At 36.8% G+C, this 112,205-nt stretch overlaps 10 protein-coding genes and 2 non-coding genes across 13 annotated transcripts; 7 read left to right on the top strand and 5 right to left on the bottom strand.

Annotated features, from left to right (window-relative positions):
- Positions 791 to 5,338, top strand: LOC18788970 (serine/threonine-protein kinase PBS1). Of its 2 annotated transcripts, XM_007225670.2 has the most exons (5): positions 791 to 1,462; positions 2,086 to 2,303; positions 3,419 to 3,608; positions 4,015 to 4,406; positions 4,530 to 5,338. In XM_007225670.2, the coding sequence occupies exons 1-5, from the start codon at positions 1,339 to 1,341 to the stop codon at positions 5,013 to 5,015; spliced, it is 1,410 nt and encodes a 469-aa protein (XP_007225732.1). In that variant the 5' UTR covers positions 791 to 1,338; the 3' UTR covers positions 5,016 to 5,338. The 2 variants fall into 2 exon arrangements, with proteins under 2 accessions (XP_007225732.1, XP_020409247.1); XM_020553658.1 differs by lacking the exon at positions 2,086 to 2,303 and having other exon boundaries at positions 1,375 to 1,462.
- On the bottom strand, positions 5,970 to 8,379 carry LOC18793807 (bidirectional sugar transporter N3). Its single transcript, XM_007222417.2, has 6 exons — positions 8,052 to 8,379; positions 7,427 to 7,463; positions 7,119 to 7,329; positions 6,855 to 7,016; positions 6,642 to 6,761; positions 5,970 to 6,543 (listed from the first exon to the last, which is right to left on the bottom strand). Exons 1-6 carry the CDS (start codon positions 8,104 to 8,106, stop codon positions 6,295 to 6,297), a joined length of 834 nt encoding a protein of 277 aa, XP_007222479.1. The 5' UTR covers positions 8,107 to 8,379; the 3' UTR covers positions 5,970 to 6,294.
- Positions 12,364 to 12,435, top strand: TRNAQ-UUG. Its single transcript has one exon. It is a non-coding gene; the product is annotated as a tRNA-Gln (tRNA).
- Positions 12,424 to 13,679, top strand: LOC18790909 (delta(3,5)-Delta(2,4)-dienoyl-CoA isomerase, peroxisomal). Its single transcript, XM_007227404.2, has 2 exons — positions 12,424 to 13,258; positions 13,340 to 13,679. The coding sequence occupies exons 1-2, from the start codon at positions 12,622 to 12,624 to the stop codon at positions 13,528 to 13,530; spliced, it is 828 nt and encodes a 275-aa protein (XP_007227466.1). The 5' UTR covers positions 12,424 to 12,621; the 3' UTR covers positions 13,531 to 13,679.
- Positions 29,371 to 31,137, top strand: LOC18790072 (glycerophosphodiester phosphodiesterase GDPD2). Its single transcript, XM_020554974.1, has 7 exons — positions 29,371 to 29,474; positions 29,570 to 29,763; positions 30,050 to 30,109; positions 30,227 to 30,307; positions 30,425 to 30,625; positions 30,717 to 30,812; positions 30,937 to 31,137. The coding sequence occupies exons 1-7, from the start codon at positions 29,378 to 29,380 to the stop codon at positions 31,135 to 31,137; spliced, it is 930 nt and encodes a 309-aa protein (XP_020410563.1). The 5' UTR covers positions 29,371 to 29,377.
- LOC18790302 (NAC domain-containing protein 83) lies at positions 42,564 to 44,498 on the top strand. Its single transcript, XM_007223583.2, has 3 exons — positions 42,564 to 43,196; positions 43,424 to 43,710; positions 43,902 to 44,498. Exons 1-3 carry the CDS (start codon positions 43,016 to 43,018, stop codon positions 44,208 to 44,210), a joined length of 777 nt encoding a protein of 258 aa, XP_007223645.1. The 5' UTR covers positions 42,564 to 43,015; the 3' UTR covers positions 44,211 to 44,498.
- Positions 47,999 to 49,780, bottom strand: LOC18791042. The gene is made up of 2 exons (XM_007223827.2): positions 49,355 to 49,780; positions 47,999 to 48,351 (listed from the first exon to the last, which is right to left on the bottom strand). The coding sequence occupies exons 1-2, from the start codon at positions 49,490 to 49,492 to the stop codon at positions 48,250 to 48,252; spliced, it is 240 nt and encodes a 79-aa protein (XP_007223889.1). The 5' UTR covers positions 49,493 to 49,780; the 3' UTR covers positions 47,999 to 48,249.
- On the bottom strand, positions 50,843 to 50,922 carry TRNAL-UAG. The gene has a single exon. It is a non-coding gene; the product is annotated as a tRNA-Leu (tRNA).
- Positions 77,032 to 78,027, bottom strand: LOC109946836 (zinc finger BED domain-containing protein RICESLEEPER 2-like). Its single transcript, XM_020555806.1, has one exon. The coding sequence runs from the start codon at positions 78,025 to 78,027 to the stop codon at positions 77,032 to 77,034; it is 996 nt and encodes a 331-aa protein (XP_020411395.1).
- LOC18788495 (pyruvate dehydrogenase E1 component subunit beta-1, mitochondrial) lies at positions 86,657 to 91,782 on the top strand. Its single transcript, XM_007223214.2, has 16 exons — positions 86,657 to 86,850; positions 87,040 to 87,116; positions 87,225 to 87,299; positions 87,504 to 87,584; positions 87,678 to 87,704; positions 87,825 to 87,887; positions 88,065 to 88,151; positions 88,871 to 88,996; positions 89,129 to 89,262; positions 89,356 to 89,428; positions 89,550 to 89,615; positions 90,538 to 90,576; positions 90,656 to 90,780; positions 90,865 to 90,979; positions 91,181 to 91,286; positions 91,429 to 91,782. The coding sequence occupies exons 2-15, from the start codon at positions 87,066 to 87,068 to the stop codon at positions 91,247 to 91,249; spliced, it is 1,131 nt and encodes a 376-aa protein (XP_007223276.1). The 5' UTR covers positions 86,657 to 86,850; positions 87,040 to 87,065; the 3' UTR covers positions 91,250 to 91,286; positions 91,429 to 91,782.
- Positions 102,192 to 108,001, top strand: LOC18792154 (uncharacterized protein At2g33490). The gene is made up of 11 exons (XM_007221909.2): positions 102,192 to 102,524; positions 102,932 to 103,004; positions 103,350 to 103,424; positions 104,037 to 104,098; positions 104,188 to 104,256; positions 104,623 to 104,651; positions 104,740 to 104,947; positions 105,050 to 105,292; positions 105,826 to 105,879; positions 106,395 to 107,429; positions 107,711 to 108,001. The coding sequence occupies exons 1-10, from the start codon at positions 102,411 to 102,413 to the stop codon at positions 107,382 to 107,384; spliced, it is 1,917 nt and encodes a 638-aa protein (XP_007221971.1). The 5' UTR covers positions 102,192 to 102,410; the 3' UTR covers positions 107,385 to 107,429; positions 107,711 to 108,001.
- On the bottom strand, positions 108,260 to 110,630 carry LOC18788266 (LRR receptor kinase BAK1). Its single transcript, XM_007225722.2, has 7 exons — positions 110,305 to 110,630; positions 110,061 to 110,193; positions 109,480 to 109,551; positions 109,014 to 109,157; positions 108,832 to 108,903; positions 108,646 to 108,717; positions 108,260 to 108,529 (listed from the first exon to the last, which is right to left on the bottom strand). Exons 1-7 carry the CDS (start codon positions 110,390 to 110,392, stop codon positions 108,451 to 108,453), a joined length of 660 nt encoding a protein of 219 aa, XP_007225784.1. The 5' UTR covers positions 110,393 to 110,630; the 3' UTR covers positions 108,260 to 108,450.

Raw genomic sequence — 112,205 nt, 5'->3', positions numbered from 1 at the left:
AAGGAATGGGGAGGTTGAGTTGGGTCTCCATCCGATGAGTTTTTTTGTTTAAAATAATTTTAGCTTTTAAAAAAATTCAGATTTTTTTATATAAAATTATTGTTTTAAATTTAAATATTACAATAAATATTTTTTAGTCCGACGACACAGCACCAAACATAGGTCTTCACTATTTTTACAATCCAGCTTCTTAGTAGGTCAGTACTTAATCCAGCTTAGGTCAATCCGAGCTAATCTGAAACAGTCCCATAATTTAATCCAGTCCATAACAGTCCACTAACGACCCCTAAAAAGACTAATTTGCCCCTTATTTTGATGGAAAAAAGTAACAGAAATTAGTCTAGAACTTTTGTTACAAATGAAAGTAGAGTTGAGAGACTTTGAAAGTCACTTAAAAAGTTGAGGGACTAAAGCTCAAGTGGCTCCTAAAAAGCCTTTATTATATTAAGTAGTTGATAAGTAAAAAAATTGATTATCTTCTTCAACATGCTTGCTTCCATTGCTTAATGGACGAAACCTCAAGTTGGTACTAGGTGCGAAAGTGTGTATACGGAGGCACACACGCATGTCATATTCCCGCGTGGGTGTGGGCCAACCCATGAACCGGACCCGTTTGGCACAAAAGCCTACACTGGTACAGTCTTTGTGTAGTCCGCCAATCCCGCCAGTTGACACGTTTTTGCGCTTAAACCGGCTCCCATCCCATCCACGCCACTTGTTCTTGAGCATTTTATTTTTCTAACTTTTACAACGTTGCTGGCTTCTCCATCTGTCTGAAAAACCAAACACCCTAAGATTTACCTTGCTCGGTTAAAATTTAACTTTTTGCGAAAATCTAGAGAGAAGAAAGATACAGAGTTGCCATTTGTATTTTTTGGTCAAAGTCTCCTCAGAGAGAAAGAGGGAGGGAAGTGTTGTTGTTGTGCGTGTACAGTAGGAGGAGAAGACAAAGCCGGCTCTTTTTGTTTTAGTTCTGTTTCACTACCCCATTATCAGATTCTTTTACGCACCAAAAGGATTGGGATTTTTTTTTCTTCTTGCTCATTCTCTTCCTCTTTGTTATCGTTTTTGGTGTTTGTGGACTTGGATTCGTTTGCTTTTGTCCTTTAGATAGCGTCTGCATCTGCCTGATCGCTTCAACAAAGAGGAAAAGAAAGACAGAGAGTTGCCCAGATATTTGAATGGGCCTCGGATTGGGTGGTTGTAAAACTGGGATTGGAAAACCAAACTCTGATTGAGCTTTGGATACATCTGGGATAAATTTTCTTTCTTTTTTTTATCCTTCAATTTTTGGATTGGAAACGAGTTAAAAATAAGTGTGCTTTTTGATTTGGGGAAATGGGTTGTTTCCCTTGTTTCGATTCGAAGGAGGAAGAGAAGCTGAATAATCCAGTGAATGAAATTGATGACCGGAAGCAGGGTCAACCAACGGTCTCTTCTAACATTTCCAGATTGCCTTCTGGTTAGTTGTAGGCAGTTTTCATTCTTTCATTAAATCCTTATTATTTGGTAATTTCAATGTCTTGTTGCTTGATCTGATCTGGGTATTTCTTATTCATTCGTTTTTATGAAGAACATGCTGAGGATGCCTTCTTCTTTTAGTTATTTGGTTTTGTTGTATATTACTTTGCTGCATGATTGATTGTTTGATTAAGTTTGTGAGTTCTAAATTTGATATGTTTTAGGTAGACCCCACCAGATTTTGACATAGTTCATAAAGACTCTTCCTATCTTTTGTAAAATTAGATCTCATGATGACTTTGATTGTTCAGGTCAATCTGATTGGTAGCCAGTGGTGGTGTCCCAAGTTGTAGCTTATTTGCATAATTGAAGAACTAACATAGATATTCATAATTTCATCCAATTGAATACAGTACAACTGAATTTTATAACATGTCCTTTATATGTTTTAGAACATGCCAAATTTCGATCATTTCCTATTGGGATTGTGGTTTCATTGAGTTTCCTTTGTTGCAAATCCAATGGATCTTTGGCTTTGAGTGTTTTGTTGAACTCAGGGAGGTCAAGGGGAGACTGATATGATACTTAGGGATCTACACTAATTTGTTACAATTGGATTTGCAGGAGCAGACAGAATGAGATCAAGAAGCAATGGAGGCTCCAGAAGGGACCTGGGGTCTAAATTGCCTGATCTCAAGGATGTACCTGGGGTACAAATTGCTGCTCAGATTTTCACTTTTCGTGAACTTGTGACTGCAACAAAAAATTTTAGGCCAGAGTCTTTCATAGGGGAAGGAGGATTTGGGCGTGTATACAAGGGGCGACTTGAGAGTAGTGGCCAGGTAAATTCTTTTGCTGTTGCATGATCTGTTATTTATACGGAGATCAGGTATTACAGGATTGAGTTTTTGAAATGAAGCAAATGAGGCAATCCGTACAGGAAACATGAGTGAGATATTGAACATTCGTAAGCTGGTGGAATCAGTATATCAAAATAATAATAAAAATTTAGCAATTATATTCTTTAGCTGTATGAAGTACTAACAAAGACTGCTAGGTTTTGCTTTATTATTTCAACAACAAAAAGAGAACTAAATTACCAATGACGAGGCTATGTGAGCTAGATTCTAGAGTTTTCAGTGTCATAAGGATGGTTATTAGACACTGTTAGAAAACAAAAAAGAAAAGCACGGTTGTTAAACTTCTCATTCAGAATCTAGAATGCTATAATTCTCGGTCCCATATCATACTTTCCAATCCATCTCAAAACGCCAAGGTTACACAATGCTTATGATATCCATCATGAATTATTAAATATTTGCGAAAATTGCAAAAATTCCACCTCGACTTTGAGGGCTATGTGCCGGCAGGCCACCTCTCCTCAGCCAGCCTGATTTCTCCTTCTCCTGGCCAGCATGACCCTTGCAACCCACATTCTCTCATCCCATCCAACCCATTCCCCCTGCCCTCAGCGTTCTTTCCCTTCAATCTCCCATGGGGCTGCACTTTTATCTTTTCAGTTGTTTATTTATTTATATTATCTCAAGTTTTTATTTATAGATTCTAATAGATTTAGAATTTATTTTATTTTATAATTATATTTTTTCATGGGTGAGGTATTGACGAGAATGCCCCTGAAAATGCGTCCACGTGCAAGTCACGTGATGAATTTTGACGTAAATTCTCACATAAGGTGACAGAGGTGCCACATTAGCGCATAAAGTAAAGTTTGGATGACAAATTGTTGAATTTTTTTTTTTTCATTGGGTGGCTATTGCACACCCCCCTCCAGGTAGCATTTGTGCTATTTTGCAATTTTGTCTATATATTTAGACTGCAGATTCACTCTGACATTTCTAATAGGTCATGTATGTGCAGCATGATTTCACAGTATTTACCACATGTGACATGTTTGAGATGATTTTGGATTCTTAACTTTGTTTTATGGCTTTAACAGGTGGTTGCTGTTAAGCAGTTGGATAGGAATGGACTTCAGGGTAACAGAGAATTTCTGGTTGAGGTTCTCATGCTCAGTCTTCTGCATCACCCCAACCTAGTGAATCTGATTGGGTACTGTGCTGATGGAGATCAGCGGCTTCTTGTTTATGAATTTATGCCCTTAGGATCATTGGAAGATCACCTTCATGGTATCTTTTCCTTTTTGTTTCCCCCTCTTCTTTTGGCTTATTGTCTGTTTCTCGCATTATGAGCTTTTTACTTTCTAATTTCTGTTTCATTAATGGCAAATACATGTGATGCATGCTATGTGGAAGTGCTTTTTCAACGGTTTCTTTTTCTAAAAAGGAAAAAATGTGGGAATATTTACAACTTTGGAATGAGTGGTGAATTTTGAAGTATTACATACAGAAATATAAGTATTTTCTTTTATCAAATGTCGTCTCAGTGAAAAAATACAAGGAAAAAGAAAAACATTTGTTTATATTGCTTATGGTGATTTACTTATGTTGATTTAAAAGATGCAAATAATCTAACAGAATTGTATCCAAACGATTTGAATGAATCACCTTTAATAGTATGTTGATTCCTGTGCAGATCTTCCACTTGATAGGGAACCATTGGACTGGAACACAAGAATGAAAATAGCTTCTGGTGCAGCCAAAGGATTGGAATACCTGCATGACAAGGCAAACCCTCCAGTTATTTACAGGGACTTCAAATCATCCAACATATTGCTGGAAGAAGGATTTCACCCAAAGCTTTCAGATTTTGGGCTTGCAAAGCTTGGTCCCACCGAAGACAAGTCACATGTGTCGACCAGGGTGATGGGCACTTATGGTTATTGTGCTCCCGAGTATGCAATGACTGGACAATTGACAGTAAAGTCTGACGTCTACAGTTTTGGGGTAGTCTTTCTGGAGCTGATTACTGGACGTAAGTCCATTGATAGCAACCGGCCCCATGGAGAACAGAACCTTATCACATGGGTAATTTTTACTTAGCATAATTGCCTGAAACTTATCTTCTTGTTGTGCAGGCTGTGGGGCTGCCAAGCATGGTTTCTGTGTTGGGGAAAATAACTGAACGGCAGTGGTTTTATGTCTATGCAGGCACGTCCGTTGTTCAATGATCGAAGGAAGTTTTCAAAATTGGCAGATCCAAGACTGCAGGGTCGGTATCCAATGCGGGGTCTCTACCAAGCTCTAGCTGTGGCATCCATGTGCATCCAGGAACAGGCTGCCACACGACCTCTCATTGGGGATGTGGTCACTGCTCTGTCTTACCTAGCCAACCAGTCATATGACCCTAACATGGCTTCAGGGCATGGCCACAGAGGATCTGGAGAAAAGGATGAGAGAAGACACAGAGATGAGAGAGGTGGAAGGATATTGAAGAATGAGGAAGGGGGAGGATCTGGACGCAGATGGGATTTAGATGGTTCTGAGAAGGATGATTCCCCGAAGGAAACCGCGAGGATGCTAAACCGGGATTTGGATAGAGAACGAGCTGTTGCTGAGGCCAAGATGTGGGGAGAGAATTGGCGAGAGAAAAGACGACAGAGTGCACAAGGCAGTTTTGATGGCACTAATTTGTAGTGCCATATTGTACAAGGCACCGTCTTTGCCATTAGTTCCTTGCCTCCTTTCTCAGCAGACCAACATGTTTTCTAGTTTAACCATTTTTATTTTCCTTTCCTCTTATCCAAACATGAAGAAGAAGAAGAAGGAACCCATAAATGGAAATTGTACATTATCTCCTAGGAGAATGAGAACAGAAGGAACAGGACGTATTTAAAAATTTTGAGAGTAAACACGTCTGGGTAATGCTATATGATTCTTCTGTCTCTTGTGCTCGTAGTGTTTTTTAAACAAAAAAAATGAATATCTGTGGTCTGTCTCTGCACTCCAGTCTTTTTCAACCAGAGTTTTATCGAGTATTTTACATGTTTCTTTGGTGGTGCGTTCATGCATGTGTTCAATTACTTTATGTCCCAAAGAAACCGGATTAATTTGCACTTTATTCTTCTTTCCGCCTTTCTTATCCTTATTAAAGTATTGCTCTTCGCCACGGTTAAAACTTATCTTTGTATGTTCCTTTTTAATTGAACTTCCAAAAAAATTAAAGTATAGAAAATAATATACAATTTATCTTTTTTTGATATTGAAAAAACTCTCAAGTTCGAATTTTAACAATCCTTAATATTAAGCCGTGGTTAATGTCCGTGGCAGTATGCCATAGCCGTATAGTCAGGGCATGGGCCATGAATGAGAGAGAAGGGGATGCACCTTTAATTTTTTAATTTTTTTTTTATGAAATAAAAGTTTAAGAGGATGGGAGGCTATCCCATCCGAGGGCTAGAGTAATGCACCATTAATTGAAGTACTCTCACATGTTATATTAATTAGAGTAATTCTAGAAGGATGACATTTTTAGACGGACCACATTAGCGAATGCATCACATCACATTATACGGCATGTGGTAATTAATTCACTTATCAAGTCAAATTTCTGGTTAATAACTTGATCATAGATTCATAGGCATACTCTCATATCACAATTAAGTATTATTATTATTATTATTATTAATATAATTATGATAATAATAATGAGTAGAATTGAAGCCAAGCCAAGCGTACGGTATAGCTGTAGCTTTCTTCCCACCCTCGTCGGTTACTTCTTAATACATCGATAGCACTGCCCACAGTTCCACGCATGGACACAGCGAATTAATTAGCATTTAGCAGAGACAAACATTAACAAAAGGGACCAAAGCACATGTGAAACGACATGCAGTATTGGCCTGGAGCGGGCGCTACCTACACTACACACACACATGAAACGACGCCGGATTCATCATGACTTGTGTATATATAATTATGCACATGATGCTGCAGCAGTGTGAGAGCCTGCATCCACCTCCACGCTTTTGTCGTGGTCACGCGGAGGAGGATCCACCGGATGAACCTCGGAAGTTGCTAATGTGGTTAAACCGACAACGTTTTTCACGTGCTGATCAGCAGCTGGTATCTTTTTCTCATCATCTTCTATGGGTTTGCGGTTTCTGTAGATTGCATAGAGCAGCATCTGAAGTAACCCCAGAATAAAACCCAACACGTTTGGAATCTACGAACAAAAAAATCAGAGAGGAAAATGATCGATCATTAAAATGATATACTAATTAAGTGAATAATATAAATGGAAAATAAAATATGTTTACTCACTGCAATACAAATGTCCTTGAGGAAAAGACCATAGGAAAACCACATTACGGCACTCAATGTAAGGAAAAATGATAAGCTAAATGGCATGAATTCCACACTCCTTGTTCGGATGACCTGTGCCTGCAATTTATATATATATATAATTAAATTAATAAATTAAAAGAGAGTAATTATAATTTATATGGGATTGATATTTAAGTTAAGTAAAATTACCACAATACTTAAGGGGGCAGCAAAAACAATGACAGAAATGGCGACATTGATCCAGCCAAGAACTGGGACCCGGTATTCACTTCTCACAGCAAAGTGTGAAAGGACAAGGATCGAGCAGAAGAGCCCCACGTTCATAAAACCAAATAGTTTCAGGGTGAATTTCTGCCAAAAACAAAATAATATTTGTTTAATTAAGACATTAATTACGTTACGTTACGTTAAGTTATACGTTACGAAAATGAAATAAATGATTAAGTGTCGTACCCTAGCATCCTTTGGTGCATAAAAAATGAACATGACGATGTAGATAGTTTCTATTACAGTTCCGAAGGAGTTAATGGTGATGAGAAGCATAGCATTCTTTTTCAGCAACGCATAGTAGAACCAAAGCATCCCACTGAACAATGCTACCAGATATGGCACCGATTGGAAACCTTGAGTTGATTTTTTCTTGTAAATTCCATAAAATGTGGGCCTACAACAACCACCAAAAAAGTACAAAGATATTTAAATAAATATAACTCTGTGTGTATCCCTTTCTAAATAAATATATATGTGTATGTGTCACTTACACTGGGGCTAGGTAAACCAAGAACGAGATTACATTTCCTGTCATCAAAAGAAATTATATTAATTATCAACCAGTCACACTTTCTTTGTAAATTGTTAGATATTTATGTGAGTGTGGTCATTCAAATGGAATTTCTAAACTAACCAAGATTACAATAGAAGAAAGGGAAAAAAACAGTTTAATTATCTAAGTGATGAGGAAAGGTTGATCATCCAAGATAACACTGCTTTACAATGTTACTTAAATATAAAAACTTACCCGTAAATGAACTAGAAGAAAAAATTGGACAACTAATTGTCAAATTTATAAAATTTATGGTTGTGTGGATTTAAATTCCTCCTCTGGATTTTGCCAAAGATGAACGAATGCCAATTAAGAAATAAAGATGACTCATAACCGAGAAGAATATGACAATAACAAACAAGTGTATGTGACACTCAACAAATATATATATATATATATATATGACGCCTGCATCATATTTTTGTCTTGCTCTATATCTCAAAGAATGAAGATGTGAATTATGCCAATTGGCTAGACAGTTTGAATTCCCCTTTTCTTGCATTAGAGATATGACTTTTGCCAAAATAAATATATATCTCAAAGTATAATGCATGTTTGTTTACCTAGGATACCAAATGTGAATGCCCAAGGATGGTGGCTGTCTGCTAGTGCACCCATGACAGCAAACTCAAAGTGAAACTCTCTCTCTCACAAAATGAAAACTAAAAGGATAGAAGAAGAAGCTTAGACTCAGTTGGTGATGATATGAGTAACCCTAGAACTCTCTTCCTCTCTCTCCCTCTCTCAATTCTCAATTCTCAATTCTCAATTCTCATGCAGAGAGAGAAAATGAATGGAGAAGTAGTGAGTGGTAAGGAGGATGGTTGATGGGTTTGCGCAGCTTTGTTTATATACACACATAAAGTGGGAAAGAAGAAAATAAAAAAGATAAAAGGAGAAAGGAGAAATAAGTAAGGGGTGTGCGTATTGAACTCATTCTGGTTGCATGACAGATGGAGGATTAGTAGGTGGTGTACCATAAACTCATTCACTGAACCACAAATACAAGGCCCACGTGCCCCACCCCATCGCGTGGCAATAGAGCTAGCACTCACTACACTAGCTATGCACTTTTGATAGGAATTAGGATCACCCCCCATTGTTAATTGTTGATTAATATCACCTTAAAATGAATTAGGAAGAGATGATTCTTTTTTAATATAAGCGATAATTTAAATTATTCTAAATTTATATAATTTAGGGAGAGGAGTACCCGAATTAAAGTGCAAAGTAAAGAACTCACTACTCTAGTCAACTGGCCTAATCCATATTTATAAAAAGAGATTATTTTTAAGTTCAAGTGTTTGGTTGTTTATTAATTAAGTTTAGAGGGGCTATTAATTTTACCATAACATGAATCCCACGCTCGTTGAGAAAGAGTAGTTAAACTTAATTAGTGGCTTTGCTCTAACTAAAAGAGGAAAATGATTTTTCACGTTACTTTCCTCCTCATAGCGCAAAAGCTAAAGCTATACCATTCACGTGACCTATCTCATCTCTCCATTTCCAAACAGAGTGTGCCTTCCTCTGCCTTTGAGAGCCGTTTCTCCATTTATTCTGAGGCATTAACGAAACACGCCTTGCCGCGTCAGCCCTAGTTGTCATTTGTATATTTCTCACAAGTCACACACAAATGACAATGTTGTTTTGCAAAGCTTTTGATCCAGGCCGTTGATGTTTGTTTGGTAGCGGGGGTAGCTTCTTCACTGTTCATGCAATTAACCAGGTTTCGTGTGCATCGGGGATCTCAGTGTCAGTGTGCATGACTTTTTTCCTCTTCAAGTAATCAATTTTCCAAGGGCTGCCCAGCTTTTTCATATTGTTTGCGGTTATGAGAGGGAGGGAGAGTTTAAGTTAAGACAAAAATATTAAATTATGATGTTGTTGTTTCATTCTTGCCTCTATTATTTGCTTGGTGGATGGGAGCCTCTGGACACACAGATATGTACCAGCTGGTTTATTATAGGACGTGAATATATGCGATTTGATTGCCATGTTTTCTTCTCCAAGAATAAATATATAAATCGTGTATATGCTTTATCCTTTTTAGTAATATTATCGTCGCTAAACTTGTTTATCAAATTACGTGTCAGTACATATATCCGTATCTCAAAAGACTTAGTACGTAATTAGAATAATAAGCAAGTTAATTACGTGAATATTTTAATTTTGAACTACATTTTCAAATAGAAATCGAATTAATTGAGGTCTACGAAAATCGGAGTCGTTGGACAATATAGCGTACTAAAGGATATGAAAAGGAGAAGTTTCTTTCTATCTCCTAAAAGCCAAATGTTAAGGTGAGTGTGGTGGCTTTATGACGTAAGAGTCCTTGCCTCCTGATATGATTTGGCCTTTTTATCTCATGATCATGATCATGAGACACCAATAATGCAGTGATATAGACACATTCATTCATGCGTTGCCACCAATATTGTTAAGCAATCAAATATGACAACGTTTTTATATACTAGCAGCTGGCTCGCTCTCTCCCGCTAGCTCCTTACCTTACAGAATAGATCGACGATTAAAGATCAAAAGGGATGTCAATTTAATCTTGAATTTGCTTTTTTTTTTTTTTTTTGGTGGCATTTATCACCCACCATATTGAAATTTTGCCTTATCATTTCATGAATCTTCAGAAAGGAAAAGAAAAAAAAAAAAAAAGGCTTGGATGTCGAACACGGGTGTATGAATGATTGCAATTTGTTATCGATCTCATCAATGAATTTAAAGCTGCCATTAGTATGAAAAAGAGAATGCTCACATGTACATATTGACAAACATGAAGAATATTCCCATGATTTTTCTTCTTCATGCATTGTCGACCTTGAAATGAAGTCAACCTTTTCTCTGAACGAAAAAAAAGGGGATTAAAAATATAATTATAACGCCACCTACACCCTACTTGAAATTAAGTAGTTGTAGGGTGGTAAATTTTTCAATGATAGGAGGTGAAATAGGAGAGCTACCACCTAAGCTTTTGGGGTTGAATTTTTATGAAGGAATTAAAAAGCTTCATCATGATAGGTGATTAGGATAGAACTCTTGGATGATCGTGATTCGTCACGATTACTCATGACTAATTAATCAATTAATTTGTTATTAATTTGTGGTTGGTCGATGAGAAGCCTCATGATTGGACCAAATGTCTTCATTTCTTCATTCAAATTTAGAGTATTATTCATTCCAATCCGATCCTAGCAACTAAACGAAGCCTTAGTCTCTTGTCGATGCATTTACGACATTTCATTTCTGATTTTCAGTCAAATATATCTTAGATAGTGGCGATGGTGTTGCCTTCATTTCGTGCTATTGGTGGGAGTCAGTTCGGCAGGTCATAGCAAACCAAAGAGATAAGGCAAAGGTACACCATGACGAATGAGATAATCTTGAGAAATAGGGATGGGAAGGAAGAGGGTTGAGCGCTTTTGATCATGTTGGGGTCAAATTGATTTTTTTTTTTTTTTAAAAAATTCCTTTTTGTAGCTGTGTGTGCCCAACAACATTGGATTCAAATCACAAAAGCCTGTCTTCTAAAGATGTTGAAATTATTTGATTACGTGAAGTGCAAGGAGGAGGTCTTCGTTGCGCCCTAATCTGTTTAATGTAAAAGATTTGAGTCCTCAATACTGGAATTACGTGCATGGCACATAATATACTCTCTTTTAGTAGCTCTCCCTTTTCAATTCATGACTGGGTCCAACGCAAGATGAGGTCCGACTCCAAATTTTCAAACGAGGCTACCTAACTAATTTAAATTATTTTTGTTGACTTTGAGTTTAGAAGTGCAAAACTTTTGCCTAAATATTATATTCTTATTTTCCTTCAATTTTGTTGGCCTAATTGTTCATCCCATAAGAGAGGGGAATATTGTGAGTTGGTAGCAAAATAATAAAAAGAAAGATAGCGAGATTCGAAAGGAGTACCAATATTTTCAATCACATTTTAATACCATATGATGTAGCAATAATTAACCTTTTAGGATATAAAATTATTAATTGACATGATATATACAAATCACTTGTGGTATTAAAATGTGATTAAAAAAATATAGCTTGCTTAATAGTTTGATTTTGATCAGTTTTACTATCAAAATAAAGAGGAAAAACAAACCGAACCAACCCACTATTGAGCGAATTGGCGGGTTAGACCTAAGTCCAAAACTTTTTTTATCCTTTGTTATGTTTTCCTTAGTTATTTATCCCGATTACCAAATACCAAGATGTAACAGTACAATTTGGTTCAGTTCAATTAAAGCGCTTCGATATATACTAAACTGAACAAAACTAATTTTGATTTGGTTCATTCATTCCAAAATTACACTTGTTTAGGGTATTATGTTGGGGAGTGTTTCTAAAGGGCTAAAGCGGTTCCTAACAACCAAATGCTCTTCTAATAGCGTTTAGCATAAAAACTTATAAGTGCTTTTGGTCATAAAAGCATAGCACTCATAAACCACTTGCAAGTGCTTCCTTAGATTTTATATAAATAAATTTACATATTCTAATAGGAAAAATGCTAAGCTTACCACATTTTTCATACCACATTGTGTACCACCTCTCTAATAGAGGTGGGCTCCATTGTATTGGTGGGTTCCACCTCTATTAGAAAGGTGATACACAATGTGGTAAGCCTAGCATTACCCTTTTAATAGAAGTGCAAAAGCATTCCCAAACAAACTCTTAGTATTATTAAAATTGAATTAGACTACTCGAATTAGTTTAAATTTGCCGGTTTGAACCGTTGGAGCGGTTTTTTTTCTCACTCCCTAATTTAACATGAAGTAATTCAATAAATATTACTACTTTTGGAATTGGCAATGTGAAATGTACATTGTTATAAAAACAAATAAAGCACGTTCTCTAACAAGATGGTTCTATGGTGTAGTGGTTAGCACTCTGGACTTTGAATCCAGCGACCTGGGTTCGACTCCCGGTAGGACCTCTTTTTTGTCAAATTTTCATTTTCATCCTTTTCTCTTAAAATTATCCTTTCCCATCGGGAATCGGGATCACTTAATTCTGTTGACCTTTATCTTCATTTCCTTCCCTCTCTCTCATCTCTCTCTCTCTCTCTCTCTCTCTCTCTCTCTCAATTCTCAATCTTTATCTAGTGTATTGACAAACAGAAATGGCGAACTACACAACCCTAGAAATTGTTCAAGAAAACCCAAACTCAGCCGTCTTCTACCTTTACCTGAATCGCCCAAGCCATCGAAACGCTCTATCGCGCGACTTCTTCACCGAATTCCCCAGAGCCCTCTCGTCCCTCGACCAAAACTCAGACGTCAACGTCATCGTTCTCAGCGGCGCCGGCAACCACTTCTGCGCCGGAATCGACCTCAAAACCCTAACATCGATCTCCGACCAGTTTGTCTCCGGAGACCGAGGCCGTGCCGGAGAGAAGTTCCGTAGAGAAATCAAGGAACTGCAGGAGGCGATCACTGCGATCGAGCGGTGCCGGAAGCCCGTGGTCGCATCAATCCACGGGGCGTGCATCGGTGGCGGTGTTGATATCGTGACCGCCTGTGACATAAGGTATTGCAGCAAGGACGCGTTCTTTTCGGTGAAAGAGGTGGACTTGGCGATCACGGCGGACCTCGGGACGCTTCAGAGGCTACCCAGCATCGTCGGGTATGGTAACGCGCTTGAATTAGCGCTTACGGGTCGGACCTTTTCGAGTTCGGAGGCTAAGGAGCTGGGCCTGGTCTCTAGAGTGTTCGGCTCCAGGGAGGAGTTGGATAACGGCGTACGTGTTGTCGCTGAGGGTAAGTTTGTCATTCCTGAAACAATGAAATTGTGATTAGTAATTATTACTTTTAAATTTTAATTAAGTAAATTGTATGCAGGAATTGGGTTGAAATCTCCACTTGCGGTTAGAGGGACGAAAGCAGTGCTGCAGAGAAGTAGGGAGCTGAATGTGGAGCAAGGCTTGGATTATGTTGCCACGTGGAATTCGGCGATGTTGTTATCTGATGATTTAAGTGAGGCGGTCTCTGCCTACGCCCAAAAAAGAAAGCCTATTTTTGCCAAACTCTGAATCTGTAGCTCACTTCAATTTTGTTGTTTAATAAATGGAAAATACTTCCTCGCTCCTACATAATATATTTGTTTTTAAAAAAATTTACAAAGTAAAAAGTGTGACATGCATACCAAAGTCAACTTGTCACTGATATGACTGATTATGTTTTTAAAGTAACTAAGCACTCCCACGAAATTATTTAGATAATAAAAAACTCCAATATCATTCTCGCATAAGATGTGTACCCGATGCAATTTCCTTAATTAATTACATCATTCAATAATTTTAGAACATCTACAATCATTTTCTTTATTTTTTAAGTTAAAAATTAACTAAAAATAGATAAAAGTTATTTTAAAAGCTCTCTATAAAATTTGAATTCCAATTATACTTCCTAGTTTAGAGAGTTATAAATACTATAAATATTTTTTAATTCAATATAATTGGTCCATCTCTATACAAAATAATTAAAAGTTTAAAATATGTATAAAACAAAGCAACATTAAATTATAGGGAACTATTAGGAGTCTTTTCTCTCTCATCAGATTTAGGAGCTTCTAGAGGTCTTTCTATTTTAAGAGGTGGATATGGAGCACGGTTGGAGTTGTATTTTTCCAATTCCTCTTTAAAATTTGTCTAAAAAGGTGATTTAGAGAGCTCATTATAAATATTCTTAGTATAAATTTACATATTTTATTGCTATAATAATTATTTGGTTGGCTATGGGCCATGGCTTGGGCACCCATCAAAACTACGGACCCAACAAGTCCACATCACACAACAATCGCCAAGAGATAAATTGATAGATGCCATGCCAGCAATGATTTATTTTCTTGGTCCATTTTACTGCCGTTTATACTATTTTCGTTTCTCCCCAGAAATTAGTCTGCAAAATAAATATTAAAATCATTACTTTCTTTACAATTTAAAATATGATTGTACTTTATCCCAAAAGAGGAAAACAAACAAAGTCCTTATAAAAAAAAGTCGTTCTTTGTTTGCAAGTGGAATTTTTTGTTAGTCCACTTCATTCTGACTAGGAATTGGAGAAACCCAAATTACTTCTCTTCCACTGTGGACAGCTTGTGGAGGTCTGAGACGACCCCGTGGCAAGAAGCTTGGCGACCCCAAATGCACACAAAGTGCTCAACGAAAGGCCAAAAAGGCCTGCACACAAAGTGCTTAGAAAAAAAATACTAACTTGGTGTATAATAGGGTGTATGTTAAATATATATTCGTTGTGATCGGAATCACTTGCAATGGGGGGTGTAAATGAATGTATAATTACATCACCACCATGATATGTAAAATTAGATGCAATTGTACATCTTTTTTTACATCTCTTGCAGAGTGTAAATAAATTTTTTGCTATAATGGGAAACGATGTAAATCTAAAGATGTAAATACTTTTCTCCATTTTTCCTCTCCTTTAGTGGTGTATAAGATAATATACTACGATAGTTTTGCAAAACCGTCATCTTTTAAAACACAACGACGTTTTTAAACTTCACCATCGTCTATTTAGCGTCGTGATTTTACAATTTTGTAATACTTTAAAAGATGGGCATGTAGTTGTAGCAACAAAAAACTAAATATAAAATATATATAATAATAAAAAGTAGGCCAATGCACACGGGCTGGTCCAATCTTCTTCTTTTTTGGGTCAAACGGGCTGGTCTAAGGTGGCATTTGGGGTTGCTGCGATTAATAAAAATTTTGTGTTCCAACCTGTTTGGTAAATCCAAGAAAGGCTGACTTATTTTAAAAGGAATTTTAGTAGAAATGTCGCCTGAATTTATACATCAGTTTTAATTTGTCACCTTAAAGAAAAATTTAAAAGAAACGTCACGTTAACTTTTCAAAATCCATGATTTGTCATCTGACTTTAATATCATCTAATTTTCTATACATTTTAAAGGATATTTTAGTCTTTTTATTTTAAAAGAAAAAAAGAGAAAAAATATTAATTAATTAATTTAAAAAAATAAAGTTTCTCTTTCCTTCATACACTTCCACACCTCATCCTGCTCTCTCTTCCTCTCTCCTCTCCATTTCTCTTGATTCATGCTGTGCACGTCCCCCCCTCTCTCTCTCTACCCCACACCATCTCTCTTCTACCAACAACACCTTACGACCAAATACCTCAAGCTGCACCAAGCCCCCACCTCGATATCCCCAATCCAAGTGGGTACATTTTGAAAATTTGGGTTGTTGATTTGTAAAAAAACATCATAGTTGTACTCGGTGGATTTGAAAATTTGTGGCGTGGAGTTTGGATCGAACCTAAACTGGATTGGATGGGGTTGGTGGCTGTCTTTGTGGGATTGAGGCCTACTTTGGGATTACTGTCATTTTTAAAAAAAGTTGCTTCTGCTGTGCTTTGAAAATAATTAGCTGTAAAGTAAAGCAGCTCCATATTTTGTAAACAATATTTTTAAAAGTGTTGTTAGTACAAAAAGAAGTGTAAAAACTATTTGGTAAATTTTAATATAAAATTATTGTAACTATGAATAATGACTAAAATAGGCATGATGTTGAAAATGTATGTATTAATCATGTGGTGGTAGTGGTGGTGATGGAATGGAGGTGGTGGTGGTGATGGAATGGAGGTGGTGGTGGTGGAGGTTTTGGAGGAGGTGGTGATGGTGGTGGTGGTGGCGATGGCAGTGGTTGTGGTTGTGGAGGTAGTGAATCTGGTGGTGCAAGTGGTAGAGTTGGATGTGAAAGTTGAGGTGGTGTCATTTTTTAAAATGAATGATGGTATTTTGAGATAGAGGTGGTTGTTGAAGAAAGAGAGGAGGAACGAGAGAAGAAGAGGGGGTGGGCGGTTGGTTGGGTGGAGGATAGAGTGGTGATGGTGGGTGTTGAAGATAGAGAAGGGAAGAGAGAAGTTTTTTTTTTTTTCCTAATTTTTCTTTTCATTTTTAATTATTTAAAAGATATATTTTTTTTATAATAAATTTTTCAAATTTTAACCCTCATAAATAGATGAAAAATTGGATGGTGTTAAAAGCAAATGACAAAACATGTATTTTAAAAAATTAAAGTTACATTTCTCCTCAATTATTATTTAAAAGTGATAAATTGAAACTAATGTATAACTTAAGGTGACATTTCTACAAAAATCCTTTTTAAAAACTCATGTCAGTGGCACCAGATTCTCAAAGCAGCCCAAGACCTGTTTCTTAAAGCTAATTTGAAAAAAAAAATTACCGGTCCTTTAATGAATATTTCATATTCCCCATAAGGCCCCAAATAACTTTCTAAAACGACAACACATATCCTTAGGAAGGAATAGAATCTCGTTCGCCACCGAGTCCAAATTCTCCAGTCCACCTTCTCTTCCTCTGAAGCTGATAGCCTCTTTGCCAAGAACGCCGCTCACACCATAGCCATAGTCACCAAGAAAGGTAGCAGGTTTATACGGTTGTTCTTATGGCTTTCTGGTTCTATATCTTTGATCAAAACGAAAGCGTGTGAGATTCTTGGGGCTTAGGGTTCCTAATTTTGGTCATTTGGTAATTTGCGTGCAAAGGTATATTTAAACCTCATAGTAGAATGTGGAGGAGTTCCACCCCTTGTAAAGCATCTGCAGGCACCGTCGCCGGTGAGAGAAGGGGATAACATTCCTTTTTACTTTATAATTTTGAGGCTGGGTTTAGTGTTGAGTGCTTGCGATGGAGAAAGAAAGAGAGGGGGAGAGAGAGAGGTTGGGATGGGGATTGCTAAAATATGAAAACTATGAGAGAATATTTGTTTATGGGAATTTTCTGTGTATTCTTCTCTTTGTAGAGGTCATATTTATAATACAACGAAACCTGAATGGGCGAGTAAATAATAAATTCCTAAATCTATTTGCAGTAGGAAATCAGGAATTAAAGTAAATCAATTACAATTATAATAGGAATTGTTGGTGTGTAAGGAAAGTAAGTCAATATCCACAAGTCACGCCAACACTCCCCCTCACGTTGGTGCATAGATGTCGCCAATACCCAACTGATCTAGTGAATTGTGGAATGCTTTACTGGAAATCGCCTTTGTCAAAATATCCGCCAATTGATCCTCGGATTTCACAAAAGAAAACTGAAACACTTTAGTCTCAAGCTTTTGTTTGATGAAGTGTCGATCCACCTCAACATGTTTAGTACGATCATGCTGAATCGGATTCTGTGCAATGGCTATAGCAGCCTTGTTGTCACAAAAGAGATTCATTGTGGATGTAGGTTTATACCCAAGTTCAGTAAGCAACTTTCTTAACCAAAGAAGTTCACAAATCCCTTTAGTCATGCCTCTGAACTCGGCTTCTGCACTGGATAAAGCTACTATATTCTGTTTCTTGCTTCTCCATGTCACCAAATTACCTCCCACGAATGTGAAGTAACCCGATGTGGATTTTCTATCTGTTACATTACCTGCCCAATCTGCATCTGAATAACCATCAATATTTAGATGACCATGCTTTGAGAACATAAGTCCTTTTTCAGGTGCAGACTTCAAATATCTAAGTATCCGAAGAACTGCATTCATATGGTCTTCACTTGGAGAGTGCATAAATTGACCGACAACGCTCACCGCATAAGCAATGTCTGGTCGAGTATGTGACAAATAGATCAATCTTCCCACTAACCTTTGGTATCTTTCTTTGTTAGTTAGAACTTGATCCTGATATTCTCCAAGATGATGATTCTGAACAATAGTAGTGTCCGCAGGTTTACAATCTAGCATTCCTGTGTCTGTCAACAAGTCTAAGACATATTTTCTTTGAGAGAGAAATATGCCTTGCTGCAATCGAGCCACCTCAATTCCCAAGAAATACTTGAGTCCACCTAAATCCTTCATCTCAAACTCCGTAGCCAGATAGTCTTGTAGCTGTGATATTTCATGTTTATCATTCCCAGTAATAATCATATCATCAACATAGATTATTAATGTTGTTACCTTCCCTTTTCAATGTTTCAAGAACAGAGTATGATCTGAGTTGCACTGTTTGAAACCGTTGTTCTTCATTGCCATGGTGAACCGTCCAAACCATGCACGTGGTGACTGTTTCAATCCATACAATGCTTTTTATAACCTGCACACTGTTCCAGTCTGAGTAGTATTATATCCAGGAGGAATGTCCATATACACCTCCTCCGTGAGTTCGCCATGTAGAAAGCATTCTTTACATCAAACTGGTGTTGTGGCCAATCCAAATTAGCTGCAAGGGACAATAAGACTCTGACGGTGTTTAACTTTGCAACTGGAGCAAAGGTTTCTTCATAGTCTATACCATAGGTCTGTGTGTACCCTTTTGCCACAAGTCTTGCCTTGTATCGCTCAATAGATCCATCTGCATTGTGTTTTATCGTAAACACCCATGTACATCCGATAGTCTTTTTTCCTCGAGGTATAGTCTCCAATGTCCAAGTCTGATTTTTCTCAAGGGCTTTCATCTCATCTTTTATAGCTTGGACCCACTTAGGATCTTTCAATGCTTCAGGGACCTTGGTTGGAATATGGATAGCAGACAACTGATGCACAAAAGCCTTGAGTGGTTCAGACAGCTTCTCAGTGGATACATGATTTGCAATTGGATACTTGGATGTCTTGCCAATATCATGTGAATAACGGTTTGGTGGCTTCCCACGATTTTGCCTGAAAGGTAATTGATATCCAATAGTTTTATCATCTAAATGCACAAGTCTAGTAGGAGTAGTTACCTCAAGGATATTCTCAGGAGATTAGTCTGTTCGTACTGTTGAGTTAGAGGGGGGGTCTTCATTTTGTTGTTCTGTATTGTCTGTAGGTGTGAGACTCGGATCAGAAATATCTTTGCATGGATCAGGTGGGTCAGGAAATTGATCACTATGAATGGGCGATTGGTCGCTTTTCAACAGAGAGTAATCTCGTGCTCCAGACTCGGAATGATCAATCATTTCTGTACAAAGGAGAATTTCTTTATTTTCCAAGTTACTCCAATTCTTCTCTTCACTTCGTATCTCCCCCTGAAGTGTAGAATTGGATGATGGGTCATGGAAGAACAGCTCAGATTTCAGAAAGGTCACATCCAAAGTGACATAGGTTCGTTGGGTAGGAGGGTGATAACAGCGGTAGCCTTTCTGATGAGTGGCATAACCCACAAAAACACAACGAAGTGCACATGGATCAAGTTTGCTACGTTGATTTTTGTGGAGATGAACGAAAGCCACACATCCAAAGATTCGGGGTGTGAGTACCAAAACAGAAGGCAGAGGTCTGTGTTGTGCAAGCACCTGTAAGGGAGTTTTAAAGGTCAGTACACCAGAAGACATGCGGTTGATCAGATGAACTGCGGTGACAATAGCATCATCCCAGTGATGGCGAGGAACATGAGCGCCAATCAGAAGTGCTCGGGCGGTTTCAAGAAGATGTCGATTCTTTCGTTCAGCAACACCATTTTGTCGTGGTGTCTGAGGACAAGTCGCCTCATGGATAATTCCATGTTGTTGGAAGTAGTCTGAAAGTCATGATTGACAAATTCTCCACCATTGTCTGAGCAAAGAATCTGGATTTGAGCATTAAACTGAGTTTTCATCTGTTTGTGGAAGGACTGAAAACGGGAAAACACGTCGTTTTTATTTTTCAGCAAATAAAGCCATGTCATCCGTATACAATCATCGATGAATGTGACAAACCATCGAACACCAGAAGGAGCAGTGATAGGAGAAGGTCCCCAGACATCAGAGTGAATTAAAGTAAATGGAGTAGTACACTTGTTCGTACTCAACGGGTAGGGCACACGGTGACTCTTGGCCAAAATACAAGTATCACATGTGAAGTCAGAGTCCTTGAAACCTGAGAATAAATCTCGTATAAGATGCTTCATATAACTAAAAGACGGATGTCCCAATCGACGGTGCCACAACCAGATTTGCTTTTGTTTGCTATCAAAGAGATGTGTCACGCTGTTAGCCATGCCGGGACTGAAGTCATCGACATAATATAGCCCCCCTCTCTTAGTACCACGACCAAGAATCTCCTTAGTGTGAATATCCTGAAGCAAACAAAAACTCGGGTAAATGAGTACGCAACAATTCAATTGTTCAGTAAGCTGACTAACTGACAACAATTTAGTGGATAAAGATGGAACAAGTAAAGTATTAGACAGTGTGAGAGAGGATGAGAGTGCAACAGTGTCAGCCCCTGTCACAGGATAAGTAACACCATTGGCATTTGCAATACAGGTTCGTCGAGGTTGTGTAGTATTCAGAAAATCATCAGGATCAAACGTCATATGATCAGTTGCACCGGAATTAATTATCCAGCTCCTGGAATCAATCTTACCGGAAGTATGGAATCCATAACCAGTACCATTACTGGTCATATTGCATTATCCTCGATCTATAAGAGTAGCCCACCAATTGGGGTAGCCATGCGATTTAAAACAAGTCTCACAAGTGTGTCTCGGATCACCACAATATGCGCAATCTAGTCCATGTGTCGGGGTCGTTAGTCTAGAAGTTATAATCTGTGCAACGGAAGATGCATAGGATACAGGTTGAGTAGGAATTGGGATCGGAATCTGAGCCTGAGTTGGGGCCGGAGTCGGAGTCGAAATCGGGATCAGGGTCTGAATCAGAGACAAATTCGGGGTTGGGGTCATCATCGGAGTGGGGGTCGGGGTCGTCTTCAGGGTCGGGGTCGTCGTCGTCATAGTCGGGGTCGGGGTCGGGGTCGGGGTCGTCAAAAGAGGATCCTGATTCTGGATCGGGTTCGGGGTCAAAGTCTGCATCTGTAGGAGCGGAGCCATCTGGGCACTCAACTCAACGATGGTTGGTGGAGAATGAGAGAAGGAGTCGGTGGTGCTACCTCCATGAGGGTTGAAAAAATCATCAACTCCCATAGCAGCGGTGGGGGTTTGAAACTAGAGTCAGCAATTCCAAGATCGCCGCTCCGATACCATGCTAAAATATGAAAACTATGAGAGAATATTTGTTTGTGAGAATTTTCTGTGTATTCTTCTCTTTGTAGGAGGTCATATTTATAATGCAACGAAACCTGAATGGGCAAGTAAATAATAAATTTCTAAATCTATTTGCAGTAGGAAATCAGGAATTAAAGTAAATCAATTACAATTATAATAGGAATTCTTGGTGTGTAAGGAAAGTAAGTCAATATCCACAAGTCACGCCAACAAGGATGGGGTAGGTGGCTGGTGATGAGAGCAGGGACTGGGAGACCTGAGATGGGGGTCGGGGTGGGGGTGTACGGTGGGAAGGGTTTGTTTCTTTTTTATGTTTAGGTTACTTTTTTAATTTTATTTTGTTTATATATTTGTTTACTTAACCCTTATTCTTAATTATTAAATTTTATTACAATAATAATTTAGAATTTGTGGTACAATATGTGTGCTAAGTGTTAAAAAAGAACAAAAAAATTTTTTATTTATTTAAACCCCGCACTTTTTTTTTCTTCACCCTATATTCTAAGTTCACCTCAACTTTTAATTCAAATTTTCACAATTTCTAAGAAAACTCTACTATCTTCCTAAATTACCCCTAAATACACACCCAACATAAAAATAAAATAAAAAACTCATCAACCTCACGCCCCGCTATCTTGCCCTTTACCACTCTAAGTTCACCTCAACCTCACATTACTTAAAAGAGATAAAAATACTTTTGTCAAATGTGTAGCATTATTATTTTATTATTTTATATTTTCTTGTTCAACAAAGCAAACCCATGTGGTAATTTCCAGATTATATATCAATCAAAGGCTTAGGCAGCCATTGTTTCTTTGCTTCGTAGTCAAGGTCTAAGTTTTTTTTCCCTCCAGTTTTGTTTCTTTGATTATGATGATTATTATTATTATTTCTGATTTGTTTGTTTGATGATGATTATTATTATTTCTTCTGAAGATGAGAGTGCAATAGATTTCTTGAATTGAAAAAGAAGAGTATTTGGCAATAGGGTGTAGAGGAGTTTGTGATTTTTTAAAACTTAATATGAAGAGCGGTAGGGTGTATGCGGTGTGTGTATAGATGTACTAGGGTTAAGTATTAAGTTGGATGGCCTTGTTTTTTCTTTTTCTTTTTACACAATAATAAAACTTAAGAGCTTAATGATTTAAGTATTGGAGTGAACAAAGAAACATGTGGGGTTTAAATAGAAAAACTCAAAACAAAAAAACAAAAAACAAAAAACAAAAAAAGATATGTAGTGAAGTTGGTTTCTTTTTGTTATTAAAAGAAAAAGGAAAAAGGAATAGTTTCATCATCATGTCCTCTTTGGTCATTATACACACTAAAAGCACTTTTGATAAAAATTTACCAAACACTTTGACTCTTCACAACACTTTTTCTAATACACTTTACCAAACGCCTAACTGCTTTTATTAACATATGTTTATTCTCACAACACAACAGAAGCAGTTTTTTTTTTTAAAGCACAACAATACCAAACTAGCCCTAAGTCTCTAACTCAAAAATATGGTCATTTCTTTTTTTGGTAATTAAAAATATGTTCATTTCATTAAGCAAGCAAGCACACAAATCCATGTTTTATTGTTCGTTGATCCTTTAATTAAATTATTGCTCTAATTTTTAGTTGATCTCTTAGACTATAGGGGTCCAAGAGATTTGTGGTCACTCACCGTTAGATGTAAATTCAACGGTTCACTGTATTGTTTATAACCTTATTATGTGTTGATGTGATTATTGAGATTTTTATCTGAAAATTGTAAAAGATAAAGAAAGAAAAGGAAGAAGAGAGAGCTCAAAATCTTAAATTTTAGTGATGAATTTATCTATGAAGGGGTTCTCCAAAAAAAAAAAAAAAAAGCAAACTTCTTCTTCCGCTTATTAGATAGAGGGTATCTAGGATAGGTTGGAGTTCATGGTAGAGTATTAGTGTGTAAAAAAATTATTTTTACATTTAAAAATAATAATTATATAGGAAATGACTCATTTGTCCTACAAAATGCCTTAATAGTTTAGCTTAAAAAGTTTCGACACTTTTATACTATGACCATATAACCCATGCCACTGCCTCCAAGAAAGACTTCTCTGTCGAAATCGATAACCCAACTTCGTCATCACATATCTCTCTTCCCTCTATAGTCGTTCATTACTGGTACAAGACCTGGTGGTTTCGATTTGAAATCCTGAAACAACGGCATTATATAAGCGATTGTAGAGAAAAGTCAAAGCACAAGGCAACGGTGGTTGTTTCAGACCTGGCGGTTGCCGCTGTAGTCTGAAGCATCAAGCTTTTCAATCTGTCGGTGCAATTCAAATGTCGTCGGCGTGGCAATGGTAGTGGCAATTGGAGACTGTCATCATCAGCGCCGTCACTGGGTTTGCCACCATCTCCGCGATGCATCCTCTGGACTTCCGTACGAGATTTCAATTCCACGATGGTCGAATCTCCAATCTTCCAACTTACAAGAACACGATTCATGCCACTTATGCAATTTCATTTTTTTTAAAATTATGATTTCACTTATGGGTCATAGATTTATGTTGATTTACGAATTTTTGAAGTGTTCGTTTATTTTCCTGTTAATGACTTAGGCTCCGTGCAGTAATGTTTTAAGGGGTTGTTTTTATTTTCAGAGAACAAAAATGAGGCAAAAACACGTTTGGTGGCCCAAAAACAGAAAACACTGAGAATATTTTCATAAAATGAAAACAAGTTCATGTGTACTTGTAGAAAATAGAAAAAAGTTGTTTTCATTCTCATGGGAAACGTTTTCATAAAAATAACTCACATATTATTATTTCAAATTATATTATCAGACACGTTTTCATTGTTTTTGTTTTCTGAAGATGTTTTCTAATTAATCGACTAGACGCATTTTCATTTCCTGAAAATGCAAATTTGTTTTCTTGTTTTCATTCTCTGAAAATATTCTAACAAAACATTCTCCGAAAACGTTAACAGACGGGCCCTTAGATTTTCTACGCCATAAAGTTTCACATTGGCTTGGATTTTTGTGAAGCGACTTGGGAACAGGTTGGTTGAAAATTAAATTCATTACTTCTATGTGTTTTTCTGTTTCTGTGGATTTTGGGGCTTCGGGGATTTTACTTTTGGGTTTTTATCTAATCAATGTTGTTTTGTTCCTTAGTTTTGAGAATATATACGCAAATTTTCTTTGGTTTGACATTTGCCATAAAGAGGTGCTTGGGAATCGACTATCGAGAGAGTAACTCTGAATTTGGGAAAGATAGTCAAAACAGATGAATAAGAACAAGACTGTAAATTTCGTCTTGTGTTATTCACAGTGCTTGCTTATGTAGCCCGTGTCTATGAGTGTAGGTATTTTGATTGTCATCGTAATACATTTCAGATTTAAGTATTTGTTTTCTTGAAACTTTGTTTCTAGTTGTGGATTCTGTTCTCTAGCCCATATGTGATCTATAATTTCCTGATACGCATGCCTGCTTAAGACAGATAAAAGAACGTAAGTATAGGTGGATGTGGGTAGTGGAGGATTTTGAAACTTTCAATTTTTAGATGACCCCTGAAGTAGAGTTCTCTTCCCCCTTCCTTAATGTAGTAGTTATAGTGTTTTATGACTGTGATGTTTGAAATATAAATGGACTTTGTTTTAAAATCTTTCATTGTTGCTTGTGCGTGGGGTTGGTTTGGAGATGAGATGCGCAGCAAAGAGCAATTTGTGTAATTGTGTTTGTGTATTTATCTGCATATGTATAACAACAATGACATGATGATGATGGCGATTTGTCTTTTAACTCTAGAAAACAAACACATGAACCTTGAAATTTTTTTATGTCTATGTCCCTGAATTTGGCTGACTTTCTTTTTCCCTTATTTGTTTTTTTATGTGCAGCTCTTTTGAACTATAAGTTGAGTCAGAGTATTTCTTTTACTTGATCAAATAAGTCTCTCCAGGAATTGCAACAAAAAAAAAGGTAATGGCTCTAAGCTTTAGGATTTTCTATTGAAAGCGTACAATATTTGTTGTATTATAAGTCTGGAATGTATTGAACTTGGTGTTCTAACATAAGTATGTCACTGAATCTCTGCTTTTCTGCAAAAAGTTCATTTCAGTAACTTTGAGTCCCAGAAAATTGAGTTCTCATAGAATTCAAATTTCTACATTACGTTCAGTAAAAACGGTGGTATCCACCACTGGGATTTTGTTCCTCCTGAATGGTTGTTTAATACCTTGGCTGCTGATGCCAAGGTCAGCGTTCGGTTATAATAATATTAGTTCTTTTCTTGGAAATTTTTTTTTTCATTTCTTGGTCTTTTGGGAAGAAGTAAGAGAGATTTGAATCCTGTTTGTTCATTACTCAAACAATTTCTAATTAGAAAGATGTGCTATGTATTGATCCTAATCTTGTTTTCCTGTAGGATCTTGAAAACAAATTAACAGGTTCTTTGATTAATTTTTTTCACAAGGTAATTTCATTTTATTCACTTAAGTAATTTTGTTATTGGGTGCTTCTTCTTTTTTTATGGAGCAGGGAAGGCATTGAAAGAGAGGGAAAAAGCTGCCGAAAAGACTGAGATTTTGGAAAAGATACAGGAGAAGGGGCATTGGACTATAACGATTAAAGGGAGGAAGAAAGGCTTTGCTATATGTTGAGTACAGAACAAGAAAGGAAAGAGAAAAGGTTGATATTAGGAACCGTGTAATTCAGGTATCATCTATGGATGTGGTAGAATTTGTGCGCAATCACATGTAGTTCCATTGTTTCTAATTCTATGTAATAAAATTGAATCTTCAAGTTTTATGAAAGAAATAATTTTTGAGTATATATATTCATTAATAAAGCGTTATAATTAGTTTTCTAGTTAAAATTGTTGTATAGAATTATAGGAAACAAAAAACTAAAATGTAATAGCTTGGGAACTTATTACATGACATATTTAAAGATAATAAAATGATGGTTTTATAGGAAAAACTGTCACATATAATCAATGACCATTTTTCACACAATATCGTTGTCTTTATATAAAATTAATGACGCTTTTTAACAAAATACCGACGACTTTACTCATAAATGACGATGGTTTTAACAAAATACCGTCGTCTTTATCCATAAATAACGACTTAACCCATAAACAACGATGGTTTTTAACAAAAGATTGTCATCTTTACATCCGAACAACGACGGTTTTACTAAAAACCGTCGTCTTTACAGATAAACAACGATGGTGAAAAGCTGTCGTAGTTTGATACTCCAAAAGATTACGGTCAATTTAACGACGGTTTTCAAAGCATCACAACAACGGTGGATCACCATCATCTATTTCATTTTCTGTAGTAGTGTATGTAAATGATCTGATAGCTATTAAAGGTTCTTTCATTATAACTCATCATTGTAATATTTCATTATAGTCTTTCTGCTAATCAGTCATTGACTTATGAACTTAACCAGTCCAATAATGTTCGGATAGGGTCATTTCGCTTTCAAACAGAAAGAGAAATCATACGTTTTCCTCACCACTATGCTTTGTGTGCAATACATATATAGGAACGATAGGAAAACAAAAAGGAGTGCTTATTAGAGAAATGCCTCATATTTTATGCAATCCTTCTACTTTAAGTCTTTTAGAATTCTAATTGACTAGTGTAGGAGTCTTATCAAATATTGAAAGAAGTCTTAAAGTGTCACAGATCGATATTCTGCAACAAAATTTTGTCATTTAAGTGTCAAACGCACATTTTTTTTAGATGGTAGGCGAGAGGATAGTGTGTTTTTCATGAACTTTCACCTAGACATATTTTGATTCTCTATATGTTTCACGTGAAATCAGTTGCACCAATAATCTTGAAAATAATTGGCGAATAAAGTGAACGAAAAGGAAAAAGAACGGATCATGTTCGCAAAAGTTGTTGGATTTTAAAAAAAACAAAAAAAACAAACAAATTTTTGAGGCAAGCATTAGTGCTCCACTCACACCAAGCCTTGGTTGCTTTGATGATGCATTGTCATTTGCCATATAGCAGTGAGCTACATCACTTTTGTTAGTGACCATTGATTTTTTAAATCCAGACAGTTCTACACTATCCTATTCCTATCAAGTCCGGGGTTCCCCAACATATGACAATAACAAATATTCTGGTCTGCATTTATGGAAGAAGTTTTTGTTAATCAAGGGAGAAGAGAAAGGGGAAGAGAAGAAAATATCGTTAGGCTAAAAGTTAGTTATTATTAAGCAAATCAACTTAGATATGAAAAAATTTGAATGATTCTCTTTCGAATAAGGGTGGAGCTAAGCTTAGGCTAGAGTGGGTTTCAGCCTAGGAGAATATTTATAAAATATTGAATATGGTCTTATTATTATAGGGTTATTCCTATTCAAATAAATATTAGTCCACACATGCATTGTTTTTTTATTTATTTTTAATAAACTAAAAATAGCACAATCAAAATAAAGTAAATAATAGCTCAGTCCTCTATTTAAAATAAGCCCAATCCTGAAGCATATATGAAATAATATAAACATCAATCCAAACCTATATAAATTTGATTAGAAGCAGAACTCATGCTAAGGCTCTACCAACTTGAGCTATTCTAATCGTACTGATATTGGGCTATACCCATAAAGAGCAAACATATAAAAAAAAAATTCTAGCCACCCAAAACGCCTTATTTGAACCTTGTGAGCCTAGAGGAAATAGCTCTCCTCCTCTGAAAAATTGTACCAACCCATCTTCAGTGGATTCTTCAATCTTGGTAAGTTTTTCTCTTTTTTTCTTTTTTATATTCAATTTCCAATTTTAATTGTTGTTGTTAAGTTTTTATGATTTAGGGTTTGAGTGAAAACTTTTGGAGATTGTTGATATATATTTTTGCAACTTGAATTATTAATTAGCATATATGATTTTTGGTGTCTAGTATTTCTTGTTAGGATATCATGTCACATGATGATAATAGACTGGTAAAGAGAGGAAAAACTATTTATTCATTCTTCAAAAAAAGTGGTGACGATAACAAAGATACACCTTTTGCATCTAATGTTGATACTCATTATGATTCTTGTTTGGATTTATTAAATATATTTAATGCATCTTGTACAATTGTTGAGAACTTGATTAAGGATGGAGCCACTAATTCTATACGTGAGGAAGCATCTTGTACGTTCAAAGCGATGACATCTTACGAGTTCATAATATATCTCCTCTATAAAATAAAATAAATTTAGCCTACCCTTATAGAAATTTCTGAGTTCGCCCTTGCTCTCCAACTAAGCAAAACATACCATATCTATGAAGAGTGTGTGTGTATGTGTATTTCTTCACATACAATTTGAACACTGTCTTATGCATTATGTGAAATGAAAATCTTCGGTTGAGATCTAGACGAGTCTCGAACAGTCAAACCTTAAACCCTGGCCAAGAATATGATAAACATCAGCATTCCCTTATCAACAATGAAATGCTAATTAAAGTTGCCGCGGTTTGCGCGTATCTTGGACATGCATGGTCAAAGTTGACTTGGAGCAAAAAAAAAACAATTCCTAAGTACGCAAAATTAGAAAAATACTAAATGAAGTTTAAGCATATTCCTTTAAACTCGAAAACACCAAGCCGCAAAAATTTAGCGAAATAAAACAAAAACCAAGATTCCGCGCGAATTCTTCGTTCTTTCAATGAACACAAAGAAAAAATTAAAATTAAGGCCCTTAGGAATGGAAGATTCTTTCTCTTTTTTTGTTTTTTTTCTTCTTTTTTTTAAAGACAAAAAATTAGTTGGCAATTGGGATGTGTGTTATTTTAGTATTGGTGAACCTTGTTAAATACGCCCTACCACTTTCCAAGCTTGTGTGTTCTGTGGACCAAGTGCCAATTTTCTAAGCGTCCTCATTTCTTGAATTCGAAAGCTTGCTTGCAATTTTGCAAGTTCGCAAATTTGCAAGAGCAAATGTCTCTCAGAGCCGTGCATGTCTTAAACGTTCCTAGTCTCCACCAAGTCACAGAAAATGCAGCATTGGCCCTCCATTCTTCACGCTTGGCTCAGGGTGATCACCATTCAATCAAATTGCTTTGAATTCAAACAAAATAAAAAATGAAAATAGAAAGTGGTTTTGATCTTGATCTTGGGTTTTGTGAATAGGTGTGAAAGATGAAGGTGAAGTAACCATATGTGGATACGAATGGCCCAAGTTCATGGTGATGGGACACAGAGGCAGCGGGATGAACATGCTACAATCTTATGATACAAGGCTCAAATGCATCAAAGAGAACTCTATTCTCTCTTTCAATTCTGCCTCTAAATTCCCTATCGATTTCGTCGAGTTTGACGTTCAGGTAAAAGCATAATCGTTGTGCTTAATGGGGGCACCCAAAAGAAAACAATCCATTAAAAGTAGCAATCTTGCTGCAGTTCTTTTCTTATTTTACTATAACACATGTTCCTTGGCTTGTCATGGAATTTGGGGCTACAAAATCAATGTTAAATTATTCATTCAAATTTAGGGTACTGATTGCTCTGCTTCTTTTTCTTTTCTGTTCTTTTGTTCCATTTTCTTACTTTTACATTTGGGTGAGTGAAAAACCCTTTAGAAGAAACTGTAAACAAAAGCTATTTTTGTAGGTGACCAAAGATGACTATCCAGTCATTTTTCATGACAACTTTATTGGCGCTGAGGACAAGGTTAGTTCTACTTCTCTATATATATCTCCCAATGCTCTAATCCCATCAATTCTTTATTTTTATTTCATTTTTTTAATACCATACTGAATATTCATCCTATTTGTAATTTGGTTTCAGGGTGTTTTCAAGGAGCAAAGGGTTACAGACATAACTCTGCTGGAATTTCTTTCCTATGGACCTCAGAAGGAGGCAGGAAAGGTAATCAAAATTGGAGATTGTCCTGTTTTCAGATTGATAAATAATATGCATGCATGATGCATGGAAGGTAGAATACTGTCTAGGATGAATATTCAGGTCATTCATTCCCATATCCAGGTTGAGAGGCCTATGCTTAGGAAAATAAAAGATGGAAGAATTTTTGAGTGGAAGGTAGAAAAGGATGACTCCCTATGCACATTGCAAGAGGTGTTCGAGAAAGTTGAACGTTCCAAGGGTTTCAATATAGAATTGAAGTTTGATGATCAGATAGTCTACAAAGAGGAAAAACTCGAGCATGTTCTTCGAGTGATCTTGCAGGTAAGAATGTTTCTTTAGCATGTTTTATAGCACACTGCAATTAATATTGTTGTTTTAAGCAGATAATATTTCCCGAACTTTCTTTGAACAGGTGGTAAATAAGTTCGCCAAAGACAGACCAATTCTGTTTTCAAGCTTTCAACCTGATGCTGCACTTTTGATGAGAAAATTGCAGAGCACATACCCTGTAAGATCACATTCCAAACTTCCCCATAGACTGCCTTAAATGGAAAGCCTTCCGTGAAAATGTTTCATAAGATTGAATGATTTTCAATGGCTTACTTTTTGAAGCTGTAATGTATGTGATCCAGGTATATTTCCTCACAAATGGAGGGTCTGAAATTTACGCGGATGTTCGAAGGAATTCGATGGAAGAGGCCATTAAGGTTTGCTTGCGGGGCGGTTTGCACGGAATTGTATCAGAAGTAAAAGCTATCTTCAGAAATCCAGGAGCAGTGACCAGGATCAAAGAGGCCAAACTTGGCATTATAACCTATGGACAATTAAAGTAAGCCGTTTTTCTGAGTTTTTCATTAGTTTTTTTAATTATATATATATATATAAATAAAAATATATATCAGAAACTTGTCCAATTAATAATGAAGATATGTTGGTGGTTCTTGCAGCAATGTGGCAGAGGCTGTGTACATGCAAATTCTAATGGGCGTGGAGGGAGTGATTGTTGACCTTGTTCCAGAGATCGCAGAGGCAGTTTTCGTGTAGAACTACCCAATATCATCCTAAAAAGGAAGGGTAGCTCATTTCTTCTCAGAGCAGGAACTTGAACTTGCTTTCCTAGTAGAGGTTATGCCAGAGTAGATACAACTTTTGAGGGCCATCATCATTAACATGGCCAGCCAGAACCAGATGAAAATCTTGTGTATAGAGTAACAGTTTTTTACTGACAAAACCCTAGTTTTTAGTTGTATCCAAATGGTTTCTCAAATGGAAGATGAGTTTGGAGTTCAAATCATCAACAAAATTTCATAAATAAATTTTTAATTTCCATCTCATTAGATACCATAATAGCAGACTTTACACTTTTGGAGCCCAACCCAGAATTAATTATATTAATTCAGCTAAAGTTTTACCATGTCTAGCCCAACCCATACTATTAGAATAATATATTGTAATTGATATGTTATTATTGTAATATGTTAATTATAACCATACATAGAGTAGTTACTTGATATAGGTAGACAGATCCAAATCAATCCCTAGGATTGGGGATCACGCTATGGAGATTCTGTAATATTGGTAGTATATATTTTGCTGTACTCTACTATTGACAATATACCAAAACCTTCCAACTAAACATTCTTTACATGGTATCAGAGCTGCGCCCTAGTGCCTGATTTCCTAACCTTTTCAAAACCCTCCAGCGAACCTGCAACCACCATGTCAGACAAAGAACAAACACCAGAAAACAAGAAATCCAATTCCAAAAATTCAAGCAATAGCAACAGCAATTCTAGTATGGATACATCAAATCCATACTATGTTCATTCTTCAGACCACCCTAGTCATATGCTCGTTCCAACAAAATTGAACGGCGCCAATTATCCATCTTGGAATAAATCCATGATTCATGCCCTCACAGCCAAGAACAAAATTGGCTTTGTCAATGGATCCATTAAGCCGCCATCAGAAACAGAAAACCCCACAGAATATGCTCTTTGGAATCAATGCAACAGTATGATTTTATCATGGCTTGCTCACTCCGTGGAACCCGATCTAGCCAAAGGGGTTGTCCACGCCAAGACCGCTCATCAAGTATGGGAAGATTTCAAAGACCAATTCTCACAAAAAAATGCGCCAACAATTTATCAGATTCAGAAGTCCATCGCCTCTCTCACACAGGGCACCATGACAGTCTCAGCCTATTTCACAAAACTCAAAGGCCTTTGGGACGAATTAGAAACATACAGAACTCCTCTCACTTGCAATGAGATGAAAGCACACAACGAAGAAAGAGAAGAAGATAAGATGATGCAATTTCTCATGGGCCTTAATGACACATTCAGTGGCGTTCGCAGCAACATCCTCATGATAACACCATTGCCCAAAGTCCGTCAAGCTTATTCACTTGTCATTCAAGATGAAACACAACGACAGATGACATCGGGAACAACCGAGAACTTTTCTATTGCTGCAGCTATCCAAAGCCGTCCAAACAATTCCAAAAATAAACATTGTGATCATTGTGATCGCAATGGTCATGTAATTGCAGATTGCAGGCAATTAAAATTCCATTGCAATTTTTGTAATCGAAACGGACATACGGAAGACACTTGCCGTTTCAAGGACGGAACCTACACATCAAGCGGACAAGGAAATCATGCCAGGAATGAAAACCAAGGGCCCAATCGAGGTACAAACTCACGCAGAAATTCTGGTTTCTCAGGTAGTAACACGCGCACCTTCACGCAGCGATCACATGGGTTTGTTCCACATGCGGGCTCATCCTTCCCATCCGCACACGCTGCACAGCAAGTTGGCTCTTCAAGTGTCACACAGCCTTCACAAAACCCAATTCAAGCTCCAGACTTTTCAGCTCAAACCTTCTTGAGTGGACTTACTTCTAACCAATATCAACAATTGGCCACAGCCATGTCACTAGTCAACACCAATGCATCATCCTCTGGTAATAACCATGCATTTGTGAATGCAGCAGGTCTGTCCACCTTTACTGTTCCTTCAATTAATTCTGTTTCTAGCAAACCTTGGATTTTGGATAGCGGGGCTACAGATCATATTACATCTGATTCTACACTTTTCACAAAAACGCAACCATCTCACACTCCCATTGTTAACTTACCCACCGGTTCTTCCGCACCAATTACTTCAGTTGGCACAATTCCTTTCAATAACACCATCACCTTAGATAATGTTTTGTGTGTTCCTTCCTTTCACTTGAATTTAATGTCAGCCAGTAAAATTACCGACTCACTCAATTGTTGTGTTATTTTGTTTCCCACATTTTGTGTCTTACAGGACTTGGCTACCGGGAAGATGATTGGTATGGGTAAACAACGTGGTGGTCTCTATTACATGTCGCCTTTGCCAAGGATACCTGTTTCCTGTCAAGTTTCACAAACCTCCAATTTATGGCACCTTCGTCTCGGACACCCTTCACCTGCTCGGTTTCAATTACTTTCTTCATTGCTTCCTTCAAAAATTGTTTCTGTTGACAATAATTGTGGCATTTGTCATATGGCTAAACAAACAAGAATTCCTTTTCCACTAAGTTCTATTTCATCGCGTTCAGCATTTGACTTATTACATTGTGACATTTGGGGTCCACATAAAATAGCCTCTCATTCGGGAGCTCGTTTTTTTCTTACAATTGTTGATGACTTTACTCGATGCACTTGGCTTTTCTTGATGGTTCACAAATCTGAAACACAAACTCTTCTAAAATATTTTTTTACTTTTGTCAAAACTCAATTCAATTTCAATGTTAAAGCCATTCGCACTGACAATGGTTCAGAATTTTTATCCATGAAAGAGTTTTTGCAAACCAATGGAATTGCACATCAACGATCCTGTGTTCACACTCCACAACAAAATGGAGTTGTTGAGCGCAAACATCGTCATATTCTCAATGTTGCCCGTGCTCTACGTTTCCAAGCCAATTTACCTCTCATTTTTTGGGGGGAGTGTGTTTTAACTGCTGTCTATCTCATCAATCGTTTGCCCACTCCATTATTGTCCAATAAATCTCCTTTTGAGTTGCTCTATCACCAGCCACCAACCCTTAACCATCTTAGAGTTTTTGGGTGCCTTTGTTATGCTACTGTGACTCATCCCCTACAAAAATTTGATGCTCGTGCCACACCTTGTATTTTTGTTGGCTATCCAATGGGACAAAAGGGCTACAAACTTTTTGATCTGCACACCTCCAAATTTTTAGTTAATAGAGATGTTCAGTTCCATGAACATATTTTTCCTTTCTCCACTATCCCACCTCAACCTGCTTCCTCCACTCCTATTATTCCTAACCCAATTTTTGACATTGAACCACCACTTTCTATAAATCCCATTTCATCACCCAATGACATCACGTGTCCACCTCCTGCCATCCCAATCCCAACTAGCATTAACACACCTACCCATGACACCACATGTCCACCTCTTGATGCCTCCCTTGTAGAACCTACCAGCATCACTCCTTCCTCTCCACAACCTCACCCCGCCACCACCAGTCAAGTGGTTCCCAACACTCCACCTATCTCCCATTCATCTGACCACACCTTGCCACTTCTTCATTTTCCATCTGAACCAACATTACTTGGTTCACCTCATTCATCTCCCATGGCTCCAACACGTCATTCCACTCGTCCAAGGCAGGCTCCCGCATGGCACCAACATTACCACATGTCCAACCATGCCTCTTCATCTGCCCGGTCGCCATCTGCTGTTACAGGTACAAAATACCCACTCTCTCATTTCTTGTCTTATTCTCGCATTTCATCCCCCCATTATTCCTTTTTAGTTAACATTTCAGGCACCACTGAACCCACCAGTTATGCTCAAGCCATCCTTGATCCCAATTGGCAGCAGGCCATGCAAACAGAATTAGATGCTTTGGCACAAAACAATACATGGACTCTTGTCCCGTTGCCACCTGGACACAAACCCATTGGTTGTAAATGGGTTTTCAAACTCAAATATAAATCTGATGGCACCATTGATCGTTACAAAGCCCGGCTTGTGGCCAAGGGCTACACACAAGTGGAAGGCATTGATTACCAGGAAACATTCTCTCCTACAGCCAAACTCACCACATTGCGTTGTCTTCTCACTGTTGCCGCTGCTCGTAATTGGTTCATCCATCAATTAGATGTTCAGAATGCCTTCCTCCATGGCGATTTGCACGAAGTCGTGTACATGGACCTTCCTCCCGGACTTCGCCGACAAGGGGGGAATACTGTATGTCGGCTCAATAAGTCCCTTTATGGACTTAAACAGGCTTCCAGGAACTGGTTTTCCAAATTTTCTGGTGCTATTCAACAGGCAGGCTTTCAGCAGTCAAAATCCGATTACTCCTTGTTCACCAAGGTTCGAAATAATTCTTTTACAGCTATTCTTATTTATGTGGATGACATACTTCTCATAGGGAATGATTTGCAAGAAATGGAGCATCTCAAATCTTTTCTCCTCAAGCATTTTCGCATCAAGGACCTTGGTGATTTAAAATACTTCTTGGGTATTGAGTTCTCTCGTTCCAAGAAAGGTATTTACATGTCTCAAAGGAAATATGCTTTGGACATATTACAAGATGCGGGTCTCTTAGGCGCTCGTCCAGATAAGTTTCCAATGGAGCAAAATCTCAGACTCACACCCACAGATGGAGCTTTACTCAATGATCCTATGAAATACCGACGGTTAGTGGGACGCTTGATCTACCTCACTGTAACAAGGCCCGACATAGTATATTCAGTTCGGACATTGAGTCAATTCATGCATGAGCCTAGAAAACCACATTGGGATGCAGCACTCCGTGTTCTCAGATTCATCAAAAATTCTCCAGGTCAAGGCTTATTATTTCCTGCATCAAACAATCTTGCTTTGAGAGCTTACTGTGATTCAGACCATGCCGGATGCCGTACCACAAGACAATCTGTCACAGGTTTTTGTATTTTTCTGGGAAATTCTCTCATCTCATGGAAATCCAAAAAGCAACAACATGTTTCTCGTTCATCCGCAGAAGCAGAGTACCGAGCCATGGCAAACGCTTGTTTGGAACTCACTTGGCTACGATACATACTACATGATCTGAAAGTCCCTCAGGTGAACCCGGCTCCATTATATTGTGACAATCAAGCTGCTTTATATATTGCTGCGAACCCTGTATTCCACGAGCGCACCAAACATATTGAGATTGATTGTCACATCGTTCGAGAAAAGCTGCTTGCCGGACTGATCACTCCTTCATATGTCCCTTCCCACGCTCAGTTAGCAGACATTTTTACGAAGCCTTTGGGAAAGAACGACTATACCAGATTAAGCAGCAAGTTGGGACTTCATGACATTCACTCTCCAACTTGAGGGGGAGTATTAGAATAATATATTGTAATTGATATGTTATTATTGTAATATGTTAATTATAACCATACATAGAGTAGTTACTTGATATAGGTAGACAGATCCAAATCAATCCCTAGGATTGGGGATCACGCTATGGAGATTCTGTAATATTGGTAGTATATATTTTGCTGTACTCTACTATTGACAATATACCAAAACCTTCCAACTAAACATTCTTTACACATACAATACGTTCACAATTCTGGCTGGGCTGGAGTGGCCCAGATTAACACAATAAATAATATTTCTTGAAGGGAAATATCAACAATCCGCTGTAGCACAAATTGAATTGGAATTTGATTAATCCGGGTTCGAATCCCGGCAGCGGAATAACTTTTTTTTTTATCTCTCTTTTTTAGTGTTTTAGAACCTCTTGAAAGAAAGAAAAAAATAAAGTTAAAAAGACAATGTAATATATACTCTTGTAAGTTTCGTAGAATAAGTAATGACATGGGGGTGATATCAAGTGGGCCAGTTGGCTCACATCACACATGCCCAAAGACACCGATCTTTTGCTAGCATTGCGTTTGATGGGCCTTTTGAGGAAGTTTCTTTCAAGTGTGCATGACAAATCTTGAAGATACGAAAGTTGGCAAGAAAAGTAAAAGCATAAAAGAAAGAAAGCGGACAAGCAAACTACACACTGAAATCATTTGCCAAGTCTAATTAGGAAAATTAATCACGACATTGAAATTACAGGGGTGATTATGTTGCTACATCATTGTCATCTTTGTTCATTCAACTCTTCCGTAATTACACATATCATACAAACCCTAGGGCTTGAGAGACGGCTAATTTGATGCTTACACTAATCTAATAGCTTGCTTGCTTCAGGGCTGGCTGGTTGAGAGACTTGAATAAGAAGAAAATGAGCTAAACCGATGAGTCTATGCGCAATGCATGTGTAAGAAGCAATGACCTCTGGAAGGCATCGGCATCATTAGACAAACATAGAGCTTGGTCAACTTTGAATTTGTTTAATCCTTCACACCTTGTTCTAGAAATTCGTCTCATTGGGTATTTGTTTACTTGTGGATCCATGCATCACATCTATTTTATAAATTTGTACTCAAACATGGCTAGAGTCTATGTCACAAGCGCCGGTTGCTTGCTTATATTTTTAATGGCATGATATGATATCACACTCATCCATTTTCTTCTGGGACAAAGGCATATATTAATTTTTCATGATCATTACGAAACCCCCGAGTATAATATAAAGTTTTGTTTCCATAATTAATTATAATTTTTTAAAAAATGAAGTCTGTCGTTGTAATGAGACAGCACTTAGAAAATGGGAAATGATGTGCAAACATTAAAGAAAAGGAAGCATACATAATTCTAAAATGATTGACATAAAGGAAGTGAGAGAGTGAGAGGGGAGAGCACTATTTCTTCTTCATCCACGTCGTCATCTGCCCTTTTTCTATTTGGTGCTCCACTTTCCAGCTAATAAATAATTAATCTGTTGCTAATACTGTTTCCATTTTCAATTATTCATTAATTAATTGCCTTTAAAGGCTGCTATTTTATTGCAAGAAAACCCTAAATTGTCACAAGGGTTTGGTTTTCCTTGTAAGTAACCCTATTGATTGGGTTGTTTTCTTTTTTTCTCCAAATCAAATTTGAAAAAACCATTAGGATGGTGTGTAAGAACCCTTAGGATGCTTCAAATGAGGGCAACCCTGAAAAAAGATGAATGAATTCCCAGAAAAGTAAAAAGAGTGAGGCAGTGGAAGAAAACCAAGCCACACCGCAAAATGAATACCAAAAATAAAAAGGGATTTAATAATAATAATAATAATAATTGCAGGAGGAAAGCAGAAAGGCATTTTCCCAGTGCAGAACATATTTTACTCAAAACACAATAATTGCAGGCTTTGACGTTTCTCTCTATACCCCCTTCAAACCCTCTTCAAAACCCACACGCAACCTCCTTTGACCTCTCTTATAATTCAAAAGGCAACCCCCCCAACAACAACAACAATTTAAACCACAGCCGCAATTTGCCTTACGAAACCCAAACTCATCCCCTTTCATTTCTTCTTCTTTTTTAAAAAAATATATAAAGAAAATAATTCAGTCCTTCAAAAATAATAATAATAATAATAATAATAATAATAATAATAATTTATGGGTGAAAGCGGTTGCCCTTCTCCATACGGAGTCGGGCTTTAATTCATTCGTCAATGTTTGAGGCTCCCGTTTAACTACAATCTCAACCGGCCCACGTTACCCCCACTTCCTTTTTTATTGTTCCATAACCAACCCTGGCAAATCAGAGATACTACCATTCTGCCATTGCCTTTAACATAATTCATTTTCAAATTCAATCAACCAATCGAGTAATTATAGGATACTACGGTAGTACGGTCACCTCGCTATACTACTGTAATATTCTATAATTTTTCCAATTCAATCACTTTAATTGTATGATTTTTCTGTTTTGAATCATTTGTACAATAGTTTTTCAATCAAATTTATACCATTTTAGTCAAGAATGGAGCCACTCTTAGATTTGAATGGGCTCTATCTAGCTCAGTACAATTTTTGGAAAATACGTCAATTTGATGTTATCTTTTTAGGAAATTCATCAATTAACCTACCCCATCTATGCAAGAATTAGTTTACTACTTTCAAACAACTCCTTATACAGAGTCACTTAGCCACCCACATATAATAGAGAAAAGAAATAAATTATAACCGAGTGAAAAATTCCAACCCTGTCTTTGCTTGTACTAATACCTACATTTGATATAATTTAGCTAGTGACTCAATTTTTTATTGAAAATTAGTGACTCCTTCTACTAATACCTAAACATGATTTGATATTTTTATTCAAAAAATAAAAAATTTACTAGTTATTTTTCATTAGCGGTATTTATTTTCTTTCTAATATTAGAAGATGTTGGAAATTGAATTTTCACTTCTCTAATATTAAAAATATTGCTAGGACAAACTCACTAGAGTAATTCGTCGTCGGTTTATGTAAGAATCAGTTAATACAAGGATAGGAGTGTCTTTTCAACAAAAGAGATTCTTTAGACGATTTCTCCTAAAATTTCCATCTGATCCAAAATAGTGAGACAAGAAGATTGAGGAAATCTTGAAATGGGGCATCGCTTGAAGGTGGCATTTTTGTCAGTTACCCTAAATCCGACGTGGGTGCCCGTCGTTTTGGAGGCAAGTAGGCCCCTGACCTTTATTCCCTCACCCACCCCCACGAGCCATAACATCACCCCGATTACCAAAATGCCCTTCCCCAATTCAACCAAAAATATTCTTTTTCAATTTTCAATCACCGATGGAACACCAAGATAAGGCACATGATATATTAGTTAATAGATTCCAAAGGGCAGTGGACCAATATGGGCCTATGGGTTAGGACCCATTTACCCATCCCCCGTCCAAGCAGCATCTTTTTTCCATCTTTTATACGAAATATATTAAGTTACCTTCACACGCATCCCTATGCGTGCACCCTACAATGCCATAAAACAAATATTGGTCCCCCTTTATGACTAAAATTTGTAAAAAGAATAAAGGAAATTCATTTTCAATTTTTTTTATTTTTCTGCAAAAATATTCCTTGTGCTGATTCTTTTTTTTTTTTTTTTGGTAATATATGACATTTGACTTCGATTAGTTTATAATTCATTTATTTATGGGTTTGATATAATTCATAAAATATTGAGAACTTTGTTTTAATCTTTCTATGAGTCTTGATATTTCAAACTATTAGGGTTCGTTTGAGAGTGATTATTGGCATACAATAATCATTTTTATAGAGACAGTTTCGATCTCTTGGACCACAGGAGTCCAAGAGATTGTGGTCACCCACCGTTGGATATTAATCCAATGGTTCAAAAAAGTTTCTTAAAATGAGTGCAAGAGTGAGTGAACCGTTGAATTTACATTCAACGGTGAGTGACCACAAATCTCTTGGACCCCTGTAGTCCAAGAGATCGGAACTGTTTATAGAGAATCCTTTATTCATATAATCACTTAAAAAGTGATTTTATGGAGAAACACATAAGAGGTACTTCTTCCCAAAATACTTCAAAATGACTACAAGTGATTATATGAGTTCGTTTGGGAGTGATTCTACATAACGTCAATAATCATTTCTCTATATAATCACATTAAGTGGTTTTAAGTGATTTTATGGAGAAGCACATAAGAGTTGCTTCTCCCCTAAATCACTTAAAATTACTTAAAGTGATTATATAGAGAAGCACGTGTCCTATCCAGAAGTGATTCTGATCTATTCATAATCACTCTCAAATGAGCACGTGAGATGTGCTTCTTTCTATAATTAATTATGGGTCAGAATCACTCCCAAAGGAGCTCTGTACTGTTCACACCAAAAAAAATTGTTAGCATAAAATATGAGGAATTCAAGTATTTCTTTGTTGAAATTGTATCACTTCCAATATTATTTATAATATATATATATATTATGATTAATCATTGAGACAACCTTAATTATTTCCATCAAGCTTTCATTTTCTCTTTGGATTGAGATGGTGAAAGCTAGTGGAGGAAATCAAAGATTGATTGAGATAGTTGAGGCCGATGTATGAAATCAAATGTAGATATAGATAATTAAGGTTAATGGAGAAAATCAAGGTTGATAAGGAAAATTAAGGGTGATGGAGATACTCAATGGTGGAGATGATTTAGCTGATGGAGAAAATCAAAGATTGATAGGGATAATTAAGGCTCGTTGATTTTGTAAAAAATGAAGCCAAAATCTTATTATAGGACACAAAGGTCTTTTAGCTATTTCAAAGACTTACACTTTCTAATTACACTTCTAATTACCATATTGTTATTATAAATTTATAGTTAACTAGAAAAAAAAAAAAAAAAAAGGTAGGTTTGACATCAATTTGCTATTATTTAATATTAAGCCAGAGATATTAATAAGGAATCTTGACTAGTGATGAGGTGTCAAATCGCCTAATTTAAGGTCTCCATTGCCATGATAATAACCATTTGAAATAGGCTAAAGGACTTTTGTGTCACACACAGACAAGTCGAATAAAATTGTAAAATTAACAAACTTTTATAAAATAGAAAAAGACATTTATAAAAATAAAAATAAAAGATTTATATTTTTCACAAAAGTCTCTTTATTTATTCTCAGCCTCAGGCTAGTTTTGGTTGGTTCTTCACTTATTCCAAAAGGAAACGCAGACATTAATAATATTCCGTAGTCCGTACTTTCCACTGGGCTGAGCTCTTTGAGCACCCAACAGTTTTGTTTCCCTCGCGATGGCACGGCACCATAACTATTCTGTTGACGAAGGCTACAACCGTAATTTCATACCCCAATGCCTTTAACTCTTTGGTTCAAGTACAGCTGTCAGCATGACATAACATGACTTCACTCCTTACGGGCCCGTAACCTTTGCTGCAACTAATACCTTCTGCCTTCCTGTACTTTGGGCTTTGCTCATCAAACTTTCAAAATGACCATAATACCCTTCTAGCCTTCCATACTCGATTTTCGCTCGAATGTGAGTTAGGTAAGTTGGTTAATACAGTGTGTTTACTCTCTTGCAACCGAGCTTGCTCGATCTCCCTCCCCTTATATCAGAGTAGTTTAGAATATATTTTACACAAATCTAATTCTTTCGTGAGATGACCAAAATGCACCTCCGCACCGTCCAAACATCTACTTGTCCAATTAACTTAGGTAAACGTTAAAAACATGACTGAAATTGAGTATGGGAAGCTTGGAAAAGATTGAAAAAGGGTGTTAACAAGTTCGGTTATTTCCACACACAAAGGTGAGGTCGAGTACAACAAGGCTTAAAAATGAGAAGCATTTGGGTTTCGTTCAAATGGAGAACTTTAACCTTTTCGTAGAGCCCTCAACGTTTGTTAAAATAGCGTCAAAGGAAAGGAGATGGAGTCTAGTTTACGCCAAATGGGTCGTCCTATTCTCTCTCTCTCTCTCTCTCCTTGTATCGTATGTCTCTAAGACCCATTACTATAAAAGAAGCCACACTTTCTCTCCTTGATACCCACCACCATTAATCTTCACACCCTCAACGCAACTTTTTCTCTTCTTTTTTTCCACCAGGACTCTTTTCCTTCTTGTTCTTGTTCTCTCTTGTTCTTGTCCAATATCTTCTTTGTTTATGTGCTCTAATGGACTATAAGAACTTGCCATGACTTTGCATCTAACTCAATCCGTTTGATTTTGAGTTCCAAGTTGAACTATAACTGTGCTTGGGATAAAACTAAAGGCTTGAGCTTTCAGTTAATTTCTTGTGGTGTCTCAGAATAAAGATGGAGAGGCTTAATTTTGTAAAGAATGGTGTGCTTAGATTGCCTCCTGGGTTTCGCTTCCACCCCACGGATGAAGAGCTGGTTCTTCAGTACTTGAAGCGCAAGGTGTTCTCTTGCCCTTTGCCTGCCTCTATCATCCCTGAGGTTGAAGTTTGCAAGGCTGACCCTTGGGATTTGCCAGGTTTGTTTCACATTTCTCAAACTTCAATTTTGTTGAATTGGTTTCTTCTTATTATTATTGTGTTGTACCAAACCACAATGTCATATGCCTATCAATCAAAAACCCAAATCGTATTAACATGGAAATGGTCTTGAAGGAAGAAAATTAGACAGAGAATTGAAAGACAGTGAAAACCCAAATCGTATTAAGTGTTGTTTCTGATGCATGTACGGCTTGTGTGGGTTTAGGTGATTGTGAGCAAGAGAGGTACTTCTTCAGCACTAGGGAAGCCAAGTACCCCAATGGGAGCAGATCAAACAGGGCAACCGGTTCTGGGTATTGGAAGGCAACTGGGTTAGACAAGCAAATTGTGACTTCTAGGGGCAACCAAGTTGTGGGTATGAAGAAAACTCTGGTTTTTTATAGAGGAAAGCCTCCCCATGGCACTAGGACTGATTGGATTATGCATGAATATCGCCTTGTTTTGGCTGAAAATACAGCCCCCAATGCCCCACGAGAAAAGAACTCAACCCAAGTGAGCTTTTTGTTCTATTTAGTGTTGTTTGCTCTGTACCAATTGTCTCTTGCATGAGTAGTTCAACTAAAAATTTCAAGAAATCCATTTCAAATAGTCTTCTATGATGCTTTACAAACCAAAAAGCACACATTTTCTTTTTCCAGTGTATTATGTTATCATTGTTAATAATGTTTTTTTTCTTCTTTTAGTTGCAGAGCCCTGTGGTGCCAATGGACAATTGGGTCCTCTGCCGCATATTCTTGAAGAAAAGAGGTGGTAAAAATGAGGAGGAGCAAGTTCAACAACCCTGCAATGACCGAGTGATTCGGAAACCCAAGACTGCCAGGCCTGTTTTCTACGATTTCATGACAAAAGACAGGGCGAATTTGAGCCTCGCACCTTGTTCCTCCTCCTCAGGTTCCAGCGGAGTCACAGAGGTCGTTTCTAGTGATCAAGTGGATGATCATGAAGAAAGCAGTAGTTGCAATAGTTTTCCTTACTTTAGAAGAAAACAGTAGCAATTTAGTCAAGAATCCCCTTAAATTAGTCGTCTCTGTACCGGTAATTAGGCTTCTGGTTGCTTTATCAGAATAACCATCTAGGAAATCCAAGTCTTGGGTCCTTTTAAGTTTATAATGCAGCAAAAGATGTCCACAGAAGAAAATCGGCAGTAACTTGTAGTCGGTAATATGAAGAGCAATGTGTGTGAACAGATGGTTTTATCGCTATGTAATCAAATCCCAAATTTTCTAATATCTGATGTTTCATTTTATTTCCAATATCTGAATTGAATTTTTTTTGGAGAAGCAAGCACACTCGTAATCTGAACATGTTGTGCAAATCATGCAGCATAATTTCTTTATAGAAAAGCCATGCTATTTTCAAGAGGAATAATAAGTGTTGAAAAGAGACACCCAAGAGTAAAAAGCAAGCGAAAGTGTACATCAATAACATGAAATTTCCAAAAGCCTTCCTTAGATTTTGGGAGGAGCAGAAGAATTAGAATATTTTTATCTTCGCAAAGATCAGCTTCGCACGAGGTTCCCTTTCTCCCTTTGGGGAAAGTAAAATCACCCAAAGGGAACCCAATTCCTAAGCATTGTTTTCAAATGGATCGAATCTCCAAGAACTCCAAGCCGTCACACAAATCTTCAAATGTACTCCAATCTGCATCACGGAATCTAATTCCAAGAAAACAGACATTCTGACATAGTATTCCACAAACATTTCTTACAATTGTGTACTATTTTAAGTGTCCTACAAGAAAAGAGGGCCTATGAGAGTAGGTTCGGCGGTGCAGGGGAACAGGGTTAACTAAGTTTTGAATCTTCAAGACCAGTTGGTGAGAGTGGAGAGACTAAAAAACCACACAGAGGATTATTGTTCACAAGGGACAGCTGCGTTTGAAAAGAAAATGTGGGAGATGGCCAGTTGGAGGGTCCCAAGTTAAGAAAACTGATCCATCGGCCATGACCTTAAATTTCCTAAAGCATATCATTTCTTGCACATTCCTGCTAGTTTACGTAAACGGTACCTCTTAATCCAACAGTTTAAACTATCAAACACACATTGTCAAACATGTTAATGATGGGAAGCATTTTATATACAAGTTTTCCTTACAACTTGCAACAAAGTAAACTCACTCTCAAGAAAAATATCAAATCACTCATCTCTAATTTTGCTGCTCTGCTATGGCTGTAAAAACACTGCGGTGAAAAACACCAAATCATTCATCTGTACACACACGTGTCATACATGCAAGAGCCACGAGCCTGATATAGTTGACTCCATCGTCAGTAATATTTTTATCAAAGACATAAACAAAGTACACACAACTCATCATAGTTATGATTTTTTTGCATAATACAATAATCATTAACGATGTTCTCAGTTGGAATACGCATATGAGGTCGTTGGCCAGAGTAGTGAGTTCGTCTCTCTTTATCCAAATTTTAGACGTCAATCAACATAACATATAGAGTATCTTCTCAAGTGTTGGATAAAAAAATGAGTGCTTGTAACATTGGTGTTGACAAGGGCAATTTGTGAATACGATTATGAGAAAAATAAGAGAGAGAAAAAAAAAGTGTAAAATATGATGGAACAAAACCTACAAGGTAGGTTGTTGTCCTATACAGACATGAGACATGGAGGATGAGATCATAGGGTAGATAGGATTGGAAACCCATGAGAGAGTGCCAAGTGGACATCAGGTGGACAAGGGACGGCATAATAGTAAGCCTTTGATTATCAGTCTGATTAATTTGGCATGCTATAAACAGATGGGAGAAACAAAAATAATATTAATAGATAAGGGAAAATAAAATATGCCGACCAGAGTTTCTTGTGACAGTGGTTTAGAATCTCCTAAGGCTTTTGGAGTTCTTCACGTCACTTTTTCTATATATTAATTTCATTTTCATGACAGAACCAAAAAAAAAAAAAAGATGAAGAAATTTGTGTGTATATAAGATAGAGGGAGAGAGGGATGGGATTGGATTGGATTGGATTGTGGATTGCTGACTTGGGTTCTCAAATTGTCAATCACGTGGGCAGGCCGTCATGGTAGACCACACACTACAGCTAAACTGATTAGGTCAATCACAAAAAGAAACACTAGAAGGGCTGAGAGGGCAATTTGAGTCTCTGTCAAGGAGGGGCATTTATGACATTTTGAAAGAATTACCAAGCAGACAGGGAATGTATTGTCAATTTGTGTATGTTGACCAGTTCCCAAAACCAACCACTTGTATATGTTTTTTTTTGGTTTTGGAGAAATTTTGAAAGGGTTGCTTGGTATCTATGCAACAGAGACATGTCCAATTTTAAAACCACTCTCAATGGCATGGTCAAATCAAAATATTAATCTCTCACATTTAAATTAAATTAATGTGGGTGGACCTCTTAATTTATTATAATGAGAATCTATAAATACCTTAATTAACTGGCATAATTTACGCCCAACTGTGATGAATATGATGAGGTGAATGGTAAAATAAAGCCATATTAAAAAGGAAAACCTAATTACATCTACACACACAACCAAATTTCAAAAGGTATCCAAAGCCTGAGAATCTCGTGATGGAGGGTCAAGATTTTTTATTTTTGTTTCTTTCTTTTAAATATTGATCGTTGATGCACTTAACAGGTGGGTAGGTGCCCTTTGGCAAAAGGAAATGCCTCCCAACACGGCAGCTATTTGCCACAGCTCACCATCAACCCATTTAAAAGCTAATACCAACTACTATTGCACAAGATGTGAACTGTGTGCCCAGTTGAATTAAATGGGTCCATGTTTTTTGTTTTTTATTTATTTTTTGTGTGGCTTTGGCAATCCAAGAGGTTGCCTCAGCATTGAAGGACTTTAGAGTGCTGAGCTCATTGACAGATAATAAGGGACGGCAACAACCCTCCTGCGTGATGAATTGAGTAGTTTCTTGCCTTTTCCCCGGTACTAGCAGGTACCTTTTTTTTCTTTTAGCTTCTGTAAAGTGCCAAAATATGGAGTAAGATTATGAATTTGCTTCCTTTTGGCAGCAGAAAAGTGAGACATTTCAACATCCCACAGATGCATTAACTTGTCAAAATCTCAAATTTCCTTGCAGCAACAAGTCTTGTAAAAAAGACAAGACAGTACACAGTACACATGAGCTGAACGCACATAAGATTTTTCCCAGAAGCCGCACATGTAATGGGCATCATGGTTGCGTGCAAAACTATAAATTCATCTCACTGATTGGCTTTGGAGTATCTCTGTTGATATTCTGTGAGTTAATAGCGACATATGCAGAAACGAAAATAGACTAATTTACCAACTTGTTTAATGTCAAAATCAGTCTTATAACAACATAACAAGGGGGCTGGAAAGGAAGTTTTCAACCATTATTTCCCCAGTTTTCGTGTCCACATTTCATCCCAACCCCGTTTTCTTATAAATAAAACATGGACCACGCATCATCCTGTGACAAATTCAGTATTATCATGTGTAAGAGAACTTGGAAGTGCAAAGATTCCCTCTAGAAGGGACTTTTCAAACACTACTTAGAAGTAAATATTACGACAGCGCTACAGATATTTCCGCTTTCCGCCGCAAGGAAAATAGAGATAAGATGCATAACTTAAGATGTGCTGAAACCCCAACAGCCAATCTCAGCTTAAGGCCTACTATCAAATATGCAATCCTATTCTGCTTTAGACTCAGTGTGGCTTGCATTGACTCTACTGAATGATGTGCTCAGAGACACAATCCTACGAAGCAACAACTGTACCATAAAACCAATAAGCTTCAGGTTTGAGATGCACATCGTCAGCAAGCAATTTCAGAACAGTCTTATTGACCATCAAAATTCATCATAGTTATCACGGTTACACATGATTATAATCGTATTTAGTCAATGACTTAAAAGCTTCCGTACATAATGCTCAACTCTAGAAATAGAAAGATCAAAAAGGAGGTTCAGGATAGTATTCATTTGAAGGTTATAACACATGGTTGATATTTAGAGGCCCAAGGATGACCAAACTAACACGTCCAAGTTTGCCTAGCATTCTACCTCATTATTGGCTATTTGTGCTATCTTTCTCAGAGACTCCACTGGCAGCAGCTCCTGATGATTGTGAAGTAGGTGTTTCTGCACATGCCCTCAGAACAGCCTCATTCTGCAAGAAAAGGGGCATTTCCAGAAGTTCAATATCAGTTAAATAGAGGATCTTCAAAGTGTGTAACACAACATATAAATCCCAACAAAGATTTCGGAGTGTACAAGTACAAATCAACAAAGTGGCTGTGATTTCATCCAGGCTTATATATAATTAGTAGCTCCTTATGCGACCCACCACCAGACATGTTTGTAAATGGAAGCAGATATTACATAAGCACATGGGTAAGATCATGCAAGTAGATTATCATTGGAATGGATGTACTGCTCATACGAGGTGAACTGACCAATTTAGAACAGAAACACATTATACAAGCAGCCAAAATAAGCACTCAGCGTATGCAATAGAATAGATAAACATAAAGAACCCGTAGAAATTACAATAGAATTAGACAGGCTCAATCATTGATGACTAGGGTCCAAAATATGCTTGAAACAAATAACCAAAATTCAAAGGAAAAACAATTAGCCTTGTACCTATCTTCCATCAAACTACGAAAAATTCAAACTTTTTTCGCAAACATCTCACATAGTTTCCTTCATAGGGCATTTCACCTAATAGGCCTTGTTAACTGACCATAAATTATGATCACATGAAAGAAGATGACAGGATAGCATTTCTCCCATCCAATACAATGCTGGATGGCCATCTATCAAGACCAAGCTTAATCATTTTTCCTGTAATTTCTCTCTCAAAAGTATGCTTGAGAAAACCCAACCGGGAATCTCATTTTTCAATTGCCAAAACTCAAGAGCCCTTCAGCATATGCTGGGGTTTATGCACATCGTAACTTTCAAGCACAAGACACATCCACAAAACAATGGCGGATTCTACTGCCTGGCCAGTGGCCTCTAATTACGTAACCCATAACTTTTAAAATCAAATATTCCGATTTCAAGCAAGTAAATAGCTCCGACATCGACGGTATTACTAAAACCTTAAACCCTAATCAGAGACTGAGAAATCAGAAATGGTATTATTAACTGAAGGGAGAGAAGAGAACCTGCCAAACACGGAGGAGGCGTTTCTTGGCGTTGGCTTTACGGGTGGTGGTCAGCTTTATTCTCTTCCACACTAGACCTCCAGAGTCGTGCTTCTTCACTATCTCCAGCACTCGCGTCCCCCAAAACGCACCCGCCATCTCTCTCTCTCTGTTTCTCTCACGCTCGCTCTCTTTTTTTGCCGTCTCTTTTGTCGCTATTGGATTGGTTGGGTTTGTACATAGTATGGGTTCATGGACCACAGCACTTGGAAAATAATATGGGCTGAGACCAAATCTCTAGACCAATCTAGCCCATTTTGCTCATTTGACAATCTCTCCTTTGTGTGTGTTTTTGGTTTTTTTTTTTCTTTCTTGCTTTGTTAATGGCATGCACGTTTGTGGAATGCGCGCATTATTTTTCACCAGCAGTTAGAAGAATGCATTTGTTTTTTGGTCAATAGAAGCACGCATGTTTGTGAATGCGCGCATTATTTTTCATTTTCAAACTTCTTTTCCACGGACCAGCATGCCCTTCTTTTATTATATTTACTTAAGTTTTCCACTTCTCTGCCTCCATTTATTTATTTATTTATTTTTTATATACAAGCGATATTGAGAGATGAGGATTTTCTCACACACGCAATCAATGTGTCATGAAGGTTCGAACTTGAGACTATTGGTCTACAAGCAATGACAGAGCCAGAATTTCACATGAGAGGAGGCCCTTATATAAAACTTGTCTTCTCTTTGTAATTGTCATGAATTTCATTTTTTAAATTGGTTATTTCATCATCTATACTATTAAAGACTTCAAATTTAATAATTTATATTCCAACAAAGAGAAGAAATAGAAAAAAAAAATCATAAATCAAAATACTAAGGTATCCAACTCATACATGAAAAATAAGAGAAAATTAAGAAATTTAAAAAGCTTTAAACAAAATAGGAAGAGAAAGAAATGGTAAAATTTTAGGAGTTTTTAGTGCAACTATATAAACTAACCTAGAAGAGTTAAGGGAAATTAGTAGAAGAGAGATCAATAAATTTGTAGACAAAAAACCTAATATTTTATTTTATTTTAGGGTAAATATCCCAAAACTAATATAAAATATATTATAATATTATATATCATCTATATATATAAAGCAAAAGGCAGAGAATGGTGAAACATTCAAAATATCAAAAAATGCCCTTGGTTAATACAAACATTAAGAATCGAAATTATTAATTAAATGAGGATAATATGGTAAATTCACAATTTTTCGTATTAAAAAAATAAAAATTAAAAGAAAATTCAAATAATGGATCTTATTTTTATAGAACACAAATATCCATTATCTTTTTTAATTCTAAAATAAATTTAAATTTTTTTTAAAAAACAACCTCTCGCATGCGCGGAAGCGCATGCAGAGAGGCTAGTATATAATATACAAATAAAAGAGGTAAATCAGTTCAATATTTTTTTTGGTCGTCTAATGAATAATAACCAGATAAAAACCAAAAAAGTTATGACGGCTGTGGGATTTGAACCCACGCCCTTTCGGACCAGAGCCTAAATCTGGCGCCTTAGACCACTCGGCCAAACCGTCTTATTGGTAACCGTTTGGCCTAACTTTATAAATATCAGTAATGTTGCCACGTTATAGGAACATTCGTTTGAAGATTGTTGTGGCTTGAGTTCGACTCACTGGTCTCTTGGGCTTCATTCAGATCCATGGACTTTATTGTCATTTTAAATGGACAAAACGTAACTTTTGGTCTTTATAGTTTATCATTTTTATCACGGTTCATGTGGTTTTAATTTAGTCATTTTTGTTCATGTGGTTTCAATTTGGCCATTTTTGTCTGCGTGGTTTCAATTTGGCCATTTTTGTCCACGTGGTTTCAATTTGAAGCAATTCAAGGACAATTCTCAATTTTTATCGAATTTTTAAGAAAAACCTACAAATTGCCCCATATGTTATACAAACCGTTAATAAATATGTTAAATGCTGATGTGGCAAATGTGACTACCGAATTCTATGAGGCCAAAATATATAATAAACAATTCTTTTATTTTTTAAATAATAAAAAATATACTTATATTAAATAAATTTAAATTTAATGATTCTTTTAAAAGATTAAAATAATTTAAAATACAACAACACTCCCAACCCCGCAGCCACCATCTTCCCCAATTAACCTGCACCAACCTCACCCACCCCCGACCTCTCTACCTTAGATCTCCACCACGGCCACCAAAGCAGCCCACAAATCACTCTCCAAAATACTTCTCAACCCACCCAAATTCAAAGAGAAACAAAAGGAAAATCAATTCCTATTGAACCCAACACATCCCCACCCTCAACCCCTACTATCCGACTCACTCCTCACCACTACAACTCTTCTCGTGTAATAAGAAAAAATTGATTATGGATTATTATTTGCTTTCTTTAGTATATCAATCAATTCTCATTCAACCCAGCAATATTCAAGACCCAAGTCCAAGTGCAAAAGAACCCCATTATCTCAGTTTTTAAGTTCACACTTTGCAACTTAATCTTCAAGATCAAGACCCAAATTCGAAAGGCACTGATTAATGTGAAAATGGAATTGGACCCTTTACTGAGAAAAAAATCCCTTGATTTTTGCCAGTATGAAACAACCCAGATCTGGTTGAGTGTTCTGAAAAAAAAAAAAAAAAACCTTTTTAACAAACAGATCTGGGTTTCAAGTTAAATTCAACTGGGTAAACTTGGTCTTGTGATGAAGAGAAGAAGAAGAGCTCGTTAGAGTCGTACGGGGCCAGTGGCTTGCCTAATGAAACTAACACCGATCCCAACCGAAGATGAAGACCTTCCAAACCAGCTATGGCACACCTCTCTTTTAACACATGCTCATTCGCCTCTTCACCTTCGACAAGTTGGGTGGGATGGGCTCTGTGTTACCGTCTTATCGAAGAGAGAGAACTTGATGTGATGGAGTTGATGGTGCGACTGAGGCTTGGGTGGGTGACGGAGTAGTGGAGGCTGGGTGGGTGTCGGAGATGATAGTGCCACTGAGTTTTTAGTTATAATTTTAACCTTTTTTTCAACATGTAAGAATAATGAATTTTTTGTTGGCTGGGTGGGGAAGAGAAAGGGTCATAGATTTTTATGTTTTTAATTTTCTATTTTAATTAATTAATTAATTAATTATATTTTTTAATATTTGAAAAAATAAAAAGATTTTTTAAAATGGTTTTTTGTCCACTTGGAGGTCCACGTCATTAAAAAATGGTGCCCACATTTGCCACATCAACATTTAACAAACTTACTAACGGTCTGATTGGAGGTGGAGGCAATTTGTAGGTTTTTCGGGAATTTAAGTATGTACTCGTAAATGTCTCTAAAGGTATATTTAAACTTGAAAATGACCCGGGAGTTTGGGTGGTTTTATGTAGTTTTTTTTTAAATTTTTTTTTAATATTTTAAAACTTAATATTATATGTTGAGGGGCAATACAATCCATAAATTATTTTTAAAAAAATTATTCCTCTTAAAAATAAAGAATAAAAAATTCGTTTCAAAATAAAATAAAACATCTATGTCCCATTCTCCTCCCAACCCCAACCCAATCAACAGTCCCCACCTAACCCTAGCCAGCCACCACCTCCCTATAACACAACTTAAATTAGTTTCAAAATAAATTAAAAAAATTAGTTCAAAATAAAATTATTTTCAAGATAAATTTAAAATTTTAGTTCAAAATAAAATAAAATAAAACATATCTTATCATATGCTATTGGCACAAGGGTGCTGGGACAGAATGAGAATGGCACCTCCATGACCATGAGAGAGTTGTGTTTGACTCTTTTATTATAGAAAGAATTTTAAGGCCCCTTTACAATTAATCATTGATGCGTGCAAGTGCAAATGGGAAATTGAACAAACTCTTTAGGGTATATTTCACTCTATTACCTTTTGAAATTCAAACTTTGTTACACAAAGTTTTTTTGGTCCTAGTCTCATACTTAAACTTTAATTTTAGGACTAGTTTCATACCTCCGTTAGTTTAACTGTTAAGTTTTCCGTTAAATGATAACGTGACATTTATAGCTCCATGTTGACCCACTGAATTTGCTCCATGTGGACCAATAATGAAATAAATAATAATTTTAATGGAAATGAAAATAAAACAATAAAAACATAAAGGGCGTTGGCGTTGCTCATAATCTGGCATGGACCATTATTGGCGATTTTAATGAGACTGTTTGCTCTGATGAAAGGAAAGGCGGGAGTGATAGATGGAAGCCAGGTGGACTTGCTAATTGGATTCAGGTTCATAAACTTGTGGACCTTGGACTAATAAAAGGGACAATGGTGAAACTATTTAGAGAATGATTGATAGAGGAATTTGTAATACTTCTTGGATAATTGCTTTTCCTGAGGCTTTTATCAAGCATCCTCCCAGAATAAACTCTGACCATAACCCACTGCTTCTGAGCCTTGGTAGTCCGCATATTCTTGATAGTCATCTCAAACCGTTTCGTTTTGAAGCTATGTGGCTTAAACATGACTGGTTTGATGATTTTTTGAAGAATTTATAATAGGGGTATTATTCAAAAAATTCAAGATCTCACCCCTGCACTTAAAACTTGGAATCAAGAGATTTTTGGTGCTTTATTCCAGAAGAAAAAAAGAGCTTTGGCTAGATTGGATGGGATTCAAAGAGCGATGTGCAAAAGGTATAGTCCCTATCTTTGGAACCTAAAAAAGAAGGTCACTAATGAATACAATAATATTTTTGCTGAGGAGGAACTTTTTTGGAAACAGAAATCTAGAAATTTGTGGTTACAGGAAGGAGATAAAAATACAAAAAATTTCCATTTATCTACTATAATCAGAAGAAGAAGAAATAAGTTGGAAGGGTTGGAGAATGAGGCTGGTCAATGGATTGAATCCAAGCAGGACATGAAGGAAATTATTATTCGATATTTTGAAAACATATTATCAGCCAAACCTTGCAGGGCCAATTTGAATATTCAACAAAGAGTTCTTGAAAATCTTAATAGCCATGTTTCTGTGTTGGAGATTCAAAACAGCTTATTTACTATTGGGAGCCTTAAAGCCCCTGGCCCTGCTGACATGCCGGTAAATTTTTTTCAACATGCTTTGGATATTTGTGGAAGGGATCTCGTGTGCTTGGTGCAATATTGTTGTAATTGTGGGAGCATTCTTGAAGGATTCAATAATACATTGATTTCTCTAATTCCTAAAGTGGACAAGCCTAGCTCTATGAAGCAGTTAAGGCCTATAAGCCTATGTAAAGTCATTTCAAAGGTTATTGTTTCCATATTACGACATCTCATGAACAAGGTGGTGTCTCCCACTCAAGTGAGCTTTGTACCGAGGAGACAGATTGTGGATAATATTATTATATTCCAAGAGATTTTGCATAAATTTAAAGGAGCCAAAGGTAAGAAAGGCTGTGGAATGTGGATTTAGCCAAAGTTTATGATCGTATACCGTGGGATTTTGTTAGAGCCACTATGCAGGGAATTGGGATATGTGGTAAGTTTCTTGACTTGATCATGAGTTGTGTTAGTACTGTTCAGTTCCAAGCTTTAGTGGATGGTGAGCTAACTAGGAAATTTATTCCTAAAAGTGGGGTGCGCCAAGGGGATCCTTTATCCCCATATCTTTTTGTGCTATGCCTCCAAAAATTAGCTCACATCATACATCAACATGTACAAATGAAACTTTGGAAACCAATTTTGGCAGCGAGAAAGGGGCCCTATATTTCCTATTTATGTTTTGCAGATGACCTGATTCTCTTTGGCGAAGCTTCTCCAAAACAAGCCAAGATAATGAGGAAGTGTATTGATTATTTCTGTCAGATGTCAGGGCAATTAGTGAGTTTTGAGAAGTCTATGGTGTATTGCTCTCCAAAATTTGAAAAATTTAAAGCCCTGGAGATTTCTCAAATATGTGACTCTCCCTAAACCCTAATTCATGGAATAGTCAATAAGGGAATTTATTGGGGTGTTGTTGATAAGGTTCAAAGAAGACTTGCGACATGGAAGACTGAATCCCTTTCTATGGCTGGCAGAGGGACATTGGTCCAGTCTGTTACTGCTGCTATCCTGGTTTATACTATGCAAATAGTGAAATTACCGATGACAGTTTGTTGGGAGTTGGATAGAATGAATAAAATTTTTATTTGGGGTACAACTGATAGAAGAAGGAAAGTGCATCTTGTCAACTGAAGTATTAGAGCATTTCCACCAGTTGCCTCTTGCCATGGCAAGATTAGTCCTAGGGCAGGCACTATTCACGTGAATAGTGGCTGCCCTAGCCCCCTTCAGTAAAATGTGTTTCCAGTAGTTGGGGCTTGCCATGGCAAATACTATTCATTTTTTTGTTTTTTTCACAACTTTTTTTACTTAAACAATTAATTTGGATAATATTTTCGGATAAGATTTTTTGGTTTCTACGTGTCAATACTATTCATATTGGATAATATTTTCGGATAAGATTTTATTTTATTAGTTATATTGGTTGGTATTTATAGGAAAAAAAAAAGTATGAGGATTTGGTGTCAAAAGTGAAGAGTATTGGTTGGCATTTATAGACATTGGCGAACCCAGAATTTTTGTAGCAGAGGTGCAATTTGACTAAGTATGAAAAATGATTTTTCGGAATAATCATTTTCTCAAGATAATTTTTGGCGGCTTTTATTCCTTACACATCAAATAAGAAAACTTGATTTTATGAAATTTTAATATGAAGTATATATTGACTTAATGAGCCATCATTTTTAGCCTAAATCGTATTTTGCACTAAAACCGATTTTTCATATTTTGATTTGATGGGAATTTGATTTTCTAGTATTTTTATTTGAATCCAAATATGGGGTACTTCCTTATTTACATTGTAAACTTAAGTAAATGGAGTAATATAAAAATAAATAAAAGTAGAAGGACAAAGACATTTACTTAAATGTTGAAAATGGAAATAAGGTATAGAGAAAAAAAAAATCAGTAATTTTTTTGTATTTTTTTAAATTTTTATCCATTTTTTTTCATTTTTTTATTGTACAAACATTGGCTACCGTTGGATTGCTGGAAAAAATATGATCGGAGAGCCAATACGCTGCCACGTGTAATGTAGCCATTGGCGGCTACTGTAGCGCTTCGGTTTAAATTTTTTTTAACATTGGCGCGTGCAATGCACGCGCCAACAGTAAAAAAAATTAAACCGCTGGAGGGCTGACGCCAGCCTGGCGTCAGCCATGACGTCACGTTGCTCGGGCGCTTGCTCGGGCCGAAGTCGCCCTCGGGCCAGCCCAGTCTGCTGGGTCCCATGGCTTGCCCGGGCTGGACTTTGTTGCTGGAAACGATTTTTTTGCCCAAACCCCCCCCAGCCCGAGCTTGCTGGAAATGCTCTTATTTGTTGTTCCAAGAATAGAGGTGGCCTAGGGTTGAAGACGGAGCATGTTAATCAAGCTTTTCTTGCAAAAACTGGATGGAGATTGGTGAAGAAAGATAACGGTTTATGGGCACAGGTGCTTGGTGGGAGGTACTTACAAAACCATGATTTGCTTATTGGTGGGCAATCTAAAAGCTTAGGTTGCTCTAGTACTCGGAAAGGAATTATTTTTTGTGCTTAGGCTCTAGAGCAAGGTCTTGTGTGGCAATGGGCAAAAGACCAGGTTTTGGCTTGACAATTGGTTAGGGATTGGTCCTCTACTTCATGCCCAATGCTCTATTCCGAATGTCCGTTTGTAGGTAAAAGTTGACCATTTTCTCCATGTCAATGGGTGGCAATTGGATCAATTAACTGGTTTATTGACTCAAGCAATCCTTAATAATATTATTGGTATTCATGCTATGAAGGATGGGGATATTAAAGATAAAATTAGATGGGGTTTCACAGCTGATGGTAAATTCTTGGTCAATTCTGCTTACCATAATATTATCGATAAATTTGATCCAATGGATTGGAGATGGAGTTTTCTATGGAAAATCAGTGCTCCCCCCAAAGTCCTTCATTTGCTTTGGGAGGTTGGAAACTTTTGACAAACAGTCACAGAGCTCATATAGGCCTTTCCTTTGATGCATCATGTCCTAGATGCTCTTTCATTTGTGAAGATTTGAACCATTTATTCCGAAATTTCTAAGAGTCCGCTGAGTTTTGGAGGTAAAAATGGTCAGTTAGTTAACTTGAATGATTTTTGGGATTGGTTGATGTTGAATCTAAAGTCTAAAAAAACACAGACCTCATGGGGAATACCTATAGCCATCTTGTGGCGTTCTCCCAATGGAATATTTGGAAAGGGAGATGTAAGGGTGTTTTTGAACTTGACGCTTATCCTGATACGCCTATAGAGATCTGTGTGCTTAGAGATCTGACAGAGTGGAAAGATACAATTAAGGTGATGGCTTCTAAGCCTAGTAAGCAACAGATCTTGGTGAGGTGGCAACTTCCTCCAGAGGGCAAATACAAATTAAACACTGATGGTTGTAGATCTAAGGATAGTGCCATTGGAGCTGGGGGCGTTGTCAGAGGTTACTCTGGCACTTGGCTTGGTGGCTTCTCTACAAACATGGGTTTTGGGCAAGTTTTGCAAGCTGAATTATGGGCTATTTACCATGGAATTATTTTAGTGTGTCAAAAGGAATGGTTCCCACTTGATATTGAATCAGATTCTCAAATTGCTGTGCAAATGCTTTCTTCAGAGTTGGAGGAAGAGCATCCATATTACAGTTTGGTGACTAGCTGCCAGAAGATGCTTAGGTCCAAAGATTGCAGTATTTCTCATAAATATAGTAGGAAATTGCCTTGCGGATAAATTGGCAGCTCTGAGCTCAAACTAAATTTGGGGTGTAGTTTTTGAGAGGGTGTGCCTGAAGGGTTTGGACATTACCTACTAGAAGATTTTGAGTGGGGTTGCTAGACCTAGAAGTTTGCTTATGTAGTTTTTTTCTTCTTCTGAGCTTCGGCTCCCTTAGAATAGAAAAAAAAACATAAAGAAAATATTTTAAATAATAAAAAACTCTCTCTACAATACCGCTACCCAAACGTAGATGCCTTAACCACCCCTCACCACCTTTGCTGCGACCTAGCACCACCTCCCCTTCGCAGCCCCCACCATCTTCATAGCTTTAACTTCCACTAAACCACCCTTTCCCTCACCGCAACTCTCTCTCCCCTTAAGGAACCATAATTCCAATCCCACCATTATTCCCTCACCCACAAACGCACACTTCGAATTCCAATTCCAATCCGATCAAACCCCAAAACCCATTATAAAAAAATTGTATTTAAAAGAGAGGCACTGAAAGACATGGATTGACTAATTGACTGAAATCCAGCTTATTTTCAAGAGCTGCATTGCAGATGGAGGCACTCGCCGCCTACATCTCCCCAAACTGGGTCCACCCCGACATCCCCACGCCCTTTACGCATCGCTGCGATGCAAGACATGAATCGACTTCACCTCCAAGATTTGGATTTGCCCTTTTATGGCAAGTAAGGATTATCAAATCAATTTGTATATTTGATTTTTATTCCACGATTCTTTTAATTTGATTTGGATGTGGGCAGATGAAATTGTTATGGGTTTTGGCTACGTGAATGGTTGTATTTGGCAGATGAAATGGTGATGGGTTGTTGGGTTTCGACTCTCGAGTGATGATTGTAAAATGCACTATTGCATGTCCCTCTGCCATCAAGATGCTCAGTTATTAAGTTCCAGTTTTGAGGACCATATTGGGCCACAAGTTTTTTCAGCTTTGAATCTTCAGCAGGTCTCCAATTGCCTATGACACAACTCTTTGTATGCCCATTAGAACTAGTTCTCCCAACAACAACAAGGCTCCTACCTTCGTCAAGTCTTAGTCTTCGTGTGTGATACATGTATGATCGAGGAGAGAGAAAGAGTCGAGCGGTGACTTTAAAGGCGGAGGTGGTCATGACGGTCGACGGTCGTTGTGGTGGTGGATGGATAGAGGAGGCAAAAGGAAAAGTTGAAGTCCACATATTGAAACATGGCGGAGATAAAGGCTCTTGGGTTGGGGTTTTGGGCTATCACTATCGCAAAGAAGATGATGGATATTTGTTTAATTTTAAACTTAATTTTTAAGTGTGTATATTTATTTGCTTATATTTTATATTTGTTTAAAAAAATATTATTTATTTAATTATTTATCCACGCTGCGCAAATCCAATCGGTCAACGTGCCATGTCATCATTTAACAGAAAACTTGACAGTCAAACTAACAGAGGTATGAAAATCAAAGTTTAGGCATGAGACTGAAATGAAAAAAAATTTGTGTACCAAAGTCTAAATTTCGGGAAATTTTCGGGTTGTAAAGTGAAATTTACTCAACTCTTTATGCTGAGGAAAAGTAAAGAATAATTACGCTTGCCCTTCGTCACTGCTTGCAAGTGCCAATTATAGGGAGGTTGTGGTTGGCTGGGGTGAGGGTTGGGTTACAGGGAGGTGGTTGCTGGTTGAGGTGTGGTGGGGACTGTTGGAGGGGGTTGGGCAGTGGCGGAGCTAGGATTCTTAGTATGGAGGGGCCAAAATTTCAAAATCACTTCTACTAGGTTTTTCATCTTCAACTGGGAGGGCCATCACTAATCTAATTGCAGTAATTGTATTGCTATATCATATATTTTATAATATATTACAAGAGATTAATAATTAAGTGGGGGGGCCAGGGCCATGGCAGGCCTGGCTGTAGCTCCGCCCCTGGGGTTGGGGTTGGGAGGTAAAAGAGGAGAGAGATGTTTTATTTTTATTTTAAAACTAATTATTTTTAAATTTATATTTGCTTGTTTTATTTTAAAGGGAATTAACTTTTTAATAATTTGTGGATTGAATTGCCCCTCCACACTAACAAAAGTTAAAAAAAATTGTCTAAAGTTGAGAATTGTCCTTGAATTACTTCAAATTGAAACCATAGGGGTAAATAGAATAAATTGAAACCACAAGGATCTTAGTTGTAAAAATGATAAGCCACAACGACCAAAAGTGACGTTTTGTCTTTTGGTAAATACCACAAGGTGTCCTCACATTCGAAAGGTGAGATTAATCCCACCTCGGGGTTCGGCTTGCGCCTGGCCACAAAGTGTTTCCAACAAGTTTCAAACCCTTGCCACTGAGGTACCAGGTAGCTTTCTAGTTGGATGTGATAGTTTGCCAACCGCACCACACCTCAAATGGCACACTTAGGGGGTGGGCTTGAGTTTGACTGACATGGCTCTTTTGCTACATCTACAATTATGAGACTAATAGTTTTTATTACCTTCTAATTTTTCAAAATTGTATGAGGTATTTATTTTTTTATTATTGTTATACTAATGATATTAATTAAACACAAATTCACACATATGTATATATGTTTAATTACTTAAACTGCAAACCTTTTAAAATATAATATATTTGTTTAGCATGCAAATAAACTGTATTTTAGAAATTTCTATGATACATGAAAGAGCATTTGAAGGATGTTCACATATTGCAATGAATTCTCACATTAGAGAAACCCCTTAGAATTTTTACTTATATTTTTTTGGATTCTTGCTTTTCAGAATGACAATAAACAAGCTAGCATCTAGCCAACAAGTGTTGTTATATGAATGCAATACACATCGTCATTTTGAGAATGATAACAAAACTCATTTCTTATCTAAGCAATCTCATTTGATAGAAAAATGACATGTTTTATACACCCTTGTGAGAGAGTTAAAATAAAAGGGCTCGGGAATGAGTGGGTTTGAACGTGCTCCACCCTCTCCTCTTTCTTCTGCGTCCTCTTGCCCACCTTTTTCAGATTCGATCATTTCGATGGCAATTGGTCTTGTGCTTTCACGTTTTTGGCTTGGCGACCTTTAGATAGTCTAGTTGTCATGAAGAATGGTTCTTCTAAACGTTTCCGTTATGAGGATTTTGCACCTCCTGAAAGTGATGATGATGGATCAGTCAGATCATATCCCTTCCATGCCAAAGGTCAATTTCAAAGATAAGTTACTAAGCTCTTCTTGTTTTGAATATACGAAGTTATAGAGAAGGATGGTTTCTCCATTGAATATGGTGATTATAAAGTTGAGGATTCTCCATATGGTCATTCGATTCATTTTTCTAAACTTGTTAAGAATAAAATCTATAAACCTTGGAGGAATTCTGCGATTATCAAATTTGTAGGGAATTATGTGATTATCAAATTTGTAGGAATTCTGCAATTATCAAAAAGAGATGCGTCCTTATTGACTGGAGAAGTTATGTAAGATGACGCTTGATGGTAATCAATGAGGTCCAATTGATCCCACTGGGTAGGGGTGTTTTTCGGCCGGAACGGATCGGAAACTACTGTTCCGAATTCCGTTCTGAAGCTTTTCGGAATTACCTTTTAGTTCCGAGTCCGATTCCGAAATTTCAGAATGTACTAACTCTATTCCGACGCGGAATTTTCAGCATTATCGGAATTTTCGAAAGTTAATATTTTCGGAATTTTCGGATAATAGTTTCGGCATTTTCGGATAATAATTTTGGAAATCAAATTTTGAAATTTTCTTGTGAATCATGATTAAGCCAACCAAACAGGAAAAAAAATTCCAGAAGAATTCCAATGTTTACATTCAAATGACATAATGTTCAAATTTAAACTAGTCCACAATAAAAACAGAAAATGAAAACTACAAGTACAACATTTAACATAGATCCATAATACATACAAAATCAACTCATCACTGGAAATAAGCTAACATCATTTTTCGCAACACCATTGCTGAAATCACGAATATGCCAACCTGCAATTCCAAGGTTCACTACTACAAAAAAGCAAAAAGACGACGGTAAATCACCGTCGTGTATTTGGTTTTTCAATGGTCGTGGAATCCACCGTCATCTTTTCCCTCATAAACCACGACGCTAAATAACCGTCGTTGTTAAACTATACAACGTCATCAAAAAATACAAAACGACGTCTTTGTACTGCAAAAAGATCTAAAAAAAGCAATCGAGGATGATAATAGACGACCAATTCTATAAAAAGACCGTCGTTAAAAAGGGAAAATATGACACATATTAAGAGAACAAGGCCGCAAGATAGACATACAACGACGACAATAAAAATACGCCGACGTTAAATATAATTTTCACGACAATAAAAAATATGACGTCTTTAAATACATTAGAAGACGACGTTATTGATACCTACTACGTCGCACATATAAACACAACCGTCGTACAATTAATTTTCCACTTCGATTTTTCAATAAAAGATGACGTGGAAATAGTTGTCAGTGTCATTATTTACGACGTATGTGTTTCTATAGTAGACGTTGAAAAACTAAACAACGTCAGTTACAAATATATGAGAGTCGTATTAAAAAATTTATACGTCCTATTTTCAGAAACAAACAACGACGATAAATATTAGACGTTGTTAAATACAACAACGTCGGAAAACAATAAAAACAGACGTGTTTAGTCTGCTAAAGTTCTAGAAAATAGTCGAGGATGAGAATAGACGACCAACTTAAAAAAATCACCGTCGTTAAAAAAGAAAAATATGACACATATTAAAAGAACAAGGCCGCAAGATATACATACAACGACGACAACTAAAATACTACGCCGTTAAATACAATTTACACGACAAGAAAAAATATGACGTCTTTAAATACATGAGAAGACGACGTTATTGAAATCTACAACGTCTCTTATTTACAAAAAACCGTCGTGAAATAAATTTTCCACTTCGATTTTTCTAAAAAAGATGACGTGGAAATAGTTGTCAGTGTCATTATTTACGACGTATACATTTATATAGTCGACGTTGTATTTATATGTATTCATTACTCACGACGCACTTAATAATATAGACGACGTTGAACTTCTAAACAACGTCGGTTCCAAATAAATGAGAGCCGTATTACAGAACATATAGACGGCGTAGATTATGATGGGAGCCGTATTACAAATAACGTCGTTTAATTGTTATTAGACGGCGGTTATAATGAATTTCCGTCGGAATTAATTTCGTTCCTCTTCGTTTATAAAAGAACTTGCGACGTGGAAAATGTATGATGACGTCGTATTTTTTAACGTTCAGATTATATATCTCGTTTTTTAGACGTCGGTATTATGGGATTGGAGTCGTGTTATTTTGAATTACATGGCGGTTCTTTATCCTTCACCGACGTGATATCCTGAATAATTGCTTCACAATAGCGTCGTGGTTCTTCATTGTTACGTTGCTTTAAGACGTCGGTAAATATGCTGAATAACTGATTCACAATAACGTCGTGTTTTATTTGAACGTAGAAAGTGAAGAAATCACATTACAATATATTACAAAATTAATGTCATACACTGCCAATTACATAAGCATCATTCAATCCATATATCTTCACACCCATCTCGAATATTTTGACCGCCTAACTCACCTACCAGTTCATCAAATGTGTCAACATTTGGCATCCCTCTAGTAAATGGCTCACACTCAATTATCACATCACCTAATACTTCATCACCAATAACATCATTATATTCTCTACTAGGCATTGATAACACTACCGACCAACCACGATGCATCGGGTCGTCAACAAAAAATATTTGTTTGACTTGAGAAGCCAAAACAAATTGGTCATTCCTATGTCCAATTTTACTCAAATCTACAAGGGTAAATCCAAGTTCGTCGACTACAAGACCAGAACTATCTATCCAATCACACCTAAAGACTGGGATTGTAAACTTTTGGTAGTCAAGGTCCCAAATTTCTTGAATGACACCATAGAAACCCATATTTGAGAGAATTGGGTTTTTATCCTTGGCACTAGCAACTTGCATGGTATGTGCAAGTAAATAAACTCCACTATTTTGAGTTGTCCGCACATCATCTTGTGCCTTGATATTGAATTTAATACCTTTAATAAGATAGCTCCTATATAATGGCACTGACATGTTTGGACCAGCTGCTAGCCACCTTAAATTTTCTGATACGCCATGATTGTCTTCCTCAAGTTCACTTTGAACCTGCAAATTAATCATATCTTAATTCATCCTAACATATAAATAAGAAGAAAATTAAAAGAGAAATACGTTATTCAACAACATATACCTTGAAGCGTAGCCATTGAATGAAAGTGCTATTGTGCTTATCCTGCAGCCACTTTGTTCTCTTTCTAAATTTTGGATAAGCAGTCTTGATGTGGATCATATGTTGCCTACATGACACGAAAAATTCAAGCATTACGGTCCCAAATATATAAGATAAACATAAGAAATAATTTTAAATGGAAACTTAAAGAATAAAACTCATACGTACTCGATATAAGGTAGGACTTCCTCCGTATTCTCCAAGACATATAGATGTGCTTGATTCAACAGGTCCTGATCAACTACGCTCACTGTGCAACCTGATAATGGCTTTGAAACTCCCATCTTTTGGCTTGAAGGCACTCCAACTGTACTAACATCAGATAAATGCTGAGTACAAAACTCTACCGCTTCTTCAGCTATATACCGCTCAGCAATACAACCTTCGGGACGAGTACGATTCTGAACATACCCCTTCAGCACTTTCATATATCTTTCAAACGGATACATCCACCTAAAATATACTGGCCCACATAGACGAACTTCTCTGACAAGATGTACTACTAGATGAACCATGATATCAAAGAATGAAGGGGGAAAGTACTTCTCAAGCAAACACAGAGTAACTACTACATCTTCTTCCAACTTATCTAGCTTGGAAACATCAACAGTCTTTGCACATATAGCATTGAAGAAGAAGCACAAACGAGTTATTGCATACCTTGCAGGCTTCTCCAAAACAGAACGAATTGCCACAGGGAGCAATTGTTGCATTAAGGTATGACAATCATGTGATTTAAGGCCAAGAAGTCTTGAATCTTGTACAGATACAAGATTTTTAATATTTGAAGAATAACCTTCAGGGACCTTCATACCATAGAAAGAATTGCAAACCTCTCTCTTCTCTGCTCTTGACAAATTCCAAGGCCCAGGAGGCAAACGAGTACGTCTTTCTCCATACTCGGGTTGCAAATCAGTTTTGACCCCCATGTTCAATAAATCTAATCGAGCAGCAATCCCATCTTTATTTTTTCCAGGGATCTCCAGCAATGTACCAATGATACTATCGCAAACATTCTTCTCAATGTGCATAACATCTAGGGCATGCCTCACAGGAAGGTATTTCCAATACTCGAGATCAAAGAATATTGATTTCTTCTTCCAACAAACTCTGTCACCATTTTCAACCATATGCAGCACTTCTTCTCCGGTTAATGGCTCTGGAGGTATGCCATATTCAGGTTTCCCATTAAAAGCTGCACGTTGCCTCCTATATGGATGATTGATTGGTAACCATTTTCTATGCCCAATGTAACAAATTTTGTGGCCATTTTTCAACCTGTGACTAGGTGTATCATCGCCGCATATTGGACAAGCTTTATATCCTTTAACAACACAACCAGATAAGTTTCCATAGGCGGGGAAATCATTAATTGTCCACATTAATGCAGCTCTGAGTGTAAAGTATTCTCCATTATGTGCATCATACACTCCTCTAATCCCAACCCACAAGGATTTTAAATCATCAATCAAAGGCTCCAAGTAGACGTCTATATCATTTCCGGGTTGTTTAGGACCGGAAATCAATAAGGTTAACATCATGAACTTTCGTTTCATGCACAGCCATGGAGGGAGATTATATGTAACTAAGATAACCGGCCAACAACTATATCTGCTACTTAGAGAACTGTGGGGATTGAATCCATCAGATGAAAGAGCCAATCTCAAGTTTCTCGGCTCATTACCAAACTCAGGCCATTTATCATCAAGAAGTTTCCAAGACGGGGAATCCGCCGGATGAGACATCTGACCGTCAATTGATTTTCTAGCAACATGCCACCAAGTCAAACTCTTAGCTGTCTCATGTGATTGAAACATCCTTTTAAACCTTGGAATTGGGGGAAAATACCACACCACCTTCGCTGGCACACCCTCTTTCAAGATTGCATCTTTGCCTTCCTTCCACCTTGAGATACCACAAGTAGGACAATTAGTTGAATCCTCATACTCCTTCCTATACAAGATGCAATCATTGGGGCATGCGTGCATTTTCTCATAACTCAGCCCCAATGCACACAAAGTCTTTTTAGCCTCATACATGGAGGTTGGTATTGTATTTCCTTCTCGAAGCAAATCGCCTTGAAGTATCAATAATTCTGTAAAACAGACATCACTCATCCCATGTTTTGCCTTCAAATTATACAACTTCACTAATGCCGATAACTTCGTGTACTTTCTACAACCAGGGTACACTGGTTGATCTCCATCCCCAATCACATTGGCAAACTCATACGGATCCGAACCAAAATCACCAAAATCATTATCATCCATATCAATTTCTTCAGACACAAAACTGTACCTACTATGGCCATCATCTTCTTCAACATTTCTGCTAGCATTAGTAGTTGCTTCCCAAGGTTCTCCGTGAAATGTCCAATTCTTATAGCTTTGGTCAATTCCATTAAAGTATAAGTGATCCCTTATAATTCCAACCCCAAACAACTTCAAATTAACACATTTAACACATGGACAACGGATATGTATTGTAGTTAGAAGATTTTCTACAGCAAAGTTCAAAAATGCTTCCACCCCAAACTCATATGCCTTCGATCTTCTATCCGAGTGCATCCATGACTTATCCATCTCCGACACTATAACCTATTATCTATAATAAAGTGAAAATACAGGCAATGACCATCACTATAGCAGATTATACAATGATCTAATCGCAAGTAATAAACAATAGAGACGACGGGTTTTAATCAAAAACAGACGTATTTGGCATATATAGACGACGGATTTTCAACAGACGTCGTCTATTATAAGTAATACAAACGACGGTTTATGAAAAAACCGTCGTGTATAAGTAATACAACGACGGTAGTTTAAAAACACCGTCGTGTAATCGTCGTCGTACGCCTTAAAATTCGTCGTGTCTCAGTTTATTTACAAGAACACAAAACCCATTAAGAACACAACATATATATGAAACCAAGCAAGAAACCAACATATACATGAAACCAAGCATGAAAACAATAAATCCATTCCCAATTCAACATAACATAGGGTGATTAAAAGATACGACAAAATTAAATCCATTCCCAATTCAACATAACAGATAATGTAATCCATGAACCCATTAAACAGAAAATCCATGAACCCATACCTATAAGCATTGGTGCACTTTGCACCTTCTCCAGAGCGGAAAATGACAAGATCAAATAAAGGTGTCCTTTTGCTGGAAATCATTTGGAAGTTGGTGATCTGTGTCTTTTTGTGTTGATTTCCAGCAAAAGTACACCTTTATTTGATCTTGTCATGAACCCATTAAACAGAAAATTCATGAACCCATACCTATAAGCACATTATTAACAGATCGCAAAGCATATACCTAAAACCCTTTAACAAAAGAACCTAATATCATTCAATGAATTTACAAGGGGAAGATAGGGTTTGTACTTACAGGTTGGACGAGCTCACAGATTCGACGAGCCTGGAGAGTGCAACTTTTAATTAGAGCAGAAGTGAGAGAGCGAAATGTTATGTCGCGTGAAATCTGAAATTTTAGGTTTCAGGGATCGAAGTATAAGACTAAGAGCCAAATCTAAAAAAATTTAGGTCGCGCGAAAATTTTTAGAGCGCGCGCGTTATAAAACGTCGAAAGAAAAACCAAGGCGAAAGTTCTACAAGTACCGACGTAAATTTAATATTCCACGACGGAAACTTCATTTTTCGGATTAAGAACGTAAGGCCGTTCATTTTTCGGATTAATTTTAAATTTATTTTGAATTTTTTATATAACGACGACTGAAAAACCACGTCGGTGTTAAGAAATTAAAGACGTTGTAAATTATATAAACCGACTTACATATTAAAATAACGTCGTTTAAAGCGTAAACCATGTCGTATGTTTTACTGTACGACGTAAAATATGTATTCCACGACCCAACCACCGTCGTTAAAAATTAATACACTAAACCCATAAAATTAAATTATACAATTTAAAAAATTAAGTTTATAAAAGGTTTTATGGTTTTAAAGCCTAACATATAACATAGACTACCCAAAAATTATACTTTAAAAATAAACCCCAATAAATAACAACACTAATCTCTAAACCCTAGACTCTAAACCATAAACCATAAAAATAGAAGTGATTTTATGACTCATCAAAACAATTTTGTTTTGGATGGTCATTTTAAATTTTTGTTATTCAAAATGAATTTTTTCAAGGTTTATGTGGAAGAAAATATATCAATGACTTCATAGGAGTTGACTTTTCAATTTTCTGATTTATTTTATATTTATTTTGAATATTTTGATATAAAAATAATAAAATATTCTTACCATACAACAAACCACGTCGGTGTTAAATAAATTGTAGACGTTGTAAATTGTAATAGACTACTAAGTCGTTAAAATGACGTCGTTAAAATGAGAAACCACGTCGGTGTTAAGAAATTAAAAACGTTGTAAATTATATAAACCGACTTACATATTAAAATGACGTCGTTTAAAGCGTAAACCATGTCGTATGTTTTACTGTACGACATAAAATATGTATTCCACGACCCAAACACCGTCGTTAAAAATTAATACCCTAAACCCATAAAACTAAATTATACAATTTAAAAAATTAAGTTTATAAAAGGTTTTATGGTTTTAAAGCCTAACATATACCCTAGACTACCCAAAAATTATACTTTAAAAATAAACCCCAATAAATAACAACCCTAATCTCTAAACCCTAGACTCTAAACCCTAAACCATAAAACTAGAAGTGATTTTATAACTCATCAAAACAATTTTGTTTTGGATGGTCATTTTAAATTTTTATTATTCAAAATGAATTTTTTCAAGGTTTATGTGGAAGAAAATATATCAATGACTTCATAGGAGTTGACTTTTCAATTTTCTGATTTATTTTATATTTATTTTGAATATTTTGATATAAAAATAATAAAATATTCTTACCATACAACAAACCACGTCGTGGTTAATAAATTGTAGACGTTGTAAATTGTAATAGACTACTAAGTCGTTAAAATGACGTCGTTAAAATGAGAAACCATGGCGGCTATTTAACTATACGACGTAAAATATATATTTTACGACTTAACCGCAGTCGTTACATAAACGTCGTCGATTATACCCTGAACCCTTAAGAAATTGAAGATATTGTAAACCATTAACGACTCAATTGTTCAAAGAACGTCGTCTAACTATTTTTTTACGTCGTATTTGTTTAAAACACGCAACAACAAAATACGACGGTTATTGACTTTATTAGGTCGTTGGAAAAGTATTACACGTCGGTTAAGCAATTTGTATGTTTGTTTTTTTTTTAATTTAAGAAAACCTCAACAAATTTTTACATTACATATTATAGAGAAAATTGGTACATTATACATAAATATCAAGTGTTCAATAATTGCCCTGTTTAATAATTTGGAAAACAAACTCTGCCCATTCATTCCGGACTTCATCAATGGCTTCTTGGGGGTATGAAGCTTCCTGGTTTCCCTTGGCATACTGCATAAACAATGACTATTAGGGTTTATAAATAAAAAGAAATTCAATCACAGACGACGATATTTTTCATAACCGACGTAGTATATCCATTCAACGACGTTAATTTTACACGACCGTCGTTGATAATACAAAAAACGACGTGAAATGTATGAAGGTAATTTCTTCTTACCTTATTCTCAAACCCCAAGGAAGGATCCATGATGATGTCCCTCATGAAGCGCATTACATAATACCCGCATTCGACATTGCTGGGTTGCTTTGGTGTGCCTGAGAGAGTTTTCCAAATTACATTTTTACGTCCTGCTCGGGCTATGTGGGTATTATATATTTTTAAAGCACTGTTCACGATGTTTTTGGCCTCTTCATCGACCACACGATTTCCTGGCAGAGGATCCAGAAAATAGACGGTTTCTCTCTTTGCTCTTACAATCAGCAAAATCCAATGACGGCTGCACAAAATTAATATAAAAACGACGGTTATTTACAAAAACGACGTATTATAGTATTTCACACGACGAAGTAAAGTAGCTAACGACGACATTATATATTTATCACGACGATAAATAAATACCGACGTGGTTAGTAGTTTCAAACGACTAAATAAAATAAAACACCGACGTGGTTAGTTTATAAGCTGTCATTTATTGAAAATCTTAAAAACAAAATCCTAAGGAGACTAACCCTGGATTGTAAGGCATCATGAAAATCTGTTCACCGTCTGTCTTCTGAAGTCGAGCTGCTACCAGTCGTGATCTTGCAGTTATTGTGCCAGAGTTGGCACTAACTGTAGCAGGGTCGATAAAGCCAACCATACTGCACATATTGGCTTTTTTCAAAACATCGTGTAAGTACCTAAACAAATAAAATAATATAAACAAGTCAGCACACAAAACACGACGGTTATGTATAAAAAAACGACGTATTATAATATTTCAAACGACGTACTGAAATAGATGAGGACGTTATAATATATTTATCACGACGGTTGTTAGTTAAGACGACGTGGTTAGTTAGTTAAGACGACGCAATATATAAACCAACGAGTTATTATTTTAGAAGTACAAACCTCATATATACAGCCAATACAGTAGCTCCAATTTCTTCCATGCCTGCAAATTGTGTAATATCTTCAGGCAGGAGGAAGGTATCGCGCTCACCACCAAACACCTCCTTATCAATTGTAAATTGGACTGTCTTATCCTCAGGCAGGAGTGTCGTTTCCACAAAACGACAAAGGGTTTTTAAAGAAGATGGCGCCTCCATTTTTGAATAAGCACCAACTTCAATAACCTGTTTAAAGAAATAAAAAAAATGACGTGGTAATTCAATAAAGACGACGGTTTAAGGAATAAAACGTCGTTTTAAAAGTATTTAAACGACGGTGAAAAAATTGTCGTGGTAATTTAATAAAGACGACGGTTTTATGAATAAAGAGTCGTCTGAAACCATTTAAACGACGGTGAAAAAACCGTCGTTTAAATATTTTATTACGTCTTAAAAAAATTCCGCCGTCTAAGTTGTAAACAAACGACGGATTAAATAAAAATATCGACGTCTGAAATTTTGAAAAACAAATAAAAAAGTTATGTTAACATACCTTGTCGTCATGCTTTTCTTCATCTTCTTTCTCCTTTTCTTCTTCCTTCTCTTCATCTCTTTTTTCTTCTTCCTTCTCTTCATATCTTTTTTCTTCTTCCTTCTCTTCATCTCTCTTTTCTTCTTCCTTCTCTTCATCTGGCTGATGTTTCCCCATTTTGGCAGTATCATCCTCCAAATGTAGGGATCTCACATCACCTCCAGAGCAGCTAGCTTTGTCAGACATTGGATTTTTGGGGCTTTGGCTAATTCTTGGTTTAAGCATGCTTGGATCAAAATTGGGAATTAATTGGGAAAGCTGACTCAGGAAATGCTCCCTCTCAGCCTCTACCAATTGTTTTGTCCTAGCCTCCATCCTTAAGGCCTCTTCCCTTGCCTTAGCCTCCATCTTTTTAGTCTCTTCTTGAAGGAGAACTCTTAAACTCTCCTTCAAACGGTCGTCAAAGCTCACCCTCTGTGGTTTGGGCAAATTGAAATATTGCCTTGGGGAAACACCAGCACCAACTCCCCTCACCCTGCCTGGATGCTCGGGGCCCAAAGCCATGGTCAGCACATCATTGCTGCCATCTACTCTGACTTTGCCTTCCGAGACTTGTTTCTGCAATTCATCCTAAAACAAAGATAAACAAAAAAACACACGACGGTTATTTATGTACAAACGACGTATTATATAATTTCGCACGACGCAATAACATATAAAACGACGTTATTATAACTTATCACGACGGTAGTTATACCGACGTGGTTATTTATTTAAAACGACGAAGTGAATAAACAACCGACGTCTTATGCTATAATTAAAGAAAACAGAGTAGTGATTCCTATTTAGACCGTTAACGACGTTTTTACAAAAGTTTCGACGTGGTAATATCATTCACACGACGCGAGAATGAACCACCGACGTCGTATGCTATAATAACAGAAAACAGAGTAGTGATTCCTATTTAGACCGTTAACGACGTTTTTAAAAACTTTTCGACGTGGTAATATCATTCACACGACGAAAAATATAACATACGACGTAATAAGAATAATTCACAGTTTAATAAAAATTTAAAACAGAGTGAGTAGGCTTACAATTAATTTTGCCTTCTCTGCCACCTTTGGATCAGGGATGTTACCATGTTTGTCCTGTCTAGCTCTCTTCCATAAGGTAGATCGATCAATTTCTACCCCAGGCATGGTTTCCTCCAATTGATCCTCCAATCCAGCATATCCTTTTCGAGACAATCGATGATTGTACTCGAGTTTCTCCCTAATCTGTGAATGTTGAGAATGCACAGACTGAAAATCTTTGGATAGCCTTGAAGCTACAAAGGCATCCCATTGTGCTTTCTCTATGAATTTATATGTTTCAGGGGGTTGGCTTAATTTCTCCCTGTCATTGGTGTATGGAAGGATATAATGCCTCGTTAGTGTAGACTTGAAATCCTTCCATTTTTTGGCAGCAGAAGATAAAACAGAGGTCTTGCCCCCTTGGCCTACGACAAAAGCCATGTCAACTGCTTCCCAAATCTGCTCCTTTATATCCTTTGGGATTTGGGACCATTTCTTGTCCACAAGTGGGATCCTGGAGCGTGCCAAGACACCAATATACGACTGCATCTCAATATGTGCTTGGCCAACACCTTTCCCCCTTTTATTGTACTCAACAATTGGCCTCAGTTTCTGAAGCTTTCTCTTCACAACACGAGGCATTGTGCTCATACCTCGACCAGTCTTTGAATCATCAGAGATTGTTGTCTGGCTGGTTGGTTCTGTCTCAGCAGATGATGAAGCAAACTTCATCTTCTTCGAAGACTTCATCTCCTTCGAAGACTTGTCTTGGGGAGCTACCACTCCAAGCTTCTTGGAGCCAGAATCCTTAGTTTGTTGTTGAGAAACCATTTTAACAGACAAAACTGCAAGTGAAAATATTTCAGGAAAACATTAAGAACACAAACGACGGTATTAAAAAAATACGACGTATGATATGATTTTAGACGACGCAATGAAATAATCTCAGACGTAATAAATGTTTAAAACCATTATTTATATAACGTCGTGGTAAATATGTTCACACGACGTCAATAGAAATACACCGTCGTGGTAAAACTATTATTTATATAACGTCGTGGTATTTATGTTCATACGACGTCAATAGTAATACACCGTCGTGGTATTAACATTCACACGACGTAAAACAATAAGATATTTTTCGTCTATATTAGATACCAATCCTAGTTTCTTTTTCTTTATATTTTATCAAATAAGGGAAAAACAAAAACCATTGTTCAGAGAAATCAAACCTGCAATTAAACAAGCATATAAAAAAAGACTATTATATTAAAAACAACTTTGTCAATTTTCAGACGACGCTAGAACAACTGACGAACCGTCGTGGTCTACCGTCGTCTTATTTAGTTGAGGTAGTTGTCTTCAAAGTTGGAAACTTTCCCTCTTTGTCTGTATATTTTATCAAACTTGGAAAGAAGTAAAATGATTTTGGCCAGAAAAAAGGTAAAAAGATTTTTCAAACAAAAAACGTATGAGCATGCAAAACAGTAACCAAAATAGTGAAAATGAAAGCTTACCTTTTGCGTGCAATGAAAGCAAGAGGAAGATGATCGATGTTTAAATTCAGAGACGACGAAGAAGACGAGAGGAAGACGATGAGAAACTCTGACAATGCTCTGACAAGGAAAAAAGACGAAAAGGTTTCTCTGGGAGATTGAGATTTTTAATCGGGTTTGGAAACAGTGCATGTGTAAGTCGAAAAGTTGCTTACATATAAAACCATTTCAAAAAAAAAATACGACGGTGACATTTAACTACGTCGTTTTTAACTAACACGACGCAATATTTTTAGTTCGACGTGGACTCATTTCATTTAACGTCGTTATATTTAATATAACCGACGTGGATTTTAATTTTTAAATTATGAATAGAATTTTTTTTCCCTTGAACTTTCAGTTTATTTTTCAATTACAGTGCGTTATAAATAGAGTTTTTTTTCCGGAGGAAATTTAAAATGAAGGAAATTAATGTTCTGGAATTTAAATAAAATAAGAATATAAAAACAACGACTGTTTTTGTATTACTGTCGTCGTTTTTCGTCGTCTTAAGTAAGACTAAGACGACGTAATATATTTGTTTAGGGACGTTGATTTTTGTTTTAAACGTCGTTAGGTATAATATAACCGTCGTTGGAAATTGTTTCTCTGATTGCAAATTTGCAACGACGTTAGGTATAATATTTGTAGATAAACAAACGCACACACATCATCAACTTCCAAAAAATTGTCTCTCTGATTTCAAATCTGTGTCATCTGTTAAGATTATGATGTGGAACAGAGTTCCATCTGGTAAGATTTCGTAACCCTTGGGATCTCAGAAAAATCTGATTATGTCGGCGGTTTTTTATATAAACCGTCGTGGTTATTTCAATTCTTGTCATTAAGTATATCTACCGACGTAGGATAAGAAAATCAAAGAAAAAAATTGTTAACAAAAATTCTTATTAAGACGACGGTTTAAATTAAAGGTACGACGTATAAAATGCATAAATACGACGTTAGATTTTATAGTACGATTTAAAGAGAACGTCGTAGAACTATACAATAATGACGTCGATATATTTATATTTGTCGTCGTTGTAAATTAATTTAATACGGCGATATTTTGTATTTTACAGCCGTGGATTTGTTTGTAATTAGACAGCGTCTTATACGAAAACCTCGTCGTGTTATTTTATAAGTAAAAACGGCGGCTTTTATTGAAATCGTCGTCTTTACTTTCTACGTCGGTCGATTCATAACTTCTGCCGTTCTTTGTTCGCTTTGATTTTACACTGCGGAAATCTGTTTCAAATAGACGTCGGTTGTTTAATTAAGTACGTCGTTGTTTTTGAACAGCCATTTGAATCTCCCTTTTTAGTTGTCTAAGGTGGTATTAAACGACGGTGTTTTTAGAACCGTCGTCGTTTTAAAAACCACGACGGTTTTCACTGAGACCGTCGTTGTTTTCTGGTCGTCTTTTTCACTTTTTGTAGTAGTGGTTACAGCTAATTACTCACTCGTTTTGAGGATATATATAATCTGAACTGTTATGCAAAAGAGTTATGAACAGTCAGATGCTGTGAACTGTTATGCATGCTTCGATAGACAACATGGGTACATGAAGAGAAAAGTGGAAGGAACATAAGAGTGTTCTACTCAGAAAATGCCTATCCTTAAACCTTTGACTGTACATGAGTGATACAAGCTATATCTACTACAAGATATGAAAAATGTCTATGGAATGGAAGGAATGGAAGTCAGCAACAAAGAAATTAGCTGTGAGTCATGACCTAAAATCAAGAATATCAAAGCATATAGATCTCTTGGTGTAATTATTAACTAGAAGTATCATACATTCATGTGTGATGGGAAGTTCTATGATGTTAGTTAAAAAGGGGTAATGTTACAGTAATAGTATTTATTTGAACAAAAATCAACACTCACCTCTCTAAATTAAAAAGTACACCATCTCCACTTCCTTAAAATAATTTGTCAATAAAAGAAGCTGCAAAACAAAATATATACAATGTTCCATCATCAAACATGATAAAAGAAAGAAAACTATACTAAATGTATAGAATGTGAATGTTCCATCATCAAGCTCAACTAAATTTAGTTAGCCTAGATAAACAGAATGCTCTATCAGCAAGAACAATCACACATTATTAGAGCCACGACACTATTCCAGAACAATCAAACAAGAGCACATTATACTAGATAAGAATTGCACAGTACCAATACCCCAATATCATTCCAAAGGAATCCAAGAAAAAAAAAATCTACATATTTATACAAAACTAAACTAAAGAACTCCATACCTTCATATTCAGTTCCATTCATTGACGTGATAGATTTTCCAACTCTTGGCTTACAACTGCAACAAGCATAAAATCTATACTATAATTATATAAAAAAAAGGCAATTTAAGAGCTGTAAATAATTTAAAGACAGATGTTACATACCAATTTCAATTTCCTCAAGCTCTTCAAGTTGTTCTTCAACATTCTCACACTCTAGTTTGGAACATCTTAACCAATCTTGGGTACACACCAAAGCCTCGACGATATTTGGTGTTAAGGAACTTCGAAATGGGTCAAGAACTCTTCCAGCTGTACTAAAAGCAGATTCTGAAGCAACAGATGTCACTGGAATTGATAAAACATCTCGTGCCATTATCGCAAGTGCATGGTAGGTTGCACACTTCCCTTTCCACCAAACCAATACATCAAAGTTTGGAGATTCATCCTCAATTCCATCACTCAAGTATTTGTCCAGATCATTATTAGCATCTGCATGCTCCTTTCTTTTCAATTTACTCCTAAACATCTCCTTCTTGGATCGATTCCCACCTTGATTAGCCACAACACTCTCTGAATTTGCAGATTGATCATCTAAAGATGTAGCTTCCGACTTATAATGAAGATAAAGACGTGACATCATACTTTTGAATCTTTCAACCCAATCCTAAACTTTTTTATCTTTTTCATCCTCACTTAGAAGAATATCACTATCCAAGTAACTTCTATACCAAAACGTCACATAATCCAATTTATATCTAGGGTCTAGCACAATAGAAGCAATCAAAATTGGATTCAAAGCATCAATGTTACAATATTTTTCAAATTTTTCATTCATTTTCTTAGCCATGGAACTAAGAAAAACATCATTGCTGCCCATTTGTTGCAAGAGCATATCCTTCGTTTGTGTCACCTCATCAAAGTAAGTGTTAGAGGTGATGTAATGAGAACTAGATATACGCTTTGTTAGAAGATAAAAATCTTCCAAAAACGTATGCAAACTTCGCAATTTTCTCCAATCATCTTCATTTATGGGACCCCCCTCATGACAGCCACTTCCACCTTTTTTTTTGTTCAAACCCAGCTCACTTCCATCTTCTTTATTTTTTTTCAGTTCACATTCACTTCTATAGAATGGATCATGCTCCAAAAGCCTATCAAATACTTTCTCAAACTCCATTGCTGCATTTATCATCAAATATGTTGAATTCCATCTTGTTTTAACATCTAAACACACAACCTTCTTACAAGTTACACTCTCCTCCAAAGCACATTTTTTAAACATTTGCAAACGTGATGAACTACTCCTCACATACTTAACACTTCGACGAAGACGCTTGATGGTTGTCTTCACCTCTTCAATTCCATCCCTCACAACCAAATTGATGACATGTGCAAAACACCTTACATGAAAGAACTGTCCACCTAATAACATCATATTTCTCTTGTTTAATCTTTTCTTTAAATCCATCACACATGTATCATTATTCTTCGCATTATCAAGGGTGATTGTCATAACCTTTTCTATTCCCCACTCTAAGAGACAATTTTCTATAGCCTTTGCAATAACCTCTCCTTTGTGTGGATGTGGAAGAACTCGAAAATTTATGATTTTCTTTCTAAGGACCCAATTTTTGTCCACAAAGTGAGCTGTCAAGGCCATATACCCAAGATTTTGAACCGAAGTCCACAAATCTGTTGTGATGCATATTCGTGCAGAAATCTCTTTAAAATAATCTTTTAACTTGCTTTTTTCCTCATGATATATTTGTAAACAATCCTTTGTGATTGTGGTTCTAGAAACCACATGAAATTTGGGTTGTATAACTTCACAAAACATCCTAAAGCCTTCCTTTTCTACAAAGCTAAATGGGAGTTCACAAAGGATAATCATTTTTGCAAGAAAACTCCTACATAGCTCCTAGTCAAACTTCCAGTTGCAAGTTTGACCTCCCATTACAGAAATTAGTGTCTGTGCATTATCTTGTTCATCACGAGGAAACTTTTTACAAGTCCTAGTATGAGACCATAGCTTATTAGTGCCAATCCTAGAAGGTGCAGTAATTCTAGCTTCACAAAACACACAAATTGCAATTCCTTTGTATTTTCCAGTTTCCTCTTCCAAAACTTTCTTTAAAAAATTCCATACCTCAGATTTTCCATGGTTTCCAGCTAAACCAGACTTCTTAGTAATTTTTTGCTTCTTTGGATTGCCACGAATGGTAGCTTGCTCAGGAACTTGATTGGGAACCTGAGGGCTATGATCTACGTCCTGTGCCATTCTTAGATCTGCAATAAACATATAAAATAATCAAGCAATCTATTAGGTGTATAAGAAAAAGACATATGATAACAAAAAGTTTCCACCTAAAGGAAAAGGCAAGTGGTTCCAGTGGCTATAAGAATATGTATTGTTCATCTTTAATACCACAAATTATGCAATAAAATCCGATAATGGCACACAAGCACAAAATAATGATACACAAAATTAGAAGATCAAACCCTGTAAGACTTAAAATAAATTATTCAAAACCCTCTGCTAACGCCCTTAAAACGAAAAAAAAACTTGAACTGGCAAAGCCAACACACTCTCTGAGGGCATGGAATGTCTAATTTTTTGGTCAGAATCTCAATAGTTCACTCTACCAACTGAATCCTCATCTATATTTTGATATGAACTTAAACAAATAATGAATATCTCTTATTTTATAACCCTGAACAAGGAGCTGCTCTCGTTGTGAGATCAGCAACAAAAGAGAAGAATTGGATGCCCCAATGAAAACACTTTCTTATTTTTTTCAATATTCCTTTCTAATTGGGTAGACAAGTTAACAAATTCAATTGCCCAATAATACATAAACAAGATCAAGATAAAATAAAAAAGAAAACTTACTGAATAGTGAATAATGATAGAGATTTTGGTGTAGACTTGCAGTGGTATTGCAAAAGGAAGGAGGTTAATAGTGAGATTGATGAAAACGTTTGAAGTTCCATCCTGTTTTCTTCTCTAGTGAAGAGAGAGAAGCGTCGTTTGGTTTTTCAAGAGATGGAGTGAAATCTCTTTGCTGCTTGCTGGGGGAGAATATGAGGGGACTCTGATTTGGATCTAAAGTAAACTCTCTCACCTTTTCTTTTAAAAATAAAAATAAAAATTTTTCGTGAATATATTTGCCATATTAGAGATATATATGGCAATTGGCCATCATTATTTTGGCCATCACGAATTACTGTTATTGATTAAACAAATATCTACAAATTTATATTATATTATATTTTACGTATATATATATCATGTTAATATACTTGATAAAAAATAATGTTATATAAACTTTATCTTGGATACTACTACATACTTACTATTAGGGTTCAATCCCAATGTGTTTCTATGATCATCTCTATTTTTTAATTTTCATAATCATGATTCATGCATGAACAAGAGTTTGATACCAATTTGTATTTGATACAACATGTCAATGTCCTACCTTTTTTAAGGGTAAGTTACTATTGCTGTACCTAACTTTTTTGTAACCCCCTATTGTTTTTGTTCACATTATTAAGAAAATAGTACTACATTAGCACCTTGGCAATTGATTATAAAGAAAATAAGTTTATAATTAAATGCATGACCTCATACCCCAATGAGTCCTATTCAAGAAATTGAGTTAGAATTAAAAGAAAAAAAAATCAATACACTACGTAATTTAGATCAATTCAAAATTGGTTGCATTACAAATTTTTTTTCCCTTTTACTAATATTTTTAAATGTACTTAAATTTTTTTCATTATGTATGTATAATGTATATATAATGTTTGCCAATAATATCAAAGAAAACTTGTGTCTTTGGTTGGTTGTGACAGAACTATGGACAAATTAAAAATTGTGGGAATGCATTAAATGTTTTGCATATAAATTAAATATATTGATTGTTGTCTAAACTTTTGTAGGATTAATTCAAAATATTTCGGAATAAATCGGAATTTCTCGATCGGAATGTTTTTCAAATATTCAGAATTTTTAAAATCGGAATATATTAGGAATATATCGGAATTATTGGATCGGAATGAGTTCGGAACATTTTGGAATATTTCGGATCGGAAATTTCGGAAATTTCGGAAGTTCCATGTACATTCCGAATCCGATCCAATTTTTTTCGGAAATTTCGGATTTCGGCATTTACGGAATTCGGATTTGTTGGAGCCGGATTTTTTTGGAAATATTCGGACCGGAATCGGTCGGAATCGGATTTTCCAATCCAACTTGAACCCCTACCACTGGGGATAAGGCTGATTTTGGTATCTAGAATGTTGTTCATAATAGAAAAGCTTGGAAGAAGAATTTTAAAAACAGAACTATTGCTAGTGAAGATAAAAGAAATGGTGTTAACCCTGAGGTGGTCCATAAGAGATAGGATAAGGTTATTGGTTGCGGCAATGATTTGCCTAAAGTTTTTAAAGGGGTTAATTCTGCGACTGGGCTTTATGATTCATCTGGTTCTAGATTTAATATCTTGGAGAATGATTGTTTTAATGGTGAGCAAGAACATGTTTTTGGGACTTTGGATAATCTGTTGCCATTTAATGGGAAGGCTATTCAAAGTCAAGATATTGGTGGTTGCCATTTGTCTGATATTTCAAATAAATCTTCTTATAGGACTTCTATTGTTTTGAGGTCTAACACTAAGAATTTGTCTCATGATTCCACCATAACTTCTATGTTTGAGCTGGACCAAGCTTCAATTAAACGTAGGGCAACTGTGGCACTGGAGTTTTGGAAAGTGGGGAGGTTGATGCTCTTAGTAATGATTCTTTTTTCATTCCTAAGCCTCAAGCTCCGAATATTACTTCTAGGGATTATAGAGTTGTTGATCAAGATATGGAAACTTAGGATTTTAGGGATTTTGAGAGTTTACAGTTAGATTCTGAAGGTGGTGAAACATTGATTGATGACGTGTTTGCTTTTTTTGCAGAGGATGGTAAGGCTCAAGATCTCAATTTTTAGGGCCTTTATCTGTCATTTATGATTAGTCTTTTTTGACATTTCCTAATATTTTCCTTCCATTATGATGATTGGTTGTTGGAATATTAGAGGGGCCAGTAATAAGAGATCCTCGGTTGCTATGCAAGATCTTAAATATAGACATAAGTTTGATATGTTGGTTATTTTGGAGCCTAGAATTAGCTCCAGTAGAGCTAGTAAAGTCATTTCTCAACTTGGTTTCCCTAAAGCTGAAATTTCTGACGTCGTAGGCTTCTCTGGTGGTATATGGTTGCTTTGGGATAATGCTAAATTCAAATTGAGAGTAATTCATTGTATGGATCAAGCTATTTCTTGGATTTTCACTGTTGTTTATGGGCACCCTTGCCCTACTAGGAGATCTTATCTCTGGAAAACTTTATCTATTATTGATGCTTCTTGAAATCTACATTGGGTTGTGTGTGAGGATTTTAATGATATATTATTTGAAGATGAAAATTTTGGAAAATTATCCGGTAAAAGTAGAGGTTTCAAGGAATGGTTTGATCATCATGGGCTCATTTATTTAAGGTTTTGGGACCCAAATTTACTTGGGTTAATAAAAGGGTTAGTGGTGATTTTGTGATGAAGGGCTATTTGTAACAAGGAGTGAAGGGTTTTATTTCCAGAAGCTTTTGTAAGGTAGAGAGGATGTTCTGATCATAGTCCTCTTTTGATTGGTCTTTTTTTTTTTTTTTATAAGATTCCTTCATCTGAGCTTAAGCCTTTTAGATTTGAGGTAATGTGGCTTAAACATTGTTTATTTTCTGAGTTCATTAAAACATAGTGGAGGAATTTGGAAGGCTTAGTTTCTAATAAATTGGTCATATTTTTCAAAAGAATAAGAGAATTCTTGCTAGACTTCAAGGTATTCAATGGTCTCTTTGTAAGGGTTACTCCTTTTTTTTATAATTAATCTTGAGAAGCAGTTACAACATGAGTTTGAGAATTTATTGGATAAGGAGGATGTGTTTTGGAAACAAAAATCTAGATTTCTTGGTTGCAGAGTGAGGATAGAAATACCAAGTTCTTTCACATTATTACTCTTGTTAGAAGAATAAGGAATATAATTGAAAAGCTAAAATGAGGTGACTAGAAAGGAGGTGCATGATGCTCTTTTTTCGATTAGTCCTTACAAGGCTCCTGGCCTCGATGACTATTATGCATCTTTTTTTTTTTTTCCATAATTGTTGGTCTATTTGTAAAAAAGATATTGAAGTTTTGGTGTTTAAGTGTTTTTTTAGTGGTTCCGTTCTAGAGTTTTTGAATAGTACTCTTATTATTCTGGTTTCTAAAATCACTAATCCTCAGAGTATGCTGCAGTTCCATCCAATTAGTCTATGTAACATGTTATACAAAGTTGATTCTAATATCATTGTTGGAAGGCTCGGATCCTTTATGAGTAAGCTTGTTAGCCCCAACCAAGTTAGTTTTGTTCTTGGAAGACAAATTTCATATAATATTTTCATTGCTCAAGAGGTTATGTATAGATTTCACAGAGCTAGAGGTAAAAACTGGGTATATAGCTTGGAAAATTTACCTCTCTAAGGTTTATGATAGTTTGAAATGGTCTTTCATTGAGCAAACTCTCACAGAAATTGGTATTGGAAAAATTTCTCTTCAACTTATTATGAGTTGTGTTAAGAATGTCTCATACAAAATCATTATGAATGGGGAGCGTGTTGAGAGTTTCAAAGCTCAAAGAGGTGTTAGACAAGGTGACCCTTTATCCCCTTACCTCTTTGTTTTATGTATGGAAAAAACTTAGCCACATCATTGTTGCTGGGGTGTTAAAGAAGGATTAGAAAGCTGTTAGTGCAGCGAGGTCTGGTCCTTTAAATTGGTATATTTTCTTTGTGGATGATTGGTGAGGCTTCTACTCAGCAAGCTATGGTGATGAAGAATTCTCTTGATAAGTTTTTTGAGCTTTCCGAACAGCTAGTTAATTTTGAGAAATCTTTGTTGTACATATATGCAAATACTAAATATGAGCTTGTTGATCAAATTGAGTAGATTTATGGAGTTACCAAATTTGCTAATATGGGGAAATATCTTGGAGTCCCTCTTGTTCAAGGGAGGGTTACTAAGGCTACATAAAGGGAGGTTCTTGTTAAAGTTTAGGCTAAACTTTCTTCTTGGAAAAGTCTACTGCTTTCTATGGATGAAAGAATTACTTTAATCCAGTATGTTGCTTCTTCTATTCATCTCTATACCATGTAGACTTCTAAGCTTCCTCAAGCTCTTTGTAAAGAGCTTGACAAGTCTTCTAAAAGATTTCTTTGGGGAAGTAGTGGGAACCATCATAAAACTTATTTAGTCAAATGGGATATAGTTTGTTTGCCTAAACATTTGGGAGGTTTGGGTATTAAAAAGGCTTCTCTTATGAATCAAGCTATGTTATCTAAAGCTAGTTGGAGAATTGTTGCTGGGGACTCTAGATTTTAGGCTGTTATGCTAAGGAAAAAGTACTTAAGGGGTAGTTGTTGCTTGGATGCTTATGATGATAATTGTACTTTGGCTTACAACATTGGAAAGGGTTGATGTTTGGAGCTGACATTTTGAATAATGGTACGAAGTGAAGAGTCGAAGATGGTACTAGAGTCAAATTCAGGACTGATATATAGATTGGTGTGTTCCTTTGGTGGATACTAACTTTCCCTTGTTTGATTAGTTTGACATCACTGAAACTGCGTCTAATTATTTTTCTAGGATTGGTTGGAATATTGAGAAGCTCTTGCAAGCTCTTCTTCCTCAAGCTGTTAAGAAGATCATTAATATTCATGTTGATTTTGAAGGGAATTTACCTTTTACTTGTATCTGGGGACCCACTTCAAATGGAATTTTTTCTTGTGAAGTATGCCTATGAGCTATCTACTGGTTTTAATGAAGTCACTGGTTCCTCTTGGAATTTCATTTGGAAATTGAAGATCCCTCCTCGTGTGACAGTGTTCATTTGGCTCCTTACTCAAAAGAAGATCTTAACTAATGTGCAAAGAGTAAGAAGACATCTTTCTAGGGACCGTTCTTATTCTATATGTCATTATCATGAGGAGTCATTGCAGCATCTTTTTACTACCTGCCCTCATATGCTTGTGCTTTGGAGATCCTTACATTTACCTGAAGGTTTGATCAATTTCTATTTCTCTAATTTTGATAGTTGATTGAAGGATAATTTGTGTTATAATGCTGGGCATATAGGGAATTTAAAGTGGTGTAATATTTTTTTATGTTGCTTGCTTGTTCATTTAGAAGTGGGGGTGCTGTTCTATCTTTGAACCTCATTTTCAAACGTCTTCTTATCCTAAACAGACTATTGTCGAGTATCTTCTTGAGTGGGATAAGGCCAATTACCTTTTAAAGAAGGCTACGATTCAATCTCAGATTTCTCTTGCTTGTCAGCCTCCTTCTTGTGGCTTCTTTAAGGTTGAAGCTTGGGTAATCTCCAAGGGTATAGGAAAACGAAATAGGCAGAATTGTACTATGTAGACTGATGTGGCATGTTGCCTACCTATTTACCTCATGAAAAAAGTTGATCACTCCAAGGGACTAGGCAATGCCCGTGTACAAATCATTACTATATTATTTATTTTAATCTTTCACCTTTACTGTTATATTTTATAGAAAGTAGATGAGAGAGTGGAGATGATATTTTATTATAAAAAGTAAGTAGGGTCCAATATACCTCTTCACTTTGAAGTAGGCAATATTGCCTTGTTGGGGGAGAGAGTGAATATTTTGCCTACTCATTTGCCTCTTCCGTTAAAGCATGAAAATGCTGATGTGGTAAGGCAAATATGGTTTGTCTACTCTTTTGTGTGAGATAATTGTTAATTCTGATTTTGCTCATCTTGTTGATATGATTAATGTATATCTCATCCTATGTTTGTGTTGTTAACCAAATGTAGAGAGCTTTTGGAAAGCCAATGGAATTGCAACATTCTTCGTGTCTATAGGGAGACCAAATTTTGCTGGATTTTCTAGCTAAGATGGGTCATCATAAGGATTTGGATTATCATGAGCTTTTTTCTCCTGAGCAGCTAAAGGCTATTTTTTATGATGATAAGAATGTCCTCTTGATGCATAGATTTGTTTATGTGTAGTTTTTTTGGTTTGGACTTTGTCCCTATATTACCAAAAAAACAAATAAATTAAAGGGCCCCATTTTCATGATTTTATCTTATTTCTCATACGTCAACCTCAAGCGGGAATTAATTCTATTTTTCGAATGTGAGAATACCTCTTGATATTTGCTAAAAAAACCAACGAATCTAAATCACTACCTTATTTTCGAAGTCAAAAATGGACTTCTCTTGCCCCGTACAAGTTTTTGCACCAAAACAACACAAACCGCCATTAGGTGGAGTTGATAGTTGAAGGCTAAAGCAGACTGGACCCCAAAACATCGAATACCTTTCCTCCACTTTGGTTGGCTACAAAAAACAAACCCGTTGATTTGATTCAATTTTATATCAACAAACAAACATTGCCTCGTTTGTGGTAGTTGGGTGCACGTTGTCCACTAATCCGCCCCCCACCGGAGCACTGCCTGCCTACCTACCTTCCTTTTTCTTTATCTGCGAAGGACCTAACCTACCCTCTCTGTGCTATTTATCAAAATTAATTAATTTATCTTTTAATTGACATTAATCATTTTTTAATTATCTCTTGTCGTTAACGATCTTTCAAACTACACCTTGTGCTTTCTGCGGCTGTCCACGCCTCCAAGCGTTTTGGTTATTGACCGCCAACCAGGGACTTCCCCCCTAATTACGACTTTACCTTTTTATTTTGCTGTCATTATTTAATAATGAAAGTCAAATAATAAGTGTACAAAAAACTATATTTTTTATTTACACTTATTTTAAGAGCATTTTGCTTTTTAAAAATAAAATAAAATAAAAGCAATAGTGGTAAATGGAGTTTCTCACACGAAAAATGCTGGACTTATCATATTTTTTATACCACATTATGTATTATCTCTTTAATAGAAGTGAACCCTATTGTATTAGTGTACTCTACCTCTACTAAAGAGATAATACAAAATATGATATAAAAATATAATAAGCCTAACATCACCCTTCTCACACATCCTATTAAAGTGTTATGAAGTTGGAACTACCACTCATCTGCAAGCATTTTTTTCATTGACAAGACTGTTGATAGCATTTTGCTTTTTTTTAATTTTTTTCCATTTGTTGTTAAAAAAATGTATGTGGTCTGGTCGCGGGTCCATCATCGTAATATTACATTTTCCCGAAGCCGCAGAACTTGGTGGAAGTTCCAAATTAAAAAAATGATAAAAAGGGAAAATGAAATAAATAATAAAAGGTCGAAAGAACGGAGAGAAAACAAAATACAGAATTATTAAAACGGAAGGTAATTGAAGAAAGAGCGGTGGCTGCTGTTTCCCTTCACGCTCATTTTTACACATCTCGTCGCCGATCCGATCCCCACTCCAAACCCGCCAACAAGGTTCGTCTCTCTCCCAAATCCCTAGGCCCTCTGATTTATTTCCCTATCAATTTTGATCTGATCTTTTGTTTCCTTATGTCCAGTAATCGTTTTGTTCTTCCACATATGCTCAGTGCTTTCACTGAAAATTTCAGTTCCTAAATAGTTTTTTTTTTTTTCTTTCTGTTTATTTATTTATTTGGTGGTCAGTTTGATTTTGAGGAAAAGAGGCAACGATGTTGGGGATTTTAAGGCAAAAAGTGGGAGCTGGAAGCTCATCTGCTATGGTACACCCTAATATTTCTGCAATTCTTTATTGTGGTTTTGATTATGGAAGACACTTCATTGCTTTACCCTTAATATGATTTGTTTTCCCAATATTTGTGATGGTTCAGATTTTGGGGCAGTCCATGCAGAGGATCCGCCCCACCACATCGGCATTGAGAGCTTTTTCATCTTCCGCAAAAGAGGTAAAGTTAGTTTTCGGATTCGACTTGCTCGTATTGTTCTTTCTGGCGTCTACTTAAAAACCTGTATTAGACTCCCAATTTTACTGTCCTGCTTGTTCACATAACTTTTGGGCATTAGTTTTTATTTGTACCTATGCTCAGTGGCATGTCTTCACTTTCCAGAGGCACTTAATATTTTAATGCAAATGAAAATTATGCACACAGATGACAGTGAGGGATGCTTTAAACTCTGCACTCGATGAGGAAATGTCTGCAGACCCGAAAGTGTTCTTGATGGGTGAAGAGGTGAGGATACATGGATAGGTTGTACTATTTTTTACTTAGAAGCCAACAGAATTTGTTTTCGTAAGCTTGATCGTTGTTCTTTATGTTATGCAGGTTGGGGAATACCAAGGTGCTTACAAGGTTAGAATTATTTACTGAAGAAATACATTTGAATTCTACTTTTTTCCTTCCTTTTCCATTACTATCCCATGTGAACTTACACATCTCTGACAGTTGGCCTTTATGCTCCATTGTATATAGATATCCAAAGGACTTCTCGACAAGTATGGCCCTGACAGAGTTCTTGATACCCCCATCACGGAGGTAATTCCTGTTACTTGACAAGCCATGCAAATTCTCTTTTGTTTACTTCTGTGGTTCTGTAAAATCATTAATTTCTTCCATTTTCTTTATTTCGCTCCTAGACTTCATGTTATGTTGGCCCTGCATGTTTATTTACATTAGTGAAAGTAGCTGACTTATCTCATTTAATGTGTACAGGCTGGGTTCACTGGGATTGGAGTTGGTGCTGCTTACTATGGTTTGAAACCTGTTGTAGAGTTTATGACCTTTAACTTCTCAATGCAGGTTGGAGGATTTTTCTTTGGTTATAAACTTCTGACATTTTTGTACTTGAGTTTAATGTTATATGGTTGATGTCTTGACACTGAAGGTTGTTTTGGATAGTCTGAAACTATTGCCATCTAGAATGCTGACATGGGCAATTATTGAATTTGTTCATATTATAATTGTAGCAAATCTTGTCATGGTCTTGTTCTATAGAAAATCCAGATACCTTCCATTCAAGGAGAAGTGTTCTTGATTTATTTCACCATGAAATGGATTCAAGTTTTTCACTAATGAAATTTTGTGCTTTCATGCTGCTGCCCTGTAGCCCTTGGTAGGCTGAGTTGGTGTAACGATATGCCTTTTTAACCTCTAATCGTTTACTTAAGATTTTATTGTATAGAGTTAAGAATTGAACATTTTTGGAGTTCTTTAAGTGGTGCTGGAAGGATTAGATGTTATATTAAACAAAGGTCCCTCTTGATTGAGAGAGAGAGAGGGGGAGAGAGAGAGATTGAGAGGTTTCCCTAGAGGATTTCAGATGTTTCGCCTTCTAAGACTGTTAAGTTGAAAAGGATGAGAACTTTGAAATCTTTTGTTTGGCTGCATTATATCTATTTACTTACAGGTATTTTACAGTCTTGTTCTTATCAGCCTGCATTTAGTCCTATTTATCATTCTTTAGAGGATTATGTATTTTCTGTTGTTATTGTGAATCTCAGTTAGGGCTTTTGTTGCAGGCAATTGACCACATCATCAATTCTGCAGCAAAATCAAATTATATGTCTGCAGGCCAAATAAATGTCCCCATTGTTTTCAGAGGACCAAACGGTGCTGCTGCTGGTGTTGGTGCCCAGCACTCTCAAGTAATGTTCTTCAAGCCATTTATTTTACATCTCTCGGCTACTTTGTTACATAGCCATCTTTCATATGTTACCATTTAGTTAGTGTGAATTGCGAATGAATTTTGACAATTAATGGTAAGCGTTTTGATCTAGTGTTATGCAGCATGGTATGCTGCCGTCCCTGGGTTGAAAGTTTTGAGCCCTTACTCATCTGAAGATGCTCGTGGGCTCCTAAAAGCTGCCATTAGGGACCCTGATCCTGTTGTTTTCCTTGAGAATGAGTTGCTGTAAGTAATTCACTGCAGATTGTCATGTTTATGTTGTTTGTTTTCTTGTCAAACATTATGGGTTTGATGTTTCGCTGTAATTTTCTGTTTCAGATATGGTGAGTCATTTCCTGTTTCAGCTGAAGTTCTTGATTCCAGTTTTTGCCTTCCAATAGGGAAAGCTAAGGTGATCACTGAGCTAATGGAAATGCATCTGAAAGATGCTTGTTGCTTGCACTCTTAATTCCACGTTTTTTTGTTCTCTATCAATGATGATTGCCTTCTAATCGTAATATAATTAAACTCAGATTGAGAAAGAAGGAAAGGATGTCACTATTACAGCTTTTTCAAAAATGGTCGGCTATGCTCTGCAGGTTTGTTTACTTTACCTCCTTCTGCTGCCTGGATGTGGTGCATGTAATAATAGGGTGTAATTTTTGCTATTAAGTTAGATCATAGTTACTTGGTAAGGGAACGAGAGACTACGTGTATAGCAGGTTAACTAAATTAAATATGTAATCTAAAATTAAGAAAGAACTTTAATTAAGGGAAGTTTATTTCATTGGAAAAATATAAGGGGAGTAATTTAATTTATTATTTATTTAATGATAAAATTAGTTGGAAGTTCAGAGGGTCTTTGAAAGACCCGTGCCTTCATTTCCAACAGGTGCCTCTTTGGAACACCCCCTTCCTTTATTAAATTGAAGGACCCAATGCCGTCCTCCCCTGTGCTACACTTATGACCCAATTTCAAAGCTCCCATCACTCTCTCCCTCCATTGCTCTTTCTCTCCATTGCGCTCTCTCTCTCTCTCTCTCTCTCTCCATCCCTGTCTTCACATCTCTCCCAGTACTGGTTCTCCTTAACAAACGTGGTTCGTTGAATATATTGATCCAGGTGGGGGGTGGGGGGAGAGCAAATTGGGTAAGTATGAGTTAGAGCTGGATTGACGTGACAGATGCTTAATAAGTGGTACTTAATAATTTAGAGGAATTTGAAATGGAACTTGCATGAAACTTTATCATAGCTTTGACAAGAAGCGCCTGGTTGCTGCCGTGAAATTCTGTTGCCTTTATAATTGTTCAACATTCCATTAGTGGTTTGCCTGCCGATTTGTTAACACATTTCTTTTATTTTATGTCTGCATAAGAGAGAATATAGAAAGTGTATTTTATAGGCACTTCTATTAATTCTTGCTTATATAGTCTTTGGTTTGCAGCCAGACTCTCTCTCTCCTCCCCCCTCCCTCTCCTTTCCTCCCTTACATTTGTGATTTAATTCTGTTGGTTTTTTCAGGCGGCTGAGATACTCGCTAAGGAAGGAATCAGTGCTGAGGTAAATTTATATTGGTAACAACACAATCTTGTTCGTACTCTAGCAATAGAGACATTATTGACTATTTGTTTTATTACAGGTCATAAATTTGCGGTCAATTCGTCCTCTGGACAGGAACACCATCAATGCTTCAGTCAGGAAAACCAACAGGCTGGTAACAGTTGAAGAAGGGTTTCCTCAGCATGGTGTTGGTGCTGAAATCTGGTCTGTCTCTTTACACTCATGTATGTTCCCTGCTGAGTGATTTTCAGACACTTTTTATACTTAACACTGTGTACTTCTTAACAGCACATCTGTTGTTGAGGATAGCTTTGGCTATCTTGATGCACCGGTTGAGAGAATTGCTGGGGCTGATGTTCCGATGCCTTATGCTGCTAATTTGGAGAGATTGGCTGTTCCTCAGGTGAGTTCCCTTCCGATTTTTATGGTTTGGTATCAATTATCAGTGTACTGTGTATTTCCACTGTTGGCACTGAATTATGGTTGCACTGCCTTATAGATGGTCAATAGGTGCAATAGTTATTTAGTTGTTGGCTCTTTGCCATTAATTGGGCTGTGGGCTAGGCTGCATTGCCATTTACATCTTGGTTAACTGCTTTTACAGGTAGAAGACATTGTTCGTGCGGCAAAGAGAGCGTGCTACAGATCGGCGTCATTGGCTGCAAGTGCTTAATTTTACTACTCGAATGCAGAAATTTCTCCCAATCAAGGTTAGTTGAAGGGTTCTTTCATGGTTCATGGAATGATTTGGTGCTACAGATCTGTATGTACCAACATTCTTTAATCAAAGTTTTAGGTTATTCTATGGTTCATTATTCTTTATGTCTGAATAATTCTTTAATTTTCTTTCAGGAGATATAGAGATTGTACATTATTTCTCCTCATCCTGTGGGGAGGAACTGCTTGTCAAATAACTGGTAGATCATCCTGTGCGGGGAGGAGCTGCTTGTGTAATAACTCGGGAGAACATTGACAAGAGCGAGGAATTTTTTTTTGACTCTGTTTTGTCCTTGATATTTGTGGCTGTCAACATTAAACTGATCGCATTTTGGAAGCCATTTTCAGGGTTTTGTACTTGAATTTCTAAACCACACCATCTTATTCCAGAAATGTTAATGGTGCTGCTTCAGTGTTTATCTTCCAATGGCATTTGTATTGGCTACCTTTTGTTAATCATTCATTATTGATGTACTTTTCTGAGGCTTATGTTCGTTAGAACCAAAGCAAAATAAGTGAGAAAAAATATTAGAAAGGAGAAAAAGTAATTTGAATTTCAAAATGATACGCATGTTCTAGTTATATGTTCGTTTTGAGTTTGCAGGGTACAAACCGATTGAGCAAATATCAGAAGCTAGTTTTGTCGACTTTCCTAGTGTGCTTTGTGTTTTATCGAGGAAATATGAATCACAAGGTCAATTGGCTCCATAATGAAATTAGTGAGTTAATCAACTCAATCCTAAACACCAAATGTGTCGTTTTTAAATCCTTTTTAACTTAGAGTAAATGCTCTGAACCACTTGAGCTACAAAACGAGCCTTAAGAATAGTGTTTAAACATTAACAACTCTCTTAGCTTCTTCTAATGTTAGGGGGCAAAACTATAGTTGCGGTTCATTGGCTTGTCCTTTCTTTATTGAATTTGACAGATACCTTGGTCTCAAAGCTTGACTAATTTATGAATGCTTAAGTGTTGGTCAGCCCATTGGTTGGGGCAAGGCCTCCAAGCCACAAAATAAAAGCTGACTAAAGATTCTCTCCACTGCAAAACAAATTTGTTTGTCTTTCTGTATTGGTAGGTAGGTGGTCGGGGTCGGTGCAAATATGATATCCCACTGAATACTGGATGTTGGAGTTGGTGTTGTTGAGTTGGGAGAGTAGGAAGGAATGTATTTAAAACACTGTCGTACTTTGCAAGTTGTCCAGTTACATTGCTCTCTGCTGGTGGTTGGGTGATGTAAGGCTGATATCCACGAGTTTAGAGTCTTTAGACCAACTCTATTATTATTAGTTTGGTTTTCTCTTCCAAAATGAACATAATATACTACTAATTGATGGCTGCTGCTGATACGGAAAATGATTAAGGACATCCTCATCAAATCAAATAATAACATATCTAAGTGTTATATGGCAAATTGAAAAAAAGAAAAGTTTTGGGGTAAACCCGTTATAATTCCTAGTCTTATCATACGATGGAGGTCTCTTAAGATAAGATGACTCTTTTCGGAGTATTTGTCTCACATGGAAAAAGATTAGTCTTACATCAATAGTTTAAATAATTTTGGGTATCTCCGCCCACATCCAACTAATTATGGGTTGAATATTGACTTTCTAACGGTCGCATAGAATTTTTTGCTTCTCCACCTAGTTGGCTTGTGGTTAGGTGGTATCTTTCTTGGCTATCTTCTTTTATGTTGTTTGCCCAGGGTGTTTTTCCCCTGTTCTTGAATGAAGATGCATTTCGTCAAAAAAAAAAAAAAAACGGTCGCATAGAAAGAACTGAATAAGGAGACAATGAATTTAAGAAACAAGAAGTAAAAGGGGTAAACCCTCCTCATAAAATGAATTTAAAGTTGTACATTCTTGCAGTGATACACCATCGAGACATGTATTCATTAAACTGGAAATCTTTTTATTCTTTCTTTTATCCAATTATATGTATATAAGTAAATTATATATACACACATGAAACTCAGAAATTTAAGTGTTGGTAGTAGTAGAGTAAAAAAGAGCGGGAACCTTTGTATGCATTACTTATAAACGTTGGTAACCATGCGTTTGAGGGTCTAGGGCCTCGGGGATGGTGGAAACGCTGGTGGAGGTGGTGGTGGGCTGGCGGGTCTACCAGCTTGTTCGTGGATGACCACCTTCTCCACATACAGACCTACGCATGAACATGTTAATTTATCAGACCCCAGAAAAAAAAAACAGTAATGCATATTAGCAAATCAAGCAGGACATGAAATTATTTGTGATCAAAAGTACTTCAAAATTAGAAAAGACGGAGTATATGCACTCGCCAGTAAAACCAATGGTTTTAGAGATCAGTATGATATAAATTGCGAGCAGAGCAAAACCCAACAAGCGCTGGTTTACTTTGATGATCATCTTGCTTCTCTTGCTGGTTCTTTGCAGCTCAGGACAGACAGAGAGGCTATATGCTTATATATATATATATATATATATATATATATTATATACTGCGTCAAATCACATGCTGATCCATATGGTTGAAAAAACTGGATTTGAACATTAAGCAGTCACCCTTCTTAATTTGTTTTTATTTTCTACGACGACTTTCTGTGCCATATACTAATTTCCAGGTACTTGGCACGAAGGAATTGAATTCTTCAAGGTACGTTTCGTAGTGTTTCTAAATTGGGCCTGGAAATTGTTTTATGTGATAAACATGATTAATAATAGCTTGATAAAGTTTGACCAAATTATAAAAAAAAAACATTGATAAAGTAAACAATCATATAGCCAAAAGTTATACACACCTCATCACAAAAGCATATATGCAACTCAGTCAATAATAAGGACAAGCATTCATTAACTTGGGATATCAAAAGTTATTAGAAGGTAAGCGTGAAACTTCCCATAGGATGCCACTGGTGGTATTCCACCGCAATCATTCTCTTTGATACGTTTTAAACTTTTTTCATATGAGGGTGCATGATTGACACTTTTGTTATAAAATAACCTGAAATATATGCGGATATTGAGCTGCACGTAGAATAGATAAGACACAGTTTTTAACGAGGTTCGGCTATGCCTACGTCCTCGGAGAGCAGCAGCAGTAACCTTTCACTATAAAATAATATGGCTACAACTTTAGTGTTTACAACATATGTGGCTCACTGAATTTTCTCTCTAGGAGAATTTCTCTCTGCTTTCTCTTCTCTCTTTTCTTCCTTTCTCTTCCTTTCTCTTTTTTTTTTCTGCACTTCTTCTTTCCGTTTCTCTTCTTATTTATAGGCTGAAATAATCACTATTCATCACTGTTCACCCGTGACAGACAAACTCTATCAAAGCCGCCAAATGAACAGTAATGAACAGTAATGAACAGTAATGAATAGTCTGTGGGCTCCATATCAAGACTTTTACAACACTCCCCTTTGGAGACCACATGTCCCTAGATTGGTTGCCTCATTAAAACCTTGCTTGGAAAAACCCAGTGGGAAAATCTAAGCGAAGGAAAAAGAGTACAACGTGCATATGTCCTATGTTAGAGGACTCTTGAATGCTCCCCCTGATTTTGCATGCTCCAACTTGATTGCTTGCAGAGTTGTCGTAATCCGATGCCATGTACTAACTTTTGGAATGTATATTTCGGCAATGATTTAGTGAAGAGATCTGCCAGGTTATCACTTGAGCGGATTTGTCTGACTTTGATTTCTTGACTCTTCTGGAGCTCATGTGTATAGAAAAACTTTGGTGATATGTGTTTGGTCCTGTCACCCTTGATATATCCTCCTGTGATCTGAGCAATACAAGCTGCATTGTCCTCATTCAGAATTGTTGGAGTGTCTGTTGTTGAGGGTAGGGCACATGTGCTTCGGATGTGATGGATTACCGATCTTAACCAAACGCATTCACGACTGGCTTCATGGAGGGCAAGTATTTCTGAGTGATTGGAAGATGTGGCCACTAATGTTTGTTTTGTTGAGCGCCATGAGATCGCAGTTCCTCCACATGTAAATACATACCCAGTCTGTGATCGTCCTTGATGTGGATCAGAGAGATATCCTGCATCAGCATAACCAATAATACTCTGGGCGTTGGTCGATTCACTGGAATAGAATAACCCCATGTCTGTTGTCCCACGAAGGTATCGTAGAACATGTTTGATGCCGGTCCAGTGTCGCCTTGTTGGAGCAGAACTGTACCTTGCTAACAGATTTACTGAGAATGATATGTCTGGTCTGGTACATTGTGCTAGGTACAATAAAGCTCCTATTGCACTAAGATATGGTACTTCTGGACCAAGGACCATTTCATCATTCCCTTTTGGACGATATGGGTCTTTCTTAGTGTCAAGCGATCGAACGACCATTGGAGTGCTAAGTGGATGGGCTTTATCCATGCCAAACCGTTTCAATACTTTCTCAGTATAAGTTGATTGATGCACCAAAATTCCATTAGCACTGTGCTCAATCTGCAAGCCAAGACAATATTTTGTCTTTCCAAGATCCTTCATCTCAAACTCACGTTTGAGATAATCAACAGTCTTTTGAAGCTCTGCAGAAGTTCCAATTAGATTCATGTCGTCGACATATACTGCCACTATCGCAAATCCAGACTTTGATTTCTTAATAAACACACATGGGCAAACAGGATCATTTGTGTATCCTTCCTTCAGTAAATACTTACTGAGACGATTGTACCACATTCGTCCAGATTGTTTTAGCCCATATAATGATCTTCTCAATTTAACCGAGAACATGCCCCGTGGTTTGTTTCTGGCAGCTTCAGGCAACCTGAATCCTTCTGGAACTTTCATGTATATATCTGTATCCAATTCTCCATACAAATATGCGGTAATGACATCCATGAGTCTCATTTCAAGTTTTTCTGAAACCGCCAAACTTATTAGGTAACGGAATGTAATTGTGTCCATTACTGGAGAGTACGTTTCCACATAATCAATTCCAGGCCTTTGTGAAAAACCTTGCGCAACGAGTCGCGCTTTATACCTTGAGATCTCATTTTTCTCATTGCGCTTTCTTGTAAATACCCACTTGTAACCTACAGGGTTCACATTGGGTGGAGTTGGACTAATATGTCCAAAAACACTCCTCTTTTCCAAAGAATTTAATTCTGCCTGGATTGCATCCTTCCACTTGGGCCAATCTTGCCTCTGTGTACATTCATTAATAGAGCGCGGTTCAATATCATCATCTTTTATGATTTCAGCAGCCACTGAGAATGCAAATATATCATCGATGATCATCTCATTTCTACTCCACAATTCATTAGTGGACGTATAATTTATGGAGATTTCTTGACTTTCAGGTACGGTTGCCACTCCAGGGGCACTTGTTTCACCAATGACGTTTTCCTTGTCAAGAAGTACCTGTCCCTCTTTGGGGGCATTTGAATTATGAATTGTGGGCTCTCTATTTATTTCATTTGGATTCATTTTGTCCATCAACTTCCTCTTTCGAGGAACTGAATCCTTTGAGCCTAGTGGTCTGCCACGTTTTAGGCGTGCAGCAGATGAACCATTTGCTGGCACATTGCTTTGTCCATTATGGACATCAATCCGTGCGGGTGCATTTGCAGCTGGGATATGAGATTTCGTCACCTTTGCTGCATCATTAAATGTATCTGGCATCTGATTTGCAATACTTTAGAGGTGAACGATCCTTCTCACTTCGTTTTCACGTTGAGCAGTATGAGGATCGAGATGAGACAATGTGGATACATTCCAGGATAATTCATGTCGTTTTTCAGGAATGAGTTTGCCTTGTTCTTTAGACACAGATTTTTCTCCACCTAAAGGTGGGAAGATTGTCTCATCAAAATCACAATCCGCAAATCGTGCGGTAAAAATATCACCCGTCAGGGGTTCCAAGTATCTGATGATAGATGGTGAATCAACACCAACATAAATTCCCAATCTGCGTTGAGGGCCCATCTTAGTACGTTGCGATGGTGCAATAGGCACATATACCGCACACCCAAAAATTCTTAAATGTGAAATGTTTGGTTGATTTCCCAATACGAGTTGTATTGGAGAACCTTGATTATTGGTGACTGGCCTCAATCGCACAAGCGATGCTGCATGTAAAATGGCATATCCCCAAGCAGAAACTGGCAACTTTGTTTTCATTAGCAAAGTGCGTGCTATCAATTGAAGGCGTTTAATTAAAGCTTCTGCCAAGCCATTTTGAGTATGCACATGGGGAACAGGATGTTCAATATCAATGCCTAATGACATGCAGTAGTCATCAAAAGTCTGAGATGTAAATTCACCAGCATTATCGAGTCTGATTGACTTAATGGGATAATCTGGGAATTGGGCTCGTAATTTAATTATCTGAGCCAAAAGCCTAGCAAATGCCATATTCCGAGTAGATAAAAGACAAATATGTGACCATCGGGTAGATGCATCCACCAAGACCATAAAGTACCGAAATGGTCCACATGGGGGATGAATGGGTCCACAAATGTCCCCTTGAATTCTCTGCAAAAATGATGGAGACTCAACATCAACCTTTGGTTGTGATGGTCTGATCACCAACTTCCCTTGTGAACAAGCTTGGCAAAAGATGTCGCTTGATAACATAATGTGTTTAGTCAACAAGGGATGTCCTTTAGAGTTGGTGATGATCCTGCGCATCATGGTGGATCCAGGATAACCCAATCTGTCATGCCAAAGCTTAAAAGCATTTGAGTCAGTAGACTCTTGGTCCATGACACTATGTGCCTCAATTGTCCGTATGGTTGTGTAATACAACCCTGATGAGAGCTCACAAAGCTTTTCCAGTATACGCTTTTGGGTATCACTGGAGGTAATACAAAGATATTCCATGTTTTCCTCTTTCTTTGTTTCAACATGGTAGCCATTCAAACGTATATCTTTGAAACTCAACAGATTCCTTCTGGAGTTAGATGAATACAAAGCATCTGGAATGGACAATATTGTTCCATTCGGTAACATAATTTGGGCTATTCCTGAACCTTCGATCAGATCTGCAGGACCTGATATGGTTGTTACCTTTGCTTTTGTAAGCATTAATTTTGAGAAATACTTCCGATCTTGAAAGATCGTATGAGTAGTTGCGCTGTCTGCGAGACAAATATCTCTGCCATAGCCTTTGTTTTGAGGGCATCCATAATTTACATCCATACCACCAAATAAGTAAAATGAGCTGAAATATATAAAGAAGACAACATTACCACTTTTATTTAAATAACACTTCAGCTAATACAAATAGTACATTAAGGAATTTAATCTAATTCGGACTTAATAAAGAAGACAACATTACCACTTTTATTGGATTGAAATTTAAACAACACTTCAGCTAATACAAATAGTACATTAAGGAATTTAATCTAATTCGGACTCATAACCTTCATTCCCTTTTTCAGTAACAAAATCAGAAACATCTAGATGCGTCTTGTTTAGCTTACGTGATATTTCTGATGAGCCATCTGTGGCTGGCGGAGCATGATTAATGTAATTTATCTCCACTTTCCTGTTCTTAAGTGAAGCTTGATAGAGATCCGCCAAATGCCTGGGCGTACGACATGCACGCATCCAATGTCCCCTTGCACCACATCTGTGACAAGGGCTTTCAACATTTCTAGGCACATGGCTCATCTGTGCCTTTCCCTTATTACGGGATGCATTTTTGCCATTCATGGATGGACCGCTCCTTGGACCTAAGCCCTCTGAACGAGCACCATGATTTTTTCTACTTCCTTGCCAGTGGCCACGCTTGCCCCCTCGCCCACGTCTGTGGATACTGCCACGAGATGAAGTGGCATTCACTTCCTGAGATGCAGCATTTATTTCAGGAAGTGGTGCTGAGCCCGATGGGCGAGATTGGTGATTCTTTAATAAGAGCTCATTATTCTGCTCAGCTAACAAGAGGCAAGATACAAGTTCCGAGTACTTCTTGAAACTGCTATGTCTATATTGCTGTTGAAGGAGGACATTTGAAGCATGAAAAGTGCTCAGAGTTTTTTCGAGCATATCCTCCTCAGATATATTTTCCCCACATAGCCTTATTAATGAGGTAATTCTGTGCATAGCAGAGTTATACTCGGACACTGACTTGAAATCTTGAAATCTCAAGTGGGTCCATTCGTATCTAGCTCTTGGGAGAGTCATCGTCTTCTGGTGATCGTATCTTTCACCTATAGCTTTCCACAGAACCAACGGTTCATCAACCACCACATATTCGCTCTTCAGCGCTTCATGGATGTGGCGGCGAAGAAAAATCATGGCCTTCGCATTCTCTTCAAGCGAAGCATCATTCTCATCTACAATTGTTTGTCCGAGGCCATTGGCTCGTAGATGAATTTTGGCATCCAGGACCCATGATAAATAGTTGTCCCCGGAAAGGTCCAAGGCAGCAAACTCTAGTTTTGCCAAATTTGCCATCCAAAACTTTAGGCTCGAGATCTGGAATATTAAGCCACTTATTAATAGGAATTTCAGGTCCTCATTATTCAGGTATATTAATTGAATATTAAGCCACTTATTAATAGCAATTTCAGGTCCTCATTATTCAGGTATATTAATTGAATATAAAAGTAAAGTGTTATGAATTTGCTGGTATGGACGATAAACCCGTATCATACTTTAAATAAAATTAAATGTGGGGTTAAAACCACCACCGAACAAAATAAGAAAAGTTAGTATTAGTAACGGTCTCCCACTGATAATATGTTTAGTATTACCAAGGGTCCATTTTTGTTAATGGTTAGTAAATGTGCGGTAAAGTAAATGTGCTTGTATGGGCACTAATTCTGCTCCATTCATTTAAATAAAAGTAAAGGCGTGGACGATAAACCCGCACCACCCTTTAAATAAATATTGCCGTATGGGTAATAAGCCTACACCATACCATAAATAAAATTAAATGTGGGGTTAAAACCACCACCGAACAAAATAAGAAAAGTTAGTATTAGTAACGGTCTCCCACTGATAATATGTTTAGTATTACCAAGGGTCCATTTTTGTTAATGGTTAGTAATAGAGAAGCAGATAGATATAGTATATTATATAGTGTTGAGTTGGAAAAATTTCAGAAATAAAAGGAGAGACTATCGTGCTGATAACGTGTTATAAAATAACCTGAAATATATGCGGATATTGAGCTGCACGTAGAATAGATAAGACACAGTTTTTAACGAGGTTCGGCTATGCCTACGTCCTCGGAGAGCAGCAGCAGTAACCTTTCACTATAAAATAATATGGCTACAACTTTAGTGTTTACAACATATGTGGCTCACTGAATTTTCTCTCTAGGAGAATTTCTCTCTGCTTTCTCTTCTCTCTTTTCTTCCTTTCTCTTCCTTTCTCTTTTTTTTTCTGCACTTCTTCTTTCCGTTTCTCTTCTTATTTATAGGCTGAAATAATCACTATTCATCACTATTCATCACTGTTCACCCGTGACAGACAAACTCTATCAAAGCCGCCAAATGAACAGTAATGAACAATAATGAATAGTTCTGTGGGCTCCATATCAAGACTTTTACAACAACTTTGGTATTCCCCTTTTTTTTTTTTTTTTGTAATCCATATATAGCTTGCTAAAATATGAAAACTATGAGAGAATATTTTTTGTAGGAATTTTCTGTGTATTCTTCTCCTTGTAGGAGGTCATATTTATAATACAACGAAACCTGAATGGGCAAGTAAATAATAAATTTCTAAATCTATTTACAGTAGGAAATCAGAAATTAAAGTAAATCAATTACAATTATAATAGGAATTCTTGGTGTGTAAGGAAAGTAAGTCAATATCCACAAGTCACGCCAACATAGCTAAATATATGTTTAACAGTATTTAACAAGAAAAACCAAAAAGATTGATTTTTGTTGTTTCATGTGAAGATGCAAGGCAAGGCACCCATTGGAGCAGATTGTCAAGGCATGGAAGAAAATAATAAAAGGAGGATAAAGTAGACAGAGGTTCATAATTTCGTACTTGTGACTTAAGAAACGCGCATTGTTGACCCAAACAAGGTCTTTTCTGCATGCCTTTCCAATTCCACCCATTCCTTTCTTTCCATAATTTCATTCCATTCCGTTTCCCTTTGCTCCTTCATTCCTACCTCAACTTGCTCTCACCTCACCAGCCAGCAGTCACCCTCACGACCTTTGACGCCGGTATTTGGGAACCTTTCAATTTTCAAACAACGCACCACTCAGAAATTGACAGTCACCCTCTCCCGTTTCTTCACCTTTCTTTTTTTCTTTCTCCAGTAATTTCCCATCACTTTTCCATTCTCATTTTCTTTTTATTCATTCAAATGATAAGCGAATACTTACAACATACTTTTATAGCATGCTAACATACCACCCAGCACCCAATTAATCATGTACATCGAACTTAAGACCTCGTATAATTAATTGAAGACATTAATCATTGGACCAAACCAAACACTAGTCGGTCACGTCTTCATTATATTCAGAACAAAAATAAATAACGTTTTCTTACCAAAAATTACATTGCCGTATCAATTGAGTGACATTTATAATTGTATATTAGAAAAAAGAAAGTGAAAGCACATGGTGACTCTGTAGACGAGTCAACCAAAAAATGGTCAACCGTACTTATTTTTCGCATTAGCAGTTAATTTACCGCCGCTTCTGTCTAGTATAAAAAAACCAAAACAAACAAACGAAGACAAATTGACCAACTTTTTTCCTTTTCGCTTTTCGTTGGTCATCAAAATATAAATTGACCAGTTTACCAACCATAATTAATTAAATCTAAATGACCAACATCTTTTCTTCTAAATTCTAATTCTCAGATTAACCATAATTAAACAACGAGTATAATTAAATAACAATAGTGAAATGGTGGTGGTGATGATGTAAAATAATATTGATAATAAATAAAATTATTAATTTGTCAGATTAACATAACATAAGCATGAATGGCAGAATGGGGAAGTGGTTCATTCATCATATTAAACTTCTCTTCGTCTTCTTCCTCTTTATCATTGTCTATACCCATCTGTGGTTGAATTGAATTCGCAGAGAAACAAAGAGGGAGAGAGAGAGGGAGCGTTAGAAAGAAGAAAAGCATTAGCTTTGGGAGGCTTTTGGTCTACTGGGTCTGTTTCGTTCCACAAAATCACAGAGAGGAAGGCAATGAAAACCTCTCTCAGAAAGTTGCGAGGTTTCGCACTTCACAAGCACGATGCTAAGGACCGGAGAGATCTTCGGCCTTTGCCCCAATTGGACGAGCTAGCTCAGGCTGCACAGGTACGCCTCCTCCTCTTCTATTTCGTTGCTCATAGATTACACCAACCCAAAACGGAAGCTTCAAGCTTTACGACGCTCATTGTACAAAGAGCTCAATTTGATCTAATTTGAATTCATTTTCACCGTGTGGCTGCACGGGATGCGAATTACAATATTAGGGTTTTGACAACGGCAGAGTCGTTTATTTAGGGCTTGAGGCTTGGTCGTGGATCTGGACCTTGATCTAATCTGAAATTACTTGCTAAATTTGTGTTTCAATTGTCAATTTAAGCTCTTCTGTTATGTTCAACTTGGTACATGTGTTTCAAATATAATTTTTGTTTTCTCAGTCTCCGTCTCTGCGGGCGCTTGTTTGTGCATAATTTAGCTTTTACTTATTTGCAATTAATTTTTTCATGTTTGTACAGGGAATGCAAGATATGAGGGACTGCTATGATAGCTTACTTTCTGCAGCTGCAGCCACAGCCAATAGCGCTTATGGTATCTATTTCTGTTTTCTGTTTCTTAAAAAATATTATATAAAAAGGGTCTATTTTTTGAACTTATTTGTATGCCTTCTCCACTTGTGCTGTGTATCGTCAAAACAAATAAACAGCATGGGAGAGAATGATAGTTACATGCTATTAGTGGGAAGCTTTATCAACTACCCTTAACAAGTTTGCTAACTTGTGTAATGCACATAAACTGGACTCTATGAAACAACAACATTTATTAGCAAAAGCTGATGAATAATTGGTTCTATATTCATCTAATAGAGTTTTAAAATTGATCCTTAGAATGCTAATTCAAAGTTTAATAGTCTTGTACATTCCAATTTATTTGTAGAATTTTCGGAGTCACTGCGGGAAATGGGTTCTTGTCTTCTTCAGAAAACTGCACTAAATGATGATGAAGAAAGTGGTGAGGTTCTAAATTCCCTTATGCATATATTTATGATTTGTGTTTAAGTAGTGGGTGATGTATTGTTTAGTCGTGCTTCACTGAGGACTGAGTTTGTCACCTTGATGTCTCCTGGGGAATAAGCAACCTGTTAATTTTTGTTTCTCCCTTTGGCATCCTAGTCACCTAAAATGTTTGCCTGGTATTATATTGAAATCATGCTCTTGGTGATTGTTTTAATCTTCAAATTTGAAATAGAAAAAAAATCAATATCAAAGTTCTAGGACCATAGTTTGGATCTGTATTGGAAGTCAGAGTGATTCCTTTTTTTTTCTTCCTCATCTCAAATGCTTTTATTTTTATCAATTAAATCTTCAGTTCGTGACTTTTATTTATGAACTGGTATTAGACCCTAATAGTTGATTTGGTTTTCTTTAAGTGCTGTAGGAATGCAAATGTGTTTGTCTATTTCCACTTCTTTGCATTATTCTCTCTCTCTCTCTCTCTCTCTCTCTCTCTCTCTCTCTCTCGTACATATTTATGTCCTTGTGTATTTAGTAATTTTTTTTGGTTACAAAAACCATTTTGAGGAAATATAACTATTTATTTTTATTTTCCTTAATTGTCTTGCAGGTAGAGTTCTACTAAAGCTAGGGAAATTGCAATTTGAACTCCACAAACTTGTTGATAGCTATGTGAGGCCCTATTGTTATATGCAAACTAGTTAAGAAACCTTTCCTTGAGTTTTGCTCTACTAATAGTTTCATTGCTTTGCATATTACAGCGCTCTCATATCTTCCAGACAATTGCAGTTCCATCAGAATCTCTTCTTAATGAACTTCAAACAGTTGAGGTGTGTTTGCTTGGACCCTTTGATCTAATAAGCTTATAGCAAGTGTTGTATGGGCACCTTTTTTTCATGCACAAGTTATACATTGCTGTAGGTGTTTCCATCCTATGTTTTAATTATCCATTTGTATGTTCTCTTCATTTCAAACCTTAACACTTTTCTTTTAGGCACGGGAGGACGGAAGGGGGTTGATTATTGTTGTCTCCTCCTTATTCTCCGTTACCTGTTTTAGTGTTGTTTAGACTATTAATATCTGCCCCAAATGCTTTATTTTTCCTTGGCAGACTTTTTATATCAGGGTTAGTGCTTGTGTGTGAACATTGCATTTACATATGTTAAAGTGATGTTTGTTCTTTCATGTTGATGCAGGAGATGAAGCGTCAATGTGATGAAAAAAGGTATTACAAATATCGTATGTTTTCATATGAATACATTTGTATATCTGTGTTTAGATGAATGTCCTCTCATATGGTGCATGATCTACAGAGATGTATATGAGTATATGATAAAGAGACAGAAAGAGAAAGGGAGGTCAAGAGGTGGAAAAGGAGAGAGCTTTTCTGTGCAGCAAATACAATTGGCTCGCGAAGAATACGATGAGGAGGCAACACTATTTATTTTCCGGTTGAAATCTCTGAAGCAAGGACAATCTCGTAGTCTTCTCACACAGGCAGCTCGTCATCATGCTGCTCAGGTTTTTTTTTTTTTTTTTTCTTTTTCCTTCCGTTTTTCTTGTTCAAATTCATGTGTTCTTAGTATTTTTTGTTTTTTTTTTTTGTTTTCATGCTTGAAACAGTTGTGCTTCTTCAAGAAGGCACTTAGATCTGTGGAGTCAGTAGAGCCACATGTGAAATTGGTAACCGAGCAGCAGCATATTGATTACGAGTTCAATGGGCTAGATGATGAAGGGGATGGCAACAACGATGATGATGATAATGACGATGATGATAGCGATGTGAATGATGATGGAGAATTGAGCTTTGACTATGGACAACATGACCATGATCAAGATGTTTCTACAACGCAAAATTCAATGGAGGTCTTGCTACAATTTACTCTACTTTTACTAAACTACATTTGTCCTGTTGAAATGCATTTAAAATATAATTCAGAATAGAGTTGGGAGAACCAGCTGTAGCTTTTTACCAAGGAAAATACTTTGAAACAGCTATGACCCAAAAAAGGGATTTTTTTTTCTTTCTTTCTCAAACAGCTATATGTCGTGCATGTTTAAGTAACAGTATGAAAAATCAGTCTTAAAATAGTGCGCAAAACAGTCATTTCAGAAGCACTTTTATGCAATATCTTCTTGCAACAAGCGTGATATTATAGGGATATGCATGGATGCATGAAGAGTAACTGGAGTATTTTTGTTTTGTTTTTTTTTTTGGTTGTCTTTTGTCCGGGTGAATGCTTAACTAGTTTTAAGCAAGAAGGGTCTGATTCCTGAACCACTTCAGTAGTTATTATTTTGGACATGGGGACCTTGTTGCCGTGTTCTCTTTTAAAATTTCTGAGACATTTTGACATAAATATTATACTATTTTGACATCAGCCTCAACTTTAATGCAGTTGGATCCGGTGGACATTACCTTTCCTAAAGTAGCACAAGTGGAAGCTCTCAAGGTAAACATCCACTCTGTAATCAGTTCATCTGTTCACAAATATAGCATGTCTGTAATGCACTTTCTAGTCTGCTCTTTGTAATGCACTTGAGATGCATAGTTGGATTGGGTTGGCCTGAAAGAAAAAAAAAATATTGTTATTGAATCCTTCTATCTATTCTATCCTCTGATAAATTGCATGAAGGTAAATGTCTGCTGTGGTATCTCTATACTCTTGGAAGTTCATATACCTTTATCTAGTCAAACTGTGTCTTGTTCGTATGACTCAAGGTTGTACCGTGAGCTTCTAATTCTAGGTTAGTTGTTGACTGGTTTTTTTCTTGCCTTTTTACCCCTCTGCACATCAGCACATGCTAAAGGTACAACACAGTCCATTGCACAGTTCTAGAACCTGGAGGCGTTTTATTACGATCAGTTCCTACATGGATGACTTAAAAACTTTATCTAGAAGATGCTTTGAGTTTCTAATTTGTTGTAGCTTACGAATCTCATGCTTATCATTTGACCTATTACCAGGACAGATTCCGTAGGAATTCATTTTCCTTTAAGGGTAGGACAGCAGTCAGCCAATCAGCTCCACTTTTTGCTGAAAATAACTCAGATCGAGCAGAAAAAATGAGACATAGGCAGCCATCATTCTCACGAAAGTTCCACTCGTATGCACTACCTACACCAATTGATAAGAAGAGTTCAGTTTCTACGGGATCAGATAATCCAGTGCCCCACACTGTACAGACAAGTTTAAGTGAGCGAACGCAGAATTTGTGGCATTCATCACCTTTGGAACCAAAGAACGAAAAAGCCATGGGAGATAAGAAAGTTTCTGGAATCAATTTTATGAATGTGCAGTCAGTACTCAAAGAGAGCAACAATAATATTGCATCGCATCGATTACCCCCTCCTCTCTCAGGTCGGTATTTGTTTTCGGAGCAGGTTCCACTGGCTGCTTCTGACTCGAAAGAAAGAAGAAGACAAGCATTCTCTGGTCCATTGACAAGTAAGCATTGGGCTTCCAAGCCCGTCTCCTCAGATCACCACCAAATGTTTTCTGGACCTATATTACGAAATCCAGTGTCTCAACCTCTGTCATCTTCGCCTAAAGTATCCCCAAGTGCTTCACCTACCTTTATGTCCTCGCCTAAAATAAGTGAGCTTCATGAGCTTCCAAGGCCCCCTGCTAGTTCAACCTCTAAGTCTTCAAGACCTCTTGGTCATTCAGCTCCCTTGGTTCCTAGAACACAAATGCAATCTGCAACAAATAAACCAGCGGTTTCACCTACAGCAGCAGCTCAATCTGCAACAAATAAACCAGTGGTGTCACCTACAGCAGCTCCTCTGCCAACACCTCCAACTGTCGCCCGTAGTTTCTCTATACCCTCGAGGGATCCTGGAGCTATGGAGTTTCATGTAACCGAACCACGAGAAGGTTCCCCTGTTCCTGAAATGGCTGAAGACAATGGTTCACCTCCTTTGAGTCCACTAGCCTTACCTAACACAGCTAAGTGATGGTCAACCAGCTCTGCATTGTCACTTGGGCTGTTCAATTCAGAGGTAGTTTGAACACTCAAATACTGTTTCTTTCTATTAAGGTTAAAAATGAATGTTGAGGCTGTGTTCTAACAAACTAAGACTATTATGTGTTTTCATTACCGAAAAGCAACTTCTAGGGACTTGTAGATATCAATTGATCATACATTTAACATCTAGGTAACTAGTTGGGGAGATTATTATAAGAATCTTTCGTTTTGTTGGCTGTATAAATGGGATTTATGTACTCTTGGGACGTGGAACTTCTTTGTTTCTAAGTGGAAAAATATATTTTTTGGATGCAGGTGGGGATGGATTATTCATTTCGTGGTGATATTTTGTTTCTAACTAGGCAACAAATTGTTTTGGGGGGAGAAAGATTGTGTTTTCTTCCACTCGTAGAGGTGCACAAATGTAAATATATCTTTGTCCATGATATTTGTTAGTTGTTTATTGCCATTTTTACTAGCTAGTTATTTTGTGTTATTGGGCATATGGCATAAATTGTAAAATAATTGCCATCTTGTTCCATCATCTGAGGAATTTTGTAACAGTCCCCAGCAATTAATAGTTAATAATTCTTATTCTCCCTTATAGCCCACCCACTTTTCCTCTCTTGTTATCATCTTCCCCAACTTTCTGATCGTTTTGATAAAGAAATTTCCATAATGAATGGTTGATATAGAATTTGCCCAAGTGCTCTTTAAGATATCAGATACAAATCCAAACCCAAGTGAGGAGGAGGAAGATCTGTGTTGGCTACCCAGATATGTTATACCATGAGGCTTGGCTTAGTTTACACAGAACCTGCTTTGAGGTAGCTGGAGATTTGATGGAAATAATTACAGTAACAGTTCCTTTTAACTTTGGGTGAATTAAAGAAGCCAATGGTGTAGTAAGTTGTGGTAATCACACTAGTGAAACATAAAAGGCTGTCTCATAAAAAAAAAATGAAAAATGGACAATGTAAATACAAGTGGAGATGGAATTTTGGCAACCCTTTGTTGCCTTTTAGGTATAGCATATACTATATTAATGGTACACATCATTTGCAGCTCCCTCTGGTATCGTATCTCACAAATCCCATCAGTTCTGGTCCTTCCAATCTTGGGTTATTCTTGAAACTACATCCAGACAAACAATAAAAACACAACCCACTAAGAACCAAACTCAAAACTAAACAAACAGAAACAAAGTTTTTAATTCAATTTGCACATGCGAATGGTTAAATGTTAATCACCTTTCCTCTGAGAACTTGGAGAAAGGGCCCGAGGTTGGGAAAGTACCACATAAATCGTTGTTGGATACATCACTGCACAGGTTTATTTATTTATTTACTTTTGATTTAATGTAACCTGATGAGATTAGAGGGAGGTGGAGAAAGTAATTAAAGGGTAATGTTGGGTTTTGCATGAAGATGACTTACAGGATCTTCAGATTCTGAAGTTTGGTAAGTTCCCTTGGAATTCTTCCAGTCAGTCTGTTACCATTCAGTCTCCTGCATGGAAGGAACACTTGATTAAATGAGCTTACCGCTAATTAAGGGGTAAAGAAGTTATTAATCAAAAAGGGAAAAGAGAAAAATGAGTGATGTGATGTGGTGCTTACAAGAATTTAAGATTGGAGAGGTTGGAAAGGGAGGGTGGGATGGCCCCAGAGAAGTTATTGTGGTAGAGATCCAAGCTCACAAGGCTCTTCAATCCTCCAAGCTCTTTTGGTATACAACCCATCAAGTTGTTCATGTACAATTCCCTATTATTTATATAACAAGAGAAACACACACCAACCCAATACTTGCCATCAGTCACTAAACTAAATGCTCCTCTTACAATATTAATTCCAGATGCATGATCATTTGTAATCCGACGGTGGTGGGCTGTCTGGCTGGTGGGGTTGGTGAGATTGATCATAAATGTGTCCACTGTTGTTGCCGTATAAGCCAACAATTCAAGTGATTAAGCATTGAACCCTTGTTTGTTTGTTTGTTTGCTTTTTATATATGGAATGAGACAAACAACCCAAAGAAGAAGAAAATATAAAACAGTGAAGCTGTAAATGGAATTGGGAGACTCACAGATACTGAAGGCGCTCGAGCTTCCCTAACTCGGGTACTAGACTGCCCGATAAGTTTGCATTTCCAAGGTCTCTGCGCATACAATATTATTCTACACTAATTACTACTTCATCTTTACAAAATAAAATCAAACAACCCAAACAACTTCATATCAATCTTTTTTCATTTGCACAATACAAAAAGAGAAGGGAGAGAACAACAAAAGAAGCTGAACTGCACACAAAATGAGCATGGTTTTTCTTTATTCTCTCTTTTTTTTTTTTCCTTTTTAATTTCTTTTGAACTGTGTGTGAGCCGCCTGATCACGGGCTTCCAAGGAAGGGGGAATGAATCATATATAAAAACGAAATGCAGTGTACTTCCATATATTTTATACTCTATTTATAGTAAACAAAAACAGCAACCTAGCTCATTAATAATTAATGTAAACCAAGTAGAATATTTTGGAGAATCTAATCTAAGAACCAGAGAGCAGATAAACACACAATCCTTTTGGCTAAAAAAGAAGAAGATAAACACATAATCTTAACCAAAGCATTAAACAACTCAAAAAAAGAGGAGAAAGTGAAGAGATGAATTACAGTCGTGTGACCCGATTGTCAGCGTCGCAAGTGACATGAAACCAAGTGCAGGGATCAACCAAGGTGGGATCCCAGCTCTGCAGAACACTCTTTGGGTCATTCACAGCTCTTCTCAACGCGTACAGAGCATCCCCTGTTTTATCCACAGACAGACAACATTAACACATTGGAGAGTTGCATATAATATACTTAAGATAGTGATTAACTTAAGGGACACTTAAACTTATTGTGCATGTTTGTATACCTTCTAAGTTTGCACTTGTGGGTGCCAAAGGGCAGGAGAGAACAAGGGCAGCAGCAGCAACAAGATGAAGCAAACCCCAGATCGCCATTTTCTGAAGCTTAGTTGAAAGCGGGGGTTGAAACTTAAAAGCCTCAGTGGACCTTAAAAGATTCAAGATGCTTATGGGTACTTTCAGAGAGAGAGTGTGTGTGTGTGTGTGTGTGAGAGAGAGAGAGAGAGAGAGAGAGAGAGAGAGAGAGAGTTTGTTTTGCCTCTTTTCTTCAAAGCAAGGAAGCAAGGAAGCAAGGAATCAAAACTTTGGTGGGGGAATTTATAGAGCCCATTGAAAAGGACTGCTCCTCCTCCTTTCTGCACCAAAACAGTAATTACCAAAATTTAAATGGCGTGGGTCTTGTATTGTTTTCTTATATTATTTATATAATCTACACAGTTATATTCTTGCTTGTGTCCATTAGATACCCCCTATCTTTTTGTCAACGAGACAAACCTGCCTCTCTTGTTTCTGTTTTTTTTTTTCTTTCTCCTATTCCACGTGCCAATGGCCATCCAAATTTGATCGATGCATATTTTTTTGCTTGCCAATTTTTTTTTTTTAAATCAAGTTTTATTAATATAAAAAGCCAAATTCAATTAAATCAGTGTGAATTTAAAGAATAAGTTCAAACAAATGCAACATAAAAAGACACGAAGATCGCTACTGCCACCGCGGCCTCCATGAAGAACGGTACATCACCACCATGACCAAGGAGGAGTGAAGGAACTGCAACTCCACAAGAACACACAAAAACATATACAAAAACCACAAATTTGCAACAAATCCGAAAATTCCTCACAATACATAAACCCACCATCTCAACATGGATGACCTTGACTTTTGAGTGGCCTAGGGTCAAAAATTAAAATGTGACCCCCTTTTCTTTGTATGCAATCATAATTTAACAAGGATTTGTTTTTTGGTTGCTTCAATATAGTATTACTCAAATTATTGTTAAGAAAATACACATGCATGTTATAACAAACCAACCGAGGAGTCTCATCAAACTACATAAATCATAGAAAACCATCATATTATTGACAACAAAAAACCCATCAAATTAGAAGAACTAAACATTTTTCATGAAGGATTGGATTAATTGCATATTTGTTGTTCCAAAAAAAAAATTATTAGTTTTAAAATATGGGGCCTTGTATTGTTAAAGATTTGAACTCGTTTTTATTTGGACCCTTATATTTTTTAACTTAAAAAAAAATACATATATTAAAAAATTTAGGCCCCTTGATTCGGGGCAGGAGGTCGTCGCCCTCAGGCTCCAGGCCCAGGGCCGGCCCTGCTCATCAACTTCAAAAAAAAACGAAATCACCAAAACACCAAAACGAAAACAGCATCCAATCAAAAAACAAACCCGAGAATACACTTCCCAAAGCCAAAGAAACCAGTGACCTAAGAGCACTGGCAGCGCAAGACCCAACCCGGGTAGAAGGGCCCCCAGGCGAGCCCAACACAGCTCCAGCGCGAGGAAGAGAGCCCGGGCAGCTGCTGGGTCCCACGAGCCCGGGCAGGCCCAAGGGCAACTTCAGCCTGGGCTTCAGCCCGAGTTGGATGACGTCATGCTGACGTCATCCCTGACAGCAACCAACTGTAACAAGCCACGTGTCGCGCCAGGGACGCTCCGATGGATTTTTTTCCAGAAATCCGACGGTCCTCGTTTTTTTTGCTAAAAAAATTGCAAAAAAATTCTGAAAAATTCTGAAATTTTTTTTAAAAAATACCAAAAAATTATGTATTTTTTCCCTATAAATACCTAACCATTTTATTTACTTTCCACACAAAATCTTCATACAATTCTTCTCCATCCCCAATATTTTTTACTCTCCACTCACATTATTCACTTTCCTCACCA

The sequence above is a fragment of the Prunus persica genome, chromosome G1 (assembly GCF_000346465.2).
Source record: "Prunus persica cultivar Lovell chromosome G1, Prunus_persica_NCBIv2, whole genome shotgun sequence".
Classification (NCBI taxonomy): Eukaryota; Viridiplantae; Streptophyta; class Magnoliopsida; order Rosales; family Rosaceae; genus Prunus; species Prunus persica.
The sequence above is the reverse complement of the archived record's forward strand: the minus strand, read 5'-3'. Positions and strand labels throughout refer to the sequence as shown.

What these genes read in the sequence shown, in the direction of transcription:
- LOC18788266 (XM_007225722.2), bottom strand. Translation starts at nt 110,392, where the DNA reads ATGGCGATCTGGGGTTTGCTTCATCTTGTTGCTGCTGCTGCCCTTGTT. An exon ending in CTCTCCAATCTTAAATTCTT is followed by an intron (nt 108,904 to 109,013) that starts GTAAGCACCACA and finishes CCTTCCATGCAG; the next exon opens with GAGACTGAATGGTAACAGAC. An exon ending in TCCAAGTTCTCAGAGGAAAG is followed by an intron (nt 108,530 to 108,645) that starts GTGATTAACATT and finishes GTCTGGATGTAG; the next exon opens with TTTCAAGAATAACCCAAGAT.
- LOC18793807 (XM_007222417.2), bottom strand. Translation starts at nt 8,106, where the DNA reads ATGGGTGCACTAGCAGACAGCCACCATCCTTGGGCATTCACATTTGGT. An exon ending in TTGGTTTACCTAGCCCCAGT is followed by an intron (nt 7,330 to 7,426) that starts GTAAGTGACACA and finishes TGGTTGTTGTAG; the next exon opens with GCCCACATTTTATGGAATTT. An exon ending in TCAAGGACATTTGTATTGCA is followed by an intron (nt 6,544 to 6,641) that starts GTGAGTAAACAT and finishes TTTTGTTCGTAG; the next exon opens with ATTCCAAACGTGTTGGGTTT.
- LOC18790909 (XM_007227404.2), top strand. Translation starts at nt 12,622, where the DNA reads ATGGCGAACTACACAACCCTAGAAATTGTTCAAGAAAACCCAAACTCA. An exon ending in CGTACGTGTTGTCGCTGAGG is followed by an intron (nt 13,259 to 13,339) that starts GTAAGTTTGTCA and finishes AATTGTATGCAG; the next exon opens with GAATTGGGTTGAAATCTCCA.
- LOC18792154 (XM_007221909.2), top strand. Translation starts at nt 102,411, where the DNA reads ATGAAAACCTCTCTCAGAAAGTTGCGAGGTTTCGCACTTCACAAGCAC. An exon ending in CACAGCCAATAGCGCTTATG is followed by an intron (nt 103,005 to 103,349) that starts GTATCTATTTCT and finishes ATTTATTTGTAG; the next exon opens with AATTTTCGGAGTCACTGCGG. An exon ending in CTCGTCATCATGCTGCTCAG is followed by an intron (nt 104,948 to 105,049) that starts GTTTTTTTTTTT and finishes TGCTTGAAACAG; the next exon opens with TTGTGCTTCTTCAAGAAGGC.
- LOC18788970 (XM_007225670.2), top strand. Translation starts at nt 1,339, where the DNA reads ATGGGTTGTTTCCCTTGTTTCGATTCGAAGGAGGAAGAGAAGCTGAAT. An exon ending in CATTTCCAGATTGCCTTCTG is followed by an intron (nt 1,463 to 2,085) that starts GTTAGTTGTAGG and finishes TTGGATTTGCAG; the next exon opens with GAGCAGACAGAATGAGATCA. An exon ending in GACTTGAGAGTAGTGGCCAG is followed by an intron (nt 2,304 to 3,418) that starts GTAAATTCTTTT and finishes TGGCTTTAACAG; the next exon opens with GTGGTTGCTGTTAAGCAGTT.
- LOC109946836 (XM_020555806.1), bottom strand. Translation starts at nt 78,027, where the DNA reads ATGGCCTTGACAGCTCACTTTGTGGACAAAAATTGGGTCCTTAGAAAG.
- LOC18791042 (XM_007223827.2), bottom strand. Translation starts at nt 49,492, where the DNA reads ATGGCGGGTGCGTTTTGGGGGACGCGAGTGCTGGAGATAGTGAAGAAG. An exon ending in GCCTCCTCCGTGTTTGGCAG is followed by an intron (nt 48,352 to 49,354) that starts GTTCTCTTCTCT and finishes CTTTTCTTGCAG; the next exon opens with AATGAGGCTGTTCTGAGGGC.
- LOC18790072 (XM_020554974.1), top strand. Translation starts at nt 29,378, where the DNA reads ATGTCTCTCAGAGCCGTGCATGTCTTAAACGTTCCTAGTCTCCACCAA. An exon ending in TTATTGGCGCTGAGGACAAG is followed by an intron (nt 30,110 to 30,226) that starts GTTAGTTCTACT and finishes ATTTGGTTTCAG; the next exon opens with GGTGTTTTCAAGGAGCAAAG. An exon ending in AATTGCAGAGCACATACCCT is followed by an intron (nt 30,813 to 30,936) that starts GTAAGATCACAT and finishes TATGTGATCCAG; the next exon opens with GTATATTTCCTCACAAATGG.
- LOC18790302 (XM_007223583.2), top strand. Translation starts at nt 43,016, where the DNA reads ATGGAGAGGCTTAATTTTGTAAAGAATGGTGTGCTTAGATTGCCTCCT. An exon ending in TGACCCTTGGGATTTGCCAG is followed by an intron (nt 43,197 to 43,423) that starts GTTTGTTTCACA and finishes GTGTGGGTTTAG; the next exon opens with GTGATTGTGAGCAAGAGAGG. An exon ending in GAGAAAAGAACTCAACCCAA is followed by an intron (nt 43,711 to 43,901) that starts GTGAGCTTTTTG and finishes TTCTTCTTTTAG; the next exon opens with TTGCAGAGCCCTGTGGTGCC.
- LOC18788495 (XM_007223214.2), top strand. Translation starts at nt 87,066, where the DNA reads ATGTTGGGGATTTTAAGGCAAAAAGTGGGAGCTGGAAGCTCATCTGCT. An exon ending in TGTTCTTGATGGGTGAAGAG is followed by an intron (nt 87,585 to 87,677) that starts GTGAGGATACAT and finishes TATGTTATGCAG; the next exon opens with GTTGGGGAATACCAAGGTGC. An exon ending in AGGAAGGAATCAGTGCTGAG is followed by an intron (nt 90,577 to 90,655) that starts GTAAATTTATAT and finishes GTTTTATTACAG; the next exon opens with GTCATAAATTTGCGGTCAAT.